At 43.2% G+C, this 125,744-nt stretch overlaps 1 protein-coding gene across 1 annotated transcript; it reads left to right on the top strand.

Moving 5' to 3' along the window:
• Window positions 1-46,966: 46,966 nt before the first annotated feature.
• JAG2 (jagged canonical Notch ligand 2) lies at window positions 46,967-119,546 on the top strand. The gene is given in 27 exon segments (XM_050898166.1): window positions 46,967-47,135; window positions 47,138-47,301; window positions 47,572-47,895; window positions 74,007-74,061; window positions 80,909-81,163; window positions 82,140-82,200; window positions 93,271-93,401; window positions 93,785-93,904; window positions 96,260-96,373; window positions 97,227-97,340; window positions 97,915-98,028; window positions 98,574-98,620; window positions 98,885-99,058; window positions 101,395-101,545; window positions 101,850-102,014; window positions 102,608-102,721; window positions 104,116-104,229; window positions 104,612-104,725; window positions 105,677-105,793; window positions 106,820-106,847; window positions 107,903-107,988; window positions 110,250-110,363; window positions 110,543-110,658; window positions 112,329-112,574; window positions 113,012-113,143; window positions 114,150-114,306; window positions 117,259-119,546. Coding segments are annotated over 27 exon segments (3,969 nt in total). The 3' UTR covers window positions 117,732-119,546.
• The last annotated feature ends 6,198 nt before the right edge of the window (window positions 119,547-125,744 follow it).

The raw sequence follows: 125,744 nt of genomic DNA, 5'->3' as shown, positions 1-125,744 counted from the left end.
TGCTGGTCAGCAGAAGGCTGTTCCCCGTCACTCAGCAGGATGGAGGGCTTGCGAGTTGTACGTGCCTGAGGCCTGGCTGCTTCACAGCCCAGCCCTGGGGCCATGCAGGGTGAGACAGAGGAGCTCCCACCACCAGAGCAGCAGCAGAGGTTTCCCAGGAATGGGGTGAGAGCAGGAAGTCACGGAATGGGAGGAAGGGAGACGCGGTGCAGCAGCATGGAGCGGTGCGCGGGGAGGGAAGCCGCAGCCCTCTCGAGGGCACAGGGACACCCGCGCTGCACCAGCCCTCCGCTCTGCTCCGAGGCGACCTCGCCAATGCAAGCTACAGGCTTCAGACTAACCATTTTTTATGCAATTGATATTTCTCATCCGGATAACCGTGACAGAGGGCAGTCATGTGAGCTGGGCAGTCCCTCAGCACTTCTCCGTGATCCAGAAGGCCAGGCAAGCAGCTGAGCAGCATTGCCCCCACCTCCCCATCCGTCCCTCCCCGGGGGTCTATGGGGCAGACACCTACAAAATCCCGGGCGACTGTGGTGGCTCTGAAGCCTTTACACCCCAAGGGATGCTGCACCCCGGCCCTGTGCTCTGCCCAGCCGTCCCTGCAATTTGTAATTCTCAAACAGAAACAAACTGGTCAAGGGATTACTGTGGTTTCCTTCCACAGTTTGGGAACTTTCCACAGAAACAGCAGTGATGCAATATAGTGAAAGCTGTACATAAAGCAATATGTTGTGTCTGGTGTTTGGCTTTGCAATATTAAATATAAATGTATCTTCATCCTTTTCCTTTTTCCCTGTTAATTTTGGTGGGGATTTTTATAAGGAATTAGGAAGGTTTGAAAATGCGGGAGAAAGGGCTTGAACTTTTTTCAAAACAGTAGATGATTCATATTTATAAAAATACAACCCGAGCAATTCAGATACCACTTCTCTCGTCAGGGCTCATTTCAAAGATCGTAATTAGAGCAAATCCGATATACATCGGCCAAGCCCAGGCAGGAAAAAAGTGCTTCTAATGGAAGCTTGAAATCACGTCTGTGTTTTAGATGCATCTTTTGGACGTGCCACCACATATACGTCCACAGAGAGCAGACAGTTTGGAATAAAATGGGGTCCCCGTTTGTTGGTAATGAATACTGACTCCAGCCTGCAAATCTCTTCTCTGATCTCATCCAACCATCCCCATGAGATCAGCGTCTTTCTTTTATCAAGTACAATTGAGTGGTCCGCATTTAAAAAACAAATCTTAGCACCTCTCTCATCTTTATGATGTGGCTTTGGGATATAGAGATAATCTAATGAAACTGAAATTATGACTCAGGATTCTAATGAAGCCTGAAATTATAAAATCTTGAATGTAACGTCGCTGTCAGGCTCGCTGTTGGGTGGCAGAAGAGATGTCACCAGCACCTTGTGAGTACACGGACCTTGCTTATTATTGTTGTTTATTACCCTATTTGTAAAGTATCTACAAGCCCTGAGGTACTCCCAGGTCTCATGGTATTAAGCACTGAACAGTGATATGATTAAAATGCCTTCTCTAAAAGGCTGACACTTTAAATAAATGAGCTGAATTGCACCGCGGGGTAGGTGGGGTCAGGTGCGGGGACGGGGTGCAGGGTGCCCCGGCCGCCCTTGCTCCCTGGGGCTGGCGGGGATGCTCCTTGCGCTGCTGGAAGCGTGCTCCCCTGGCAGGCGGCCGCTTGCCTTTTCGCCCGCTCCCTCATTACCATCCCTCCCCGCCAACGATAAAAGCGATGTTCCCCAGCTCCCCGCAGGGCTACGGCCGGGGCCAGGCCAAGGGCAACCGATACAATTGCTCCTGAAATACACGTGCCGACCGAGCAGGGCGACCCACTGGACAAATAGGATTTTTGCTAAATTAGGACAATTGCCGAGCACGCTTCATCCCCTCGCCGGGGCTCTATACATAGATGAAAGGCACACCCAGTTGTGAAATCTGTTGAAATGGCACACCTGGTGCTGTCTGCAAGTCTATTCACAACGGTTAGCAGGTGCGACTTGGCCTTTGTGGCCATAAAAGTCTGGCTGCGCAGCTCCTGCTGTGCTCCCTGTGCCTTTGCTGCCCTGCGTGCTTTGGCAGGGGAGGCTGTCACAGATTAATACGGTTGTTTGAAGCTGTTAGGAGCCACCGCCTGAAGCTTGTAGCAGCTTCAGAGGGATCAGAATAAGGCCTGTGCACACAGGATGGATTTGCAGCTTTGGTCTCGGTGGCTGCGCCGGGGTGGAGGTAACGGGCAGGGCAGGGCTGCTGCCTGAGCAGGGACACAGTACAGCATGGTCCCCGTTTCTGCAGTCCCAGGGATGCTGCCGAGTGGCCCTGCCAGCAGGTATCAGCGATTTGCAATCTAGCCCCTGTTTGGGCTCAGCCTCTCCAAAAAGGATTTTGCTTGCTCTGCTTTGGGATGCTACATCTCAAACAGTGCAGCAGTAAGGTGGAGCTCTGAAAAACCTAGCCCCAATCCAGACTTGAATTTAATTTAAGGAAGGATGCCGTGGACTTTGGAGCAGGTTTTCAGCAGGAGTTTTCATTCCCACGGGTTCACACAGGATTTTGCTTGATATGAACAAAAAAAGGGATGCTCATACAAATCCTGCACTACTGCAAAAGTTACTCCTCAATTTGTCTAATCCTTCAGAGCCAGTCTTGCTCTTTAATTGGGAACACATTTTTACAAGGGCTTTAATTGCTCTCCAGATGAATGATGAGGGAGGAGAAGTCATCATAATGTAGCTAAATGGCCCAGATTTGCGGCGCTCGGAGCTCTCTGGCCTGCCTCAGGACTGGCTTCAGTGCATTTCTCGTAATTGGAAATACAATCAGATACGTATTAAACCCTGCCAACCACGCACTGTATTGCTTTGCTGCTGAAGTACTCAATATCCTGTGCTGGCTTCAGTCTCTAATAAAACATTCAAAAGCAGTGGTGCTCTGAGAAACCCCTTTCAGACACTTGGTTACGATGAAAATGGGCTGGGAATGGGCAATGTGGGAATGGCTGTCAACCATCATCAATTAATGGCTACCCTCTTGCCCCAGCCTCATTAACAGAAAAATCCCTGGGCTCTTCTTGTGCCCACCTGTGGTTCAGTGCTCGGGGTATGGGTGCGATGGGTAGAGCGTTCAACAGTAAGATAAACATGATTTTATCGTTTTACAAGAGCAAAATGTTGCTGTGATTGCTACAAACATGCTCGTGACAGCCAGGAGCCGGCCCTGGCTCGGCCACATCCGACCAACCGGGGATGGACCAGGTGCTGCGTGAGCCCCGAGCGGCACGTGTGTCGGGGGGGACCTCCTGGGGTCAAGGCCACCCGTGCGAGAGCCTGACCCCTCCGAACGATGCCACCTGAGTGTGTGTCCATCACACTGTAAACACAGCCTGGTTTTAACCCTGTTCTCTTGGAGTTGTGGAGAGGGGCTTGGAAAAAAAGAGCAGCTAATTAATGCCCCTGAAAATAAGCCTAGGAGGACAACATCCCACCTGGCTCCAGGTGCAATGGAAACACTGGTGATGAGCCTTGCCCCAGTGCTGCGGGGTGTCTGGCACAGCGCCGGTCCCATCCCCAGCCCTTTCCAAAGTCCTCAACGGGTGCTGGTGGGCAGAGCCAGGCGCTCGCTGTGCCCCGTGGGCGGCACAGCCCAGCCGCCACCTCCGAAGCCTCCCCAGGAGCCGCAGGCAAGGGCCGGGGCCGTGGGAAACGGTGTGCTCCGGCCTGCTGGTCCCCTCCAGAGCTGCAGCTGCTTCAGCTGCTCCTGTGAGCCTGGGGATGGGGATGGGTTTCAGGACCAGAGTCACTAATCAGGTTTCCGATGAGCCCGGCCAGTGGAGGTGGTGGTGAATAAAACATGCCTCCAGCTCCTGCCTGCCATGCGGGTCCCTCTGGCAGCCCTGCCGTGTGTTTGTGGGGATGGGGTAATGCTTTTGCTCGTGTAGCAATCACTAAAATAACTGGACAAGGCACAATCACGCACTTGAGAGTGCTAGAAACAATTTAAGAAATGTTCTTGGGACAAACAGCGGGCGCTGTGCAAACAGCTCCCCGGGGTTTGTGAAAGGGGCCCCGGCTGCCCAGCCCTCCCGGCCCCACAGGAATGCACTCACACCGATAACCCACTCCACTCCTTTCGTAACCTCCTTCATTTCGTCCTTCAGGCTCCCCCCGCTCCCGCCCTGGGGTTTCGGGGTGCTCCTTTTGCAATAAAATCAGGAAAACAAAACCAGAGGTATTGCAAGCCCATGCCATGCTATCTTCAGCTCCTCTTTTCTATTCAATATGAAAGCGAGGGACTTTGTAAGGACTTCAACACTCCCCACGGGTCTCCCCAGAGATGTAACTTGGGTTTTCCCCCTCCACAGCTTCCCGACTTCAGCAGACTTTAAGTTGAAGCTCGCTGGCCTGGCCGGGTTCGTACCGCAGCCCAAGTGCTGCTGTCCCCGGAGCTGGCGGTGCAGCAGGGATGCGAGAGCTTGAGTTACAGCAATCCATCAGCTGCTAATCCACCCGGCCAGCCCCACCGCTCCGTGCTGCTGTCAATCATGTGCGGAGCCCTAGGGCGGGTTAGCAGCATGTTTGCTCCTGCTCCGGCGGGTTAGCAGGGTTATGGCAGCACAGGGGAGCCCCAAGCGTATGGGGGCTATACGCAGCCCCCGGAGCTGGGACTTTCCAGAGGCAACAGGAGAGGGAGGGGGACATCCACAATATGTCTCCCTGGTCTTTGGGACTAGTGTCAGGATCTGTCCCATCTCTTCCTATCATGGTCAGGGAAGTCGGGGGACCAGCATCAGTGCACCTCAGGAACAGGCAAAGCAGCCGAGGTCATATTCAAGATTCGTGCTCAGTCATGAAAATGCTTCACAAAACCTCATTTGCTGTGGTGAGCAACCTCTGCCTCTGATACTTTTGTCTGATATTTAAGAAATATCTTTAAAGAGCAGGGAGGGGGGCTTGCAACAGGCTCCCAGTGCAAAAAGGGAGCAGAGTTAGGCCGATGTCGGGTGTGTATGAAAATTGCACGGCCTCACATTGGCCCTCCAAAGCAGCCACAACCCTTTGCCTCCCTGGCCAGCTGATGTTGTAAGGGTGGAGGCTGTCCCACCTGCAGCAGCTCTGGTTTGCAGCGGCGGTGTCACGCTGAGCAGTTTCTGGGCTGCGCACAGCCAGAGCGATGCGCAGGAGATGGCCAAGCCGGGTACCAGCTTCGTACTCCATGGTCTCGTCTGCTGCAACTTCGCGGTCACGCTGCCAGCTTCATCTTTTCAAATGGCTTTCTTTTACCTCTAATAAATGGCTTTCTTTTACCTCTAATGCCTTTGTTCGTTTTTTTTTTCCTTCTATTTTTTTCTTTCTTCTATTGCTCTTCCACGCAATCTGATCCCAGTCTCTCAGATGAGCACAGTCAAAATAACACCAATACATCAAAATAATAAGATCTGATTCCTGGGGCTCTCACAGAGCCAAGGCACTGAGTGAAGGCCAGCGGGTTTATTGATCACAGCAGAGCCACAGCTCTCCCTAGCACAGGATTTAGCTCCTAGATGGACACTAATGTGTAGATTTGTTTTTTCTCACTGGCAAAAGCGACATGTAAATATTCTGCAGTTAATGCTACAGGTCTGTTCCTAGTTCGATTAGTGGGGAAGCAAAAAAATTGAAGTGAAGGTCTTGCCTTCTAAAGCCGCATGACTGATCCTAATGCCCTGTCCTTTTTCTATCAATCAAGGCTGATTGGCGAAGCTTTTTAATTCAAGTCACTAAGCAGGATGATCAGCGTTTACTTAGCTGGTTGATTTGCACTTGACCAGGCTGCTCTGGGGTAAGGTATCGTCTTATAGTGCAAACCCTCTTACAAAGGATAAAGAAACTGAGACCACCTCGATCCTCCTCGTTACCTCCTCAGACCTAACCATCGTCCCAAGCAGCTCTTGCTGTGGGTCGGGGGGATGGGGGTCCCCCAGAAGCCGGGCTGGCACCCAGCGAGGACCGCGGCTCGGAGGGAAGAGGTGCAGAGCGCAGGGCATCACATTTGGCCCCAGCCCAGCTGCGGTGGCTGGCTCGTGGCTGCCCGGCCCCGTGCCCCCCCGCCCCAGTCCCCAGCCCTCGCCCCCAGGCACCGCGCGTGGCCTGGGCCCGAGTCCCAGCGCTGCTGCAACATAAAACAAACCTGGCACCGGGAGCGCGCAGCCTGTGGCACATCTCCCCTGGCTATTTTTAGCTGCTTTTCCAGAGAAACAGGGCTTATGCAGCCTGCTGCCGAGTGCGGGGACTCCAGCTACTGCCCACCCCCCGGCACCTCCGCCTCTCGGCTGGGGTAGTTGCTCCAGAAAGGTGTAACGATGCTATTGGAGAGGGCAAGGCCACGGAGCCGAGACACGAGCATCCCACGGACCTGGCCCCCAAGCGCTGCCACTCGCAGGGCAACGCGTTTGTCCCAGTGTTTCTTCTGCCATCTGCACCCGGACACCCACCCAGGGCTGCCCAGCGGGGAGAGAGAGGAGATGGAAACATGCAATGCAACTACTTCAATATTAAACAAAAAGTGACTCATTTTTACATAGCAAAGTTGTTTCCTTGTAAAACATGTTGTTCTGTAAGGTCCGGTTTCTGGAAAAGATCAGAGAGGGTCTCATGGGTTGGAGCCGAGCGTGTCGGTTCGGCTTTGCAGGACTGGCACTTGCAGGGCTGGTTTTGCCTCACTGGCTTCGTAAAGCACACGCAAAATGTGCATAGAGCAGTGCAGAATTACCATACAGCATTTACTCTTGATACAAAAGTAAGGAACTTTTTTTTCCTCCGGTACTATATTTAGATCTTTTATGTGGAATAAGAATTTTGGGGTTTTTTTCAAGAAAAGTAGAGACCCTGTGCTGAGCTCCTAGAAGAAGGTAGGTCTGGGAGGGGAATCTGGAGCCTGGCAGGACCACTCTGCATGCTTCGGGGGGCTCAGGACCCACCTCCAGCTGAGACTGCCATGGCATGAGAAGCCTTCGGTGCTTGGGAAGGGCCCATGAGGCTGAAGGGGCAGTAGTCTGATGTCTCATGCAACAGACCCTACTGCTACAGACATCCTCCAGCTGCAAATATCCATCCTATACGTTATTCAAAACAAAAGTGAAGTGCTTGCCTGCAGGAAAGCAATCAAATGCAGCTTGGGTCGTTTCGCAGCTCCTCTCGTTTTGCCAGCAAAGCAGCACGTGTTCTGCCACGTAACACCAGGCTGAGCTATAGGGATGAGACAGGGGAGTCAACGGGAGCCATGTGTGCAGGTTAGGAACTATTTCCCTCTCTTTAAGCGGTTTTGGGCCAGCTGGGTCGTTCTGGGGCACAGGGGTGTGCCTACCCCTTTGTGCCACCTGGAGACATTAGATCCCATGCAGCAGCATCCAATACAAAGCAGATCAACGGTATTCCAGGTCATTAAACTGATGCAATGCTCAGCCCACCCGCCAGCCATTTGCATGCAGAGCACAGATGCTCTAGATCAAATCAATTATTTTAAAATTTCTGTAATTTTCAACATTTGTGTACATAAATCCAACAAGGAAAAAATGGTCAGCGAAGCACCAGGACTTCAGGAACTGTGTTGCAGCATGAAGGCCAGGATCCTGTTTTCCTCTCTACGCATTTCTTTGATCCATCCATTTATACTCTGCCGTGGGATCTGTGTTTGAGCACTGACTTTTTGAATGCGCTTACCTCCTCTTTACCAAATTAAAACATTTAGCTGTTGCTGTTTAGTGTACCAGTGTATTCACATATTCACAACAAAGATCATGCACCTCAGCTCATAATACTGTCTTAGCTTACAATAGTTTGGCGTTCACATTTAAAGAAATGTAAATGCCAAACAATAAAAATATTAGACAATTCTTCTAAGCCTGTGTGTACACTAATATTCCTGTTCGGCTACAAACCCCATTATTAAGCACGGAAAGACTATTGCACTAATGCCCCTTATAAAACCAGCCTGAGTTTGAGTACTCAGAAAGCTGCTTATCTGTTCCTTTGGACTAAGAAGACTCAAAAGCCTTTCAATTATTAAAAGGGCTGAATTATGTCTCAGTCTAAACTTGGAAGTCAGAGGAGCCACAGACCTCTCCGAGACCTCTAAAGTAAAGTCCTTTAAACCCAAGCTCAGCTTTTCAGAGAGAGCATGCAACTTCAGGAGGGATCCCCATTTATTTATTTGTTTGTTTGTTTTCAGCCAAACTTATTTCCAAGCGATTTGCATTAACACGCTTTACGGGCTTGGGCTTTCCAGTGCTTCAAGGAAAGTCCCAGCCTCAAGGACTGTGCCATCCCAGATGATAACAGATGGACGTGCAGGGAGGGACTCAGCGCCCAGCCCTGTGTGTTCAGGTCGGACCGACTCCCTCCCAACATCATGCCACCAAACAGCCTTTTATAAGGGACATTGTTTTCACCCGAAAATTTGGAGACCAGGAGGCTCAATCTGCTTATTTAGTACAACCTACCACAGCACTGTAATCCTGAGAGGTCTCTGCATCAAAGGCAATCATTTCACTTGCAAGCTGCTAAAGATTTGTAAATGGAGTATTTCTTTGTTGAACACCAGCCCTGGGTAAACCCCAGGTCCTGAGGGTTAAAGGACAATGGGGAAATACAGCAGACCTACAAGGATACTGGATATATTTTCTATTTGCAGATTTATGTGTCTGTCCTGGCATGTGTTTTTTGTCATGCATACAGCATGAGCACTGTATTTGACACTTTAAATCAAGGAACAAAGGACTAAAACAGTAGAGGGGACTAAACTGAATTGAATTAATTTGTTTATCCTGCAAATCAACATCTGCTCAGACCTGTTTCTTTCAACTCTGAAGTTGTCATAACGGAATATTTTGCCTTCTGCTCAGTCTAATTATAGACGCGCAAGCCAAAAGCTCTTAATTTTGCTCACAGCCATCAGCGGGAGCTTTGCTGCCGCACTGAGAGCGGGCAGAGTTCAACCAAGCTGTGTTTAAAAGGCTCTTTTTCAGGAAGGTGTTTTCCCCAGTAAGTTGCGTGTTGCTACCCATCTAAGGGGATGTTTTTACACTGAATTCATTGTATAGCTGTTTTTCAGCACTGATGAAAATCATCACAAAAGAAGACACAGGATCCCAAAGGATCGGGTCCACTCAAGCAGTAATGGGAGGAAAACGCTCGGTGGCACACAGCTCTCTGTCATCATCACTCTGCGGTGCCCAAGAGCAGATGGACTTGTGCCACAGCACAAATGAAACACCCACCACCACCACCACGGGCACCAGAAAGGATCATAACTCCATAAATATCCACCATGAAAGCCTCTCCTCCATCTTCACGTGGAAGTGTGGCTCCTGCAGGATGGAGGTGCCGAGGCTGGGGCACCCATGGGGCTGGTGGCTCCACCGAGCCCAGCACAGACATGCCTGCAGGTTCAGTGGCATCAGCCCAGGGAGCCTGAGCCCGGTGCAGGCTTGTCCACACACCTTCGACTGTGGCATGTATATGACCTTAGCAACCATCGTTGCATTTCTGATCATCTCAAATTATATCCTTTTCCTGCCACCCCCACGAGAAGTCCAGGTGTCCCACACTGTAATGATAAAGGAGTGTGGCTTAATCCTTTCAGGTTTCATCAATTTTCTCAGAAATATGAGGCATCCCCGCTTCAAGAGGTCTCTGAAAGCAGAGGGAAATTTTCAGCTGCTCGCTGTCCTGATGGAAATGACATGGCTTTATTTGCAACCTCAGGGCCAAACCAGGTTGGATGCAAATAAATACAGCTCCACTGTTGTCAGAGAAGAGTCTATGTTGACTTACACTACACAGGAAGACAGCATGACTTTTCTTTGCCTTGATTGTTTTGGCACAGCTCCTGGAGCGACATGTCCGGCTTACAAGGAACTGTCAACACTGAACTCCAGATCTGCTGTTGAGGAAAAGGAGCACCTGCAGGATTACCAGGACTTCTGACCACAGAGCCAACCAGAAAAAGAACATGGGATGAAAACATGCAGAGAAATTGCTCTTCCCTCCCTCCAGAGCCATACCTGTCTCTGAGCTCTCCCCAGGACCTTTTTCTGGTCAGGAAAGTGTCTCCAGCATCTGTCGGTGGCTGCCCCCAGCGAGGCCCTGCCCTGCGGCTCCTCGAGATGTTGTCTGCCTGCCTTACCACCCTACCGCTCCTGCTGCTTATCAGCAGCCCTGGCTTGAGGCTATGCCAGTAATTCTCGGTTTCAGTGCATGGCCATTATTTCCTCCGTAGAATTGTGGAGTTGGGTAAAACAAGAAGCTTTTCCCAACGTTTGATATTCACAGCTGTGGGTTGCAAACTAATTAACTCCCCTATCTAAAGTCATCTTCAGCACACCAACTGGGTCTTCTTTAAGTAAGGCTCATTTAAAAAAGAACATCTCGTTGGCAGTATTGGGCCTCATATATTTAGGGTTTTTTCAGAGAGGCTTGGGGAGATGAAGAGTTTTTGCCCTTAAGTGACAGTCTTCAGATTTGAGTGCTTTTCTCTGCATTAGAAATATGCCCTGGAAAATGCAGCTGCTGAAAGCAATCCCTGTGCATGGGTCTGTAATGGCGTACACACAGGAGGGGTTAGGATGGTTGTTTAACTTCTCTCCATGGACCTACAGCACCTTCCTTACCTGCTGTCTCTGCATTCTCTGTCAGAGCGGTTGCCTCAAACATCCCATGGATCTCACCCGTGGATATGACATATTGGACCAGAACTTACAGCAAAAGTTTAATATTGCCATTTAAATATAAAGACAACATTAAAAAAAAAGCTCCTCTGAAAATCAGCCCACCCATTCATACCAGGTAGCTCAGCTGCAGGTTCATCCTCCAGAATCCCTGGAGAGACAAAGGTCCCTCAGTGAGGGCAAACACAGGAGTGGTCCAGATGTTCCCTGTAAAATGTGGAATAAACAGCTGGATGGAAGTTAGTGCTGCAGTTAGCTATTGAGATGCTGCCTAGCAAATGGGCACAGGAGACGCAGGACAAAGGGACATGGTAACCATCCTTGTTCCTCCAAACACTGGAAAATGTCTGCATTTCTCTGAGTGATGCCTGGCTGTTCTGTGCAGTTGGATTTCAGGTTCTAACGAACAATGAAAAAGGGTGTGAAGTAGAGCAGGAACGTGCCTGGTGAAATCCTGGCCTGCGCAAGTCAGTCCACTAGTTTTGGTAGGGCCAGGATTTGGCTCTCTGCCAGCTGCCCTGTGTCTACAATCTTGTGTAAGGAGTGTGGCAGTGGCTGGATGTAACTGCTGTCTCCCATATATCTGCAGCACCTTCTCTGCAAGTGGCACAGGCTTTCACTGGAAAACAGAGGTAGCATTTAAGCAATATCCTCCCCCAGAGACCAAGCAGGAATTTGGAGCACTTGAATAGTCCATCCCCAAAGAATCTTTTCCAGGTCTGACCCTGATCCTGGTGCATGCTGAGACAGGACTATGCAAATTCGTAATCAGTCCTGTAGACATGATTTAAGACCCTATAATATGTATCTCACTATCACATCACAGTGCTTTGAACTGAGGAGCTCCAAGTATTGTATTTTCATGCATATAGCCTGCATCTCAGATAACTCACACCACTGTAAAAGAACTGTCTTTTGCAAACAAGTACTTAGCTAATCTGCATCCTCAGATAACCCAGGGGTCATCTCAGAGTATCAGTTATGTATGTGAAACCATGGGTATAGGGCGGCAAGCAGCCGTCCCCTCCTTCCTCTAAGCCTCCACCATCCATTCCTGCTCCCACCTCCTTCCCACAAGAAGACAAGTTTTCTGCAGTCCCCATCTCCCTTCCCATGTGCAGCAGATGTGAGATGGGACAACAGAGCCAACGGCATCTCATGCTGCTCAGACCTACCCCCTGGTTCAGTTTTGTTTCTACATGTAACTCCTGGTGCTGGCACTGAGCATGGACCACTCCATGGGCTCCAGGGGATGGTCAGCACGGTGGCAGCCTGCAGCTGCCAGGAGCTGACATGAGGAGAGTGGAAAAAGATGGGGGAAAGTCACAGGTTTGGCCCTAAAACTGTGCTGAAAAACAAAATAACTAATTCTGTCTCTATTGCATGTGTTGCCCTCTCAGAGGTGGCGCTATCCAGATGATCTTTCTGCATCTTGTTTTCTTATTCCCAACTCGGAGTGCAGACGGTAAAGCCTCCCTGATGCAAATTTCCACTCCAGCCTACAGAAGCTTGGCAGAGGAGCTGAGCATTTACAGGGATGCTTGCTGCAGCCAAGAGCCTAAAATTAGATTTTTAATGCCACAGCCAGCACCCAAGAAGTGACCTGATTTTCAGAAGTGGGGGGAAATTTCAAAGCCTAGCCCATGTATGGCTTGATACTCCATGGAAGCAGCTGAGTCTGCAGCAGCTCTGAATCAGCTGTTTAAACCCTGTTTTGCACCAGTCGGGCAGGTCTGCAACACAGAAGGACACCATGCATGTAAAACCCAACTGCCCTCTAATGAGAGGACTAATAAGGGGACTTACCTGCAGAGGTGTTTCATCTGTGGCAAACTTATTGGCCCACCTTGCCTCCTCCAAACTCTTCTGACTTGCAAAGATGTCTGATCATCCCTTTCAAGTTCTGCAGTTGAGTAACTTTGCACATGCATTTATTCAGCTGATGAGATAACGGCATAATGTATTTGCAAATATCAGCTCATGGGCACAGAAATTTGCCAGGCTATGGGGTTTATTTAAAAGCATAAATATATTTCATGGTTTCCAAATAAGCCAAAGAAATAGCTAGCTTCTCAGCCAGCAGCAGCAATGCTGCTGGGTGTACACAAGGCCAGCCAGCTTTGGCAAGACAGTGACATATAAAACCTTTTTTATAACAAAACCTGTGAGTGTAGCAACCCCTTTGCACATGCTGCACCTTGGGGCCTGTGTTTGTTTTTGACCAAGGTCATCAAATGAATTATATCCTCATTGCAGGGTTTGTTAGAAAGGTCTTTGAAAGCAGATGGGATTGTGAAACACTCTTTTACTACACCTAATGCATTGCAAATAACAGTGAAAAAATGACAGCAGGCTGGAATGCTGAGAAAATTGCTTTGATAAACTAAAATGTTCAAAATAAACTTTAATGTTATTGATTTTAACCCATGTCAGGAAGCTGAAGCAAGAAGCATTCTTTCTACAGCTTCAAGTCTCTGTAAAATTGAAAATACAACACAGGGAGCAAGAATTAATCTGTGAAAAATTAGAGATGTGTGAGCCATCTCAGAAGAAAATAAACACAGGCTGGGCATCCCTTAAAACTTGCTTTAGTTTTATTATTTTCTTTCACAGGGGAATATGAGCATCCTAGCTAGTGTTGTGTGCCCTGGCTTGAGAAGGTGTTGGATGGAGGATGCAGACAGTCGAACCACACCATCCCTGGCAGTGCTGTCCTTTGGGCAGGGGAGAGCTCATGTAACGCCTGTGCCAGGCAGTACCGAAGGGCCATCACCTGTGCTGGGGCTGAGCCGGGACCCTTCCAGACTATATGTTTTAGAAGACATCTCATTTGATTTCCATTACAAAGCCACCTCTATGTCTTTGGTAGCTCCTGTATGGCCAACACGGAGACGGCATCCCATGGTTCAGTCTCTGAAACTGAGCTGACACAAGCATGTTCACCACCAGGCAAAGGCAGTGGAGAAGACAGGGACCCTGTGATCACATCAAATTGTCTATTAAAGCTGTGAAACAAGAAATCAGTGCTCGCTGGAGCAATGCCCGCAGAGAGCTGCTAAGTCTCTGGCCCCCATCTCATCCCAAGCTTGGGAACATAGGGGTTGTCTTTGCACCACTACAGACTGGGAGGAACAACAGTGACAATCTCCTATGGGCAAATGTCCCCAGAGCCATCAAAATACATAGAATCATAGAATATCTCGAGTTGGAAGGGACCCATAAGGATCATCAAGTCCAACTCCCTGCTCCTCGCAGGACTACCTAACACCAAACCATATGACTAAGAGCGTCGTCCAGATGCTCCTTGAACTCTGACAGGCTTGGTGCCGTCACCACTTCCCTGGGGAGCCTGTTCCAGCGGCTGACCACTTTCTCAGTAAAGAATCTTTTCCTAATGTCCAATCCCAACTTCCCCTGATGCAGCTTCATTCCATTCCCTCGTGTCCTGTCGCTTGCGTTTCTCCTGTCCATAGAGACAGGGGAGTGTTTGCAGCCCAGGGGACCAGGCCCTGCCCTCCCATACCTCCTCCAGCAGAGATGTTTGCTCCAGGGAAGTGGCAGCACACAGGGCAGCTGCTCCATGGATAAGCAGCCGATGGATGTGCCACACTGGCATGAACCAGCATGCCTGGAGGGTCAGGCCCATCGCACACCAGTCCTGCCAAGCAGGCTGGAGGGGCAGCCAGCCCCATCCCTGGGCACTGGGATATCCCCTGTGCCAGCTGCCTGTGTCCTCTGTATCGTCCCTCCTGCCCCAGAGGTCGGTACTGATGGAAGCTGCCAGGGCTTCTCCGGCCATTGCTGTTTCTTCTTGAGGCGCCCAGTCATTTGCCTTCAGAGACGAGAGCAGAACATATTACTCTCTCCCAGGAGCTTTTCTGCCTCTCCCCCTTCCTCTGATCCCATCCTTCCTTTCTCGCTGTGCAAGTCCCATTTCTGCTCAGGGATTGTGTCGGGTCCACCCATCTCTGTTCGATGGTAGTCCAAGCAGAAGACACAACCTTTAAACAGCCAAAGAAACTCTATCGACAGCCCAGGAGAGCTGGGAAATGCTACCTCCTGCCCAGGCCATGTCACAGAGCTGGACTGGGACTGGGGTCTTTGAACTCACCCCGGATTTGAGGCTTTAATGCCCCATCCTGCCCCATGTCCATATCTCCTTGCACGGGCACTGAACTGAGCAGAGGGTCAGATTTGTAAAGGCTGCTTGCTTGCTTCTTTTTCCTGGAAATCTCCCAGCCAGCTGCTGCTGTGGCCTCATCTTGTTTGGCTCACGAGGTCTGATAGGATCACAGCCCGAGATAGTACAACCGCAGGCCAAAACGACTGGTGTCATCTGCTCCTCACTTGGAGGAATGAGCCCCTGAGGACCAGATAGTGACAGGTCTGTAGGGTCCCTCTTTGGGGTCCTCCTGTCCAGAGCACCATTCTCTGCAGAGAGGATGTTGCTGATACCTCTTCTAGATCCCTCCTTTCAAAAAAAGCACAAAATAACCCTGCGTTTGTCTCCAGGCTTTGATAGATAATTGTTATGAAAAGCAGCTGCTTAACCCCTGAGGGCTCTGTGCTCTCTTTTTGGCTCGGAGTCTCAGGATGTGGAAGCAAGATAAAAACAAAATCTCCTGATGAAACATCTCTGCTGGACTCAGGGACTGAGGACCCATGATGGGAGTGCAGGACCCCCAGCTCCAGCCCCATCTTGCCATGGGCAGCACAGTGGTGTCATCCCCTTTTGTGACTTGATCTGCCTCTGCCGTAACCCACTCCACTTTCCTACAGCAGCTGAGGCTTTGATGCTTTGCTTTTTGCACATACCAACACAACCCCTCTGGGTATTAAATCCTACCTCAGGTCCAAGTCCTTAAAAATATATATCAATATGCACCATTTCTGAAAGTCTATTGGAATTGGCAAAGCCCCTGGTGTTGGATTACAGAGATATTTGAGGGGCAAATAATAACAATAATAATAAATCTCAAATGAACCTGTTTAGGATAATGACTGTTCCTTGGGTGGTCACTGCAGGCAGGGCCCCACGTGACAACGTCCCCCCATCCTGCCCCATCCCAGCGTGTGCTGGTGGCCGCAGGACTACCTACATTTGGAACCAAGGAGCCAATTGTGGGCCAAAAATGGCAGAGCACAGCATAAAAACGAGGGTGTGATTTGGCCCTGCAGATGTATTTTTAGACTTTCTATTTCGGACTACTCATCTCTAGCATAACATCTGTTGGATCATTTTATAGCTGTGATTGTTTACTGGTGACCGGCTGACACTGACACTGCAGGGATTTGATAATAGTATTTTTTCTGTGTATCTGTAGATACATGTTACTGGAAGGCAGTGGGGACAGGTAAAAGAGCTGTATTTAAACACCACTGCAAAGGGAATACCTTTTAAAATCAATCATTTTCTTGCTACTTGTAGGATCATCTAGTCTGTAAAAGGCAAAAGAAGCAAGCTCTAGGCTAACGTTTGCTATTCAGAGATTACCTTGAATTTGACCCTTCTGCTCAATTTACTCTATAGAAGCTGCTGAAATGGTCATGTCCAAATGCCACAGAGTCAATTAGTCCAGGCTTTGCAGTTGCAACTCTGTCCAGGGATTCCATGGTTTCTGCACTGTCAGTTCCTGTGAGAGCCTTATCTGCAGGGCACATCAAACAAAGCAGAGTGAGGGGGTTTTAAATGATAAAATTGTGGTTTATTCCAACAAAAAAGGAGGGAGAGAGAGGGAGAGAGGCAGAGAGGACGGGCAGTTTCCATGAGAGGAGAATCAATCCGGGCAGAATTTCCAGCAAGACACATTTAGATGTGGTGTGTAATGGAGATTACATTGATTTTCCTCCGTTTACTGTAAGGTAACTGCGAGTGAAACTGTAACAGGAAACTTAGAAATGCTCTTCACAGAAGCTATATTTAGGCAGACACACTGACATGATACCACTGAATAAAATAAACATGCAGGAGACAACCAGTCCTGAGGGACTTTCGGCTCCATCCACATGACATGCGGCAAGGGGAGCGTGTTATTCCCAAGCCATCTATGCGACCTTTACTGTAGAAACCTATAGAAAGCCAGCAGGCTGCTGGGCAACAACCTGGGTAAACTGGGGGCATCTCACTTAAATGCAAGGGTTTTGCTAAAACAAAATGCCTGCTAGCTGGCCGGAGCACAGCTCCTCGGGCTGCTGTTCCCTTTTATGTAACAGGATAATTTATGGCTTGTCAACAGAAAGAGCAACAATTTGTTTGCTGTGCCGGCTGGAAGAGATGAGTTTTCTCAGAAGTCTGGGTGATTTCTGGAATTAGGGGGCAGCTGCTTCTTTAAAGCCTCTGGCATCGTCTCCCACATGAAATCAAGCCATGCACCAGGTCCAGCCGCCTGGTCTCGGTGATGCCATCGCAGTGTATGCAGGGGCCTGATTTTTCGTGGGGTACCCAAAGCTTTATCCAGTTGCCTGTGCTGAATTCCCTATTGGTCCTTTCCCACTGGCAAGAGACACCTTTCCCCAAAAGGATGCCTCCCAAATTCCCAGGGGAAGAGAGCAGCCCTGTGCCCCGGGGCTCTGCTGGATTTTAGGTCCTGCTAGGGTCTTTCCAGAGCAGCCATGGACAAGTCACTTAACTCCCCTGTAAGTGGGAGCGATGATGCTTTCCCTCCTCACCGTCTGCACGTGACACACACTATGTAAATATTTAGTATTTGAGCCAACTAATGCTTGCCGGAGCAGCACAAGTGAATATCAGATCTGCAAACATTACGTCCAGGAATGCAGCAGAGAACACTGTTTATTTTTATGAGCTAAGTGCACACCTTCTCCTCTTGGCTGCAAAGGCTGCTCTGTGATGGGAGGGGAAAGCAAAAAATCCGAACACTGTCCCAAATATCAGCTTATTCCTCCATGCACAGCATCCACGTTGAAGTTAGCCTTGCAGGCATTAAGGATGAGATGTGAAATGACCTTCCCGCTACGTGGGAAGACCTCAGGGTGCCACCACCCTTCCCTGATAGTGGGGGAAGACAGGCAGTATTGGCAGGTAGCAGTGAAACTCTCTGCCCAGGCCCTGAAGAAATGGGTGTCGAGGCCAAATACCCTCAGAGATGAGAAAGCAAAGTCAGAGGATTGTGTGGGGCTGGCAGGGTCTGCAAAGGAGAGGAGGCAAGGGGAGCTATGCCAGCTGGTCGTTGCCATGATCCATGCTTGAGGATCCCCCCTGAGCAGCTGGGAAATAAAGATAATCCACACAGGCAGGGCATATATTTCAGCCCAAGAAGGTGACCCATGTAATCTACTCTTCGTTATCAAGCAAGCCCATTGTTTCCCATCTTCTGGTTTATACCAAGTGCCAAAATGATTGATTCATTTGTGGGAATCAGCCACATGAAATCAAGCCTTTGTTTTTGCATACCTGGGGTTAAGTCACTTCTCTGTGCATTAAAGCAGGTTTTATCTATCTGCCCACCAGAAAATAAATTCACGACTCTTGACCCAGATTGATTGCCAGGTTGGGGGGGTTGCACGAGCAACACCTTGTTCCATTTCATGTACACACTTAACGTTTGGTTACATTAATCACACAAAACTGATCGCTAGGCCATTTCTTCTGCCAGGCAGAGGCAAAACCCCCTTGCTCTGTGGTTACAGATTGCAGAACACACTCAGTGCTGAAGCCACAAGCTAAGATAAATACGTTGCGTAGATATTTCAAACATTTGCAATGGCTCGAAATCCAACTGTTTCCAGGATGAGTTTTTGTACAAGTTTCACTTGTTACAGACAAGTGTCTGTAAGGCATCTCCAAGGCTTTTATCCTGTGCACGCTCCATCTTTCAGATGACTACTGCGGTAAATCAGCACGAGACATCTACTGTAAAAATCTGCCGCACGACAATTAGATGTGTTTGCTGGTGCCACTCATCCTCGTTATATTTAGCAACACGAGCACCAGGTGGGCCAGCGAGGGCTGACCCACTGCAAGTGAGAGCGTGGATGATCTCACCCCCTTGCAGCCCGATGGTATGGGAGGGGAGGAGGAGGCGTCAGCAGAGGCCAAGGCAAGCAAAGGATATATGTCATTTTTCAGTTATTCTGCTGTCTTTTTTATCATTTGGTACAGGTCACAGGGAGGCCACTGGCTAAGGCAAAGAGACATCTCTGCCACCTCTTTGGGGAATGTTTCTCCACAGCATCAGTAGCTTGATTCAAGTGGTACCCACTCATCAGGAGCCCACATCCACTGGTGGCAGCTGGATATCTTTAAACAGCAGAAAGAGCACGGTCCAGTGGTTGCACTCCCAAGAGATGTTGTGATGGGCCACAATGTTTGGGGAGGGAGTTGAAGCCCGGAGAAGGCTGAAACATGCGTGAGGAGTTGTGGACACAACACAAGCCGTCGAGTGCCATCTGCTGCTATCTGGAGATCATGTTAGCTCTGCGAAGGGCACGACACTTAGGGGTCTGCCTAATATGGAAGGAAAAGCAGGAATGAGCTCAGTGGTGCTGCATCTGCTCTCCCAGGCTAAGGACGAGCAAGGAAGGGGTCTGGAAATTGTATAGATCCACTGGCTGGCTCAGCACAGCCTCGATGCAGAGTGAAGCCGTGCCCCTGCGCTGGGGAGGAAAGTCTTTCTCGGTGATGTTTTTCTTGCCACCAGACGTTAATAACGTGGTGTGAGGTCCTTGCAGACAGGCAACTGCTGCCCTTTCTCCTCCCACTGCAGAGCTCTCTGAGGTGACGTTTTTTGCTGCTGCAGGGACGGCTGGTTTTCATGGCCCTCGCTGACACCGTGCAGGGCCTCCAGCAGCAGAGAGGGCACAGCAAGGCTGGCAAATGGCTTGCAGGAGCAAAGGAGTAGCTGTAGCTCCCGAAATAGTTGGGTTGTGCCGTTTCAGTCCCAGTGGGCCAAACCCAGCATCCATGCAGAGCAATCAGGAAGCTGTTTGGGCAGTGTTCGCTGCTTGCACAACCCTTCCTTGTCTTCTCCGGATGGATGGAGCTGCTGCACCAGGATGTGACCTATGGGCCACCAAGGGAACTTCACCGCAAAGACGGTGCGTGGCACACGGTTGCCTGCTCTCCTCTCCCATAGCCCACAGCACCCCGAATCATGCCTTAATCATGGCAGGGCTTTGCCAGCAGACAGAGGACACACCCTGCAGCAGCACCGCAGCCAAAATCCCCTTGCCCATGCCTGACTCAAGGAAATGCAAGCCTTTCCCTTGACTTCCTCCTTGACGTCTCTGTAAATGCAAAGCGAGGTCCAGCTCTGGTGTCCATGCCTTGTCTCAGTGCATGGTGAGCTGTACACACAGGGCTGAGGCTGCCGAATTACTTTACTCTCAGGCAATGCAAGATCTGCAATTTTCAAACAAGTGCTCCGGTGATTATTTCATTACAGCATCGTGTGATTTTGGCCCCTCCTGTCATTCCCTTAAGAAAGACTGACTCGGTTAGGAGGGCAGGTTCATTTGTCAGTGGTGTAACAGCTGCAGTTAAATCCAGTTCTCATCCCTGCCACGCAGCTGACCAACTTGTTCACAGGCCTACACTGATTGCCCGGATGCAATACCATAACCTGCTCCATGCAGTACTCAGCACTGAGAAGGGTGATTTCTTCAGAAATATGGATGTATCGCAGAAACGATGAGACAGTTTCTGGGCGGAAAATGCTTTGTTTTCTGATGCCAGACTCCCCTTGTGCACTGCAAAACCCTTTCTTCCTCATTGAGAGGTAAAGCAAACAGTAAAATTGCTTTTTTTTCACCTAGATGGGTCTTTGGGTGTTGTGAGCTACTTCACGGCGTCACTTCTCTGACCTCACCGGCAGCAGGACAGGTCTGGGCAGAATCTGTCCCCGACACTGGGGATGGGGGATGCCAGGGGAGCAGCGCTGGGGCTCGGTACGGAGGCAGGGGTGGAGAAACCGGCATGCGCCGTCTCTGCCAGCAGCACCTGCTTGCGTGTGAGTCAACTGCGGAGCGGGAGGCTCTTGAGAGAACATAAGAAGGAAAGCAGATATTTAAGAAATTAGTCACAAACATAATGGCTTAATCAAGAGCCTGTTGGAGGCAGTTGGGCTCCATTTCACCCGAGGCTGCTCCGGCCACCTGGACGCGGGGGTGAGGGGTCTCGTTCAAGAGCACGGCTGGCTCTCGGCTTCCCTGCACCTCTCCCCGCCTCGTCCCTCGCCAGCACCAGGGAAACCCTCCCGCCACATACCTGCCCATGTGGCATCTCCGTGAGCCAGTGCAGGAAACTGATCCAGCTGGAAAATAGCACAGGGAAGGAGAAAACACAAAGCACGTTTTCCCCATAGCCAAATCTGATCTCTGCCGCTGTCCTCACCAGACACGGCCAAGAGGATGGAGCAGGGCAGGAGCAAGTTGCTAGGAGGGAGGAGTGGGAAGGGTTGGTTTGGCTGAAACTCAGCATGGCTGGAGCTACTGAGCCCGGAGATGGGTCGCTGGTCTGGGCCAGTGCATCCAGGCAGGGTGTCACACCACCCCATACCATGCCGGTACCTGGGCCACCACGCTGAGCCATGCAGGCATCACCTTCAGGCCTTCAAAGTCTCCAAAAGAGACAACACGGTGGTGGCCTCCCCTCCCTCGCACTGCCTGGTGCTCCTTTAGCTGTTGCTGTTTATCATAACAGCAGGTGATACATGTATTTGTAATGGCAACCTGGGTATCACTACAGTACAAACCAAGGGAACAGAAGGATGAGATGCTGAAAAGTATTGGCATGTTTATGCTGTTCACATTTGGCAACTGATTAGGTCTTCAATGCAAAATGGACATTGAAGGTAAACCAAGTGCATCTCCCAAACAGGAAAATAAGGATTATTGCGTGAACAAAGAAAGTGCAGACTGAATCATCTGAACATAAGAATTCAGAGGCTGAAACTACTTTGTATTAATAGCTGTCTATTTAATTTCAAGTACTGACTGGAATATATCCTACTAATAGATAGGAACAGAGGGCACACTGCTATTCGTAAATTTAGTTGAAACATTTCTGCTGAGACATTTTTGCTAGCAGAAACAGTAATTTTTACATAAAAAAGCATTTCTCTATTCTGTAAAAGAAATCCAGGTTTTCCTGAGGAAAGCCAAAATGCTTCAATGCAGCTAAAACTTCATTTTGTCAAAAAATATCTCAGTTGGAAAAGGGGAGGAAGAGATAAGGAGAGGATTTTCCTAGTCCACTCTAGCCATTAGCCACTTTGTTGCTTGATATCTTGATTTCATGACCTCTAATAAAAAGTTAAGCTACAGGACATGGAAGAGTCCCTGCACAATGAAGTTATTTTTTTCTGTCTTTACAAAATGCCTCAATAAATGTTTGGCACAATGCAAGAAGTTCTGATAAGAGATATTGCCAATAAATTCCCAGCTGCATTAGGACGTAAACATAAAAGATAAACATTACCAAAAAAAAAAAACCCCAGTAACAATTTATGTTACGAGCATTCAGGATGGAAAAAGTAGTTGCTATAAACAAAGCTAGAGGTTTGAATTAGATCTTTAGTTTGGTTAGCCCACCTACTTCAAACTGGCTCAGGAACCGAAGGCAGAATCTGGCTTTTTCAGTGTGTATCTACCATTTGCATATCAGGTCTATGAAAATGTGCTATCAAACTTAAATTGTTATTTCTTATCTGTTGCCTGAACGCGAACCCTTTGCACAAAGTAAGACTATGTGGCCACATTTTCCTTACAGTAAAACAAATGAGAGCAAGGAGGGAATAAAAGCCACGAGCAAAACCCACTCCTTCTGTTTAAAATTATAGATGTAAGCAAAGAGCCCAGGGAGCAGCCCATATTAGGCAAAGTGCACTCTTTTCTTGTAAAAAGTTTGAAGAATTGAAGGTCTGCTGTCCCCACTTACAATCGTCAGCGTGCTTGTGTACTGCAAATGAAAACAAGAGAAGATGCGAGGATAACAGAGCAAAAGGAGGGGCTTTAAACTCCTCACTGTAGGGACTGAGGGGTGGAAGGGGTGATGAGACGTGCACAGAGGGAAATCACGGGGTCACCCCAGCTTCGGCTTGGTCCCCACAGCCGAGCCGGGGTTGGCATCACCGCTGCACCTGCTCTGCAACCAAGAGGGGACCTTTTGGCCGGGCTCCCCGGGAGAAGGGACAGCCCCAGGAAGAGCCACATCCCGGGGGCTTGTCCAGGTTGCCCACTTGCGTGCTGCAGGTAGCAGTGATGGGCCGTGCTCAGCCCCACGGCCGATAGCGCTTTGCTTGGCAGCCCAGCAAAGAGCACCCCGCGCTCCCGAAGCACCATCAGACAGACTGTGCGCACCCAAGACACAACACTCTGCCTGTGATGACAAAATCAAAGCTTGTTTTAGCTCTGAGAGCCTCACCATATGTGACAGTGCCGGGTAACCTAGCAAGGACATCGCAAGTAATCAAACCTGTTCAAAGCACAATGTAACGCTATACCTGGGTCAGGATCCCAGGTATGATTTCTGCCAGCTCTGCAGCTGAAAATGTGCTTTCTGGTATCTGGTCTCTCTCAAGCTTCAGGGATCAGATTGGTTTATGAACCTGCTTATATTAAGAGCAAACAATTTATCACTGCAGATTTTCCATGGAGTTGCCTTGCTGTTGTTCCTCTGGTTTCACAGCTACCTGCCCCCAAGAGCTTGAACCTCGACCCACGGCTTCTGGGAGCTGTGCAGCCTGCGGTGACTCTGTGGGTACCTCTCCCTCCTTCTGCCCCAAGGCACACCTCAAATCTGGCATTTTTAACCTTTCTTTTTACTTTTCTTGCAAGGTGTCTTCCTGCAAGGTGTCTTCGATCACAAACATTGCATAAAGGGTGCTGGTGCATACCATGAGCGAGAATGGTACACTCTCTATCCTTTACACACAGTTTTCTTCTTTATGTGCCATGGCTTTTGGGTTGGTTACACCACAATCAATAAGGTGTGTTTTCTTCCAGATAGACTCCACATACCATACAGTATGTTTAAAATTGCTGCATCAACAAATCAAAGTAAACAACCTTGTCTCCTCTGTGAGATGATGAAAAACATAAATTATGTAGTCTTTAAACAAATGGTAAAGAGTTTCCTTATTAGGCTTCAGGGTCCTGTGTGTATATATGCCCCTTGTAAAATCCTTGTCATTCCTGGGTCTGTAGGTCTGTATAATGTTCTTCACAGGTTCAATCGAGTGGTCAGCATACCATGCTTGGGCTGGGGAATTTGACATATAGACACACACACACATCCATGAATATATATATATATATATTTATAAACTAAAGTGAAAAAGTTAAAATCTCTGCTGATTCTTTTGCAGAAATTTTCTTGAGGGTGAAAGCTTGCCTCGCTTTTGGTAGGAGATTTCCTCTTCCATTTCCCTTCCATAGCATTTTCTCCATTCTTGGCTTGCATAGAAATGTCTCCTACGTTCAACCTCTTGCTTCACCAGATAAGAAAGATGCAGGCTGGGGACACAACCTTGTCCTTCCCAGCCATGTGAGCTCTAGTCCACTTCCATGTCCCCCAAATGATGGACCCAGTCACCTCCTCATCCACTGCCCTTCCCTGCCCACCACCTTCTCCTGGCCACAGCCTCCAAGGCACCTGAAAACCAGGGAAGACCTTGGTTGAAAACTGAAAAAAAAAGACACTGAAAACACTGAATAAAAATGTATCATCGGCAGCGTTGCTCAGTCTCTCCGTGGCAAGCTAGGCTGTAGCAGATATCTGGGTGAGCTTCCCAGGGACAGCGGGTGGGAAGAGCCACGAGGTGCTGTGCTCGCTGCCCCAGGCTGGCAGGGCTGCCCGTGGGCAGGGGACCGGGGCAGCTTGCCGCAGCCCTGTGGGAAATGGCTCCTTTGAAACAGGGCATCACTGTGACCATCGGCTGCCCGAGAGTGCCTGCGAGTATGAGAGTCACAGCGCCGGCCTTCCCTACATAAATAATTTTGCTTAAACAAATAGCATCTAGTTCATTGTACTTGTTATGGGAAATATCTTGAATAAGGCAAATACTGAGGTTATCAGAGAGATATGTCTTATCTAAGGCAAATGGCAATTTTTAGGGGGGTCATCACTGTTAACTGATTAAACACGATCCTGATGGGATGTCTGGCATGTACTTATCCATAGAAATGCCCCACTTTTTCTGGGTAGCCTTTGAGAGCAAAAGCCCATCCTGGTCTCTTGCCCAACTTCTATTTCCCATGCAATTACCTGTTATCTAAAAGCAAATGTACAACAAAGGAGGAGAACCAACAAGGACTTTGCAAAATGGCGTGCTGAACCACAGCTAGGCCTCCAAGGATTACAGCAACACAAATAAGAAGCGTGTGTAGCCAAATGTACTCGATATCTCACCACCCTGGCAATTCTCCATCTCCTTTCTACAGCAGCTTTTCACCCCACCATGTTGCTGTGTCTCATTTGAGATGTAACTCACATTAAAGGTAGAAAATCTTTCAAGTTAGTTACTTTAACTGAGTCAATGAACAACCATCCCAGGATCAAGCATGAAACTGCAGTCTCTGAGGATGATCTTTTTTTTCCCTCTTACTTCTCATGGACTGGTAAGGAACTGTTCATATCTTTGAAACTATAAATGGGACTGGAAAATCAAGTACTGCACAGGTAAGACAGCAGTTTTAGGGATGTCTTTAACTACATCATCACCTCAATTTTCTTTCCCCATTACTAACAATTGCTCTTTGCGGCAGCTGAGCAGTTTGCCAGCATTGAGGAGTCCACCAGCATGACTCCCTGAGAGACCTGGTGGTATTACCTCTTTTTGAAAGCTGGAAAAAGGAGAAACTAGGAGATTAAGGTTGAAATTGCCACCTTCCCAATTACTAGGTGTGCTCAGCTTGAGAATTTTCTGAATCCTCCATGTTTTATAGCATCAAGCAGACTTTGTGGTTTGAACAGAAAGACTTTTCACTGGCTGTGAGCACTCAGACATCTGGAAATCTGAAGTCAAGTATTAAACCAGTGCTTGTGCCCTCACAACCCTACTGAAGCACAGCCAAGTCAATGGATATCTCCCACCTCTCCCCTCTCTTCCCTCCCCCAGTGCACGCGTACATGCATGCTCAGCAGACCCACAAATGGACAGGAGAGACAAGAGAGCAAATAATGCAATGATTGTTGATGTCCAGGGACTTCACCTTGGCTCTCCACTTCACATGGAAGGCACTCAGGTGCTATAAAGCATGGTGATAATGTATCAAAAAAATAAATGAGTGTCTCATGCTGGGCACATAGAAAATGAGGAATACATGAAAAGATTGCAGGCGAGTAATTTGCCACATACTTTGTGCAACTTGCATGATGGGACGTGCAGGGGAAGAAATAATTTCTCCAGCCTGGTGTTCAAACACCCTCTTCAGACCATCTCTTCTCCCTCATCTAACTCACCACCTGCTTTCTTTGGCAGCCACTGAAAAAGCCCCCCAGAGCCCTATGAGCTCCCAGCGAGCCCCCAGACCCTCCTGGAGCGCCAAGACTGAGAGGCTGGAGGGAGGTGGCACACAGCACAGGAGGCAAGAGTCTCCTACTTTGTCTTATAATCAACCGAGCCTCTAGCTGGCTGGATTCACCTCGTGTCCAGGAGCAAAAGAGAAGGAAATCACCTCTGTTTCTGCCACTGGGCAGGGTTTGCTCTTTGCACCCCGCTTGGCTGCCTATCCCCGGGCTGTGGGAGAAACCAGGGAGCACAAGGGGTATGGACACCAGGTTCTTCACCATGCCATAGGAATACTGGCCACGTGGGAGACATCCCAGCTGCGTGCTGAATAAAGCCTCAGCCAGATGGCACAGGGTCTTGACTGAAACCAGTCTCTGAGTTTAGTTAAGGAGATTGTTTTCAATTAAATGGGCATTTTCTGAGGTGATGAGTAATTTGAAGGTGATTTTTGGCTTTCATGTCTTAGCACATACTGCAGTTGGCTTCTTTAAATCACTGCTTTTTAAAACCCCCGAGGTAAGACTACGCACAGTTTCTTCTCTGCTTTCAGCGCTATCAGTCTTTCATGGTGCCACATTATTTTTATCTGATTATTCCTGATTTTACTTGTCCCGCCTGGTGAGAATCCCCTGGAGTAACAGCCCTCGCATCCTCACCCTTGGCTTTGAAGCAGAAAGGTTCATGATCTGGAAAAGTGCATAAAGACTTACTTACTGGGAGAAGAAAAGCAGCTCATGCAAGGAAAGCTAGAGATAAGCATTTAAAAGTCTTAAATACCTGCCATTTTACCTGAGTTGAGATTTTCTGCCATGGGTAATTCAACGCAGTTTAACATAACATTAGGGACCTGACTCCCGTTTCATCTACCTCACTGAAAAACCAGAATAAATCCATTCTATTCAGAGGAACTAAACCATTTTAAAAGGGATTGGAGGTCACCAGTAGGCGTATGAAATCTAGGCAAATTTACATGATGTAGGAGTTCCCAGCTTTTCAGCCACAGTGTAGCTATTAAGTGAACGATCAGCGGTTCATTATATTAGTGTTGGCACGCAGTACAAGGTAGCAGATGACTGGGTAACACATTTCAAATGATCGCTGTGAATCAGATTTAGCTCACGCTTTCATTGAGGGCTGCTCACCATTATCTTCTGCGGAGATCTTTTCAGGCATCAGCTTTGCGGGAACATGCACTGAAATGCTGTCTCCCTATAGATTGATGGGTCTAGAGAGAGATGGAGCAGGAGGTCGATGATCTGCCCACCTATGCCCAGCAGGACCAGGCTGGGCACTGCAGAAAGCAGCCCCTACGTGGACCAGCAGAGCTTCAAAGCCCCATTGCAGCATCTCCTACCCAGGGTGGAAACCACTGCCCATCTCTGCAGTCCCAGGACAGTTCGTGCTGGGGCAGGACCAATAAATAGATGCTGTTTACATCTCCACTTCCTCACTCTAAATGTCAGGAGGGTTATGGAGTATATTTTGCTTTCGTGCACAGCGTTCGAGTGTTCGTGAGGTGCATCCCACGTTTCCTGCTCTTATTTTTGCCTGTGCATGCACTGATTATGTGGATACTGCCTTATCTTTATCCCAGCTAAGCTTTTTTATCTGGACTCTGCTGTTTATTGCTTAATACATCCCCACATAGTCATTTGGTGGCTGAATACATGCCTTGTGAAAGGAAGGAAAGAAGTGGAAGGGCACTTACAGTAGATTTAGAGACTGATTACAGTAACCAGCAGTTCATGCCAGACACTATACAGCCAAAGCATTGAACAGGATTTCAAAACCTATCAAAATCCAGAGATTTTAGGCTGATTTTTCTGTTATTTCTCTATCCCCCATTACCGGCTGAAAATAGTGCTTTTCAGTGTACAGACCCGTACCAGTACTACTTTTCCAAATGGGTAAAAGACAGACCCCGAGCACAAGCACACAGGTCTCCAGCAGAGAGCAACAATTTGCAGCTCTGTGCCTCCAAACAGTTCCCCGGCAGTGATGGTGGCTGGACGAAGCACTCTCCTGAACACTCAGGGAGGAGGAGCAGTGTCCATGACCCAGCAGTCTGCCACAGAGAAGAACCACTAATGGCATTTCTTATCTCTTGGCAAAAGCTACTGGTGATCGCAAATTCCATTTCCACCCATTCCCACCTCCCATTAGACCAATTTGCCTCCTGCAGCAAAGTAGAAGAGTAAAATATTTGCGGTGCTGGTACACGTGGTCACCTCAGTGGCCAGCAAAGCCAGCTGCGCAATGCAACTTATTTAGAAAGCCATTGCCATGATTTAGAGACATTCTGGTGTTTTCTTTGCTTTTTCCTCACTCCTTCTTCATCCCTCTGTTTTTTGCCACCAGGACTGCTATCTTCATTTCTGGCTTCCACCACAGGCAGAGACACCCACAGTGACCAGCTCTGCCTGGTGTGTCACTCAGCCTGAGCCGATAACTGCACAGCTCCTGCAGCAACAACGTCTGGGACTGGTGGTCAGGTCACAGTGCTCCCTCCACATCCATGGGAGGACTTGGAAATAGCGTAAATGTTGCTGCGTCCAGTGTCCAGGTCCAGGAACAGGGCTTACAATCCCAAAGCAGGCTCCTGGCCTCTCCAAACTGCTTTCTGACCCGTCCCAGTTTGCAGACCCTCCTTTCCCAGGAGGTGCCCTGGAAGGAAACCGAGGCCTGCTGGCAACAGGGTTGCATTGCTTACGCTGCAGGTCCACATCCATGTTGTTTGGTGGTGAAGTCACTTGTGTCAGCTCAACAGATGGATGGGATGGTGAGAGTGTGGGAGCATCAGGGAAGCCTTTGGGGTCATGAGGACTCTTCATGGTGACACTGTTGTCACTTCTACTGCACTGGATGAGCTCCAGCTGTGGCTCTGGCCATGTACCATGTTTTCTTTATCTCCCAAAAGCCGGGTGCAAAAGACGGCTCTCCTGATGCAGCAGCACTGCTCCTTGCTTTCTTTTCCCCGGAGGGAGGGCAGGCAGCTGGGGATCAAGCCTCCTGAGGTGAGCCACGCTGTAGAGCTGGGGCTTGGAGCCCCTCAAAGGGCAGTGGTGTTTGGATGTAGGAGCTTCATTCAGTCTGCAGTGAAGACAGAGCCTGTTTGCAAATCTGGATTTCAGCAGGGCTCAAAGATCCCAAAGTAAAGACATTCTGTGATTTAAATAGGGCATATCTTACTTAAACATTTACTCGGGAAAGAGTTTAGCTCTTAATCCTTCCTTCTTGAGCCAGAAGGGAAGGATCAGTCCCCTCCGTTTTCCTCCTATTGTATAGCACCCTCTGAAAGATCGTTAGACCTTTAGTGATGTTTAGATATAACAGTGACGGGCACATCACGAACTCCTTAGAAAAATAAATTTGCTTTGACTGTTGTAAGTTAATTGGGTATTTATTTTCTTTAAAGCCCGAAGCCCCACCTCTTTGGTGTCTGGGTTGGTTTGAATAGGACTCAGAGGCCCAACATTCAGCCTGGGCTTTGAATAGGATCCCACAAAGCATTTGCTTCGTTCAGACCCCGAATGCAATGGCGAGTGCCCAACAAGTGAGTCAGTGAGGTTCTGTGAATCTGTTTATCAGACAGCAACAATCATTTGTGGAAATGTCTTTTGTAGCAACAGAAGAGTCTATCTGATGGTAGCACTGACTAATGTAAATGAGGATTAATTAATGTTTTCCTGCAGTGATGTTGGCACTGATAGCGCCTTATTCATGTAATTTAATTTCTATTGACAGGCTGCTAATGGAAATGGATAGCAATGGGTGTCTCTTCCATCAGGCACGCTCTGCCACAAAAATAATTCTCCGAACTGGCAGTTGGACTCATTCATTGCTGGAAATGTGAGGCAGAAAAACAGGACGAGACAGAAATGCAAAACAAAGGGATTTATTGTCTGATTCATAGCAGTCATCTCCCGGGTATTTGAACCAGGATAAATTTGGGGGTTCAGGTCCAGTTTGGGATCAGCTGCCCCTGAAGCCCAGTTTCGATTCAGCCCCAAATCATGGATGTGCACCTTCACAGTGGGAAGGAGCATATTTAAAGTGGGCATGGGGATGTGCAGGCAGTCCCATAGCTCAGGACTTGGGAGGGGAGAGGCTCAGCTCGACCTGTGCCTCCCTCGCAGCCCAGCACCACGGCTGGGGGAGGAAGGGTACAGCAGGATTAATGTGCACTAAGTCGGGTCCTTCCCTCCCCGCAGGGAAATCCTGCACACACAGATGCAGGGCAGTCCCTACTTTGAACAGGTCCCCAGGAAAGCCACTGGTGTTATTCTCAAGCAGTAACCAGAAACAACTGCTGGTATTCAGGGATGGTATGAGTCCAGCAAAAGACTCAGGTCGGGACCCCCTTATGAACTGAGAAAAATGAGCCAGTTTTCTTCTGGTGTTCAACTCCACACTGTCCACAGCTGCTTTCCTTAATGTTTTGAAGCGCAGTTGGGGAACTGCAGTTCATCAGAAATCATGGAAGTAGGAAAGCAGAAAGAAATAATCTGGTGAAAAAGCCATATTCCCTCTGACCTAGCTAATCCATGTACAAAATCCACATACAAGTATTTTTTTTCTGTTTAATGTAATTAATTTTGCACATTGCTTACTTCTTGAGCAAAGATACACTTTCTAAGTATCCTTTTGTCCATGGGAACTCATGGTGAATTTCCAAGGGACCATGATTTTATCCTGTACTGAGGAAGCCCCACACAAAGCTGACTGAAAGGTCCTTTGGGTGAGTGGGGAATTACCACTCCATCAGAGCCTGACACATGCCTTCGCCCCTCTCCTTGCAGAACTGAATGGCAGGAAACCATCTTTCAACATGTCTGTATCTTCAAGCCCCACCAAATGTCTGACACTGAAGGAATTTTAGCTGTTGAAAGTCTTTCATATGATCACCCTGAAATACTCAAGGCCACGTTTTGGGTCATACTCCCACTCATATAACAGTCAGTAGAAAAATACTTTGAAATGTGAAATGTGCCTGGTCATAATAAGTGGTAAGGCTGGAACAAGAGCAACATACCAACCTGCCACGACCAACCTGGAAACAAAGCACAGCAGCTCCTCTCTGAGAGGCAGGAGCAGCCACAGCAAAAGCCCTGTGGCCGGTAGCTGCCCACAATTCTGCTTGTCCCCACATGTAAGGGCCTGCAACTCTCCCTCTAATCTGATCGCCCGTTTGCATGCTCACCATTAGCATTTGCTTAATCCTCATACCTTCACTGAACTCCATCCTTGTCCTTTCAAAGGGAGAGCAATAACCTCTCCCCTCCGGGTATGCTGCTGCTGCTATCCCCATTCTCTAACCATCTCTAATTTGATGCTTCTGCTGTGCTCTGCCCTGATCGCAGCAAGAGCAAGGAGAGTCTGGCACCTCAGAAAATGAAATCTTTGCCGTCTGAAGTCGAGCACCCAGAACCAGAGGATAGTGAAGTCATGAGGGGCTGTGATGTCCAAGTGAACCGCAATGCTACCCCATACATCACGGTGTGGGTCTGGGTGAGATCAGCTGTGCTCAGAGCTGCGCCCTGGGTGGTGGCAGCAAAGCTGTGGTGGCCCAGCCTGCACAAGCCCTCCCAAGATCCGGGTAGCTGAAACCATTGCTGCGGTAGCAATTTATTCCCCGCTGCCTTCTGGGGTATCTCCTTGCTGCTGTGAGCAGGGAGGAGCCCAGCTGTGGGGACCAGACCCCCTGGTTGCCACCATGGGCACATTCAGACGAGGAGCCAAACCCACTGGAAGTCCCTCAGGAGGGCACCCGTGCCTGGCTGTGGTACAGCAGCGTTCTCCATCCCTCCTCCTGCTGATGCTGAAACAAAAATAACTGAGGCTCTCGTTAGCCAGGAGATGAGGAGTGGAAACAGCTCCCCAGCCTCATGCTCAGAGCACCCCTAAGGAAAGCACACTGCATTTAAAATTAAACAGATGCTGAAAGAGTTGGGGGAACAGGGACAAGAGCACAGGGCTTTCCTCTCCCTGCCATTAGGCAAGGCCAGGGTTGTAGGGAGATATAATGACCCTCATCAGACAAGCTCACATGCTTAGAGAAAACAGGTAGGTTTCCAGGTCTAAAAGCCCTTCTTTGGGTTTGAAAGAGAAGCAGCAGTTCCAGTCTAGGGATATTCGAGCACAATTTCTTGAGTTTAATTTTGTTAATTACTTCAGGTAAGTGAAAAGAAGGGTTAGCACCTGCACAGAAGAGAGGGCTATTAGCAAAGTGATAAGGTTAGGGAAAAAAAGAGCAAGAGTTATGGCCTAAGGAAGGGAGAGAGGTTAGTTCAAGGTAAGACCTGAGGAAAAGTGTTAATAAAAGCCTGTGGAGTACTTGGTTTTTTGCAGTCAGCAGAGCTATGGAGGCTGGTTTCCAGGCTCCCCTTTGCCCTCCCTTCCTACAAGCACCTGCCTGCACGAAGTCCTAAGCATCCCATCTGTGACCGGACAGCTATTGTGCTCCCCTAAAAGGCAAAGGGGATGGGGCTTGGACCTGTCCCTCTTACAGAAATGCTCTAAGTAGGTGATGGTATGGAAAGTGACTCCAGCCCACCTCCCTTCCCCTCCCTGCCTAGCGTAGGGACCTGAGCAGCAGCCCTGATCCCTTTTAATGGGGATGCCAGATGGGGGTTATGCAGTATGGCTTCTCTTTCCTTTTTCAGCGTCTTACAGCCATGCGCTGTGGCTGCTGCCTGGATTGGGCCCCTCATTGCCGACAACATCCTAGGCCTCAGTGGGGCTCAGGCAGCAGGTAGGCAGGGGCAGGCAGGAATTCCCACCCAGATCACAGGCTTGTAGGGGATGTGTGGGAGAGTGGGCAACGCATTCGGGTGCTGGACAGAAACTGCAGCCACGTGCCACGGGATGCCTCATGCTCAATGCTCGATACTCCCAGTTTGTGCTCTGGCCATGCATGCACATGCCCCTTCTCCTGGGATTTGGCTGTGCTGGGAACTCATTAGCTGATTTTACAGGGCTGCCCTGAGGCTTTGCTGCCAGGGTGCATGCATGGGCCATTGGCACCCAGTGCGCAGCATCCATGGGACACCACAGCTCGGAGAGCTTGTGCCGAGGCTGAGCATCAACCTGCTCCCGCCCGAGCAGTGGTGGGTGCCCAGCAGCACCCCTGTGTAGGTCTTGAAAGCCGTTACCCTGACAAAGGCACTGCTAAGGAGGCTGGGCAGCTCTGGGGTAGGCAGAAGAGGTTCGACCTTGAGTGCTTCCTCCTATTTTTATCACCTATATCCTTTGCTGAACATAGCTTACAGCAGCCCCACACCAGGTTATGGCCCACTGGAAGCATAGGGTTGCACAGAGGCTGGCAGATGCTGCATTGCTGGAACTGAAACAGTTGCACAGATGACAGGAGGTGTTTTGTGAAAATCACTTTTGCACAGTTATGGAATTTTGCATTTTGGGCATTGACAACATCTTAAAAACCACTTCCATTGTTTGATCCCTGAGAGGCTGAGCGCTGAGCTCAAGCTTCTACCTGCAAGCTTGCTTATTTTCTGCTAGGGTACCAATAATTTCCTTTTTTTTTTTCCCCATGCATTTGCTCCTTGCTAAGCCCGTGAACTGATCTCCGTGAACAGTCACTTAGATCGTCTGTCGAGGAGATGTGACCGGCAGGACTCATTTTCTGCTGGATCCATCAAGACCGCCTAGCAGCGTCTGACGAGCATGCTTGCTGATCTTCCGATAATAATACCGTGTCACCCTACATCTTCAACACTCCTACCCAACGCAGGCTTTCCGTATCTGTTTCATTTACAGAACACAGTAATTATCTGTTTTACATGTGAAGATACTAGTGGCAGCCCAGCATTGTTCAGCTCGTGGTGTTTCACCGCAGGTTGTAGTCTACTCTCACAGCCTGAGAGGTAAACAAACAGCCTATTTAATAAGTACCAAGTTCTGTCAATGCCAGTAGTTGCTATGGTGAGAATTCCCGGCGCAGTGCTGCAGCCCTTGGTCACTCCAGGCAGACAAACGTGGGCGTTTCGGATCACAACACTCTGTTTACCGAGGTAGGTCTGAAACGCATCGGAGGGCAGGGGTGGAGGTTGTTGGAATGGGGAGCCTGCTAAGGAAACCGCCAGAAACAAACACTCACGGATGGGAAGATTTAGGAATAATCAGAAAACCAGCTCAGGTTAGCAGCGCCGGATTCAGCACTGGCTGAGAGCTGTTTGGTTTCTGTTGCTTTGGTATTTTTCAGGGCAACCCAGAGTGTGCAGGGATCCAGAGCACAAAATCCCTCGGCACAGCAGCCAGCAAAGGCACCAACGAGCAGCTGCAGATGGAGAAATATCTGCTCTTTCAGCCCTCGGGGAAGGCTGTGCAGAAGAGATGAGAAGGCTGATAGCACGTTGCTTGATCTGTCTGCTGCATCCTCGCTGCGTGAGGAAGATTGCAGGCTCCAGGGCTGTCAAACCGTCAACTTTCACTTGGTTTGACAACAAACTCACTTCACATATATGGTTACATTTAAAGAAAATAAGAGGAGGAAAAAAAGAAAGCTGTTGGAGCAAGTAATGTCCACAGATGCCTCCTAGAAGTAGAACGTTATTTTGCGATCTGGCATCAACATTTTAGCAGCCTATAAAAGGTAAAGTTGGTACTACAGCCAGCCATTTGTACTGTACAAATAAGAGCTGTGAATATATTCTGGAAGTAATGTCAAAGAGGACCAGATGGGAAATGAGCAGCATTCATTCTAATTTAACAAAGACAGCTAACCCAGAATATGCATTAACACGTAGCATTTTTCATCTGCCTCCATTCAGAACAGATTCTCGGTATGATTTCCAAGCAAAGGAAATTGAAGGAATACTTACTCCTTGGTGAATTACTGTTCTCTCATAATTGGAAAAGTTTGGCATCCAAAGCTAGGTGTAATATGTTTTGCCTGGAAATGTATGCAAGGACACAATACACCCACAAAACCCTGCGTTTGGGCATGCAGCCAACTCCGTGTGTTTTGGTCCATGCTGGATGGATCCAGGGTTTCGGAGGCCCCAGGCATGTTGCTGGCCTGCGGAGGGAGATTTCATACAGCATGGCAGCGAGGGGAGGCTGCGCCAGCCGTACGGTGGGTCTGACACAGGAGCTGGGGGGTCTCCCTCCAGACGGGGGTCAGTTTGCACTTTAAAGTAACAGCAGGTCTGATCCCCATTTCCTTGCATACATACATCACGGCTTGTGTGCGACGTATGCTTTGGACACGCACTTTGAGGGCTAAAACCAAATTCGGAGGCTACCAAATCCTAGATGTACATTTTTAAAATGCAAACTCATTTTTGGCTCTTCCAGGACTGCATCGAGTGGGGTGAGCCTGTTTGAGGGGAGGGATCCCAGGGTACAATAAACTGTGGGATTTCTTCATGTGTTTAGTAGAACCTCTGATCCTATTTTTAAACAAAGCACCATTTCCATTCCCTCTCTTTTTTCCTCTTAAATATTTAGAAGGGATTAACTACAGAAAACAAGCCACATCCTGAACATTTTTTTGCAGCATGAATTCAATCTTTTTATTCAAAATTGTTCATTGCTGGAACTCCTCTCTCAACTTCCAAGCTCCTTCGTGTAACATTTCTTTTTTTGAAGGCCAGAACTGCCACAGTTCCCCCAAACCCCCCATCCCACCACATTACAAAGCCAAAGTTTTGTAACATTCTGCTCAGTGGAGCTCCACATTTAAAACATACCATTAATTTACGATAGCAGTGCAACTTCAACACACAGTTAACGAACAGGTATCAGCTCCATTCCAGAGCACTCTTCCTTTGTCCAGGAGAAATGCAGAGACAACCTGTGCTGGGTCCCAGAGCTTTTTCTCTGCCGCTCAGCAGTGTTTTCTCAGTTTGTTAGGCAGCCCCTGGGCCAAATCCTGCCCAGTGAGTGGCCCTTCCTGAACTGAACGTGGGGAGCCCTGCTGCAGAGCCTCTCTTTTAATAACAGCAAACGGAGTGAAAGCCTGAAAACCAGTTGAGGTCAGACCGGATCACCATCAAGTTTCCATCTGACCTTGAAAATCTGATCAAAATGCACAGCTCTGACTGTAAGTTGACACTGTACACAAAATGCTTTTTGTACGACTGAAGCATCTGGCTTCATCGATCCCTTCGGTCCCTTAGCTTTTTCTATGCAGAATCACATTTGGAGCGGCTACATATAACTCCTGGCCAGTGATCTGGGTCTGCAGGGCACAAATCCTCTTTCTATCTCTCTCAATAATACCTACAATATATCTAGTTGGTATGTGATGAAGCCACTTTCAGAAGCAGAATGGGATCTCCAACTTTCCAGGCGAAGGCTCTGCCCTTGATCCCAGGGACAGCTGTGCTGGCCCAGCTCTGCGGGAGACCCGGCGCACCGGGGGCAGACCAAATCCGGCAGCAGTCCCCGGCTGAGGTCTGCAGCCAGTGCCAGATCTGTCCCAGCAGACTCATGCAAATCCCTGCTCCCTCCAGCTCCAGGATTCTGCCCTGTAGGTCCCTGCACCGCTTCCTACGGGGTCACTGCACTAACATGTATTTGCTGTGTAATTCTCCGTGAATAAGATACGGTGGAGCCTGCTGAAAGCGGTGGCAGCCTGTTTCACTACCTGCTTCATCGCTGCTTCGTGTGCTAAGCGGGTGCAAAATTGGCTATGGGTGAGTGAAGAGAAGCACATGCTTTGAGGCTTGCTCGTTCATGGCTTTGAGAGTTTATAAAGAAATACTGAAAAATGTGAGACTGCCGCTGTGTGAGTATGCTAGGGATCATCATGGCCAGGAACAAAAACGCAGGTTGGAAAAAATCTTAACCTGCAATTATGTGCAGTATAGTGCACCAAATCCTCTACGCCCCACAACCTTTTTTCTCCATGCTTTCAGCCTCTGCAAAGCGAAAGTGCAGGTTGTGTCCTATTCATTAGGCCTGGAGTAATGACTTACAATGGCTTCTGAAATCACTACCCTTGCTGGCTAGGGCAAAGCAAGCAGCATGAATCTTTATAGGCAAGAAAGACTAATAATCTCTCTCCCTTCTCCCTTCCTCTAAAATCCTTCCTCACCCCTCCTCTCCCAGAACAAACACAGTTTTTAAAAGGCTTTTAAATAATCTCATGTTCCTTAACAAAATTACAGCAGCAGTTTCCTCCTTTAATAGCACTCTTCTTCTTAGTAATCTTGTTTTAGCTGCAGTTTTTGATGGAGAGCGCTGGTAGATGAATCATCTGTCACCCCTCTTGGTTATTTTGCCTGGCTCCAGGAAGAAGGAATTCTGTTTTGGAGCAAGGTCTCTCGTTCAGAAGAGGAAGCTCTCATTTATGTCTGCTTTTAACTAGGAGTGATAAAAATTTTATTTGAATGGTTAATCAGGGCATAAACAGATGAATTGTGAATGTGACTCTGATCCAGCACAATGGATGGCATGGTCCTGGCTCTGAGTCACTTATCTCAAATGAATTGAGCTGTCTTCTGCAAGCTAGAGGTCTGCTCCTGCACATCGCCTTCTTGCAGAAAGCGCTGGAAGGCACTGGCTGAAAGAAAAGTCAAAGACTGACCGAGATCCAAGTGTTAATGGAGACAGGAGCACAAGTATTTTAGTTCAAGAGCTATGATGTGGACGATCACTTCTCTGACAACCTCAGCTATACAGAAGCGCAAAGAGAGAATTTTTTAGAAAGAGATCTGATTTTATTTATCAAAATATAAGGGGCTGGAGGTGCCAGTGAGGGAGAAGAAAGATTGCAGGAACATGCGCATCAGATCAAATTATGCATCAAGCAGCGATTCAAATAAATGCATTAGTAACTGGAAAAAATCTATAGGAATGTCATACTATTGGTCTTTTTTTTTTTTTAAATCGGTGTCACTGTGTAAGCGCACTACTGGACCTTTGCACTGGAAGAGCTTCTCTTGCGCATCTCCGCTCCTGAGGCTGGACTGGCATGATGCTCACACTGGTGAGACAACAGATGTACAAATCTGCATTTCCTTAGGTCTGACTGCTTTACTTCCAAGCACATTGTGTTACAGTGGTCCCTACGTGACAGAGGATCCTAATAAAAAGCAGTCCCTTCTCCTCCAGCATTGGGAAGGTTTTCCAGGTGACCAGAAGTAGTGGACAGCATCAGCTGAGGATGCTGCTGTGCGAGAGCCTAGTATCAGTGAGGAATGCATGAACCCTACTCCACTGACGGTAAGTAGGATGCTTTCAAACAAAGAAGATGGAATAATAGCTTTAAACACCTCATATTTTTTCTTCTGTCATCTACCATACTCTCCACCTTACTCACATTTAAGTTTAACAAGCCGTGAACTGGTGAAGGCCAATCACATGGCTAATGTGGTGAAAGGAATGTCTTTGTATGAAGAGAAATGTACCATTATATCTATGTACATACGTCTGATACCTCAATACATTGCACCTTAACAATTCATCGCATAGATAGATGTCTGCTTTCCTCCCTACTCATTGAATATGTCCTTTCCACAGATGTGGATATTTTATTGCATTTTCCTGAATTCTGCCACCTCCTCTTAGCAGGACAACAGTACCTCCTGGTCTACAACAGCTCCTGCCCTGCCTCCCTCCTCTGACAACAGATTATCCAAGATGTCAGTGGCTTAGTCTGAATCTAGATTGGGTTTCAATTAGATAGATAAACTTCTAACTGCATCTCGGATAATTTCCCTATGAATTTTCCATGGGAATTAGAGATCTGACGTGTTGGCAGTTGGCTAGAACCAACATATCCAGAGTGGGTTTTCTTAGCATTGGTCAGACCAGTTCATGTATGAAAGGAGGAAGTGAAAATTCCTTCCATGAATAAAGCACTACCTATTTTGGTCACGAGTGGCATCAGCTACTTGTAACTCTTTTCCTGGAAATTAATGCATGGCTGTGCAGGTGGTATCACCAGGAAGGTTTTGACTTGCTTGAACCTGGATGGATGTTCCAAGAAAAAGAACTGGTGATCAGAGCCAGCATTCAACTCACAAGGCAGGAAGAGCATCTCTGCGCCTTGACCTGCTGAATTAATGCAACTGGGATCCACAAGGACTGGTTTCAAAAGTGAACAGGTAAATACAAGCATCAAGTACTTGGGCAGAGGCATAATAAACTAGGGGAAATACCATTACTCATAAGAAAATCATTGGAGGGATGCTGAAGAGGATAATGGATCACCTGATGAAATAACGCAAACAGCATAAGGAATAAATAAGAAGAGATTAAAACCTTGATATATAATCCAAATGAGAACTAAATTTGACTCTTAACCAAAGAGAAGGAACCGCTTATAACATGTAAGAGGAATGCAGCTTGGGTGAGAATGACCATGAAACAACAGAGTTCACGAGTCATAGGAAAGGAAGGAAGGAGAACAGCAAAATAAATACAATGGACTTCCAGAAACCATATTTCAAAAACCTCATAGAACTGATAATCATGATAAACAAGTCTCAGAGAAAAGAGAATTCAGGAAAGTTTGCAGCACCTTAAAGAAACAATGGTAAGGACATCAATTCAAACAATCCCACCAGAGAAGGGAAAGCAACTGTCGTAAGAGACAGACGATTTGCTTAAATCATGACTACTTCGTTGACCTCTAACGCAAGGAAGAGTGCATTCAGAAAATGGAAAAGAGATTCACTTGCATGTCAATGTAAATGCATAAGCTGAAGATGTAGGGACCAAACAAGAAAAGTCAAGATGCAAAAAGAAATACAACCAACAGCATCAACAGTGCATCAAGAAAACATAAAATACATTAACAGTAACATGAAGGCCATGGAAGAACTACCCAACAGGGAAGGAAAGCTAGCAATGCATGATGTGAAGACAGTGGAAGTACTTGCCTTTTTCACTTCAGCTTTCAGTTAAAAGACCATTTGCACCCAAATGTTTAACACAATTAGTGCCACGGATGACAGAGAAAGATCTCAGTGTAGAAAGAAGAAAGAATAAGTGAAGAAAACTTACCTGGATTAAATATTATGTGCTTAGACTGCTTGTTGAAGCAATTCTCACGGCTGTTAGCAGCTCTCTGGGACCCCACAGAGAACCAGCAAAGTGTCAGAAGACTGGAGAAGGGAGACATAATGCCTTTTTGGAAAAGGGAGGAGCTGAAGAATAAAGCACAAGCCAACCTCATCTGAATTCCCAGAAAGAACTGGAATAAATAAAGAAATGTTCTATAAACATCTGGAAAATAGCAAGGAAGTGAGTAATGGCTAACGCAAATTTGTTAAATCACCCAGATATTTTTCCTGTCACTGGGGCAGCAAGGTATGCAAGAACTCGTAGATGCAATAAACCCTATCCTTTATTAGGGATTTTGACACTTGCACGTCATTCTCATAACTAGAAAACATGATCTAAAGCTCCAAGGCTAAAAATCTGCTCAGTGGATGGCAAACCAAACTGAAGTCAACAACATCATGCTGTTGCAAGAAAGTAAAGAGAAGGAAAAAAAAAAAAAAGAAAATCATGCTCACGCACATAGCCAGGAGTGACTTCTGCCTGCTCTGTGATGTGTTCCTCTCACCTCATCCAGTGCTGCTAAGATCTCAGTGGAACTCTGTGTCCATTTTGGGGCATTGGATTTTAAGAAAATTGAGGAACAGGGGCAGAGAGACTACAGTAGTCTCTCACAGGAATGATCAAGGGTCTAGAAAATATGGTCTACAATCATATAAGACCAGAAAAATACTTTTTTTTTTCTTCATTGTGAAGAGACATCAGAAGGGGGCACAACAGTCATCTTCAAATACATAAAGGGTAGCAGCAGAGAGAAAGGGAATGTGCTGTGCTCCACATCCATTGCAAACAGGTCAAGAAGCGGGATCAAAGCACAGCAATGCAGTAGCATACATTTTCTGATGGTTAACCACTAGAATAGGTTATCACAGCTAAGAAATTTCTATTTGGGGATGTTTTTAAGAAGAGGTTGGACACCCATCTGTTATGCAAGAAGCAGGCGCTGTTTGTCCTTCCTTGTGGAATGGGATAAACTAGATAATCTCTGGATATCCCTTCTGACCTTATTTTCTGTGATTCATGCACCAGGAAAGTCATAGGTAGAGGTTTCTTTGAGGATGACTGCAATGAACCTGAAGAGCAAAGGCCCATTGTGGATAGTGGATACAGCATGGTTCAGTCAGTTTTGAGAAGGCTTCTCAGATGGATTGTCTTCTGAAAATCCACAAAGAAGATAAGGCACTAGGAGAGCAAGAACTTCACTTTTAAGGGAGTGGATTGAGTCTCAGAAGTCAGATCAGCTGAGCTGGTTTTCTAATTTTTTTTCCCCCAAGTGACCAGTTAACACCTCGACCCTCAACCCAAGTGTTAACATTTTAGGCAGGCTTTGAAACATGGGAGGTGATCAGTTGGGAGGAACTCTTAGAGACTGTGTTCAGTAGCTCTCCTTCATTTTATTAGTATTGCTGGCCTTTAGTACCAAGCTGTACAAACTGAGACCAACTGACTTCTCAGGCCAGACTCAGCATATGCTTCTGCTGGCAGCAGACCAGGCCCCAAAAGCAGAAAGCATGCCAGGCAGCAAAGTTGAAACGATAGGAAACCACCTTCTTTCTGCTCTGGAGCCCACAGAGACCAGTGCCAGCTCAGAGCTGTGGTGCCAAGATCTCAGCTCCCTTCCTGGCACAACTTCCATCAAGCATCACTTTACTTTTCCAGTAGTAGTCAGGAAGGAAGACAAATATAAGCACTACCTTATGCCTTCTCCACTTGGTCTTCTCTTGGGCTGTACTAGTAAGAGAAACCGCTCCCAGGTCTTATACTGGAAGATATTTCAGAACAACACCTTTGCAGTTCAAGTCTGCTTTGCTTCCATGAAGAGCATGCACATGCATGTACACACTCATTAAAGACATTACATGACCCATACAAATCCAACAAGGACTCTTCAGTCAAAGAAGACATGTCTTTACCCTGCCAAGTCCACAGCAAAGCTCAAAATACCTTGCTCCAGCCAAGTTCCACAAAGAAGAGAGAAAGAAAAATCCTTCTCCTCTGGTTGCCCTCTAGCTCTCTTCCTGAGCAGTCTTCTCCATTCATATTCTTAGCCCCAGCCCACAAGGCTTCTCACGGAGGAGGAAGGAGAGAAACTAATTCTTCACAGCTGGTTCTGTCCTGCAATGCCTTGCTCTCAGGACAGGCAGCTGTAGCCTTTCTGGCCAGAAAGGGAGGGTTAACTCCTACCCTGCCAAGTTTCAGATGGATAATATCCAGAATGATCTTCTTGCCTTTAACTTTCCCAAGCGGACACATTCTGGCCTGGGTAAATGAGATATATGTCCATATCCATACACATACTGACAAATGACATCCCTATACCACTGCCGTCTCTAAGGCAAATGGATAAACCCTGCCCCTTCCTAGCTGCTATGATCCTCCAGGGATATTTTATGCAAATGATTTAATGAGCATACTTGCAAAGGATTTGCATACAGGCATAAACTTAGCACAAGCGCACAGCCAGAACACAAAAGCAAAAATCCTGGCCCAGAGGGCTGGGAATGAGGAGGTGCAGGATGCCGGCACTCCACCCTGCCTGAGACTGGCGGTGAGCACATCCCTCCCCTGCCAGAGGAACCGATGTTCTCCAGTCCTGTCCCTTGTGCAGGATGAGGAACTGCTGACTGGAAGCTCAAACCCCGGTTAAAGTCAAGCATGAGCTTCCTCAGCCCTATTTCCACCCCTCTTATGCACAGCCCCCAATTCCCACTTGCTGCCCTTAGCAGGGGTTGTCAGAAAAAGGAGAAGGAGCAGCAGCAGGACGAAGCAGCAATGGGAGGATATTTATGGGTTTTTTTACCTAGGTCTTGATAGCCCTTGTTTTGGTGGGGAGGGAGTGAAAGAAGGGCACCTCGAAGCTTGTGCTCGGCATGGGGAAATTCATATCGACTTCCCCTGAGCAGCAGGCAGGTGCCTGCCTGCACGGGACTGCACGGACGGCCCCGCAACTCAACGCAAAGGCACAGGGACCCTTCTCTGGGGAAGCTGAGGGGAGGATGACCCTGCAGCAGGGAAGGAAAGGTCCCGGCCTCACCCACTGGGAAAGGATGGCTGCCGGCACAGGGTGCAGCCAGATGCAGGACGGCCGGGAAAGGCAGCGGGTTGGGTGACAGCAGGCTGGGCTGCAGGTGTGGGTGTAAGAAGAGACATGTTACGCTTGGCAGCCGGGGCCTCGAGCAGGCCTTGGAGAGTGCAGCTGATTGATTGGGGATGAGTTTTGGAGCCAGCCACCTCCAGCGCGCTTGCTCAGAGCGGGGGAAGCCCGGTCCTGCAGGCTGTCCTGCAGCAGGGGTCCGGAGCCCAGGAAATGGTGGAGGAAGAGGAGGGCAAATCCTGCCACCATGCTCCTGGCAGAAGAGTTTGGTGGTCTGTTGGAAGTGACCAAGGCACCCCAAGGGCTGCACAGGACCTTTTGCTTTTCATCTCACCTAACTTCATCTCCCCCAAAATACTAGCAGGAGGCAGCCCTGGTGGGAAGGCAGGGACTGTGCCGGAGGCTGGACTGTCCCCCTTGAGGGCTGGTCCCACAGGGACGGTCTGATGCAGGTTGTCCAAGCTGCGATGGATGGCTCCTCTTAGCCTTGCTCAGCATTCACCTCCAGATCTGGCCACCGGGCTTTTTTAAAAGCTCGAAGTTTATGTGTTAAGAAATATTTTTGCTGCGTTTCCTGAAAACCATCACTATCTGTGCATAACTATAATGAAACAACTTTCCATACCTGAAGAATAGAGTGAAAGTCCATGGCACTTGAGAAATAATAACCACAGTGAGAGAACTAAGGAGTTCAGGCTGAAAATGGGGCTGCAGCACTAAGAAGAATAAAATGAAAATTTCCCTGAGCAGAGAGAATGCCTGGAAATAGCTGCACCTGCCCTCTCTGCTCCTGTGAAGTCAGGTTACAGCGAGAAAAGGCATTTTAAAATGGCACCAGAGTTTTTGAGTACTGCAGAATATTTACAAAGGCGAAACCAAAGCACAAAAAGAGCATGCAGTGTGCTCAAGGTAACAAAGAAATTCTGTGATACAGCAGGTAACCGAGCTTGGCTCTGTAGAGACTGAGCATATGCTGTAACTACTGGATCGTCTTTCTTCTGTATTACATTTGCTTAGCTTGGTGATAAAAATATATGTCTTCCTCCACAGGCATATTGACCGCATAATGCTGAACATAGATTATGAGGTTTTATGTTTGTTTATGATGATACATGCAAACAAAATACCTGTCTTGCAAAATATTTTGGCTGCCATCCACCACAAAATAATCATTAGGCAGAAAGCTTGTCTAAGAAAACTCCTTCCCTTCAGCCACCAGAAAAAGTAATTAAAAACTAAAGAGCATTTGCCTGTCCATTTGGAAGCCAGCAAGCAGCGCAGCTGGGCAAGGGTATGGGCACAGCAGAGTTTCTGATTAGCAAAACGTAGCAACTCTAAAATACCTCAAACCAACGTACTGGCCCTCCCTCAGCTCTCCCTGCTTTCCCTTTGCCGCCTTCTAAAGGTGGTTATACCAGAGGTGATCTTAACCAAAAAAATGCTTGAATGCAGTTACGTTGGGAGGCACCGTTTCAAAGAGAGGACACATGAAATAATTAAAGGCAATATTCACCGCTCCACTTCAGAGAGCTCCTGTTTGAGCTCAGGAGGGATGAGAGGGAAAGTAAGGGATGCTTCCTGGAGAGCAAGTAAGGTGAATCAGGACAGCAGAGGGGTAGGCTCAGGACAGTGGGGAGATAGGAAACTGGAGCAGATTGTGGCAAGTGGGAGACATGGGTGGGGAAGGAGAAGCAGGTCTGTAGGTGGGGAAGCAGGAAAGCAAGGGGAGTGGGGCGGACAAGAGGATTTTGGAGAGCGGCTAGCCAGCTGGCACACATACAGCAGCTGCTGCTGTGTCAGCCTAGGAGAGTAGCTGCAGCTGCACGCTGGCCATGAATAGCAGAGGAGCAGCGTGCCGGCTGGCTGCTGGAGGGACGGGAGGCAGCCGGGGCGCTGAAAAGGCAGGGGGAGGCTCTGTGAAAGGTTTTCCGCGCAGAGGAACACGACAGCCCTTTGATTTCTGAGCTGTTTGTTCTCCAATTGTCCACTCCGGTGGATGATCAGTACTAAGGAGTTAAATGGGGAGAGGGGGGAGGGAGAGAAACAGAAGGAAAACTTAGGTCCTAAATGCGGATCCGGGCTTTGATAGCGTATCCATAGCATGCAGTTGTCTGGATGTATAGCTTTCATAGTTGTCAGCAGGGATCAAAATCACAGGGTGCTTAAACTAAAGGAGAAATCTCTGCTCGGTTACTCTCATACTTGCTTGAGCCACCACTGGAGGAGGACATGATCCACCACTTGGCCATCTGCTCTGTGTTCCACACATGTCACTGAGAGCACTCTATAAGCGATCCTGTGTGAACTCCTACACGGCTGTGGGTGCACGCACCCTTTGTGCTTCTACATGACTGCGAGTGCACGCATCCCATGTGCTCCTCCACAGCTGTGGGTGCATGCACCATGTGTGCTCCTCCACAGCTGTGGGTGCTCCCACCCTCTGTGTTTCTCTACAGCCACGGGTGCACCCACCCCATACACTCCTCCACAGCTGTGGGTGCATGCACCATGCATGCTCTTCCACAGCTGTAGATGATCCTACCCTGTGTTCTCCTCCACAGCTACATTTGCATGCACCATGTGTGCTCCTACATGGCTGTGGGCACTTCCAACCAGTGCAATCCTCCATGATGGTGAGTGCATACATCATACATACTCCTCCACAGCTGTGGGTGATCCCACCCTATGCACTCCTCTACAGCTGTAGGTACACCCACCCTACGCACTCCTCCACAGCTGTGGGTGAACCCACCCTACGCACTCCTCCACAGCTGTGGGTGAACCCACCCTACGCACTCCTCCACAGCTGTGGGTGAACCCACCCTACGCACTCCTCCACAGCTGTGGGTGAACCCACCCTACGCACTCCTCCACAGCTGTGGGTGAACCCACCCTACGCACTCCTCCACAGCTGTGGGTGAACCCACCCTACGCACTCCTCCACAGCTGTGGGTGAACCCACCCTCACCCTACGCACTCCTCCACAGCTGTGGGTGAACCCACCCTACGCACTCCTCCACAGCTGTGGGTGCATGAACTATGCATGCTCCTACATTGCTAGGGTGCTCCCACCCAAGCACTTCTTGACTGTGTATGCTCGCACCACATGTGCTGTTCCGTGCCTGTATGTGCAGACACCCTGTGCAGTTCTACATGAGTGTGGATGCATGTACCCCATGTGCTCCTCCATGGCCAGGGGTGCACCCACCCTACACACGCCTCCGCAGCTGTGGATGCACATATCCCATGGTTGCTCCTCCAGCACTATGGATGCACGCACCCTGCGCGCTCCTCCGTAGCGGCGCGTGCACACCCCCCCCACCTACTTACACGCGGCTGCGGGCGCTCCCACCCCGCGTGGGTGCACGTACCCCACTCGTGCTCCTTCCCGCTCGCGGGCGCTTCCCCTCATCCCCCACCACCCGGGGCTGGCAGACCCCCCGCTGCCGGCGGGGCAGGGCAGGGCAAAGGCAGAGCAAGGCAAGGCAAGGCAAGGCAAGGCAGGGCAAAGCGAGGCAGGGCGGGGGCGCCGCCGCCGCCCGCCGCCCTTTAAGAGCCGCGGCGGGAGCGGCGCTGGCCCCACCCGCCGGCCGCGGGGCCGGGCCGTCCCCCTCATTAATATGAAGGCGGCGGCAGCGGCGGCGAATGGGTAATGAAGCTGTCACTCCGGCACCTACTTGTTGGGTGTCCGCGGAGCCGAGGCGCACAGAGGGCGAGCGGAGCCCGCGGGAGGGGAGCGGCGGCGGCGGAGCGCTCCGGGCGGCCCCGCCGGCAGCCCATGCCCTGCGCCCCCCGGCGCGCTGCGGGCGGCTCCCCGCCGCCCATGCGGCGAGCGGCCGCCGGTCCGTGGCCGGTGGGCTCGGCGGGCTCCTCTGAGGCGGCCGCGCGGAGCAGCAGGCATGCGGGGCGCCGGCCGGCGGAGCCGGGCCCCCCGCGCCGCCGCGCTCGGCCTGGCGCTGCTCCTCGCCTCCTGCGTGCAGGTAGGGGGGCGCGGGGGGCTCCGCTCCCGGCCGCGGGGCGCCGCGTCTCCCTCCTTCCCGCTCCGTTTCCACCTTGCGCGTATCCTATATATATATTTATAATATTTATATATATATGTATGCATATGCCGCCGCAGCGGGGTTAAACCCGCAGCCGGCGAAAGTTGTAGGGGGGGGACCGGGGAGCGCCTCGCCGCAGCCCCGCGCTCCCTGCGCTGCCCCCGGCCGCGGTAGTAACGAGGCTGTCTCCCCTTTGATTTTTATTTTTAGGTGTCCCGGTCCACGGGCTATTTCGAGCTGCAGCTTAACTCGGTGCGGAATGTAAACGGCGAGTTGTTCAATGGGGAATGCTGCGATGGCACGAAAAGCCCCCAGAACCTGGACTGTACCCGGGACGAGTGCGACACTTACGTGAAAGTCTGCCTCAAGGAATATCAGGCCAAGATCACTCCGGTCGGACCCTGCAACTACGGATTCGGATCTACCCCCGTTCTCGGTGGAAATATTTTCTATTTGAACACCAACAAATACTCCCATCAAGGCAGAACCCCCGAGACGGGCAGGATTGTTATTCCCTTTCAGTTTGCGTGGCCGGTAGGTTGATGATCGCGCTGTTGTTATCGCCCTTTTTTTTTTTTGTTTCCCTCCCCCCTCCTCCCGTCGGTTCTGCAGCGGCTGCCCGCTCCCCCGTTAGAAAGCCGGGCGAGCTGCCGGTGCGCTGCCCGGGCGGGGCCGGCCGCCTCCCGGGGCTGCGGGGCACGGCCGGCGGAGGGGAGTGCGGGGGCTGTGCGCAGCCCTCGCCCCGCGGAGGGGCGCGGGGCCGCGACAGCCTGGCAAGGGGCTGCCGGCGGCGGGGTGCTGGCGGGGACGGCCCGGGGTGCCGGCGCCGGGAGGCGGCTGCGGACGGACCGCGTGACGGGCTGGCGCACAGGCTGCCGGTGCGGCTCGCAGCGGCTTGTGCGCGAAAAAAACTAAAAAACTAAAAAAAAAAAAAAAAAAAAAAAAAAAAAGCAATAATGGAAAAACCCACCCGAAAACCGAAGCCCGACGGCAGCCGCGCACCCCGGGGCCGCGGAGCCCCGCGGCTCCGCGCAGCGCGGGGCTGCCCCCGGCAGAGGGCGCTGCCGGGCGGCGCGCGGCGCAGGTGGGGGCGCGGCGCGGGGCGCGTGCCGCGGCTCGCGAAGGGCGCGAGCTGCCGCCCCTCCTGGGGCGCGGGCGGGGCCGCGCGGCGGCGGCGCGCGCGGGGCGACCGTTGGCGCGGGGGTTGGAAGGGCGGGAGCCGTCGCCGCCGCCGGTGGGCGTGAGGGCTGGGGCGGGCGGCGCGGCGGGGGCCTCCCGCGTCCCAAGGGCAGCGAGCCCCCCACACCTGCGCAGGGGTCAGCGCGGCGCTCTCCGCTCCCGGGTGGCGAAGGGAGGCTGGAGCTGACACCCCCCCCCCCCACGAATCGGGAGGGGGCGTCCGAAGCGGAGCCCTGCTCTGATCCTGTCAGAAACCGGATCCGCGCCTCGGCTGTGTGGCGGCGGGAACTGTGGGCGTGCGAGACCCTGGCGCTGCCCCCGTCCCTCTCTGCCCTTCTCTCCCCTCGGGATCTCGGGGATTTTCTGTGACTCGCCCCCCAGTCCGTTACCGCAGGCCCCACCTCCCCATGCGCCGCCTGACCGAGGGGGCACATCCGCAGGGGCTGCAGGCCAACGCTCGTCCCCGTCCTTGGAGGAGGGGGTACTTTCTTGTGCTTTTCGGGGATGCTGGGTGCAGAGAGGGGCCCGGACTGGGGAGTGGCGGGCGGGAGGAAAGGCCGGGCTTCCTGCCCGGCTGCAGGCAGGTAGGATCCTGCAGGGAGTTTCACAGCTGTTGCTCTCGGCCTTTCCAAGTGGGCCACGGGGTGGAAGCTGGCAAGTTGCAAGGCGCTGAGGAATGGGGATGGTGCAGTGCCCTAGCTCCGGAGGGAGACGAGTATTGGAAGCCCCGGTACCTGCAGATCGTGTTTGGCACCCGGTGACTATCAGATGAAATAGCCCTCGCTGACCTCTCGAGATACGTAGCTCGCAGGATCTTTGTAACTTGTAAAACTGCTGCTAGGAATGGTCAGGGACAAAACTGCTTGCTTGTATTTCGTGCTAAAGGAAACCAGTCCACATAAATCTGTTAACTTTCTGTGCTGCCAGGGGCCTTCCAACCTGATGCTCATGTACCTCAAATTAAGAACTGACCACTATTTGAAGGTAGGGGTTTTACTGGAGTTAGATGGCTAAAAAAATGGTACAACCAATAAATTTCTCTGCACAGAGGCACTTACATTCTGGTTGCCCAGTTGAGGTGTTTTGCCTTTATTGGTACTGTAGCCTGTTGAACGTAGAAAGGTTCCTGTTAACAGGTATAGCTAATACCATAAAAACAGGGTATTTGGAACTCTGCTCTTAAGTTATAAGATCAAAAGGAAAATTAAGATTCTTTTTCCTCTTTATTGACCATTTAGTACAGGCTTGATGAAATCATAAACTCTTCAGTAGGAGATTTCGGTAACATTAGCGCCTCAAACTTTATATGTTATCTGCATGAGGAAGTAAAGGTAACTTAACTCACACTTTTATTTTGCCAGTTTCTAGTATTGCTACTTGAAACAAGAGGAGAGTTTGATAATCCTTACAATGCAGGTCCCTAAGCCCAGCCTTCTTCGGCTTTTCTCTGTTGGAATAAGCACATTCCTACCTTGCAGCTGCTGGATATTGTTGTTCTATGCTCATCAAGTCCTAAGAAAGGCCTGTTTGACCTACCTCTTGCAGGTAAATTACCACAGTGTCTGTAGTATACAATACCATGTCTGCTGCTGTTTGTTGTATCATTGCCTCCAGCATTTTAAAGGACTCGAAGTCTTTGGTCTGTCTTTCCACTGCTTTTTTGCAGCTGTTGCAAAGCAGCCTGTAATTTATTTAAACAGTGCCACTGCAGTTTAGTGGGTGGCTGGCTGATTTTTGGAAGGTTTACTGAATACTCGCCCTGCCCACCCTCGAGTCTAAAAATAAATTGTGGAGTAGTTGTACTTTTCAGAACAGTCCCTGTATTGCAGTCCGTGGATGCGCTTACGGAAAGAAGTCCCTCCTGTATGTTGTAGTTACATCTTGAACTCTGGACATTCAGTCTGTTGATGGGGAACACGGCATCTTTGTCACAACTGTACATAAGCCGTATAGACTCTGCAAGGAGAGGCTTAATTGTAATGCCAGTTTAACGCAAGGGTTTTCTGAAGTAGATTGAGTTCCTGGGTTAGGTTTCAAGTCCCTGGGGTAATTTCAAAATTATTCTCAAATAATATTCTCTTTCTACTCAAGTTTGCAAACAAGAAACAACAATGTGGACATAGTCTTTTCATATGACTTTTTTTTTTTTTTTTTGCTATGCAACAGTAATGAAATTAATGTTCCTTTATTGAATATGCCAGGAAGGGACAAGACTAAAGAGAATCAGAAATTGCGTCCTTCACTTATGAAACAAATTTGCTTTGGTGCTGGCAGTGAGTGAAGGACTTATTTCAGTAGTTCTAGATTGGATTTTTAAGACTGAGAAATCCAACCCTAATGAAAGCCAGCACTGGTATATGTGGACTTCTTACTGAACCTCATCTGAATGATAACTCCCTCACTTAAGGGGAGTTACATATTAATGTATAAATTGCTCGAGGGAGGTTTTCTTGATGTCTGTTTGATATTGCAGTGTCCTGAGCTAGCAGTAGCTGTAAGGCAAGTAGTATCTTGAAAGGTGGTTTTTTTGCCTTGGTTTTGTTATACTAATTTTTTTTTTTAATTTTACATGGTAAAATTTTACTTTAAAATTTGGACAAGTGTCTCTTCTGTAAAGCTGCAGTACCAGAGTTCAGTGACTTCCACTGTTTGATACAGTGTCAGTTATTCAGTTTATTCCTATTTCCTGCTTTTTTCAATATCATTAGTCTGATCTCTAATTTGCAAGAGGAGCTTGGGATATTGCCAAAAAGTTCTTAAAATTGCTACCTTGGGATACATCATCCACAGAAATCTGGCAGTGGGAGGGGCTGAGGAACAGCTAGAACAATACAGCTGTCTTCTTCACCCACCTACCTCACATTTTTTTTCTTTGCCTCCTGCTGTAAAACTTGAAGCTTAATGTGCATTTGAGATTGTTAACAAACAAATGATGCAATTAAAATTTATGTGACACTGTAAAACAAAAAAGACTGAAGAATTCAAGTAGCTTTGAAGAATCGATTCTGATCACTTACACAGTTTAGGTTCATTGGTCTTGAGCATTTTTTTTTCTAGCACAAAGGTGTTTGTTCAGGCACCGAAGCTTCAGAAATACCTTGCACAGCAATATTTATCAATAACAATTAGGTTATTGGCAGAATTTTATATTTGGATTTAATTGAAGGCTGCTTCTGAAGATGATGTTTTAAAGTTATAGACATTCTGCTGGATGGGTTATGTGGAACCCTTTTTCATACTCCTTTGCAAGATGGCATGAAATGGAGTTGTGTGTGTGTGGTTTTTCCCTCCACCCTGTTCCTTCCCTCAGGGAATTCACAGCTTTTCCTGCACAATAAATATTGGTATGGCAGCCATTACTTCAGTTAATTAGTCATATAGAGGAATTGTTCTGACTAGTTGTGGGTGTTGAAATCATGTCTTGCAGTATGCATCATTATCTCCCCTCAGCCCCTCTGGTTTTGAGATTCTAGTGTGACTGACTGACAGTGCAGTATATGTTAAGTACAGTACACTCTGAACTCCACAGGTGAACTCCAGAGTTCAAGGCCGTGGAGATAAGTGAAATTGCTTGTTTCTGCTACTTCTCTTTTCCTTGGTGCTTAGCTAGGACTGTGTGTACCTACCTGAAGAAGGAGTAGTAGAGGTTCAGGCAGGCCTCACAACTTGCTTGGGTAAAGGGTGCCTTCCTCACTAGAATGTGGGCGACTAATTTATTATTTTTGTAAGCACTGGTCTTAAGTTTTTCCTATTTAGAGTGTGATTGTAGCACCTCTCTCAACTTCTGAAGTACTGTTAACTTTCAAGTAGATAAAAATATGTGGAAGTATATAGATTTAATATCCAGGCTCTGTGTGAGTTTCATCCATGTGCAGTCCACATGTGAGTCTCATCCAAATGCCTGGAAGGGTTCAGTCTTGATCTAAAACATACACAGGAGCATGAACCATCAAATATGTAAAGCTGTTGAGAGGATAACTTGGCTACAGCAGTAAATGTTGAATTTCTTAGAAAGCAACCCCTCCCCTCCCCTGCCAAAACCCAAGCAGGAATACTTGACCTTATAGCTTTTATTACTTAATGGGTGCAGTGTTCTGTTTGGCACCTTCAGATGTTGTCTACTTCAGTATAGGATTCTGCATCAAGCTCTCTCAATCCTTCCAGTTTGAAAAATGAAGGTGGTTAGGCCCTGGAAGGCATCTAGCCTTGAAGCGTGTTATCTGGGATCCTTGGTGCCTGTAGGGAACTAGATGGCCTGACTGTAGGAAATGTTCTTGTCTATTTCTGTTTGACTGATAAATCTACAGTTGATCTACCTTCTGTCTTAACACAGCCATTGCTACTCTCTGATCAGGATCTTGAGGCTTTGTAATGAAAACATCCTGAATTAGATTACTCCATGCTCCCTGATAAAGTAAACATGCATCCTGTCAGCCTGAATGACAACCCATCGTGACAGATATGCTTAAATTAAGCAGGTTAAAGTTAGGCCATTTAGCACTGAAAAAGATGCTTGTACACAGCTGTACCTGAGGAACAGTATGTACACTTTTCTCATGAAAAAGATCAGAATTTCACAAATGAAGCATCCTTAAGTGATACACAGCAAGCTTTATCTCTAAATAGTTGTTCTTTGCTCCATTGAAACTCCCCTTAAAGAAAATAAGTGCATGCAAACACACAGTCGCAAGCAAGACCTGAGGGCAGGGAATAAGACGTGAGAGCAAGACCTTATGCCAAAATATAAAATTCACCTGGTATGGTGATGGGTTATAATGTATGTGCATCACACCTCGTTAGCAGAGGAAGTCAACATGGAAAAAATAATGTCGTTGATAGCCATATATTGATGAACGACATAAATGTTTAATGTCTTATTTGCCAGCAGCCTAACTTTTTTCCCCAGGTGGAAGGCTCTGCTGATAGCACAAAGCTTCCTTTTTAATATTTGACCACTTCCCCCCCCCTCCCCCCAAGCTTGCTGCTTGCTTACTGACTCTGCCTGCTTGGTTTGTCAGTAGACTCTAGGTATGCTGTGGTAACTGGCATGCCAACCTGTTTCTTATTTTGACAAAACACCTGCAGTCCTTGTGCTCATGAAGCCTTCCCCTGCCTGTTGCAATTCATGGACAGATGTATTGTGGATCAGAAAACATGGATCCATGTTTCCTCAGTCTTGGGGAAGTAGATCAGGGAATCGTATGCTTTCACCTGCTCAGTACTGTATTTGCCTTCAAACTTTTTTGATCAGAAATGAAAGGTTGAGGTTGGGGGAATAGTTTATTATACAAGTGACATCCCTTTAGTTTCAAGTTACACAAATGCAGAGTAGCTTGCAGGTTTTGTTATAGTCTTTCCTAAAAGAAGATAATCGGGTGATGTTTTAGAGACTGACTTTAGCAATGCTGGGTAGTGACAACTCCAGTTGATTTCAATAGCAGCTGCAGGTGTCACCTCTAAAAAAGAATCAAGGCCTTAATGGTGAGCACTTCAGAACCACTCTTTGAAAAAGGGATTTATTATTGGCATGCTGTGTGTGCCAGCAACTATTTGCAGCTTGCCCAGAATAGAAAGCCTAAAGACTTAAGTTTCATGTAACTATAGAAAATCTGTCTTCTAATTTTAAGCAGAAATGTTCTTTGCACTCTTAATCTTTCATACATTGATGTCACTAAATCTAGAATTTCTTATGTCTTTGAAATAAATATGCCTCGGAGGACAGTATTCTGCTAACTATTTAAGCTTTTATACCTTAAAGTTCTGGGGGGCTTTTGAATGTCACAGAGATGGTCAGATAGTACAGAACACTTCTATTTATACTTCTTGAAAGCTTCCTTAAATAAACACTTGCTTATTTATTAGAAACACTGAGGCTGAACTCAAAACTTGCAGACAAATAACCTTACCTCCCAGACACTGAGAGTGGTATGCTTAGACACCTCTAGTCAACTTTCTAATCTTTATTCCAGAAGGTGCTCCGGCCAGCCTATCAGTGAAATGCTACGCTCTTAGCCACACAGCTGGTGTGGGCATTAAATCTTTGACTGAAAATGGAATAGGTATTAAAGTAGACAGGATTACTCTTACACTAGAGGATGTGAGCTGGAGAAGAGGGTGAGGTAGAAACAGAGCATGTTCGATTGACCACAATGTGATGGAGGCTTCGTAGCACTGTCTTTAGGCTGTTTGAAGATGTTTCAAACACTGTTTTCTCAAAAAAAAAAAAAAAAAAAGTCTGCATACGAAAGGTCTGCTAAAGACATGCCTACTTGTAGCTTTAATCTTAAACAATCAGGTTTATCTTTAACATAGTTGGTTGGGGAAAAACCATAATTGGTTGTGTTTATATCAGGCTTGTGATGTTTGGCCTAATTGGGCCGTATTCCCACTGTACTGTAGACTTTCTGAGTGATCCTGTGAAGTTCAAGGAAATCTGTTGGTGTAGATGTTGAGAAGCTTTGTGTTGTAAAAGCTACCTTCTGTGTTTAACGCTACTGCTTGTATTCCTTGCACAAGTCCAGCTCGCTTTGAGTTACTGTTAGAGCTCACTGTTTGTCGGCACAAAAGCTGCAAAAAAATTAAGCTTCTGTCAAACAATAAATGATGTGAAACAACTATGTTTTGTGGATGTAAAAAATGCCAAAAATGGTTTAGTGCATTTTTATTCTGTTTGTCATTAATCAGTTGCCACAAAGTTTTTCTTTTATGAGAAGGATTGTATTTGAGACAGATGAGGTAAATGATGATGATTTTTTTAACTTTTTTAAAATGACTTTTGTGCTGTCCCTGTGGGCCAGTGGCTGTCTGACCCCTCTTTTGAGCAATGCCATTGAGTCACTATGTGTAGGTGAGATGAGTGGAATTCATCCTTTCTGTGTAGTCTGACTCCTTCACTTGTTTTTCCTGTAGGTGTTGCTTTGTGCGAGTGTTGGCTCTGAAATACATGCTATGAACATACTTTAGAAACTACTTTATTAAGTTCATAAAGCAGCTATGATGGCATCGTATACTTAGTCATCTGCAGAAGCTTTAAATTAGTGTGCCTGAAAGCTTCCCTCCCTCCTTTTCTGAAAACAAGGCCAATGTTTTGTCAACTCTGTGTGGGTCCTATTTGCATTGCTTGCTCTAGTTCAGAGGTTCTCAGCCTACTGAAGAGACTAAAAAGGGAGGGTCACTTTCCTGCTAGCACATCAATTTACTTTCCCTTGGTCCTCTCCAATTCTAGCTGCTAGTAATGCTCTGATCTGAAGAAGCCTGGGAGCAGCAATTTGGAAGGAGAGAGGCTACTTCAAGGAGTGAGGAGTAAGAGTATACTGGCATTGCTTCTGGCTGCTTAATGCTTAGCCAGATGCTTACCCAAAGGATAGTTGCTACTGTTGCTTGGCAGTAACTCCACCATTCTCTTCCTCTTCAGCATTCTGATATGCCTTTGGGCTTCTTGCTAGAAAGCTGCTCTGGCTTCTGATTAGTGGGTGTGTAAAATGGATGGGTCTTTGGCCAGAGATGACCACTGGCAGTACTGGCTGCCATATCCAGTTCGTGGCTTTTGAGCTGCATGTTCAGCTGTCACACGAGCAGGAGGTGGACGTGTAGCCTCACCACTTTCCCCTTCCCCTGCCACTGCCCTCAGCGTTGGGGAATGAACCAGTGTGGATGGCTAAGACCATCTGTGCTAGGTCGTGTTGGGTGCCTGCTGAACTTCTGCCTCCCATGGGATGGTGGGACCGTCTTAGAGCTGCTGCCTTCCCCTGCTGTACACCCAGGGAGACCTGTTGGGAGGGAGAGAGCTGAAGAGAGCTGTGTGATGGCTTGTGTAGATCATCTTGAGTCAGGGAGCTGTGGCCATCCCTGATTTAACCATAGACTTTTGGTGCCTTTGCTTACTGTATGCAGAAAAATACTCTATATAACACTTAAAGACTGCTGTCTTAAGTGGAGGCTATCATATGTCCGTTGATATTATAGACGAGCAATGGAGCTAGACTAGGACTGAACAGATGAGTTTATTTTTCAATTACTCAGATCCCTTTGGCTTTTTTTTTCTAGTCTGATGGCCAGAGTTTTGCTGAAAGATACTTGGTTTTAGCGAATCCATTGTTTGCAACATAGTAGGTACACGTCAGCATCACCAAAGATTTAAATACCATCCAGCTTTGTGAAATAAATGCTTGCTATTTCCCTGAAATGTCTATACTGCTGCTTTTGATATTAAGCATTTTTCTTGCAATTATATTTGGAGAATGTGTTACTGTTACAAAACGTCGTTTAAGAGTTGGACTATAGCTTATGCTCATTTATTAAACTTTATTCCCAAGGTGATTTTTTTTTAGAGGTGTAGTTAGCCTTTATGTTGTATAAAAAGGAGGAAATTTAAAGGTTTATTTTACTAATTGCTGTTTCGGATAATAAAGTGTAAAAAAGCATATTTGATGTGAAGATCTTCTGATAGCAAGTGCTAAGAGGAACTCTCAGCTGAAACACATAGTAAGCATGGATTTTTATCTGGTTGAAATGACTGACTGCTCCTCAATAGCAGTTAGAATGCTATATTAGATGGAAGGGGCAAGGCATTTCAAGGCTAAATGACAATCTTAGTCTTACTTGATTAGAGCTTGCAGAGGTTGCTAAGAAACAGCCTAATAGTCCTTGAGTAACCAATTATATGCCCCTTGGCCAGATGCACAGGTGCTCATTCTCTGAAGTTTTTTTTTCTAAATCTGAGATAAGACTGGAGTATTAGTACATAAACTGCAATCTGTTTACATCCTGCTTTGGGCTTGGAAGTCCTGATTATATATATCTTGTTCCCAGCAGGATGTGTTCTGGTGTTTTTTGTTCAGTACATCACTATTTGATTATTGTTACACTTGAATCGTTCTTGCAATGCCTCTTCTACTTCCAGATAGTCCACTAGGTCTTTAGTCCCTCCTATGAATTTTAGTACTCTGAACATACCAGTTTAAGTAACTTCAAGCATCTAACATTTGAATTGGATAAATTTTACATTTCTGGACTTTCAGTGAGTAGGCAATATTAATATTGATGCAGTATCCTACAATTGGTAGAAAATGCTAATTTCGGGTAGAGCTAGCTCTCCTTACTCCTTCCGAAGCAGTTCTGTATATGCAAATTGTAGTGAAATATCATATGCACTAGCAGTTAACCTAAAACATCATATAGGATTCTTTCAGTCTTGTTTTTCCCCTGAATATGTATAATTCTGTTTATAGCATTGTAAAGTTGAAATGTCTACCTTAAAACACAATCTACACTTTTAATGTTAAAGGTCCAGGATTCCAGCTGGAGAACTTAGGTTCTAATTAGGGAGCTTGTTCGTACTTGGAAAGTTTGACTGACATGTGCTTTAAGCAGTAACTTGAGAAAGATGTAAATAGCTTAATTATTGATCTACTCCAGTCAAGACTGAAGTAGAAGTTTTTTGGGGTATGCAATTTTTGGTACCATTTACTGTTCTTCCTATTGATTGAGGACAATTTTAATAGCACTGGTCTGGTAACCTGTGCTGCTGCTTAATAGATTTTAGTGGCAGTTTCTTTCTTTTACATCACGTACAAAAAAAATTTTTTTGGGGGTGCTTTTGATAGTTCTAATTTTCTTTTGTGTTACAATAACATGATTTTCTTTATTTTACAATATGGAGTTTTTACTGTAACTGCCTGCGTGCAATCAGCAAATTCTAGAAGTCAGACCATGTTTACTTGGACTATTAAGAGCAAGTATAACCATCTGCTGCCCCTCACTAATGACTGGGTTTTTGTACACAACGATGAGCTGATAGCACCTCCTGTGTTGGTTATAAACTGTTGTTTAAACCGTGTGTTTATATATAGGCCCAAAATGTTTTAGTGTTTTGTTTGGCTATTGGAGACCTTTCTAGAACAGAGTATTGTTTCCATGATTCGTCCACACAGACCGGTGCTTTCTTCTATCAGACAGTGAGGAAGGAAAGGAAGTAGAGAAACTGAAATGTTTAGACTTGCATACACACTTAAGATGTTGGTTGTCAAATATTTAGTGCTCCTGCAGTGCTTTCTGTTGTTTGCTGTTAAGCTGTGATAACTTCAGGGTTGTCTGGTTTATAGCTTGTAGTCACTTCACATCACCTCTTGCTCTGCAAGAGGTGAAGGGTAAAGTGGTTGCTCAAACCTAGCTGGTGACAATTCTTTAGAGGTTAATTTCCAGAATTCAAATCCCTTTTTTCTAACACTGCATGTCCTGGACTTAAACTGTGGACTGGCAGAATGTAATTGTCACAGGGCTTAGGCAGAAGAACAAACTGTTGCATATCAACAGATCTTCTCAAGCTGTTCATGTCTACTCCCAGATCACCACAAATGTAAGGTAAATAAAATAAGCTTTAGCTGACAGGAAAAGATAGTCTTGACTTGTGGCAGCTTGCTATTGGTGATAATTTGTTTGTCCCTAAGCCCTTAGGATGGATTTTCAAGACATGGTAGTCTGTGAAACTTCAGCTTGCCAAGGAATCTGGAGAAGACAGGACAGCAGAAGAGTCAGTGGCAAATGAAGTACTAAAACTGAAAAGTATTCACTAGTACACATTCTTGAGTCCAACTTTTGACTAGCAAAATTAGTCTTCAGGTTTTTTTAATGTTAGCTTACTTTATGTGGCTGCATTCGGTTCTCCGTTGATACTCATGAGGAAAGCTGTAACATTGGTACCCGCCAGAGAAATAACCGGGGGTCAACAATGAAATGAAATTGAAGACTTGCAGAGATAATCTCCCTTTCATAGCTTCCAGATCCATGTCAGTGGGAGAAGGGAAAAAATAGAGAAGCACTCTTAATTCACTTGCTTAGAGTAAATTTACAGGTGAAGTACCTGCTTTCAAAGGTTGTTCCATGTACTTTGCTACACTTGTTACAAAGCTTTCCTTTCAAAGGCGTGCCAGTTTGTGAGTTTTGTCTGATTTGTAATAATATAAAGCTATATCAGATCACCTCCAGTTTACATTAATCTGAAAGATATTATTTCATATTAAGGTTCTGATGCTGCTTTGTTACGGTGGGATTGATCAAGTCTTGGTTGTCACATATTCAAATAGGTACCTTGGAATTGTAGGCTACATATACTGTTGTATGCTGTGGTTTTTTGCTGCTGTAAGCAGTTCATTTTTAATAGTAATATAATACAGCAGAATGGTTGGTGCTGCAAATATATGATACTGTAGCCACATAGTACTGTTCGGAAGATTCAGTCCTGCTGCTGGAATATGATAGAAGCATTTGTTTCAGGAACATGTTTATAAACTTAGATTTTTCATAACTAAACTCTGGTGCTCCCACGTATATTTAACTAAGTGTGCATGTCTGTGTGCAAAATCCCTGTTTAATCCTTTATTCGAGTTCTTTGTGTGTGTTGATCTACGTGAAAGAACTTGCACCCTCTCTTACAGTGGTGACTTATTTTTCTGCTCAACTTATTCCTGTAAATTTATGGAGAACAGCAAGATATGGATATAGCTTTGGTTGTGTCTGCAGTGTCCTGGTTCAGAGAGCTGAGGAGGATGTCAGGGAAGGTGAGCAGCTATCTATGAAGTTGAAATAAGGTGTTTTCTTTCTGTTTCTCTGCCAGCCTCTTCAGCACGTGCAGTAATTCAAAACTGAGCTGGTGTTCAGTTTGGGGCTGAAATGAAGGACAGCTTAAGTGCATTATCCCCTTTTTCTGGGTTAATGACACTTCTGTTACTAGCCGTGAGGAAATCTATGATCTATTTAAGTCTCTTGTGTAAATGTGAAGTTTAAATTGACTGAAACTGTTGTGCAACTCATGTAGCAATGAAACCTAGACATTTGTGTTCCTTATGGTGAAAAGGCCTATGACGATACCTATGCTCATTGGAGAAAAATGATGCATCTTGTTTGGAGCTATACGAATGTTTGATCACTCAGCTGTTGCCATCACTGTGGGCCAGCGAAGCCTTTGCCTCGTGTCGTCTTTCAGATGTGACTGATGCTGCCCAACTAGCCTACAGTTGACTCAGTTGGGTAGGAATGATGAGAGAGTTGAAGAGGACTAAGAAAAACAGTGCCCTAATCTCTGTGCTCCCTTAGGAACAGAAGTTGAGTATGGGCCTCTCTTCTTCCTAGGGCAAGACATCTAGGCTCATGAGTTTGAATTGGTTTTGTGGGCATTTGCTTTTTCAAAAACAAAGGGAAAGACTGCAGTGCTATCAACAGCTAACATTATTTAAAAGGGTTAAGATTAAAACACTACTCTCTCTTCCTGGGAAATTTGCATACATAGAACTTGGGGGCATATCTATTTTTTTTTTTTCCCCTGTATTTGCCTACCACCTTAGTATGCATATTTCCAATACAAAAGAGAGTGCATGCAGGTGTTCTCTGTTTAGAACAATAATTAAAGTATGTTATTGCATAGTTAATTCCCTCTTGACTTCAAGTTGAAATTATAATGATGCATGTCTTGAAGTGCCCAGAGGACACTAATATCCATGCCACATGGAGTGCGGAGAGGAGGGGAAGAGCAGTATTAATTACTAGTTCATCTTTGAATTCTAAATATTAGCATAAAACAAGTCTTGCACTAACCATTAATGGGTCTTCATGGTTGTTACATACACTTCAAAAGAGACAATCTAGTTACACTTCCATTAATGCAACAAGAAAGTGTACATATAATGGGCTTAATTTATCTTGGACTTCTTCCAAAACTTTCGGAAAGGAGTAGGACATGGATACTTGGGTAATATCAAGTTTGTCTGAAACAGTTCAAAGGTGGTAGAAAGGCTGAAAGCTTTGGCTTAAATCTAATAAAATGATGTTAAGATGGTACCCAACTGTCTGCATGGTATTGTACTTGTACACGTCTCTTTCTAAAAGGCTTTTTTCTGTTCTCTAATTTCATCAATGCTTTCTTCTGTTCTTTGCTATTGGATTAACTCAGTGGATTTCTGCAAACTGCTAGTGCTAGCTCCAGCTGTGGTGGAGAGGACTGTATCTTAATAGCTGTGAAGTCATGAAAATATCTAAGATGTAAATAGTTTATTTCCTTTTATATAATGATTAGGCAGAATGTCTATTGAAACTTAATCCTGTGACCCTCTGTCTAAAACAGTGTTTTCTGGTAGGTTTCTGACTTTTCTTTGTTCACTAAAATCGGATGCTAGCAGAGAAACGTTTGCTGGAATTGGTACTTTTCTCTTGTATATAACTTCTGACATAATCTCAATTTCTAATCTCAATTAAAAATCAACACCCTATGTTCTCCCTAAATAGGATGGAAGGGAAGGCTATTACTTGAGGTTCTAGCAGGTTTGCAGGGTTGATGCACATGGGGTTAATTTCATTTTCCTTCCTGCTGCTTCTGCTCTAGAACTGTCAAAAAGAGAAACAAAATCTGGGGAGGTTACACTAGGTTCTCCCATCTGAGAGACGGGTACAATACAAACTGAGGCACTTGTTTGACTACCCTCAGGTAAATTAGTAGGATGTTGTCTCTTCTTTTTGTATGGTTGTAGTATAGCATACCAAATTCTATTGTTTTGGTAGCTGTTATATTTAAAGTAGTTTTGTTTTGGTAATTGGCTGGTTTTTCTACTATCTGATTTCTTCTAAGGTATAGAAGGAAAGTTTGCTGATGCTACTTTATATCTCAGTTTGCTTTCCAGAAAACCTCATCGGAACAGGCATATTGACACCTATATCAAAGGATATTTAAAGATCAGTTAACTTTTAATCAGATTGCGTAAAGGTTTAGGGTATATAGATGTGTTTAGGTAAACTAACTAGCAGAGGGGAGCTGTGGCAGTAGGAAGGATGACTAATGCTGCTTCTGAGCACTGGTATTGGCTGGTTGCATTAGCTCTTTCATGTTCTGCGCTCTTCACTAGCTCTGATCGGCTATTGACACAAAGCTAAGTGACGAGCAGGACAGTTTCTTAAGACTGCGTTTTCAGGTGGATTTTACTTAGTGTACATATCATCCTTCTTTATAGTGTCAGTTGTTCTTCCACAGTGGTCACGTATGAACAGAGCATTGCAGTGCTCAGGCAACTGTGGAAGAGCTGGCAGTTGGGAGAAGCTGTCCTTTTTAAGGCCTGTTTTCCATGTGCCTAAAACTTTGTGGGACGCTAGGCCTCTGTCCAGCAGATCTAAGGATCACCTCCAAGATGCAGGCAAAATCTGCCATGCTTTTTGTTGTAGATTGGAATGTGTGTGGTGTGGTGGGCTTCCTTTACGTAGAAGAAAAGCAGTTTTATTGGGTTGTTGAATGGTATTAAGTTTCTGGAAGTCTTTTCCCATGACTTGTTAGAGACCTGAAGGAGAAGGTCTTCTGTGGGTACTGACCAAAATGTTTAAGGCATTTTTTCCCTACTGGACAATGTGCAAAAGTTCAAATCAAAAAGTTTACCTGAAATAGGTTTACCTCAATAGGTATGGCTCCAAAAGGCTTGTGATGTCTTAATTCCTGCTTTCCCACCCCTGTTCCTTTTGGTCTAAGATGTATTTCCTGAGGTCACTAAGGATTCTGATCTCGGCTCAAATTCTGAATCTGTGTTGTCTGAGCCCTGGACTGAGCCTATAGTGACTGTCAGGTGCATAGCTACTGAGGCAGATCCAAAGGGCTAAGCGGATATATCTACTGTTTGCCTTTATCAGGAGTACTCCAGGTATCCATGCAGAATATCTAGGAGCATCTGTTAGAAATCTAGGCAATCAGTCTGGCTTGCTCTGAAGAGACTAGATCTTCCTGTAGCTTGTGTCTGGGATCTTGAGTAATGACAAGGATTCCTTACCATATTTGAAGATAGGTTTTACAGATAGCAGTGTTACATTTGAGGTGGTTCAGTCAAGTTAGGGAAACTTCTGCAGTAAATCTGACTTTTTTTATTTTTTCCTTTCCAGCTTTAAAGTTCTAACACTTCTTCTTGTTAGCTGGTATTTCCAGACTGTCACAGATGCTCTTGCCTTCACAGCTTTTGTGCCAGTCATGCTAACCTAATTTTCACCCTTCCTATTCTATTCTTCTCCTCATTCCCCCTGGAGAACGTAGGTGATGTTTTGAAAGCTGTTTTGTTCCTTCTTGGAGAGACAGCTTCCTGAGTGACTGAGAGATCCAGCTTTTAATGGGGGAGGCGTTTCTTGCTTGCACTTCAGCTAGTGTGGAAGAACATGTCTGTCTGGAACTGTGATACTTGGCTCAGCAACATATATAGACAGTGCAGAATCACTTTCTTCATCGAGTAAGAGTAACTAGGAATAGCACCAGCCTTCATCTATGTCACATAGATGCCAGTAGGGATTGCTGTAAATAGAATAACTGAAGTTTGGAGATAAATTGCCTAATTATTTCAGTTACTTTTCTGTGTAAACCTTAGTTTAGTCTTCCCCAAGACAAATACTGGTTTTCATACAGTTAAACCAGGATTTTTATCACAAATGTGGTGACAAACTCTTGTGCAAAAAATCGCTATAAAATCAATAAGCTTAGTATTTCACTTGACAGTTGTCAATCTTCAGTAAGCTAATAAATGATAAATGCTTGCTGTATTTGTGCATTTCTCTTATCTTGCCTTGAACGACAGTATGTTCTGCTTTGTGTCACCTGACTTAATCACTCTTAAAAGACTGTCTGGATTACATTTTCTTCAGAGAAGTTTCAGAAGCCTATAGTCCTCTAAACTTTTATTCCAAATAGTAAGATCTCCCAGTTAATAGCTATAGCTCAGCTTGTCTTTTTTCTGAATAGCATTTGTTGCATCTACTGCAATGGGTACGTGGCTTGCCATGCATGTGTTGCATTACATGGTTTGGTGATTTTGCAATTACTTTATTTCATGTGACGTCAGAATTGCAGAAATGAGAATCTTGATTAGATTTCAATTATGACTTCTTCTGTCACGGCTCTCAAAGAGGAGTTCTGAGGTATAATTATAAATCTAATTCAGAACCTTTTTTTTTTTTTCCTTTCCCTCCTGGCTTCCCTTTTTTTCCTTTAACATTCCTTGGTCATGATTTTGATTACCCTGGGGTAGATACTAATGGCTCAGGCATGCAAGATTCTACAGAGTAAATTTTTTTTGGTAGTCTCTTCTTTTAATATCAACCATCAGAAAAAGTGGAATACTTGCTTCAGAACAGCACCCATACTGAAACCAGAGTTCAGGGAACATAAGCAAATGTTCATGGAAGTCTAAGCGCAAGGATATGGAAAATTTCTTTTCATTCTCCCAAGCTTCCTGAGAGTTCAGGAACTTTCTTTACTAGTTGTCATTGATCTCTCCTAAGCATTTGTGCCAGTCTGCCCTTGAACCCGTAAAGCTCTTAAAACCGCTTTGCCCTTAGGCAACCTGTGTAACATTTTGCCAAGCTTTGCATGAAGTGCCATGTTATCTTACTTCTTTTCTTCTGACCATGGCTCCTGTTAGCTTAATTTGATACCCTCCAATTCTTGTCAAGAACAAGAAAATGAATGACCTATCCCTAACCATCTCCAGGGCCTTTTGTAGCTTTGTAGACTTCTGTCACGTACTCCAGTTGTCTCTCTTCCAGGCTGAGGAGTTTTGACCAGCTCTTTCATTCTTCTCAAGGAAATTGTTTGGTTCTTTGTTCCTTCTTGTTGCTTTTCTCTGGACCTTTGATTTCTAACATCCCCCTCTCGGGGGATGCTATTCATCCCATCTCTTGGGAGGGGGAGAACAGGAGAACCACACTGCTCCCCTCCATCTTCAGTTACAGAATCACACAGTGGCATAACACTGAATGTCTTTTTCCTTGTTTTCCCCCGTGTTTTCTGGCCTCCCCTTCTAGCCAAGGTGCACTTTCCAATGGACTTCTGAATATTAAGTAGCCAAGACATGGATGAGAGTGGGAAGCAGATCTATTGATCAAAGAACTTGTGTTGAGCCTTTGAAGGGAATTCACTTAGCTAGAAACAGGCTGGCTTTCGTGGATTGAAGGAGTGGCTGTTCATGGAATTGGCAAGTCACAAGACTTATTTTGTGAAACTTTGCTTATCAATACAAATTTGCACAGAAGAACAAAGTCGCAAGTGTCAACTCAGGATTATATGAGGCTCTCTGAAAATGTGTTTACATTCAGCAAGGTTGGAAGTTTAAATGACAAAACTTGAAATACTGTGCTCCCATTATGACAGTTGGTACAAAGAATTCTTAAAGTGGAAAGAGAAAGAAATCGTTGGTAAAATTAAACTGTGTATATGTTAGTCTAAGAACTGGTTTCAAGACCTCCTAGAATGCCACTATTCTAGTCACTAGAATAAAATTGTAGTTACTGATCATTCACCTAAGATTAAATTGATTATTTTTTTCATGAGCATTATGCTTGCTCAGCCAGTTGGCAGGAAAAAAAAAAATCTGTCACCCTTGATGTATTGATTAGTTCTATAAACCAGTACTTTTGTTGACACTTGTACACAGGAGGTGCCTAGAGATGGCATAGGCAGAAGGCATTTGCAGTAAAATAGAAGTGTTTCAACAAAACTGGTAAATGTGGTAGCCGGTAGCTTGGATTGGTATTAAATGTCGATATTCTTATTTCTTGCTGGAAAATCTCAGCAAAGGCAAGTTCTCACAGGAGCCTTTGTACCTGAGTACTTAAGTTTTCACTGATGCTTTTTTGTTTGTTTGTTTAGTTCTGGAAGTATAAGGAAAATAAATGATTTAGAAGCCAATCCTATGGTGTTTGTTCAAATTTAAGTGACCACAGTTGACAGCTTGGACTTCAGAGTTGGAACTTAATCTCCCTGAGTACAGCAGAGATGCGTATATGCTGGAATCAGGGGAGGGGGGATGGAGTAGGGTGGGGATGAATAGCAGATAGCTATAAAAAGCAGAGGCAGGAATTACTTCTATTCCGCAGGACTAGCATTGCGGCTATGTGTGTAAGGGTGAAAGGCACTGCTTTAAAATAGAGACAGGCTCTTCTAGAACCTTTAGTGTCCTGTGAGCTGAGAGCAGCTAGCAGATCTGCTTTTCTTCAGATAAGTCCTGATATGACTACTGCTGGGTCAGATCTGCTGCAGTTTTTCTAAATAAGAAGCTAATGACTTGCTTCTGGCACTGTGAAAACTGTTAGTGAGGTGCATGCTTCCTATTTACTCAAGGATGCTGCTGCTCTGTCTGCAGCAGCTGTGTGACAGAGGGTGCTATCAAAGGTCAAGGCCAGTACTAAGGTATTGGGAACAAATACTCTGTCTCTAAAACGTCATTTGTCACAAGGTTGAATTGGCTGAGATTTGCTTTGAGTTTCTGTCTAGGATGCTAAGTTACGAGAAGCTTGTGGAGTTTTTCTTCCGATGGTTTAGCTTCTCATATGTAGGTGGATCTCCAGAGAGCTTTCTCTTTGCTCTGTATGTGGTCTGAGGTGACTGCATTAATGTTCTCCCTTGGGGAGCTCTAGTCGGAGACATGGCATTTTGGCCTCTTGTGAGCTACCTGAAAACGGGTCATTGTTTCTACAGGCATTAGCTAAAGTTAATATGTGACTTCAGGTGATCTTTAGAACTCCAGAGCTACAATGTTTGCTGTCCCATAATATATCAAGACCCCCTCATATCGAGAAACTCCTGTTGCATTCTGCCATTGCAGCAGGATCAGAGTATCTTCAAACCTTCACTTGAAGATTTTCTTACAGATACATCATCTGGTAAGGTATGTAATGATCTAGTAGTTTGATCACCTTGGCGAGAAGCACAATACACTCCTGTTTCACAAAGCGCTGGGCACTGCCAAATAGGTGTTGTAATACCCCTTTGAGTTCCTCCTTGAAGTTGTTTTATCTTTTAGATGCATGCAGCTGGTTGTTGGTAGGATTCTTCCACCTAGTTGCTGGGTAATTTTCTTTAACTGGAGGTGAGTCTTTACCTGGGTTTTAAATTTGATGTATTAACTCCAAGACTGACTCTGACTTATTCACTTGTTGTTTTTATTTGTGCTCCTTTTGCAATGAAATGAGTCTTAATAGTCTAGACATCTAGATTTCCCCCTGCCACCCCCATATGCGTACACACATACACACCCCTTCAGTTTTGACTTTGCTTAGTTTGGGGGAGGAGTGGAATGAAGTGTTCAAACTCATGTAGGTGGAGATATCAGCCTGTTGGCTGTTAACCATGGCAAAAAATACCCCCCTCTCCCTGCAGTTTTGTAGACTTCCTAAAGATTGTCAGGTGGGGCTAATTCACAAAGAGTTCCCCTCACACAACAGTAGGGCTCCAAAGTTTGTAAACATCATCCTGCTTTTGTGACTGGGCCAAGGGGAGTCTAACTGCAGTAATTGCTCTCAAATAGAAGGCTTCAACTTGCTCAACTGCTTTCTGCTATCTGCTGCTGATGTTTGCAGTAGTCTAACCCAGCCTTCCACAGCACTCCTAACAAAATGGGATTGTTTGGCCCTGGTTTCCAAAGGGAAGGCTTTTGTTTAGGACTTGCTATGCCAGTGGTGCTTGCTTCTCGGATGAAAAATGATGGTTTAGAGGATGGGCATCTTTATGATTTTGTGTGGTGGAATGGCCTCTGCATTCAGCACACAAGTTCTTGCATGCAAGTGTGGCTGAAATATCCTTCAATTTTCAAAAAACAGCACACACACACCCCCCGAAATGGGGAACATTTATTCCTTCAGTAAAGGTCTCCTTTATGGCTTTATAATGTCTGCTTCTAGAAGATCAACCTGCAGGCTTGTTCCATCTGTATGCCCTTAAACCTGTGTTGAAGATGAGTCCTGGACCTCCTCAGAATCTTTCTTCATTTCTTCCTTACTCCCTTTGCACTTTTGGGTTATTCATGAGGAAGTTGTAAGAACTTGCTGCAGAGCTCCTGGGGAAGGAAATGGAATATGCTTGCCTTGAAGTCAGCTTTTTCCATGGCAAGCAGGCTCCTTGGGGGAGGGGGAGAGGTGCTGAGGAAAAAAAAGGGGGGGGAAAACCCACAGACCTGTACTTGCCTCACTTGTCTAGAAGTTTCTTAGGAAAGCAAGTATGAGAGTTGGCTGTGCTGAGCAAGATGTAATGGACTTGGTTGCAAGAAATATTGGTGATGATTTATTCCAAAATTTACAAAAATTAGACCAGTAATAAGAATAGTGATATGCCGCTGTTGTTTGACCTGTTTTTACAGTTGAAATCTTCGAATACAAATGTTGCCTATCCTTGATTGAGGTTTGAAAGGAAACAGTATTGACTGGTGATGAGACCCTGCGTTTACTATGTGACTCTGGAACAGGAAGATAAGGTGGGCTCTGGGTTTGTTTAGGAGCCACACTTTTTTTTTTTTCTACTTCATAGCCGATTCCTGATTTCTTCTGAGGTTTTTTCCTGTAGAAACTCCAGTCAGTCCTTTTATTCACATGAAATTGATAATTCTTTGTCGGTTAGAATGAAAGTATCTTAATAGACAATAGCATGTTACTGATGCAGAAAACATCAAGTATTGATTTCAGCTCAACCTTCACTTTTTGGGTTTTTCAGACTTCGAGTTGGAGAATATAAGTTCTATACCTGACTGAAAGTGCTGTCAGCAGATTGATCATCTTTCTTGGGATGAAAAGTCTGACATGTCTGGTTTGCCAAAAAAACCTCACCTTTTGAATGTTGATTTGCAAATATCAAGGTAATAGTAATAGTTCATGAAAGACAATGCCAAACCAATATTACAGGTCTTGTTTCCCCCTCCCCAGAAAGGAGGTTGCTGGGGTAGTATGGGGAGTGTTTTGTTTAGCGTAAACAGTGGAATAATGCTTTGAAGTTGCTTTTGTCAACACCAATCCTGAGAAAAAACACAACTGAAGCAGCATCACCAGGATGAACAGGCTTAATTTGTATCTTTTCCAAATGACTTGGTATATCTATTTAGTTAACTCCTACAAATGGTTCTTTCATAAAGCCGTACTCTTCTGCAGAAGTGTGCTGGTGCTCCTCTGACTTGTAGCCTTTAACGTCTTGTGGTTTTTGATGAGCACAAATGCTGTCTTGTGTTTAATCCTTTCCAGAAGATAAACCTAGACACCAAAGTCAGTAGAATCAAGCGTATTTGCAGTGCTGTATGTTCACCCCCATCCCCTCCCACTCCAATCTGTGTCATGGTCACTTTTAAAATATTTTTGAAATATTTTGCTAGTACTAGTTGAAATGAACAACAGATACTACTTCACAAAGCTTTTCTTATATATAAGAACAGACTGGAATGTGCATGTCCTCCTGTTGTGAGGTGCTAGTCATCAGCCTACAGCTAAGAGCTCTGTGCAAGTTAGAAAAGAAGCGGGTGTGGTGGTGTGTGTGTATTATGCGTAAAAGACTCGTGAATTTGGGGCATTCTTAGGATACTTGTTAGAAAACTATGGAGTTTTCTGTTAGATTTATGCAGGAACTTGAACACACATATCAATAGCCTCTGTGGAGAACTTCTTACTTTAAATAGCTTTTAAGCTAGCCTGTTCTTATTAAAGATACATCAAAGAGCCAGTACACCGCTGGATGATGTGAGAGGTTTAAAGATTTGCAGTATGGGTAGACCTTAGATTCTGGACAAGAGCTAAATTAATGCAAGTTCTGTAATTGTTTTCACTAAGCGCAATTTAAGAAAGACATTGTCTGGTGTAGGTATCTGTGCTACAGAAGTTACTTGCAGCTGGTGCTAGCAGATGATGTGATGGGTAGTCTGTGTTAGACTTTCTGTCGAAGAGTACGGACATGACTAATGCAAGCTAATGGTAGAGCTTTTATAAAATGAGTATGTCTACTATGTAAGCTAAAAATATTCTTCAGAATTTATATCCATTAGTGTTATTCAGCCTGTAGCTCTTACTCTGGTTATTGGGCAGGGTTACAGTATGGGTGAGTGTATGGATATTAAAATTTCCACTAATAAATGTTTTTGATAGTCAGATGTTTCTGATAGTTGAGCAATAACTGGGAAGCTCTCAGTGCAGCGTACCATGAACATATTCAGTAACACAGATGCTTCTTTGTAAGTTTTCAGCTGTTGTTTTAAAGTGAAGTGCAAAATTCAAAAGAATTTAAGCAGATCTAGTGCAAGACTTGATACTTGTGGTGGAGGAGAGGGGTTTTGTGAACCAGTAGATTAAGGATCCATTTCCTGTTTTGAGGTGTAGTAATTGTAACATGACGATCCATCATGCTACCACGGAGAGGAATTTCTCTTTAAAGTTATTGACTAGCTGGAGGTGAGGAAGAGATGACAAGTTGGGTTGGTAACCTTAACTGTCTTCTCTAGAGGTAGAATAGCCACAAAAATCAGTTTCTCTTCTGGTTACATTCTTACTGTGTCTGTTAGGGGTTTTTGAAGGGTGACTGTGTAACTGTCAGTAGAAAGCAGGAAGTTGCACAACTGAGAACTGTCCCAGCTGAAACTGATCTTCCAGTAAATAAGTATTTGTCTGTCAATACTGTTTACTGCCATTTGAATAACATCTCTAATCTCCTGCAAGTGTGACTACAAGCCTTCCTAAAATGTTACACTCCATATGCTTGCTCATGTGTAAATGGCCAAGTTGCTAGCCTGTTAGCCCATAAGTAGACATGGGGAAACTGAGGCTATGGGATGCCAGTAGGCAAAAGGATTTAATAGTCTGTGTCTTGTCTTTGTTGTGTATGTTCTTTAAGCTTTTTATAGATAGGCTTATAGTTCTTGATGGTCACCAGTCGGAGGACGGTGCAAGCAAATGCCTGAGACCAGGCCTGTGCAACCTGGGGCTTGCAGAGCCACATCCTTGCCCGGCCTGCCACCAGGAGGCAGCACGAGCTGCGCAGGCTGCAGAGGTCAGTTACTTGGCCAGAAATTCAGTTGTTCCACATCTTGGAAGAAGAGCTGTGCACCAGTCATAGTTGCTTGTAATCTACTATTAAGTTTCTATAAGGTAGTAGACAAATATTTTCAACTCCAGAGTCTATGCCAGCTTAGATGGTCAGATTTGCCACCAGAGCTATGGGACTCCTTATTTTAAGCATCTTAAAATTGGTAGAATGCCTCTTTATCCCCGTTCACAACTTCCAGCATAAGCATGCTGGAACAGTGCATTGTGTGGAACTCTACCCACAAAAATTCCCTAGCATCCTAGGCAAAGATACAAATCTGCTTTCAAGTGGAATGACGGGAAGGCATAGTTGACCAATCTGTTTCCTAAGACAGCAAGTCCAGCTTAATTTTTTTTTTTCTACCTTAGCCTGTGTGGGCAGTCAGATGTAACAGCCAATTTGCAGTAGGGAAGACTAGCACTTACATAAGATGAGTAAGTGGACATCTGCAAGCAGTTGAGCACTATTTTGTACTTCTAATACAAATCAATGGAACACAGGAAAACTGAGGGAAATGTTAGAAGATCAGTTGTTAAAAGCGGGAGAGGTGGATAACAGAGTTTTGGGTCATGCACTGGTTTGCAGAATTCTGCCTAGGCTAACACTTAATTTTGATGCAAAATAAGGAGACTTGCAATTGCCAGAAGATAACATTAGGACAATACTATATAGTACTTATTTTCTGATACTATTCACTCTACATTTATTTTTCAGATAGCTGTTTAGGAGAGGGGTGGCAGGTAGTGTTTTCAGAATACAGTAGGATCCTATCCTGCTTCCCTAAATGCAGAGATTGAGGGGGTAGGGGAGAGCAGGGAGTTGGAGGGTGAAGCTAGTGAAATGCTCCACTAACATTTGTTTTAAAAAAAAATTTGTGGAGTTGAGTTGTGCTGTGTTGTCATACCTCAGAAGTAGAGGCCTTTACTTTCTCAGCTGATATCCAAAGGCAGTTCAAGCTCAAGTATGCCTCTGTCCAATGTAGTCACTGCTGAGCTTCCTTTTTCCCTCCTTCCTTGAGTGTAATCTAACTATTTACCACTAAACCTTTATCTGTTTCAATAATGGAAAATCATCTTCTGTACTTTCAGCTTCAGACATATGCTAGAGAAGAAAGATGTTTTTCAAAGACATAGTTTGTGCTTTATATGTTAATGTAACTAAGCAATAGAAAAATACGCACTCAGTTAAGTGCATATCTGAATAGACTGATCCCTTGCTGTAGTCATGAAGGACCTCAGGCAAAGAGCCCTTCTGCTTATGGTGCTGCACTGATCTTTCTTCTTGCTGCTGCTGTTCTAAAATTGAGAGATTTCAGTGTTATGATCAACCCTCCTTGGTGGGGAGGCAAGGGGCATACAAAGAACGAGCTATCTCAAAGTAAAAATGTACATCTCTTGATGTAACAGTAAAATGGTCCTCAGCACCCTACGAAAGATAGCTGAATTCTTACATAATCCTCTCCCTAAGATGGTGCTCTTAATTTCTTGGCTGAACATCCCCAGGTCCATGTAAATTCATAGATCATTAGCCTGTGAATTCTGTGCACATTAAGGCTTGGCTCTGCTGTATTTAACGAGTTTCAGTTTTTGGTGTGGCTTACCTCTAAGCACAAAGATGTATACATGAGGGTTTTAGGGTAGTGGTGCAATAACTCTTTCTGTTCTTGGAGGTTTTTTCTTTGGTTTTAAATGTATGTGAGAATCTGAGTGTTAACTTGGACAAGTTGAAAACTATCAAAGCTGAAGGGTTTGACAGCTACTCTTGTTAAACTCAAAACAGGTAAACATTACATGTATGCAAAAGGTAACTTTTTCCTAAATAAGTTTAGTATTTGAATATCAACATCTATCCTACGTATTTGGTCATAAAACCAAGAAAAATGCCTGAAGCCTTGTTTTAGTAAAGTAAAGCCGTCATGTTTTTTACAAATCATTTTAAAACTGTCCGAAATCATGCTTTTCCTCTTTCCTCAGGGGAAAGTATACTACCAAGTATGCTTCCTTTAACACTTATGTTTCTGCCATGTCTCTTGCAGGTCCATTTTTTACACTACATCTTTTATGAGAAAGAAGTCTTAAGTTCTTGATAGATGCAGGGTGGATCTTGTGTGTTTCTTCTTTAAAGATGTTTTTCTAGAAAACAGCAAACAGATCTGTTATATAGACTGCTCTTTAGTGCACTTCCTAAAGGATGGCTCTGATTTTATTCATTTTTTTTTGGTCTTCAGTTGCTTAGGTTTTAAATATCCTAGCTGTTTCCCAATGTTCAGAACCCCTCACTTTATTCGAACATTTTAGGGCTGCTTCTGAAAAGGATTTCTGTGGCTAAGCAAAGCTGAGAATTAGATGCAGTGGGAAGAGAAGAATAATAATAATTCAGTCCTTGGTGTGTGTGTGTGGATGTTTTTGTTTTGTTGTTAGCGTGCTTTGCCCCACAATTTTTAATGTTGTTATATTTCATGCTTTTGAGAAGATGCCTTCGAGGGCTTTCACATGACAGCAGAGAAGTGAAATTTTTAACTGCTTTCAGTTGGCTTTCTTGTAGCAGCAATATCTGCTTATTCCAAATCACTATGTCTGATGTGTAACACTAGTTTTTTATTACTAACTGATGTCTTGTTTCTTTTCAGAGATCGTTCACATTAATAATAGAAGCATGGGATTGGGATAACGATACAAAAGCTGGTGAGTACTTATGTGAAACTTGCAGTTTTCACTTACTCTGTGCAGTATGTACACAGATTGGAGAGGGCGGGAAATGGTATGCAGCTGCAATTAGCTATCCCTCCAAATCAATCTGAACGCAAGCCTGCTATGTGAGTAAATGGCATGTACAAATCCAAGCACTGGATATTGGGTTAGGAACTGTGAAAAATTGTTAGTGATAGGAAAAAGAATGAACAGTAGTAAGTGAAGGTTGTAATACATGACTCTTAATAATTAGCTTTAAATAATGTTTAAAAATCGTGGTAGGCCCATTTTTTTAAAAGGAAAATTGTCTGTGCTGTAGAGTTGCACTTTAAATTCTCCTCAGTTTACCCATAACCATGTTGTGCAATACTTCTCATGATCAGGTAAACAAATAAGCATTCTTGCTCCCCAGAAAGAAACCATGCTTGATGTTTTTGATGAAAGCGTTCTAAATCATGGTATGATTCCTTCTCCGGTTGCTTCTCCTTAAGTACTGAAAGTTACCTTGCATTTCTGGTCTGTAAATGCTAATACTCAGTATCAGAGCAGGACTATTGATCTGAAGGAAAACCAAGATTATTGTATAAATATTTCAAAATCATACGAAGGTGCTGGTTGCCGTATTGTTGCTAAAGTAGGACTCCAGCTTGAACCTACTCTTTGGTAATGGTTTAGAAACCTGTCTTAATGCTTTTGGCTACAAGTGTTAAGTGAACTTCATTGTGGTTAATGATGGACTATTTAATCTTGGCTGGGATCAATATAGAGGAAGATAAGTGTTTAGACATTAAGATGGCAAAGGTTTATGTCCCAAATCATCATCAGTTTCTAATTATAGGTTCCATTCTCTGCTGCTTCACTGACAGTCCTTATCAAGATGCATCAAGCATAAAAAATTGGCAAAGCTCAATTGATATTAAGGCTATGTTAGAGTTTCAAGGTCCTTTTCCTTGAAGATTGGGATCAGTCCCACTTCCATTTTCCTGACAGACTTTTCTAACTTACAGATTTTTCCTAACATACTCTGTCTCTAATGACAGACAAAGTAATGATGAGTTTGTAGTTTGTTCCTGAGCCCTCCCTCTGTTAGAATTAAGCTTCTTTTGTCTTGTTGTTTAACAGCTCCTTCAACCTTTTCTAATAGGTATGTTTTCTTTAGATCTCTGGTAATTCATGTTGCTGCAACCCTTCAGTTGGTCCACAGCCTTTTGAATGGCACTTCCCAAAGCTGGACATGGTATTCAAAATGAGATCTTGTGTGCTGAGCAGAGTAAGCCTGAATCTTGAATAAGTTTAGATATCCTACATAGCAACAGATTGGAAACGTCCTCTTGAATGCTTTGTTGAAAAAGTACTACATGAAGTTAATTCCTTTAAATAGTTTCCAGCTTGGGAATAATTTACCTAGGTGCAGCTAGTACAGTGACTATTGGAATATTCATGCCCTAGTTCTAGTTGGCAGATCAACTCATGAGATGGTGTAGAAGGGGGTGAACATGAAAAGCCTATCCTGCAAAACAGATCTGTATGCATTTAAGTGCTGAATTTTGGTTTTTAATAAGCTACTTAATAAATAATGGTCTTATAACTTGTTCTGTTTGTCTTAGAATCTGTAGAATCCTCTTGCAAACCTGTAGCTTTAAAACCCAGGTTTCTTTTTAAATACGCTTGATAAGGGGACAGTCAATTTAGGCATGTGTTAAGTCTTTCTTTTTAACATGCTGTAACAAATCTGTTTACTTGCATTGATGTCACTTTTTTTTTCCTGAACTTCAGGCCAACAGGATATATAGTGTCTTCTGGAGGCCCAATGGGCCATCTCCTTAATTTAACAGTTTCCATAAACTACAGGAGTGTAAGTGTCAGATTACATTAGCGCTCATGAAAAACTGCTAATGGAAGGTGAACTTCCCTTTAATACAGGCTGCCAGAGAGGTGCTGTTAAGTTGTATTGCGTCTGAAACCTAGAAGGCTTGTCATGTGAATTTAGGGAGGCTTTCTTGGCCTATAATTTGGCAGAAGACTAGCTAAACTCTTGTCTTTGTTAAATGTTTCTGTAGTCTGTTTACTGATTCCATGATAGAGACCTGTTGCTTTGCCATGCTGCAATTTAGACTTGCATATTAGATTCCTAAGAATTCCTTAATGCTGAAGGTTTTGGGGGGTTTTTTGTTTTTGTTTGGGTTTTGTTTTTTTTTTTTTGAGTGGTCTTGGCAGGGAGTCCTCCAGTAGATTTTGCCTTGTGAATCTGTCAAGATGCAAAGACACTTCCCTTGTATTTCTGCAAGGACTACTGAACTGCCAAACAGGGACAGATCAGTAAAAATTCATATGTAAGAGAATAGGAAAGGGAATATGGCAACTCCTCCAGAGAAAAGACTATATCTGCATCCTGGAGGGGTGAAGAGAGTAAGAGAGTATCTATGGAAAGCTGAACTTCCTATCATACCCTGAACACTGAGCTGATATCTTGATCAGGTTACATGTGTCTTCTGTTGCTACTGTAAGAAAGATTAATCAAAGTAATTGCCAGAGTCTGTTTATAAGCTGATTAATTAGTTCCAAAGTCAGGTTTTGCTTTTCTTTAATGGGGATGAGTAAGGCTGAAAGTTAAATGCAGGTTCTGTGTTCCAGCTTGGACTTTCAAGTGGGTATTTAAAAAAAAAAAACCAACACAACAGCAAAAAACCAACCACCACCCCCCAAAAAAACCCAAACAAAACAACAAACAAGCAAACAAACCCAAAACCTGGAAAGAGGGGTTTCCAGTGAACAACTTGAAGGTTTTAGAACAGTTGTCATTCTTCCCTCCGTGTCCTAGGATCCTGTATTCTTCCTTGAACTCATTGAAAACAAGGCAGGGGTGCTCAGAGCAGATCTCTGAAGTACCATCTCAAGAACAAGTCTGCCAGGGCAAATGTTTCCCCAGTACTTACCTCAAACTACAAACTCTGAGGGGCTTTCAGACCCTGATTCCTGAACTACTCTTGTGCTTTTTTCCTCCTCTGTGCAGCGAGGTTGGCTCAGGGGGAAGCTTGTGGCAGGATAGTGTTACCACTTGTTTGCTTTGGGAGGGTGGAGGAGGGGGAGAGGAAACTGCCTTAGATACAAAGTCACTGTAAAGGGCCTGTTCTCTGTCATGTGTCACAGCAGTTCATGCTGCTTTCCAGGTAAATCATTTGACTTGGCAAACTTCTGGTTGTATAGCAGAGGTCTTGGCAATGCCTAACCCAGCTCTGTCATCTTACGAAGCAAGCTGGCATCTTCACATGTAAAGTAACTTTCCATTTGGCTACATGTCTATTGTGGGGATGCAGTGGTTGCCTTCCTCTTTCGTGTTAGTCTGCAGGAGATAATCTGTCCTTATGGCTTTTTGAAGTGGTTGCTTGAAAAAGGCTGAAGAGAATGTACTTCCTGAGATGGGCACCTCCTGTTCCTTTGGGCATGAAGTTCATATGCTACCATGTGTTTCCTTGCAAACACCTACCAGCATGATCTTTTGTATTGCCCTGTGAGTGGTTTGTTGGGAATGTCTGACCTCTGCTAAAAGTTAGGGTGTTGATGAGCAGTGTTCTTATTTAAGTGTAGTCATGGCTCCTGATTGCACAGTTACAGTTAAATACTCTTCAGATAAGGCTTCCTCTTCCAAAAATCAGATGCTGTGGGAACATTAATTAAAGAACCACATTTAGCCATTGTCTCCTTTTATGCAAACGTCTGTGCCACTGTCTCCTTTTCTAGAGAGGCTTGTAGAAAATGTCTTGTTAATCAAGGAAAAGAAGCCCTATTGCTTCTGAGATTGGGGGGGAGGTTCAAGTAGTGTATGCTGCTTTTTTGACCAACAACCAAACAAATTCAGTTATGCAGCTCGTTGCCTTTACTGAGGGCTAAAAGTAATGTGTGAGTTCCTAAGGTGAATTTTAATGGTAAACCAGATGCAGGGAGCAAACTTGTCTCATCAAAACAGTTAAATGTGAGAGACTGAATATCTTCAGAAACACTTTGGCATTGTGGGGGAGGAAGGAGGAACCTTGACAAATACATTCCTCCTTGCAATTACAGATCTCTTTGGAAGATGCACCTTCTGTTTGGGATCAGTTTTAAATTTGAGGTAAAGCAGAATTCTTATATTTACTCTGGTACTTAAGAATTTAGTATTAGAAACTAAATGGCTTGGAGCTGATTTCCTGGTGCCTCTTGTGGTTCAGGGTAAATTATTTGGCTTGCTTATTTAGGCTGTTAAGCCCTACTTTTACTGATATAAGCTAGAGAAAAAGCTCTTAAGACTCAGAATACATTCTTTTTCAGAGGAGTTTGAAGATAAAGTTTGAGTGTTCAAAAAAAAGAAAAAAGCACTATGGGGTTATTTCCCCTGTTCTCGACCCCAGGTATCAAGAGGTCTGTTCTGAATAGGTATATTTGCAATAGCTGTAATGCTTGTTCCAGTTGTTTAACTGGATCTGATGAATCTGCATTAGCCTGAAGATGCTTGGTAAGATTTTTATTATAGAAGCCACTCCTTTAATCTCAGGACCTGTTCTTCAGTCCATCTGATGCACTTTGAGGAAACACTTTTATAGCAGTGGCTGTTGCAGCCATTTTTAATGAGCCTGTGTTGCTTATAGCTGGAAAATAGCTCTGTAATACATATTTCCTATTTGTTCAAATTCCTTGACCATCCAATGATTCAGCACTCTTCCTTTATAGTTTTTCACATCAATAGTCATTGGACAAGAATAAGATTATAAAAGGATGTTGAATCTAATCATGAAGCTTTTAATGGTGACTGGTGGTATGATAGATATCCTGTTCAGTCAAAAATAAAACGTAGGCAGCCTTTTCTAGCTTGCAGGTTTCTTGTCCGCTCTGCTACTGACCACGTGCTGCTGGATGACAGAGGAGTTCATGTACAGGAATTAGAGAGTTAAAGAATAGGGATAGACTTCAGTGTGTCTTGTCTAGCCATAAAATGTTTATGCAGACTAGTCCAGGCAAGCATGAATTGTAGCCTATACATGGCAATACCACTTTTAATATTAAAGCAGAGATACTTTGATTTCTTAATAATTGGAGAACCTTTCAATGCTTAATTAAACCAGCTGGGTTTTTTTAATCTCAATATTCTTTAATTTTAAGAGGAAAGATTTTTATGGTAGAAGCAGGCTTGAAAAAAGATGTTAAGATAGCAATACATTGCAGAGCCTACTACTTCTGTAGCTTTCATTTTCCTTTAATGTTGGAGTGACTGAAAACTTGCTTGAGTCCTTTTACATGCTGAGGGGGAAGCGCAGCTTTGGTAACAGATGCACAGGGTACCTCTATGCTGTCAATAACTTCCTAGGTGAGAAACAGTCACTCCTTTGGTTTTATTTTCTAAACAGATTAGATTAATGAGTTCTAGAAAGTAAGTAGGTGAAATGCATTTGCTGAAAATGATAGTTTAGTATTACTTGCTACCAGCTTGGCATGTTTTATATTATTAATAATCTGAAGTTTAGACTTTATATCACTACTATTACAGCCTCTTGCTGTATGCAAGTTTTTGGTGGTGGTTTTTTTTTAACGTGCATTTTAAGGAATCTTTATTATTTAAAGAAAATGGATGCTGAAGCTCTGAGCTGGCAATATTATAGCTATTTTATAAATGGGTATGAAATTCATGTATACAAGTGGAGCTTCTGTACCTTTTTCTTGTCCTTAAAATAGTGCTTGGAGTTCCAGCTGCAGCTTGCAGTCACCTAGAAAAACTCTTGCAGTAGGATGTTACCAGATTTGAATAGTGAAAACATTTGAAACTCCTGTCACGCGGGTTACTCACTGTCTACCCTTACCATGTTTTGCTTATTCTTAACATTTACTGAAGCAATTGTATAACTTCATTGTACTGACTGTAATTGCATCTCATCTCCTAATACTGAAGGTTCTATAGCAAGAATAAAATGCATAAAAATACAAAATGGATATTCATAAAAATGAAAATACTTTGTGTTGGCAGTTCCATAATCGTATATCTTAGAATCCTCTTGTCCCATGTGATAGATAATACTTTGTGCACATTTAGTCTCAGTTAATGGAACTTGGCAGTAGCAGTGCTGCTGCTTTCTGTGAGGGCAAGGCAGGATGCTTATAGAGAGTATTGCAACAGTGATCACAATTATTAGTAGTTCCACTGGGGATAAGGATAAGCAGGATACAGAGTTGAGAATGGCCCCTTGACAATCCTGGGTTCACTTGCATATTTCTTCTCAATGTCAAATACTAGCTACACAAAGTGTTCTATGAAATGCTTGTTCAAGATGTTTTGCCTTTACTGTAGAGAGAATGATAAAATGGAAACAAGCTAGTTTATGTACATAATGCAAGCCTACCAGAGCATTTACTATCACTTAGTAATTTTGCAGCAAATTGAGTATACTATGTGTTTTGCTTTAGTTTTAAAATTAAACTTGCACCAGAGAACTTTATCTCAGCTACTAGGTTATGCAGATTTTGCAATTTTAGAAGAACAAAAAGGAGGCAAAAAGAGCCTCAGATCAAGATAAAGCTGCTAGTTGTCAGCATGTGGGTGTGGTATGTTTGGCTGCCTTGAAAAATAAGCTATTTCCTATGGATTATGTTCCAGGGTTTTTTAATATTTCCTTTGGGACACTTTTTTAAATTGGCCTTCCTGTAATGAACTTTGCAAGGCAAAGGAAAATTCAGTTATACAGTAGATCTTTATATTCTTAACATTTTCTTTACTAGACTTTCTCTTAACCAGTTGAATACTTTTGATTTGAATTTATATGCTCTTGTGCATTATCAAACTTATTACCTCTTGAATTTACCTTTTTTTAAAAAGGTGAAGACTTGTTAATAGAACGAGTGGCACATGCTGGCATGATCAACCCAGAAGATCGATGGAAGACACTACAATTTAATGGTCCTGTTGCCCATTTTGAAGTACAAATAAGAGTGAAGTGTGATGAAAATTACTACAGTGCTCTGTGCAATAAATTTTGTGGCCCTCGAGATGACTTTGTTGGTCACTACACGTGTGATCAAAATGGAAACAAAGCCTGCATGGAAGGTTGGATGGGAGAAGAATGTAAACAAGGTAGTATTGTTTGCTTCATTTTACATTAGCTCTAGTGTATTTATAATAGGTATAAACTGCAGTAGGTATTTCTATAGTGTTGGTGCTGTAGCATATTAATTTTAACACATGCAGACTTTGTCCTTTGAATACAAATCTTTGGGGGGGGAAAAAAAACCATCCTCTGTGAAGAGTGGAGCCCAGTGGAGCACCATTGACTTTATTCAGTGGTGATCTTACCTCAAAGCAAAACGAGGTATTACATCTGTTAATGTAAGATTTTATTGAACAATGATGATATCAGTAATACTGTAGACTTTAATCCTGTAAAAATGCCCTCATAACACTATTTTTGCAGATGAAGAAGTTTTGAGTGTAATGTATGCAAAGCTGAAAGCTTTTTGATAGCTCTTAATGTGAACAGAAATTCAAGTGTAGTCATCCTTTTTAATGTACCACTCAATCAAATCTCTTTGCGTTTTGCCTTCAGTCTCAGTGAGTAATTAGTGCTAAAATTACTTGACATACTCTTCTTTCCGTTGAGGGCTTCTTGGTTTTGTTTTCTGTTCTGTTTCAGCGAAAAGCCTGTTAATGACAGGGAAGACCATTTTTAGGGCTTACTCAGGGTCATGGGTATCTTTTGAAGCTTGGGATTTCCAGCATAATACCAGTCTAATACCAGGTTTAAAAAAAACAACTGTATTTGATAAATGTTTCAGTGCTGACAATCTTGCTGCAAACCTGTTTGGTATCACCTTTTTCAAGGGGTTAACTTAAGTTATTTTTTTTTTTTTCATAAACAGTTGTAATGGAGTTGTGTTTTGTGAAATAGCTAGCTGGAAGCAACAACTGTTGGAACATGGCAAAAGACCGTCTGCTTTGCACAAATAACAATAGGCTAAATGACAGAAACCCTAGCTGAACAGTCCCAGTTTGCTGCTGTACTAATGGGTACCTAGCTGCCCAGACTGATACATAAATCTTTTTCTATTTACAGCTGTATGTAAACAAGGATGTAATTTGCTCCATGGGGGTTGCAGTACACCTGGGGAATGCAAGTAAGTCTGCATGCTTGAGTATCTATCTTTGAGTACTGATTTTTCTAGCATTTTCTGTGTATGTTGCTACTTTTAAAAAGTCTACTTCAAAGTGAAAAAAATTGTATACAAGAACATGGATGGAAATAGATCTGAAGTAGATTTCACATGTGTAAGAACTGCATATACTTCATACTGTTTTGCAATCCTATTCTATTTTTTGCGCATATAGGACTGAACAGATTTGCTTCATGTAATCCCAAACTATGCCTTTATCAAATGAGAATAATCTTTTTTATTTTTTTTTTTCTTTTCAAAATCCGTAGGCGCTTTGGTCTCTGTGTACTGTTTGTTCCCCTCAAATAAAAAGGGGAACTTGCTCTTTGGACTGTTACGACTAGGAAATGCTCACAGTCCTAGAACACTCAATATACTATATTTGATCACCAAAATACAGTAAACTTAGCTTTTCCAAGAAAAAGGGGGTTTTTTGGTAGTAATGGAGATACAGTAGCAACCCCAGTCTAAACTTTCTACCCAAGGTGAATGTTTTTCGGCCCCTAAATATGAGAGAACAGACTGTGAAATGTTCCCTTAACTTTGTGATGAAGCCTAAGTAAACTCTGTGATAGCAAGAGGAGTTGATTGTTTCCTTGTAAAAGTTCAGGTGTCCAACGTAGTAGGTCAAGGGGAAATGGGTGTTATTTTTACACTGGCTGTTGAAGAAATGGGACAGGTCTACTTGCAAGTTTGAGATCCTCTCTAAGTTCTTGAGTTTATTTGTGGTCGGAGTTGTATGCATCATTGTAAGAGCAGATTTGTGCAGTGGTTCCTCAAGCTGTATTGAATTTGCTTGCTTGGAATGATATGAAACTGAACTGGCTGCCAGAACCCCTGAGAGCTGAGAAGTACCATTTGTGGCAAGCTGTGATAGTTTAAGGCAATTCTGCTTCATCCTCCTACTAGTAACTACTACAACCATCACAGAAGTGGCAGAAATAGGATGCAGGTTGCTTAGCTTTGCTGGGCTTAGAGCTAAGCTGGGGTTGAAGTGCCAGTTTGAGCTGGGCAGCTGACATGCAAACAAGTCCCATCCTGCTGGAGAGCCTGAAGTTTGACAGTGAGGTATGGCAGATAACAAAGTAAGTCTTAAATCATTGCACCACGGAAGTTTCAGGGCAGTAAGAAACCACTCTATCAGATGCTGCTGACTTGTAGAAGATTTGGTGTGTCGTAGCTCTCAAATCTGCCTGAAAACTGTAAATTCCAGGATATGACGTGGAGTGCTTCAGCGCATGTGTAGTTTCACTTCTGAAGAGCTATAAGGCTCCCTTAAAAGATTTTTTCACAGCAGATGTTTAAACCATGGCTTCCTTTTTGTAAGAAAGAATATTTCTATTTAATGTTATTTGTGATCTTTTCATATCATTATTTTGCTTGTGATTTCAAGTATTGTGTGCCCCTACTGCTGTTGCTGATTTTTCTTTTTGGTTACAAGTAGAGATTGTGGTTGAGAGCTGGGCCAGTATCACTTTTGCCTGAGTAAGAAGTACCCCTTCCCTTGAGCCTTCCAAGAACACGTTTTTCCCCTTGAGAACCTACTCTAATGAATTTTGATTCATGTAAGGGTCTCTGGAGTCCTGTAGGTATCAAAGGGAGTGTTCTAGGAGCCTGTGAATGTTTGCTTTTCGAGGGCAAGGAGCCTTTGAATAAAGGTGAAAAAGCTACAGGTTTAAGCAAATGCAAAACAGTACCCTTTTTTGGGGAGGCGAGAGAGGGTGGTGCAGTTTCCTTCTTAGCTTTCATTTCTCTGTGATGCCAGCTGTATCTGGGAAAGACAGAAGTTGGAGAGGAGGAGGAAGGTTTAAAGAGAATACAAAACCTTTGAAGATGAGGGGGCTGGGTGGCTATGGTACCTTTTTTAAGGTGTCTGTCAATAGGTAGTCTCATATGAGCAAAGCCTTTCCTTACAGCATGTCAGTGACGTGAAGAAGCATCTAGTGTTGTAAGTCTAGGTGCCCCTCTTTAACCTGCCCAGCTAAACAAAGCTCACAAAAATAACACTGAGTCTATTGAAGGACTCTGACCAGAAATCTCACTATTTTATTGGATGGATTCTCTCCCTGAAAGAAAGTACTGGGGAAAGGAATAAGGGACTTAATGTTTCAGATGGATTGTATGCCATCTGCCTTGTTTCCTAATGCCTACCTGCTGAAGTGATAGATCTGTGATCAGCAGGTTGAAGGAAAACAATGGCCTTTCCATGTGTGGCCATTCTGTTTGCATTATTGCAGAAGGTTCTCGGCTGCCTCTTTAAATGTGATTTGGTAGCTTGAGCTTGTTCACACAGATATCTTTAGCTTGTATTCTGTAATAGCTATTAGGATATATTAGAAATGTTGCTTTTAACCCAAATGGATAATACTTTCTGTAGAAAAATGATGCTGACCTAAAAATAAGCAAGGCTCACAGACATGACCTTTATCTTCAGCAGTACAAAGGAAGCTGTTATTTAAAAGAAACTGCTATGTTTGGTGCTATTGAATTATAATCTAGATTCCTTCATCCTGGTTTTTGGACAGTTGCCACTGTCATTTAACAGGTGAAAACAATGTCCTTTTTTTAATTCAGAAAGAAAATGAAAATGTGAGAAAAACATGGGTGTGAGATGTATGGAAATCTACTGGTGCCAATAGCTACTTGGTTGCCAAAATCTGTAGTGGCATTTATAAATAGAGAAGTTGGAAAATGGTTTCCATCTTCAACTTGCATGAACATGCAGGTAACTTAAGCAATGGCTCTGAGGCTTCAGCTGAACTCTCACAGAAAGGATCTACCCTCCATGCTTTGATGTTCCAATGTAATTTAGAGCTGTTCTTGGATTAAATGCTATACCAAAACCAGATCTTAAAAGTAGCTAAATGACTGCAGACTGTTAATAAAGGACATGCCATTAGCTGTAACTGTACATCATCTGTTGGGCAAGTTCATGTACCTGTTGTTTTAAGGAAGTTACGGTGTTGTGAGGTTTGCCATTTCTTTTGTTGAACTTTCATCAAAGAAATGGAAAATGAATAGGGGATGACCTGATGTCTTAAAATGACCTGATGTAGGAAACAATTTTGTGGTATGGCTGGGTCTAGGAGATAGGTTTTTGTCGTTGTGGAGGCAGTTCAGCAACAATAAAAAATTACTGAATAATGAGCAAAATTACATCCTTGAGGAAAGCAAAAGCAACTTAGCTGAATCTTGCAAAGATGGGAAATTGCAATCTTAAAAAACAAACAAACAAAAAACCCCAAAAAAGCCCACAACCTTTATCTATATCTAGGCTCAAAGTGTTTGGCCACTGTAATCTTTTCTTTTTTTAGCCTGCAGTGGCAGACCAAATGGTCTTGTTGATTGACTTCACCAGCCCAAAGTAGTAGGAAGGATTGTGAAAGAAGCAACACTGCCAAGCCATGATGATTGGTGCTTTTTGTATGGTTTTGCATCATTTGAAGTACTTTAAGTTCCATTAAACTGTCTAGAGAAGAATGACGTTTGATCTAATGGCTTATAACTGGCTTAGGCTCAATCACCTTATGAAATTATCAAAGTTGAATATAGAGAAACCACAAGTGACAATCCCCTTCCTTGATTAAAACTTCTGACTTCAGTATGTTTGGTACCACTCATAAACTGTCAGTAGGCTTAACGGCTTAATCTTTCACTTCCTTGTGATCCAGAGTGGTATGGGTTTGGCAGAAGTCCAGATATGCCTTGTATCTGGCCTACATTGTCATATTCCTGCCAGGATGATGGTATTTTCAGAAGTCTTTCTACTTTTTCTGTTGCCTTTGAATGTTTAAATTTCTCTTTCAAAGCAAAACAAAAGGAGTCAAATCCCTAACACTGCACAGCTTGTGTTCAGCTTCTGGAGCTATGGTAGGACCTAGGTTATGTCCTGGGAAATGCAGATCTTACTTCACACAACTGTGATACAAAAATTTCTTTAGAATGTGTAGAATAACTGAAATGAATTAGAAATGAGATTGTTAATACTACTCTGATGTGAATTTGTGCAAGGTGGATAAAGCAAGCATACAGTTTAAAAGTTTTAAAAAAGTAAATTAACTGTTTAATCTGTGTGTTTTGAACTGTCTTACTCTAGAATTACTTTTGAACTATATGTGACAATTTTGGTTTTACAGTGTTGGTGATTTTTTTTGTTTTGTTTTTATTTAATCACATATCTTATGTTTGTCCTGTTGAAACAGATTTCTCAAACTTCCTGTCCAGTGCCATATCTTTTGTAGTCCTTGTATTCCACTTCAGTCCTGCTTGCGAGGCTGCTTTCTTGTGTCCAGCAGTGCCTGCGTATGCTGTAGGCCTCTCCCAAGTGGTTTTGCTCCCTTAATCTGTCACTATAAGGGCCAGAACCTGCTCAACTATTATTCAATACTTTCTTTACAGAGATGCAGGAACAAAAGCTTGAGTTGCAAAATGAGTTACAACTACCTGGAGTGTTGGGGGTGTAATAGTGTTCTAGAGATCCCTTGTTGAATGTTCAAGGCTTGCATAGTCTTCCTATCCTTTTCAGTAGGAGGCCTACCAATATCACTACTGTCTCGCTTGTGTTTTCATGACAATTGGGTGGATAACATGGTTAACATCAGCATTGGGGAACGCTGCCTAAACTTAAAAGAAAAAAAAGAAAAAAAAAGCAACGCGATTCTTGTAAACTCATTCTTGGGTACAAGGAGGTGTGGTGAGTTATCTCAAAACAGGTTGTTATTGAAAGACTGTAGAGGACTAACAAAAGATCACAGAGGACTGAAAAAAGGAAATACAATGCCTGCTTCTAAAGCATGGAGAAAGTAAGAGATGGGGAACTTCCATACTAGCTAGATTAGATAGATGTCCTGGTTTTGGCTGGGACAGAGTTAACTCTCTTCTGGGGTTAAACCACGACAATAGATCAGCCAGATCTAAACGATATGGCTTCCTTCCAGAATGGAATTATGAGAAATCTCTTAAGCTGCTCTGAACAGTAAACTAGAAAGTCTTGTTTGAGCAGTGTGCTAGCTGCTGTGGCATCTGACCATTTCAATTCCTGCAGTCTTGGACTAGCTATGGTCCCTAAAGAGCATAGGACTATTTTGGCCCTGCAGGAATGTACCAGTACCTGGACGTCTTCTCCTGTCTCCTCTTTGGCACAAGATACCGTATCACAGCTTCAAGTTTGAAAGAAATTGTAAAATTATTACAATTGCTGTGTGTCTCATTCATATAAGTTCTCTTGCCTGTTACCATAACCAGTATGCTTTTATTATTGTTTTTATGTCCTAGTGGTAAGCCTTCTGGGATTGTTGGCAAGTGTTTCACAAGTAGACGTATTAAGTTAGACAAAAAAGAATCCCATGTTTTGTTTCTTTATTGGTCAAGGAACTGTGGCACACTATGCACTCACTGCCTTGGATGGTTAATGGGTAGGAAAGCACAGAATATATCCTAAAGGTGGATGCTGCTTCCAGGAGGATGTGAGCAGGTGTACAGGAAGTAAAAACATGTAGGGCTTTAACTTGTGTCTACAATAGTAGGTAGTGCAGACAAATTAGAACAGTAGATCAAAGCAGTGTTGAAAACCCAATATCCATATTAAAAACACTTCAGTTTTTTTAATTTTAGGCTAGCTCTAGTCTTTTCTTGTGGACTGAATGCCTGTTTGCAGCTGGAACACATTAGGTGTGCTCCTAGCATACATTGTCTTATGTTACCTTAGTTTAACCTAAAAGGAGTCCAATTCCTTTGTTCGAAAACAGCTTTGATGTGAACCAACACACCATCAACAAGAATGATCAGGCAGTTCAATTAAAAAGCGTGCTCCTGCTGTGAACTAATGCAAATATAGACACACCCTTAAAGCCACTTAACTGCAAGTTAACTGAGGGACATTTCCTCATGTTCTGGCTAAACAATTTTGAACCATCCTCTCTATCAGCTCCTTCACAAAACTCTAAATAAAGTATTGGAGTGAGAATGTTAGCTTTCAATAACTTCCTTTATTAGAGAAGAAAAAAGTTTGTAAGGAAAAATTTGTATCTTTTGGTCTAATAAGAATGCTGGGACTGAGAGGAAAAGATGACAAGTTTTCAGGTAATTAAATTATTTGAGTTCATTAACGAGTATCCTTCCCTAGTCACAAAACTATAATGCCTATTTCAAAGGTAGGAAAGTGGAGAAAGCGTTTCTGTGACAAATCTGAGTGAGTACCGTACCGTACTAGCTATAACATTGAATCCGGATGCTCAGAATTGTAGGATCTAACAGCTAGACAATATTGCTGCCTGCTATGCAACAATTAATCTCTTAAAAGATTAAACAGACTTTCTTATAGTTATTTTAAGTAAATAACTAATATAAAGCTATTGTTCTGGCCTATGCAACACCATCCTGTTCACGTCATTAGAAAATTTAGTGGTTTTCCATTTAAGAGGGTTATTTCTCCCCCACCCCTGAATGATGCGTTTTGCTTCTGCTCTTAATGTCACTGTTTTGCTTCGTTTTCCTGTGTTGAGTGTTTTGGCCACAGCTTCCACTTGAAATATGAGTGGGAGAAGCTCCCTCCAAAAAGTCTGCTTAAGAAATGATGTGTAAATATGTCACGATGATCTTCACTTCGGCCATTGTAGGATGTGCAATATACCAGTAAGGTGTAACCTGTGGTAATTAAAGGCTTATACCACATTGCCTACATCTTCCCTAGGATTTTTTAAATTTATTTTTAGACCCCATATTCTGACATAGACTTCAGAAGTAGTTTAGTTTTGATTTCCTTCACATTGGTGATTTAGGTGTATTGATGCATTAAGTGCTGATGAAGCTCTGTAGCTAGGTGTAGAACAGAATTTGGTTACCCTCTCATTCTCATGTATTGCGAGCCTTTTCATAAGGTTGACCAGAGTAGATTAGTGATTGGATGAGACCTGCAATATGAAGTTTCTCAGGTGAACTTTCTGCACAGAAAGTTCAGGACTCTCAAATAACCAGAAGTGATTGAACCAGGAGAATACACCATGTGTGAAGATAGTATGAAACAGCTGAGTTAGTAAAGTTGACTGTTGAGAGCACCCTAACTTTTTGCTATGTAACAGGTGTCTTCCTTTTGGATAAGGAGGAGTTAATCGTGCAAGGTGCTGAGGGACCATGGTTTGCAGACCATCAGGATCTGGGTACATCTCTTTGCCTTTCCACATCACTTCCATAACTAGGATTTATCATAAAATCAAGGAGTTTGGAAAGAACCTCCAGGGTCATCTAGTCCTACCTCCTGCCCAAAGGAGGTCTGGTTAGACCAGATTGCTCAGGGCCTTATCCTCACAAATATTGTATCTGTTTACATACAGCAACATGGGATGTTTTGAACACCTTGTGCCACCTGATTTGGAAATGCTCAATTTCAGCCTAGCTTTTACTAAATAACTATAACACAAACATCCTCAGAGGAAAGCAAAGACAAGTATCAGCTTTTTCCTTAATTACAGCTGTTTCAGAAGAACATAGGGAAAGCATAGTTCTGTAGAAAAATCTCTATTTTATTGAACTTGAGCAGTTTAACTTTTTTAATAGCCCCAGGAAAAGCAAAAAACCCCAAATCTTCTATTTATTTCTCCTTTCCCCACTTCACCCTACTCCTACCTCTGAGTACGTATGTATCTTTGAACTTTGCATAGTGACAGGTGCTTCTGTAGGATTCCTTGATACTAAATTTACGACTTTAAACACATTGAGATTTACTGTAGAAGGTCTTTCTTCCTTATCCTGGAATTTAGCTGCTTGAAGCCCCACTGTCTTATTGTAACCAAGTATACACTATGAGTTGAATTATTGTGGCTTTATCTACTTGTCAATGACAACAGTATTTTTCCTGCACAGTTGCAGTTTCTCTAATCTCAAGACTGAAATGTTATCTGGAAGCTTTGCTAATGTTAACTCCTGCCACCTCCCCTTCCTCCAGCCCTGTATTTAAATTTTAATTTTCTATTGCCACCAGATTCTCATCTAAGGAAAATGGAAGCTGTGAAGCATGTCTGTAGAATTATCAGGATCTTTTCTGCAAGTTCTTAGTTTCAAGATAACTAGCAATTGTTCTTCTATTCCTATGGCACCCTCTCTGTATTAATCCTGACCTGAAGGGACGCTTTGGTCTGGGAGCAGATGCCTGTACTTCAGCCTTCCATCAGGAAGTTACTAAACTGTAACAGTCTATTTATGGTAGCTTCTTTTGTACTGCTAATAACCCAGCAAGGGCTAAGATTAAGCCATCTCTGATTTTGTTTTGCGTGTGTTTGGTTGTAAAGACAAGTTAGAGCCGATGAAGTCAGCAGAGGGGAAGGACAAAGGAAGTAGAATCTTGATTCCAATAAGAATTTTCTTTGTCCGTTGAACAATGGGAATCCTTATGAATTCTCTAAATTTGGCTTTCTTATTTAGTCAGATGTGAAAAATTTAGGATTGCAGAAACTTCCAACAAATTATCCTCAACTGGAGGGGGCAGGGAAGAAGTAACTTAAGCCCACCATTAACTGCACTAGCAGTTTCCTTTTGGCTTTTACACAAGTGGTTGTTACTTGAAAAGGAATTCTGGTTTGTGGTTTTTTGTTTTGGGTTTTTTTTTTTTTATAGAAGATGTTGCTTTTGTATATGTACCTTCTGGGCTTCTCATAGTGGATCATTAACCTTTTTTTCATCCTTGTGTTTTGGCTTGATATTTTTCTCACAAATGACAACATGCCCATTTCTGAATTGGTTTCACTTTATTGATCACATCTTGCTCTAGGGGTGAGCTGAGATCCCTGTAAACGTTATCTTTTTAGAAGGAAGTGGAATTAAAGCTGCTCTAGCACCTGCTAATGTAGGATGCGACCAGACTTCCTGTTCAAAAGGAAATCCTAATTTACTCTTCCTTGTAAACTGAAGGCTGATCAGCTTACCACATAGTAACCTTTTGACTTGTAAACACTCTGTTCCTTTGGACTGCTTTTAGCCTCTAGAAATTATTTCCCTCGGGCTTGGTGGTAACTTTAACAGTAAACTTTGACTGTGTTGAGTATCATGAAAAAGCAGCAACTCTTTTCTGCTGAACTAATTTTAATGCAGTCAAGAATACCTACAAACTCAAGTAGGTGCTTAAGATGCCTTCAAGTTCTAAGAAGGTGGCTGTATTTTTCTTTGCACTCTTAATCACCAGTGCAGTGTTAAATAAAGAAACTTGTTATCCATTGGGTATGGAAAACAAATTGAGTTATTGTGATTATTTGCTTTGTGATGCAGACTTTCAGCCCTTGAAAATGCTTATTATATGTGGGTGGGGAGTTGGCTCTGGCTAGGATAGTCATGGTGAATCACTGGCAGTAGTGCCAGGTTTGGCATGGATGGCGATTTGGGTTGCGGCCAGTAAAGTGAGTTACAGTGCTTTTTTATTGTTTATTACCAGCCCCTGAAAAGATTTTTTTTTTTCTGTCCTTGAGGAGGAAGGAAGAGATCAAATTTAGCAGGAGCAGTATTTGTTTCCTCTTACTGCTAATACAGCAGAAGAAAGCTGCTTCTGAAATATGTATGTTCTCCAGGCTTCTGACAGCCGTGCTTAGATGAGTGATTGGAGGCCTCTGAACTAGGTACATGGCTGAGGCTCTCCTTAGGGATCCTTCAACTGTGAGGTTTTGAATGAGGAGCAGGTACTGGGACTAAGAACTCAGAGTAGTTCTAAACTTCATATAAAAAAAAATTGTCTTGTGAAGATCTGCATCTAGATTCCTTCTGCCTATGTAAATAGTAGAAATATAAATAACATGCTGCCAGCGTAACCTGTTCTATCCCTCTGGGGACTGATACAGCTTACTGAAATGGTGGAAGTGGATTGATTCACAAGGAACCAAGATTCCTCATTTATATTTCTTTTCCTTGTCTTTTCTCATCACACCCCAAAGACTTAAGAATTTATTTTCTGTTCTTTTATGGTATTCAAAGCATCTTGATAATAGAATGGTGGTGTTAAATCTAAAAAAGTACAGTTTCCTTTCTAATGCTTTTTTCCCCTAGGCATTAGGGCTCCACTGGCATGCATTCAGCGTGTCTTTATGCATCTCTTTGCTAGTATGGCTCTTAAGTTGTTTGTAAGAAATACTCTTAAAATAACAGGCAGAACATTTTTTTTGTTGGCCCAAAAGAGCAAGCTTACTATTTCTTTTTGATTAAAATGTGTGTGAAATATAGGTTAAAAAAAAAAAAGCATTAGCCTGTGTCCTTTTTCTTTTTCCTTTTTTTTTTTTTTAAACTTCAGAATTTTTAACACTTCCTGTAGCATGAACAGTTGCTTTTGTTAGCAGAATTCTGTTACAGATAACATAAAGATACTGGTCTCTGAAGAAATCTTGGGACAGAATCTCAACTGTTTAAAACAAATGAATTATTAATGGCTTTTGTTTCTGTTCTCTCTCCTCCTTTCTCCAAAGAGCACTTTTTTCATAATGTCACTAGAGAACACTGAGGATATAACAGAATAAATCTGTAAAAAGTATTCTCTTGAGAAACTGAGTCCTGAGAAAATTGACAAGACAGTGGCCTCTCTGGCTGCCCTGTTCTTTGAAGACTGTAGCACTCTAGAGCAAACTAGCTAATATCTTGAAATCTGTCTTCATAGAGAGAGAAAAGCTATGGTGCTTGATGCAGTAAGCCAGCAGTCTCCTTTTGAAAAGTCATTTAAACTTTTTTATACCAATCACGATTTTTATCCTAGTGTGAGGTGATTATGTGAAGATGGGACTTCTTGTGAAAGAACAACTAATTTATGTACAGTTCTTATAATGCATAGCGCTTGGTGTTTGTTGCCATGGTATATAATACAATTGAGCAAGATGAGTTCCAGTAAGGATGTTCAACAGGATTAGTATGTCCCTTCTAAACAGGAGAAATAAAGTTTTGTTATCTGTTGCACATTGAACAGTTGACCTTGTTCTTGAGAATGGTAAGTGTAGTGTTCTAAATACCTGTAATGCTGATAATTAAGCATCATGTTGCTAACTTTTAACATGTGAACTTACATCTTAGGTGTCATTATGGTTGGCAAGGACAGTTCTGTGATGAGTGTGTCCGCTACCCAGGCTGTGCTCATGGGAGCTGTAATGAACCATGGCAGTGTAATTGTGAAACCAACTGGGGTGGCCTGCTCTGTAACAAAGGTACTTAACATTAATGTACAGGAAAAATAAGTAAAGTTGCATGATTAACTGATAACTCGTTAACCATTTTTTTTCTGCTAGTGTGCAACTACCTGAGTATTTCTGTGCCTAATTCTTTTATGGCAGATGGTGCCTAAACATCATAAGTATAGGAAGTTTAAGACAAAAGGCTTGGAATGGTCCTGACTCTTCTAACTCATGTAGTTGTCTCTTGCTCATCCCTCCCTGTTCTGTGGATAGTTATCAGATGACAGGCTACCTAATGGAATATGGGGATGATGTGGGTGAATGATGTTCAAGCCAGAAAGGTATCTGTATGTCTGACTAGGGATTAAAAAGGTGAGATTTGTGTTCCCTGTTGATTGACGCTTTTCTCTGTCCAGATCTCAATTATTGTGGAAATCACCATCCCTGCCTGAACGGTGGAACCTGTATGAATACTGAACCAGATGAATATCGCTGTGCTTGCCCAGATGGCTACTCTGGAAAGAACTGCGAAATTGGTACTTCTTGGATATTGCATGTATCTTCGGAAATCTGAAACTGTTTTAGGCATGGCTACGTTCTAGTTAGCCAGGTGGCATTTTTATATGCTCATTGTTGCATTTTTTTTTTTTTGTAGAGTAGAGGAGCTGTTTTCTCCTTTCCAAAAGCTAGCTTGGTTTCTGAGAGGGGAAGTGTGAAAAGTGATGGCGTGCAACTTGTCCTTTCAACTTGATTTACTTTGACAGTGGGGATATGCCAGCTCCGTCTCTCCTGTCTAGTGCCTTAGGCTGGCTATTCAAAAAACCCTGGAAGACAACAGAAATGCTGCAACAGTTTCCCTTGGATTTAGATAAGACTGAGAATATTTCTTCCCTTTGATTTCTTCACTTCCTTAATCCAAACATACAATTGGGCTATAGTCTCACGGAAATGGGTTACAGGTGCGCCTTTCCCTGTTACCTTTCTCCCTGCTACCCATTTTCTTGTCTTCTGGCTTGCTTGCAAACACGCATCCTATACAAGCTGGGGACTAAGGAAGGTAGTAGTGATGGACACTTCAGTTTTAACTGTAGTGTGGGGTTTTGGCCCGATTTTTAGCTGCCTGAATGTGTTGAATATCCTTTTTGATCAACTGAAACTTGATTTTTTTAAAATAATCTTTTAATATGGGACCTTTAATACATTTGGATTAGTAATGCAAATGTTAACTATGGAAATATGCTCAAGCCCTCTTACAGAGTCACCTTGGGCAGATTAAAGAAAAAGTTAAGTGTCTTCCCTGTTGCCATCAGCAAAATGGAGGAAAGCATTTAAGCCACATTTCTGATGAAGTATGCCTTCTTGACTATAGAGTCTAACAGATCTGCCGCTATCCAACATGAAAAACTGCTTCTTATCTCAACCACAGTACAAAGACAGCGTATCACTTTTTTCATTTATATCTGTGTATGTGTTACACAAAGACCAAAATTTTCATGTACTGGAGACTATTTTGGTATTTGGAGACTTTTCCTGATTATTCTGTCTCTGGAGATAAAGCAGCCAGTGCGCAACTTCTATTTCTGTCCTATTTTGCTTTACAGATTTGATGTTTGGAGAAAAATGAAAGCTTTTGGTTCAACTTTTTCACATGTATTATTTGGGTGTTCTGCAGTGACTTTCTTTGCCATGATGGATTGTTAAATCCTTTTTTTAAAATGTGATATTTCCAATTTTCTCACTTGGAATTTTGCTATTCCTTGATAGTTATAAGTGTAGATGGAAAGAACCCATTTTTTTTTCTTTCACTTAACTATTTGGCCTTAAGTTCACTAAACTGTTATCAGCAGAAGGTTTTCACATTTATCAGGATGTAGATCTTCTTTGAACTTCTATAAAGTGCTATGTGGTATTAATAATACTATTAAAACTTGAATTTTGCTTCAGCTGGTAGAATGTGATGCAAAGTTTTGGCTAAAATGGTTGAAATCTTGTCTTAGCTTGCCCCGAAAGTTGTGGGGAAGCACCTTGGCTCTTCAAATGAGGAGGCAGGGATAAAGGGAGCCATACATTTGATGAGTTCTATACTGATTATTAGCAGTAGCTTGGTATATGAGCTGCTTTAGGTACTAGTACCTAACATCATAGACAATGTAAATTCAGTTTGCAACATCCCTGAAAGAAAGAAAAATTACGAAATATAAATACTAGCAACGATTAGAAAGTCTTACCTAGTTAAGGGGATTGTTTTCTTCTTTCCAAAAGCTTCCTTGGCTTCTGAGAGGGAAAATACAGAAGTGATGGCATACTTGTCCCTCCTCAACTTGATTGTTGCTTAGTGCAGTTTTACAGTGCTTTAGTGCAGTGTTACAGCCCTACATGGAGTGACAACAAGCAGTACTGCCTGTAATTGCAAGTAGCTCTATTCTTTGCTGTTTCCAAGGAACAGTATTTAGAATGAAGCTTAACAGACCTTTGATACTTAAACTACTACTACTGTTCAGATCTCTGCATACAGCATGTCTGTTTTGTCTCACTGAAGGGAAAAAAAAAAAGTGCTGGAGCACTCTGGAGGTGGAAGTGCGTGGCTGGAAGCAGTAGGTCAATGAGGAACTTCTCAGTACCCCAGGAGCTAGAGTGACCTGTCTACCTTTAGACTAGTCAGTAGATATGAAGGATGATGCACCTTCAGTAAAATCCAGCTTCAGTCTCCTGCTGGGAATCTTACTCTCTGCAGCTGAGAGGGGGAGACTCCAAACTTCCATACAGGCACCTCTCCACTGCTCCTGCTCTTGGTCACTTTTAATCAGAACGCAATTTCTAGCCGTGTAAGTTCTCCTTAACTGATACTGGAAGAGTATTTAGCAAGAATTTCTTTCCCTCTTTCTTCCCAGCGGAGCATGCTTGCGTATCTAATCCCTGTGCTAATGGTGGAATTTGTCATGAAATTTCATCAGGCTTCAAGTGTCACTGCCCATCGGGGTGGAGTGGACCAACATGTGCTATTGGTGGGTATTTGTTTACTGACGACTGACCCATTAGGCTGGAAGGGTTGGTACAGCTTACTTGATAATATCATGCTCTGAGAGTATGGAATTTGGTGGTAGTCTTTTACCTTACCTGTCTTAACAGCTATGTGTTGGGAGACTCTGAAAAGATTAATGTTACTGTGCAGCCACCAGTATCTATTTGATGCAGTTGAGATCTACAGGTTATCAAAAGCATAGCTGGACCGTATCCAAAGAAATGCCCTGTTGCCAAAGCTTGTAGGACAATTTCTGACTCTTTAGCTGGTCTAAAGCAAAATACAGAATGGATTCATTTTAAGAAATATAAATGTGAACATGAAAGGCTCTCCCCTTCTTAAAGTAGTAGAAGAGTAGATTACTCAAATGCTTAAGTGTCTGGTTTGGAAGACAGGGAAGTAGTTGAAATGTATTGTGGACCTATGTAATTGGTTTGCATGTTGCATGTGATTTGGAACACAGGTTTTTTTTATCCATTTTTCAACAGCAGCTATCCTCAAAAAAAAAAAACAACCAAACAACTGGCTAAACTTGTGTCATGATCTAGGAACATGACTTTGAATGTGTTCATCATTGGCAGATTAACTGAACTTTCTTGCATTTTGCAGATAGGGGAGAGAGGAACTCTGAAATTTTCTATCTCAAAGATGTGAGAAAAGCCTAAGTAAAAATTAGGTTAGAAATGTTAGTCTGTTCCTAAGCTTATTTGTTTGTACATTCTCCCCCTTCATCTCAAAATAACTTAAAAAAAAAACCAAACAAACCAAAAAACCCCCAAAAACAGGTTAAGCCAACTTATAAACCATGTAATGGAAGGCACACTTTGCCCTTCCAGATATTGACGAATGCGCATCTAACCCTTGTGCTCAAGGAGGGACCTGTATTGATGGTGTTAATGCGTTTGAGTGTATATGTCCACAACAGTGGATTGGAGCAACATGTCAGCTTGGTAAGTAATTACCTTCTAAAGTTTTGAAGACCACTGGAGGTTATTCCTAAATAATTAATAACTCTGTGTAAGTGTGTTTCTGACATGATTTTTATTGAAGAAAACATTTAATATGTGCGTTGCTATTGGTATCTTAGCTCTTCTTTAGTAGATCTTAAAGCCAGAAGTTTCAAGTGAACCTGTAACTATTTAAACCCCAACTTAAGCTTCCTTATAATAGTTCTTCTAGAACGCCCAATAACTTTTCTGTTTCAAAATACAGCATTGGTGATGGTAGCTCCTTCTTCATGGTGGCAGAACAGTGACTATAAGCTTACGGAGGCAAGGAAGGGATTTGCCCTGACTAACATATTACCTTTTTGAGTTTTGGCAGACAAGAAGTAAGATAATACGCATGTGCTACTATAGACAAGTGTGCATTAAAAACCTGTGGTATGTAAATGATTTTAGTGCCCTCCCAAGGTATAATAGGAGCTTTTGATGCTTGGATTGCATGGAAACTTTGCTTGGTGCTGTGGTAATCTGTTTCTGGGTTTGTTCTTTATTCTCTTCTTTCTTTTATCTTCTTTCACAGATGCTAATGAGTGTGAGGGGAAACCCTGTGTTAATGCTTACTCTTGCAAAAATCTCATTGGTGGATATTACTGTGACTGCATTCCAGGATGGACAGGAGTAAATTGTCATATCAGTTAGTATTTCTTTAGTTTGTATGTTGACCGTAGGATGCTTTATCCTTTAAGAAAGATTTTATGATGAATGATAGTACACATACTTGTACAAGAAAAAATACCTGTTGTCAGGATTTTTCTAACTTCCAGCAATGTAAATTGAAAATACTGTTTGAAAATTTATTTAGAGATGTAATTGGTATTAAAATGAGCTTAGATATACATTTACATAACTAATAAATCTCTCCCTACTCACTCATCCTTGATTCTGAATGATATCATGTACTGATTCAATTTAAAATACTTTTTAGCTAAAATGTTAGATATAAAATTATCTGATAGCATATTACACTGTAATAGAAATATGTAATATGGAATATGTAATTTTCTATTACATATCTTTTAAAATAAGAATCTCTTAAGACATCAAGTGTCCTTGCTTTCCATTGAAACATCTAGAAAAATCCTTTCTGAAAATCGTTTGTTCTCCATTTTTATGCTAGACTTGTACTTACAGCTTAGTCTTCCAGTATAAATTCTAATGTCTTACATATTTTATCCATAGATATAAATGACTGTCATGGACAATGTCAACATGGAGGGACTTGTAAGGTAACTGTTGTTTATTACATGCCATGTTGAAAATTAATCTTGTTCTGGCTAGTTATGAATTCTATAGTTTGGAATTACAGGTGGGTTAAATGTTAAAAGTGTAGTGTTGCACTTGCAGACTCTTGCACCATTTCACAAAATAATTTTATGTGGTGCTACTGCTGTTCACAAATCCAGAATATAGAAATAACGTGAATTCTTGTGTGCAAGTTTTATCAATAAACAAATCTTTCTACTTTTGCTTTTTTCCCCCCCTCTGTGAAGGATGAAGTGAATGGTTACCATTGCTTATGCCCTCGTGGTTTCACAGGAAAAAACTGTGAGACAGAAACAAATGAGTGTGAAAGCAATCCATGTCAAAACGGAGGCCGTTGCAAAGACCTGGTGAATGGATTCAGTTGCCTGTGTTCACAGGGCTTCTCAGGAGTCTTCTGTGAGGTGAGGGCAGTGGTGACATTACTGCAATACTTTTCATGGATTGAATTCTTGAAAGAAACATATCTCCCAGTTTAAATGGGAGTAACCCAAGGCTAAAGCATTACTAATGTAGCTGTTACTTGATACACTGAATAAGCAAATTTGTTGTGCAGTGCTGTCATAGTAGCTGTAACACTTGAATTTGCAGCCCAATAAACTGCAAGTTGTTGCACATAGGTGTTGGCTCTCCTAAATGTTTTAAGGCTGCAACTATTCCTTAGGCTTGAAACATTTTCCTTTACAATGTTCAGGACCTGTGTCCTTTTATTACACTAGAATGTTTTAGGTCTTCATCCTAATAACTCTGAAGTACATAATTGAATTAACTTTCAAGTAATCCTACTGCTGTTGGTGGGAGAATCCACATAATTAAAGGCAGGCAGATACGCAAGTGTTGGCTCTCAGAACTTTCTGTTTGAGATCATTTTAGGAACACATAGTTCCAGTGCTTAAATAAGGATTCAGATCTGAAATACTGAAGTGCTAGTGATAATTCATAAAGTACTTCGTGATAATGAAGATCTTCCTCTTTCTAGGGAGGACATTAGACTTTTCAATGTAAAATTATATTGCCCTAAGTATGTACTTTCTGGCTTTTGCTGATAGCCAAATTCATGTAAGTGTTATGGTTAGCAAGACAGCATCAACTGGAGGCATTGGGTTAGAATATTGTTTGATGTGCTCCAGAATTTTTCGTGGAGGACATCGGAGTGATCTCTCTTAAATGCTGAAGTAATTTTATTCTATATTATTTGCATTGTTAAAGAAACAATGCCCTCCTTTTACTCAAAATTAAAAAGGGTTGCAGATACTGACCAGTTTAATAAAACTGGTGCAGTACCTAATAGCTTATGTGCCATTTCTACATAAGGATCATAGCTTGAGTGCTCTACTCTTGGCTGATTCATACCATACTGTGTAATTAAAGTTTTAGCAAATCTGTTTGAATAATAGGGGGGAATTGGCTGCTTGCCTTGTGTGTTGCAGGAAGTATTTACCATTGATTCCAGATGCTAAAGTACCAGGTACTGAACTTGCATTGGGAAGGGGAAATTTACACTAATGGAAGGAAACAAATGGAGACATCTGATAGAGGAGATCTGAGAATCTTTCTCAGACCTTAGCTATTTATTGTAGTTTGCTTTGAATGTTCCACATGACAGCACGAAATAGCTTGCTGAAAATCTCTCTATTGCATCTGGAACTGTACGTGCTCCTCTGAATTAAATACTTAACACCATTTGTGTTCCTTCTGTTTTGGTTAGCTTTTGAATTTTGCTCCTCCAGCTACAGAACTGCTAAAAACAGTGACCAAATCCACTATCTGACTTAATTTTGTCTGTAAAGTTGAGAGAGCTATCTTTCTCACAAGAGACATGTGAAGAGGGAAAAATGCACTTGAGGGAAGGAAAGCAATCCTTAAGAATAACAATTTGGAGGAAAGATACTGTGATGTAATGATATCCCTTTTGAGGCCGCTTTGTGGATTTTGAGGCCAGTTTAGGGCATCACCAATCAGTGATCTTGTGTGTCAGTCGAAGATGTAGAAGAAGCAGAATTGCTTTGCTACAGCAATTTGTCTGTGTAAAGGGTTATATTATGAAAGCTAGGTTGAAATTTTGCTTTTTGAATCAGATGGTGAGAAGTGTTCAAAATGTACCTAGTATTTCTGTGTGTAAATTGGCATGGTGATAGTATTTGTAAGAATAAGGTCCTGAGCAGCTCAGTCTAAAGAGACCTACTTTGAGCAGGAGGTGGGGAGTAGCTGACCTCTAGAGGTCCCTTCCAAGCTATGTGGTTCTATCATAAACTCTATGTGTTAATTGCGATGGGAAGAGAAGTTGCTCTAGAGAATAGGATGTTTTTTTAAGGTTCTGTGTATTTTAAGTGTCTTGCAGACACAAAATTGACAAGTGCACTGGTATTTAACTTGCATCATAGCACTTAGTATGTGGGTGTGAAGGACAGAGAAGTGACTTATAATGATCCAGAATAGTCACATAAGATGTCTCTTAATGGTTTGTTCTTTGCTAAGTTTTTGCAAATGTGCTTATTCAGCCTCCTGCAAAGGAATATCTTTTTAGCAGTATCAGAAATGCTTTGTATTAGGGTTGACTAAAGTAACCTGAAGCTTCTCTCTGTGTTGTAGGATGGAATGCAATATATATGATTCACAAACCTTCTTAAAACTTGAGGTTCCTTGCACATTAGCTTCATCTGTGTCTTTGGCAACACAGATAATGCTGCTTACTCCTGGGCAATGAAGCAGCTGCTGCTAACTATGGTCTCTCTTACAGATGGATATTGATTTCTGTGAACCTAACCCTTGCCAGAATGGGGCTAAATGCTATGATCTGGGAGGAGATTATTACTGTGCCTGCCCTGATGACTATGATGGAAAGAATTGTTCTCATCTCAAGGACCACTGCAAGAACAATTCCTGTAAAGGTACCTGCTGTTGTCCAGAAACTTGTCGTAATGTATTGGTGGTACATTAAAAAAGAAAAATAGTATTGCTGGGAATAGCATAATGCAGAAACATTTTTATTGTACTCACTTGGACTTTGTGAAATAGTGAGGTAGTGAAAAGAAATGCTTGTAACAGTTCTTATTTATAAAGAGGTAGAGGATAACTTATAGTTAACATAACTTTTAAATTGTGATTAGTCTTAATTTTTTGATAACTTTTTTAAAACTAAAAACTGATTGGTGATGCAGATTATTAGTCTGATGATATACTTCTTGTTCTTAGTAATAGACAGCTGTACAATAGAAGTCTTCACTAATGCTACCCAAGAAGGAATCCGTTTCATTTCGTCTAATGTTTGTGGGCCTCATGGACGGTGTATTAGTCAGCCAGGAGGGAATTTTACTTGTGCCTGTGAAAGAGGTTTTACTGGAATATACTGTCATGAAAGTAAGTAGGAGTTTCTTCTAAATGATTTTGTTGCTCTAAAACTTTCTTAAAGTTTTTGTTACGAAGCTTTACAACATAAAACATTAAGATTTTAATAAAGTTACATAGAGAATTGTTTCAGGTGTACTGCTTGAAATCCAGCCTTTTCAGGTAACAGTTGTGTTTGTAGTGGTTCACACTTCCTCTGTGAAAGAAAACTGGTTTTAGTCCAACTTCAGTGTGAATGTGTCTGTACCCACTACCTTTATGTACAGTCTTACAAGAAGCCATGGATTTCTCCAATGTGGGAATGATAAAGAAGGGACAGACACATTGACAGCACAGCTTAGGAGCATGTGTATTGCTGTTCCAGGTATTTTTTGAACACCTGGATATTTTTGCCAGATAAACTTAGTGCTCTGGTTCAACTTGCTACATGAGAGAGAATACATCTAGAAACCTTACTAGGCTTGAAAACAGATGTTTGAGCTGTTCTTATGTATGTATAAATGGAGTATAACTTTGTGCTGCTTTTCCTAGACACACAAGTGTAGATCACTCCTCTAAGTAGGTGAAGACAGCCTTGAGCAATAATTGTTGACTTTTTGTCATAGATATCAATGATTGTCTTGGGAAACCTTGCAAGAATGGTGGGACATGCATCGATGAAGTCGATTCATTTAGATGTTTCTGCTCAAGTGGCTGGGAAGGAGAATTGTGTGACACAAGTGAGTACTGCTAAGCGTTGCAGGGTCAAATATTACAGCTTTGCTCTAACAGTTAGTGATGGTTGGTACGTGGTTAATAATAATAGGGTAGTTTCTCTGTTCTATAATTATAGTCTACCCAGTGTTGTTTGCAAAAGTATTTTCAAGAAGACTTTTGGGTAGCAGCTCTAAAAGGCTCAGTTCCTTTAATAGGACCATAATCTGATTCTTTGGTACAGTACAGGATATATCTCAGGAGGAGAGAACTTCTTTTTCTCCTGAGGAGAGGCAAAAGGAATATACCCTGTTAGGAGGTCTACTCATTATATTGCTTTTATTGCTATAAGTATATATACTTCTTAGTACTTACTGTACGTAAAAGTTTATCCCTTACGCAATCTACTCGTACACAGTAGTTTCCAAACTTGAAAAGCTTTTTAGCTTTAAGCCAGTGCAAGCTGTGATGTGCTTCCACCTTACTGAAGGAATTTATAAATTTAGTATTTATTCCTTTAATAAGAAAAGAACTGCTGAATTCTGAATTTTTACTCAATGAATATCATGAGTCAGTGTTTTGTATTCTGGGTTCAGTGGGAGCAGGCCTTTACTCTTGCTGCCCTGGCTTGAGACATATTGGGCCTTAGTTGACAGAGAAGTGTACTAGGCCAGTTCATGGTTAAGTTACCTCAGAGGAAATTGCAGTTGGTTCTTTTTCTGCTCTGAATGAAGCTCCTTCTGAAACATGACGGCAAGACTGAGACTTATTGCAGAACACGCCCCAATTGAGATGTGAAATAAAGACTGAGAAGCTTTTGGCAGCTATCACTGTCAAAAGAGCTTTTTGTGTGGTCTAGATGAAGTTCGGTCTGGAATAATTGTGTTCTACCTATTAAAACACTTGTCTAAAGTGAAAAGAACTTTCTCTAAAATTCATGTATGTGTATGTATATGTTTAATGTGTATATACACACACATATATATGTATGTATATATATGGTTAAGCCACCTAAGCCAAACTCTCTGTATTTTGAGGCATAAAGCAGGAGAGGGAGCCTTAACTGTCTCACGTGGATGTCCTGGGTTGGGGCTCCTTTTCAGGACGTTGTGGTCCCTACTAGAAAGTTTTCTGTGAAGTTCAGAATACAGCTGTTTGCTGGAAAAATGAAACTACTTTGGTGCTCTACTTAGAAGCTATGCTGAATGATACTTTTAAGCTGTCAGAAAATCTTTTATAATTCATGTTCTGTATTGAATCAGAGGCTTTTTTCTTGCTTATATAAAGATAACCCCATAACAATTAGGAATGCTGTCTTTCTAAATAGTACACAATTTATTTCCTTTGTAAAGAAGTATTTTATACTTTCTTATGGCCTTGGCTAGACTAGATCATCTAATTAGAATAACTTTTTTTCTAGATTTCAATGACTGTTCTCCTAACCCATGTCACAATGGTGGCCGATGCATTGATTTGGTAAATGACTTCTATTGTGAGTGTAAGAATGACTGGAAAGGCAAAACTTGCCATTCACGTAAGTGATCTTTACTTTGATCTTTAGTTTACCCAAAGATTTGTTTTCTTTCTTCTCATGAGACTAGAGTTCCTGAAATTTAAAATAAAACAATTGCAGTGAAATAATAGGCATATTTTCATTACCTCTTCCAGTTTCCCAGCAACAAAGTGGAACGCTTTTTAAATGTATTCCTTCATGTAGTGAAATAGTGTTGTAAGAGATGCCCTTAGATTCCACTCTTTTGGTTGTTTACTGTAATACAGCAAGTGGAACTATGCGTTTCTAGTACTGTTGCATTTAAATATGAAGTCTCTTTAAAAGTAATTTTGATTAAAAAGTACCTGGTCTTAAAATTCAGCAAGACCAGTGGAAATTAAAACTGTTTTATTGTGATGTATAGGTGAATACCAATGTGATGCAAATACCTGTAGCAATGGTGGAACATGCTATGATGATGGAGATACATTCCGCTGTTCATGTCCTCCAGAATGGATAGGAAGTACTTGCAACACTGGTAAGCTTTTAAAATTGTCTACAGATAAAGCCAGAAGAAGTGGAGAAATGTTTAAATAATACTTAACTGTTTAGTAAATAGGCACACTGTTCTTCTAGCTGGCTAGTTCAAAGCTGTTCCAGTTGGCTGGTGACTAAAGTTTAGAGTAATTTCTTCCACTCACCTGACATGATACTGATTTTTAGGAAGCTGTTCTCTGCAGGCTGCTTACATGGTCTTTTACATAGCTTCTCCTAAGCAGATTTGGAACACTTGGATTTATGTCTTGACTTCTCTATATTAGTCTTTAGAGACCCTGTGTAAAGGTTTTCTTGGGAACTTAGTGCACCACTTTGCTTGAAGGTTCATAATGTGAGTAAATTTGTGATGGAGATGTGTATGAGCAGACATACTCAGGAAAAACGAAATGAAGTGGTTCTTCCTAGGCGATTTGCAGGGTTACTGCCTGCTGTAGGGAACCACTCTTGATCTTTTGGGGGATTGAATGTAGTCTCCATGGTACATTTTTCTGAATATGAATCTTCCATTAGGACCAAGAAGTTGGATGAAGGTAATTTAGTATAGCTTTTCTAATTTTTAGGTACAATTGCAGCATTTAATCAAAATCTGAACTTTAAATACTAGTATTTTATTATGAAGTACACCTCACGAGCTGAGTAACTCACTGCCAGAGTAGAAATTTAGCAGTATTTGAAGGATGCTTACACAGATGGGGAAAAAACAGATAATCTTTTTTATAAAACTTCATGGTTCAATCAAACAATTGAATTGGGATGATGGTGAAGGCAGGTGAGATTATCATGTGATGTGACTATTTTTGGAGTCTTTTGACCTTCTTGTAAGTCTTGCACTGTTGACTTAAATGCTATTCAGGACTGTGATATTGACATATCCAGATGATAGATACTTCTTGTTTTCTGTGCTAAATAGAGACCTTTTCTGTTTTCAAAGCTAAAAACAGCAGCTGTATTCCAAACCCTTGCATGAATGGTGGAACATGCGTTGGCAGTGGAGATTCCTTTTCTTGCATCTGCAAAGAAGGATGGGAAGGACGTACATGCACACAGAGTAAGGCTTTTCTCCTTTCTTCCCCTGCATTCCCCTGGGATATTAAGGAGTGTCTGGCACAGAGCTGTTAACTGAAACAAAGCAAGTTTATAGAGTTCATGTGCCAAAATATCTGAATCATTCAGGGTGGGAGGTAGGTAAAGATGATGATGCTCGAGTAATGAATGAAGAACTTGTCATGCTTCTTTTTGCACCTAGTCTCTGCCAAAATAAGACTTTCAGCCTTCTATAGAAATATAATTTTTGGGAACACGTGCAGAGCAAAAAAAATCCTTGCAGAAATACTAATTTTAATAATGAAAAGTATGTGGAAAGGCAGGCAGCAGTGTATATTCCATCACTTTCTCTGAGGATAGCAGTTAACTACTCTGGCATACCAGTACAATGAATTGGTTAGGTGGAGTAAAGCCTGCAACTTTGATTCCACCCCCTGCGCCCTCCCCCGCAACTTAACATAGAGGAAAAAAAAAAAATCTAAATTTGAGCTCTATTTCTACTCTAAATCTACTGTGAAATTAGTGTTTTATTGATATATGCCCTAATTAGCTGCTTTAAAGCTGAAAGTACTAGTATAAATGCTAACAAATAATTCAGAGCTGTTTATAATGGGAGAGATTTGTTTCAGAAATCTCGCTAGTTGCACGTATACATATGAAGTGCCAAAGTAGTAGTAATCCTTTAGAAAGCTTTTAGAGCCTGGTTGAATTATCCACTACCAATGCAACTGATTACCCTGTTTTATTTCTGTTATGTTGCCATCCTGCTGTGTATCAGTCTGTGCTGTTGATATATCAAAATACACTGAAGTTGTAAAATTTTGCATTTGTCAGTCTAGTCATAAAATTTAAGGTATTTCATTGGTCTGTTAGGTCTAATTGAACTTTCTTTGCAAGTGTGGAAGAAAATGTTCAGTTCTGTATTATTTTTCTTTGCTTTCCTTATCAAATATAGTGTCTCGAACTATAGTATTATACATTAGAAAAATATGCCACTAGTTATGCTAGTCTGTATTCTTCTTTTTTATAGATACCAATGACTGCAACCCTCATCCATGGTAAGTATGCAAACTCCAGTTCTGTACCTATTGTGAAAATAAAAGTGAGTACAGTAATATGGATTTCCATTCCAGATTAGAACTAATTCTACCTTGAAATAATTGAAGCCAGCCTCTGTAAAAAATCTTAAAACAATTTTTTGCCATGCCTTTTCTATTCCTTGACAGCAACAAAGACCACAAAACAATCCAGAGTTGATTCATATGTGAACAGATAAAAGTATTTTAGTGTAGTCTTCATGCCAGAACTGACTATTAAATTACTCTGATATGAAATGAATCAGACTTGATAACATTTCAAGCATCTACAATTGAGTTTTAGAATAAAAACTGAGAAATCAAAACCCATTAGTTTACAATAAATAATTTTAGATAATATAAAAATGTCTTGTTATATCAAATACTATGTATAAATGTGTTTTAAAAACAAAATTAATTTTTTGGAAGATATAGTGGGAGTGTTTTAAATATAGAGGTTGATATTTATGGGTGAAGGGGAAAAATACTGATATGTGGATGAAGCAAACCATCTGCCTTATCTTTCTATCCTGTCCATTCTGATGCAATAACCTGTACTTCATGTATTAAAAAAAACCCAAAACCCTGTGGAAGCTTGGGCTTTCTCCGTATTCACTTCACAGTGCTGTTTTATCTCCTTGAGTTCTGTTGAAATACTTCCCCACACGTGTACATGCTTTTGTAGGATGTTGCTGTTTTAACAGGTGACTTACTAAGCATATCGTTTATCTAACATTATGCTTCCTCTGTTGATGGGAAGAGATTGTCCCCCTAAACTGCAGCAGAAGGTTTGATTAAGAAAACTTTAATTAGAGACCAATGAAACAACGTAGATGGCTTATTAAGTAGACTCGTATTATGAATTAACAGGGACTTTTAAATTCTGCATTGTTGAATAGAGAGAAAGTATTATGAATGGGGCAACAGAAGTATGCATTTGAACACGCCGCGTGAGACTTATGGGTTTTGCTCATCTTTAGACTAGTGAATCTACCCTGAGAACACTTGGTGTAATGATAGGCTTATTATTTTTACAGTTACAATGGAGGCATCTGTGTTGATGGTGTGAATTGGTTTCGATGTGAATGTGCACCTGGGTTTGCTGGTCCCGACTGCAGAATTAGTAAGTACCTGTACGGGTAAAGACCTGAAAGGTTGTACCATTCCGACGCACAAATCAGAAAGAACACCCTGTGACCCTTTTTGCATTAGGTTAGCTGAATTCCAAATAATAAAGCAGAAGCCACCTGTCAGTCAGCCAGGTATTGATACCTTGTAAATAATGGCAACTTATGTTCCTTTCTTTGTTTCATTAAATGGAACTGAAATGGGTTGGCTTAAATTATACTTAAAGACTTGGTTGCTGGATTTCGTCAGACATTTCTGAAGGTTCTGGAGTGCTGGCTTCATAGAAGCTTGTTAAGTTTTAAGTATTTTTCTTGATAAGCAGCTTGTCATTAAAGATGACATATATCACTAGGTGTTCCATTTAACATTAGAAACTGAAATCCACTGAGACATCGCAAATGAAAACAAAAACCTCAGGAGTGTAGTCCTGGCACATGAATAACATAGAGAAGTATGATAAAGGTCTTTCAAAGCTATAAAACAAACCTGTTGCACTGCAATTATCCTGAAGGATAGAAACTGAAAAGCAGGGGGAACAAAAGACCCTAAAACTACATTGAAGTGTTGTGGAAGTCCTTTTTTTTTTTTTTTTTAATGGAATATTACCATTTTGACTTGCATGTGATAGGTACCTTATTTTTACTTTATTTTATTTCTGCCTCTTCAGAAGATCAGACTTTGAGTCTTCTGTAGCCTCAAGGCTGTTGGGCTTGGTCTTTCCACTCCATCAGTATGGTGGTGTGCTTTCAAGTTGAGATTTCATGCTCGTTCTGGCAGATAGTAAATGAGCCAACACCTCTAGTCAGAGGGTGACTGTAGCACTTGTGGTAGCATCAGCTCAGTGATCTCTGGATATAGAACCAGGGATGGCAGATAATCATGTATCTAGATCTAGACATGCAGTGAAGGATATTGAATTCTCCTTTTCCGGACAAGAAACGCAGAGAGGACTGTTTGTAGTCAAAGACAAATACTGTGCATTTGTAATGGGACTTGCAGACTTTTTTTCTTGTTTAGACTGGTATAGACAAAAGGAGTAGCTCTGACAAAAATGCCTTTTATGGCTGATAACAGAAACAGAGTTAACAATCACTTTTTTTCAGCATCAGAGGCTGGAGAATCTTAAACCAACATAGCTTGAAGAGAGGAGGAAGGAGTAGTTAAACCTTGTAGTAGTTAAGATACTTCTGTATTTGCATAAAACTTCATCTGAGAGCACTTATGAAGGAAGCTAGAATAGAACCAAAAGCCCTTCCACATCCATTTGGTATTTTCCATTGCCTACATGGGTAACAGTCTCACTACTACCATTTATCACGTTCACTTTCTAAGTCCAGTCCTTTAAACACAGAAGATGAGCTGATACTGTGCATCAGTCAAGAATTGGTGTTTAAACAGTTTTTCTGAGGTGTTGGAGTTGGGCATTCATCTTCAATGGAAGGAAACCTTTTGAAAGATGCTTTGGAAGAGAATGGTTATGGTTGAAAATGAAGCAGTTGGTGCCTGTGGCTCACAACGCGACAGGTTGGTTTCTGTTGTCTTTTATGCAACAGTCTACCAACAATTAGTATTGGTCACTTCCCCAGGATAACAAATAACACATTGCTGTGCATCTGAATGGACTATGCTTCCCTGCCTTTTTCAATAGATTGCTATGGCTAAGCCTCTGAATCTTTGAAGGTTGTTTTTTTAAGCGGCTTTTGTGCTAAGTGTGTATGTACTAAATTAAGCTACTCACTATTTCAAGGTTATTAAGAAAAGTAACATCAAATGTCTGTTACAAATTAAACTATTACTCTTCTTCCTTATGGTGAACTGTATTGCAGTAAGTCACTTTTTTCGAGCACTGTTGAGCCGATTCATTGTTCAGCTCTTGCACTGTGATAACTTCCTGAAAGCATCTGCTTTTCTAGGAAGCCTAAATGCCTGCGATTAGTGCCAGAACAGGATGTAGGGCTTCAGTTCTATAGCTGAATGTGGAGAAGACGTTAGCACCTTCAGCTGTCCAACACCTCTGCTTTGTGAGATGAGTCAGCATGTGACTGCTTCTTTGATTACCAGAACTTCAATTAGGGTGCAATTTATGAGAAATCTGTTAGAGCTTACTGCTGAAACAGTAGAACTATCCAATTAATTCTGAAGCCAAACTGTCCTTTGCTTGTTAAGAAAGCAGGTATTGTCAGATTACATCTCAGTAAATGTTTAATTACAATGTTTTATGTCCTTGCCATTGAGTCTTACCTATTTTCTATCTAGATATTGATGAATGCCAGTCTTCCCCTTGTGGATATGGTGCCACTTGTATAGATGAAATAAACGGATACCGATGCACTTGTCCACCTGGAAGAATTGGTCCTAGGTGCCAAGAAGGTATTCCTATATCTGCTATCAACCTTTATCCAAAAAACAGTAGGGTACAATGTAGCCAGTATAGAGTTTATATACAGTAGTCTGATGTGTAGGGAATAGTAGCTAGTATTTTTTGATTCAAATTTGCATAACTTCACTAACTCAGAGGTGAAGTGTCTGAGTGTGCTTTTTCTTCTTAGTGATTGGAATTGGAAAGCCTTGCTGGCTTAAAGGAATGACCTTTCCCCATGGCAGCAGGTGGGATCAAGAATGCAACAACTGCCACTGTTTGGATGGCCGTATTGACTGCACGAAGGTAGGCATTTTGACCTATTTTCTTAAATCCTTCTGGCTGAAACAAACTCGTGCATGAAGAAGATTAAGTTAATCTTTGGTTTTTTCCCTCTAGACTCTTGCATAGGTCTCCCCCAAACTGCGTTTATTTAAAAAAAAAAAAAAGTGTCTAATGACTTCCTGTAAAAATACTTATGGGATTGTCTTTATAATCATAAGCTACTGTCCTGCTCTCTACCTGCTAGAACAAGCTCTCTAGAAGCAGACAGGCACTTTTTGCAGAAAAGAAAATATGAACTGGAATGGAATAAAGATCCTTGAAAGAATAAATAAATTGCACTGCCAAAGCTCTGCAAAAACAGAGTTTTAGAGCTCCTAATTTTGTGAAACATTAGTTCCAAGGTAAAGGACATGTAGGAAGAAAAGTTTCTTCAGTGGGTAATAATCGCCTTTTTGTATTGTCCTTCAGTAGGTTTATGAATTGACAAATTGCAACCTTTGTATATTTATTATGGACTGCATCCTGGTGGCTGTGACTTCTTAAAAATAAGATGAGCCTACACGCAGATTGAACATGTTAGTATATGTGCTCCACGCCTTTTAGGCCTCCTGAGATAGCATTTCTCAATGGATTTCCTTGCGGTACCTGTGCAGCTTTACATCACAGCTGGGGAGAGACAAGATCAGTGCTGCTTACAAGTTGTAGGGTGAGGTGGGTGGCTCCAGATGAGCACTAACAGTACTTACAACGTTGCCTCACACGGCAGTCTCCCACGTTTCACTGGAAGCACCAGTTTAAAAACCTCTGGGTCTTATTAATCTATCCAGTCTTAATCTTACTTTGTTTAGCTAGGTGTGCACTGTAGGCAAAGAAATAACTAAATCTTGCACTTAGTCATTTAGAAATGCTATTTTAGACCTTTTATGGTGGTGTGATTTCAAGTTTGAGATGTCTTCAGAAGATAACAGTACGTGAAAGTAACTAGAATCTCAGAAATGGTGGTGCGGTAAATGCAACTTACCCATATATGGTGCTTGGTTCTTTCATGTGTAATGGAACAAATATGCTTTCTTGCTGACAATTGTGCTTTAAGAAATGCCCAAGTTCCTAAACTAATAGCTATATAGTATTATATAGAATCTTAAAGGTTACATTATGAAATGGAACTGTGTTTGGAAGCTTGCTGCACCTCAGTAACTTGGGGGTACTAGCATACTGTTTTCTTTTGAGAGAGTGGTTGAAGTGACAGTGCTTATCACCAATGTGCATCAGCTGTTAACATCTTCAGCATTCTGTGGCAAGGATCTCAGTATAAATATTGAAGAGAAATTAATCCTTGTGGAGATGTTTCTCTTTCTAGATTATAGAAGCCTAGATGACTAGTTTAAAATAAATGCTTGAACTTCTGTATAACTCAGTTATGTGGGACAAATCTGTAAGCCTCTAAGGATATATGCCCAGTCAGTGGTGTCTTGGGTAATCTTTACACAGTTTTTACTCTTTTGTCCTTAAAAAATGTCCTCATTTTGTGGAAGAGCAACTCCATCTGCTACTAGGACTACAGCAGTATCGAAATACGGATTTTTTTGCAGTCAGTAGTAGATCGTGACCATCGTACGTGAATTGCTTATTTTGATTTGATGCATAAGAGCAATTAACTGTAACAGTACTTTGTTCTTTTTAATTTCTAGGTGTGGTGTGGGAAAAAACCTTGTCTGTTACACAAACACTGGGATAATTCGAATAACCAGTGTCCCATGGGTCAAGAATGCCAGGAGAAGTATATGAAATGTTTTCAGCCACCATGCACGGACTGGGGAGAATGCAGTGCCTCTGAACCTCTGCCTGCCAATATCAAGTGTCTGCCTAATTCTGGATACTTGGACAATGACTGTGCTAGAATTACTTTAATTTTTAACGGAGACAAAGTCCCCCAGGTGAGAACAGAATTATTAATGAATTACGGCAATATATGTAGGGATGTATTCCATGTCAAAGCATGGAAGATTAATGTTTCTAATATGAATCCTTGCTTGCAAAATTTATTATTAGACTTCTCTGTTGCTACTAATTGTGCTTTGTCTAAAGGGTGAGGCAAAGCTAGGGTTTGTACTGACTATTTTATTTTCTTTTTTAAAATCTCAAAGAAGTACTTTCTTACATTTCAAGATGGGCTCAGACTGTACTAGAATAGTCATGCAAGCTCAGTTTCTCACCCTTCATTCCAAAACCCTATTCTTTGTTTTTCTGCCCTTTCTTGCTGCCCTCTTTGCTGCCTTCATCAGGTCTCAGTAACTGCAAAAACTCTGAAGATGTTTATTTTTATGTACTATTTTTTACTTTAAAGTCATATAATCTCCCTTGTTTCTAACAGGGCACTACAACTGAGAATATCTGTTCTGAAATACGGTATTTACCAGCTACTAGGACTGTTTCTAGGGACAGAACTCTGATAATATTATGTGATCTGTCTTACTCCACAGAGAATGCAGTGGAAGTTGCTATTGTAAGTATGACACTTGCATTAATATATATAGGAAAATGTTTTCTTATTAGTTTGAGCTGGGGAAGAGGTTGTTTAAGCTTGTTTCACTTCAATGCAGGTACTGCAATCTGTGGCTTAGTCTGACTGCAAAGCAATTTTGTGATCTTGCAATTTCCTATAATGCTAGATAGCTGAAACTGCAGGTTTCATTAATGACAGAAGGCTACCACAACCTCCTGATAAATTACTCTAAAGACTAATTCAGCCCAAATTAGCGAACAGGTGCCTACCTGTTCTGTCAGAAATCTTGGGCTATTGACCTTCTCAGTAAGGAGATACAGTTGCAGGTGGCTGGATTGGAAGTGAAGAAGTCTCTGCTGTGCATTTAGAGTATGGCTGCTTCAGGATGTTCGTTAAATACATAAGTGGGAAGTGGAAGAAGGCGCAAGTTGAGTAGATGAAAGTAACTGTTGCCCTACTGAGCTAAAGACTTGCCTTAGAGGCACTTACAGCCCAATCACTCAATGCTTGTGTATTGCTTAGGTTCCAAGAAAGAGTTCATTTTCATAGTAAAGTGTTTATCCAGGCAGAAGCTGGACTGTCTGTCTCTACCAGTACTGTAAAGAACATGCTGAGCCATGATGCAGGAAGCAAAGTGTATGGTATAAATAGAGCAGACTGTTATTAGTCCAAGCTTCTATCTAGATAATCCATATGTCTTGAAGTGCTCCAAACTCTGACTAAGTTTAGCTCAGCAGTGTAAGTAACATGGAAGTCAGCTGGCTTTTATTTGAGGTATGCTAGATAAGCAAGTAGGTGTGTTACCCACCAAGTCTGACATTGCATCTGCAGTTTGGATAGAGCCAGCCATGCTATCGCTGCAGTAAACTTTAGGATACTGTTTGTAACTACTGTCAGGTAAATTCTACCTACAGAACTCAATTAAGATGTAGCTGGATTTAAAAAGTAGATTTCCACAGTTAGGTGATTGCAATAACTTTTGGTTTTTCCCCTTCACTCCCTTTAGTCTTTCGTCCCGCATCGAGATGAACAAGATAATAGTCTCATACAGACTGCTGCTAATACAATAGTAAACGCAATCACTAAGCGGCAAAACAGCACTGTTATGTTGGCAGTAACTGAAGTCAAAGTAGAGACCATTGTTGTTGGGAATTCATCATCAGGTAAGGTTCCCAATGCATACATCCTGTGTATGTATAAGCATTTTCTGTTCCCCTACTGTCAGTCTTTGCTTATCTTTCTTGTTGGGGAAAACGATAGATCGGATTGTTTCTTTAATTGCTATTACTAACTGAAGAGGAAGTGGCTTTAAAAATCAAGATTCTGTGCTTGTGTGCTAGTTTCAACTTAACCTCATCCCTAGCGTAATATCCCCACCTATCTTTGCCACTACTTTGGCTCTGACTTTGGACCCCGTTCTCCAGTCTAAGCCTACCTTTCACAAGATCAGTTCTTCTTCTCATGTGCTGTTCAAATCCTTTCCAATTCTCCTACGTTAACCTTAACCCAGCCTCAGCCCTTGATGCTGCTGCACTATAGAAACTGAGGCTGTGAGGTAATGAAAATATGGGGGGGGGGGAAGACAGTGTGATACCAAGTCTCTTCTGAAGTGCTTGTGTATTATTTACCTTAACAAGAGTTAAAGATGTCTAGTATCTTCCAATACTTGGCCACGATATGTAAAACTTTGCTCTTTCTTTCAACATGTGTTTCTCACTAGTGCACAGCTGGCTTAAAATGTAATGCTCATTCCTCTTAATGAGGATATGGTGTGATTGGAGAGACATTTATCTCTGAATATTGGCTTTCCAAGAGCTATGCCAAAATAAGCAGTTGAAGATTTTGCATGCCTGTGGTCCTGCCTGGGGGAGGCCGGAGACGGTCTTGTGGAAGACCCCTGGTAGGTTCCAGTTCAGCTAAGCCCCAGAGTGGCAATCTTACAATGGTAGGAGACGCTCCCAACTTTTTCCTAGATCTCCCCAACGTAATCTTCTGAAAGATCTTCCACCCATAGTCCAAACAATTAGTAAATTGCCTGGTTCCACTTCCCTTGCATTTCCCTTCTAGGGAATGCCTTTCATCTGTTAAAGCCTTGGCAAATGTACTATTTCCTAAGCTCCCCTGAAGGAGTGTACCAGCTTTTGTTCTTGCCTTGAGCAGAAATTGTGTAGATGATAAAGAATCAAGCTGAGATTGACATACCTCGGCCTCTCTTTCTTCTGATTGCGTTAAATAGTAGGGCAAAAGGGATGGGGATTACTTTGCCTCCCACCTCAACAAGATTCAAAGATTCTCCTAAGAAAGTGGATAGACTTTGACTTCTCTTGCAGCTAGTGCTAGAGAATGGTTTCCAGACTCCTCATTTTAATAAGGATGCTCAGTATTGACCACTGGCCCCTAGTTCTTCAAGTGGGGTTGTTATGAAGTAAACTGTAACCTGGGCTCTCATGTTCTTTGATTTGGTTTGTTTTATTGTTAGCCCTTAGTTGGGTGAGGTAGGTGGAAATCTATCACAAAATGTGGTGTAAAGCCCTATGTCTGAGAATCTCATTTCTGTGGGATGTTCAAGTGTCTAGATGGAGATCATTTAGACACTTCATTAATTTTCTCTAGCTTTAAGAAAAAATATTCTGAATTGGGAATCTGTATACAGACAGTTCTCTGTATAAGGACCTTATATTAGTAAACTTGGATCCACAGTCATATGGTGAAATAATAGATGTGATAGCAGTGAGAATGCAAGCTTTGTATTCTAGTCTTAGAGCAGCTGGTATGAAGAGCTCCTTTTTCCTTGAAGTATTCCCCCCCATTTATGGTTTAGTATTAGATTGCTTATGAAAACTGAGGAGAGAATAGCATTTACTCCTAAAAGCACAATTCTTCCCCAAACTGCTAAAATACAGTTTTTTAGATCCCTTGAGGCCAACCATGTTTGCAGTTTATTCATCCCCCTTTGCCAGAAGGAGATGTTTGAGAATGTGTCATATTCCGTATAAGAATATGTTCAGAAGACACTGTAATGTTAGAATGAATGACCATGGTGTTGAAGCAGTCAGTGGTTTTCGTACAGCCATTTGCAGGTTATTCTGTAAGCAGTTGTCTTAAAACCGCAGAGGGAATTTACATTTGGATCAGAGGTTAGAGTGGTAGGTTGACAGCATTTGTCTGCAGAGCCTTTGAGCAATCCTGCTGTCTACAAAAAGCAAAGCACTTCATGTCTTATTGCCTCTTACCATGTGTGAATTCTTGCTTATAAAGAAGAGTAGAAAAATGTTGTTCTATCCTAGCAGTAAAGCCCTTGAGGAGGGGAAAAAGTAAGTCCAAACATACATAAATTTTCAGGAATAGTTTTCTAGAGAAATAATCTGGGTCTGTGTGGCTGGGAGAGCACTAGTGCGGTTTGTGATTGGGAATGTGGAGAAAAGCAATTGCCTCAACTCCTTTTGTTTTTTCATTGAGCAGTGAAGACTCTTACCTCTAGTGACAATATTCTGGTGTTTTACTCTGAAGTGAAACTGGAACATCCTAAACGTCCTAAAGAGTGCACGATTGATTTGGTTACATAGCTCTAACCTGAATGTTTTTTGAGGTAGTTGATACGTAAATGTCTGGTGGTAAAGGACTTGATGGTAAAGGACTCTTGTTTCTGACAGTAAATGCAGGACGTATTTCTGATGCAAGTGCCAGTACTTCTACAGCAACTTAGAGGCATAGTACTCTTTATAGCCTGCCTCCTACAAGGATAGACTTTTCTTAAGAGCTGCTACTTAGGTTTTCTGGGCCAACTTAGCTTAAGTGCTTGAGAGAGAGATGCTGCTTATATAACCAGTTTGTCTGTTGGAGGTGAAAAAACATCTCAAATGTAGCATTTCCCCCCTCATCATTAAGCAGGGAAAACTCTATCTTAGTTTAAACTAACAAAGAGCATTTCTAGATGGACTAGTGCATTCAGACAGTTATCATTGTGCTGTAAGGACATCTTATTTCCTTTCTCCTAAAAACTCTTTCTAGGGCTAACCTGTAGTTATGTATGGATACTTCTCTTGCAAATGTCCGGTGCTATATATCTAGTTCTGTTAACTCAAGACTTTTTTTTTTTTTAATTTGCCCTCTAGATTATTTGGTTCCAATTCTTTGTGCGGTATTTAGCGTTGTATGGCTGACTTGTATAATCATCTGTGTGTGGTGGACTCGGAAGAGAAGAAAAGAGAGAGAGAGAAGTCGTCCTCCCAGAGAAGAGGGTGCCAATAACCAGTGGGCACCCTTAAATCCCATAAGAAATCCTATAGACAGATCTTACAGTAACAAAGACATTCGTTATGAATGCAAAAACTTCATATCTCCTCAAAAAAGAACTTGTGATGCAGTAGAGGAGTATGTAGAGTATGAGGAAGAGGAGGATGAAGAGGAGGAAAGAGATGAGGAAATGGACAAATTCCTCTCTCACAAACTCGCAAAGCCTTTGCCGACAAAGGCATCTGACACATCAGAGAGCAGTCCAGTAAAGAAATCCCATCAAATAGGCAAAATGGACAACAGATCTGTAAAAAATGTGAATGCATCAAACTTTGAAGGCAGTAGAGACTAACCTGTATTTGGAATGTAGGCAGACTGCGCCTACGCGTACTGGGGAGGAGAAAAATTGACGTCTCCACTTTGCATCAAGGACTAAAAATATCTGGAGTCAAATGTTCATAGTTTCTTTATTTTGCGTAAAAAAAAATAAATAAAAATAATAAATAAAATTTATTTTGTTTCTTTAGCCTTGTATAAATTATTCAATGACTGTCAGATGAAAAAAATGAGTAATCTTTGATAGTTGCTATTTTTGTAAAGTTTACTTATAATACACTCGCTGTGTGGCAGAGGAGAGGTTGTATTTTCAATATGTGTAAAGTTTATTACAAAAGACTGTACACTGTTTACAGAATGTATTTCTTTTTATTACTTGCTCTAATTTAATGGTGGCTTTAAAACCTCCTGGTTGAGGAAATTGTGTGAACTTTAAACTGCTTTCTTGACTTTAAATCTCTATTAATGGCAGCTCACTGCACTTGTTACGTTAGTAGCTTCTGTAAAGATTTTTTTCCAAATTTGCCTTACACACTTTGTAATAGGAACAAAAAAATTATAGAGATCTTTCAACTGTGGTTTAAAAGTGGCCTTTTTATTTCTGTTTAATTACTTTAGAATTGCAGTATTGAAGCATGTGACAAGTGCCTTGAGATTAAACTTTTTCTATAGCAACTGTCAAAGACTGCCATATCAATATAGTAAAATTGTGAGAACTCTAGGTTCCCCAACTGACACAGTTTATTTTCTAATAGTGAAAGTGCTTTTTTGTAAATATGTACATATTAAATGAATCATTCTGTATATTTGATTTAATAACTTAAATATTTTGGTCTTTTTTTTACATGTCATTCCTTTTAATTTATGTTGCAGAAAAGGAGGTTTTATGGCAGTTTATAAGACTTTTTTTTGGTATTATGTCCAGATTAGAAAATGATGTTAATACAATCAATGTTAGGAATCTGTTGGTCATTTGTATTTACATAGGAACATAACCACTTATGTGTAAATAGATCCAGAAATGTTTGTTTATCCCCATGTTCAGCCCATCTCAAGAACACTAACGGGTGCATCTACTGTACAGTACCAACCTAGCGAGGCATTGTTTTTTTTCTTTTGTGAATATGTTAATTACATGTGGTATTACTTTTTTGCGTTTAAATACAGGCCTAATGAAGGGAACAATATTTTCCTCAGTCTTGTTTCTGTTGTGCTTTATTCATCTTTCGCTCTAAAGAAAAAAGGCTGGCAAGCTCAGATGATGGGAGTACCTCATTAGAAATGGTTATTTGTAATGGAAGGCTTATGCGTTGTTTTTTTTAAAGGCTTTATTATTGCTATTAACTGGGCAAACTATAAGTTTATTTTAATTACTGAAGAAGCATAACACTACATACACCTAGTTACCCAACCAGTGAGAGGAGCGGATGTTTGAGAGTATAAACTCTGGCCCACGAACAATGCAAACATGAATGTTTTGAAACCAGTTATTTTATACAGGAACGCAGGATTTGCTTTGCAGGATCTTCTGTTTTAATACATTTTTGTTTGACATGTTCTTAAAAAAACTTTCAGAAAAGAAACTATTTATTAAAGCATTTTATAATGATGTTTGTTGTAACTTTTTTACTTGTGCTGAATATTCAAAACTTATTTTGATAACCTGGTTAGGAGTTAGTTTAGAAAAGGGTACTATCCTTCTCATGTTCCCCAGTATAATCCTGAGTATTTAAACCAAAACCACTTTTTTTTCTGCTACTCTTGTAACTTTTTGTACTGTAATGCTGCTGTCTTCCATAATCTAATAAAATGATTCCCTCATTGTGTGTAAGATACCTCAGATTGTGTTTTGCTTTTTAAGTGCTTGGAGTTCTGATGTGATGAGGCTAAATGAAGGAGGAGTGAAAGCCCTGGTTTAATACACGGTGCTTCCTGTAACCTGAGCTTACAGCCTCCATCCAAGTGCCGATACTTCCTGAGCCAACTTGGCAGCATTGTCCTCTGCCCACTACTGCACCACTAACAGTTTGCGTAGGAGGTGGTGTCCCACGTGTGGTCTAGAGGCATAGACACCTTCAGTACCTAAACCGGACTCCCTGCGCTGCCTCTTTGCAAAGTACAAAGGCTGGTTGTAGCTGACAGTTACTGACCGTGTGTACGATGCGCCTTTTTTGAACGGGCTCTCCTCCCAGCCTGCTGAGCAGAGGCTTGTCTTAGCAGTATCGTTTTGCTTCCTTGGGTGATAAGAGGGCTGTTTGAGCATGCAGGGGCTTGAGGTATTCTTGCCAAATTGAGTTGGATTTTTAAGTAATGCCTTTCTCCTCCATTCTGCAGCCATTCAGACCTTTTACTTGTTGTGCTCCAATTTCAGTTGAGTAGGTCTGTGCCTGTTTCTTATGGTGACTTGAATGGCTTTTGTATAGAATATTTTCTGTAGTAAAGGTGAACTCTTATGTAAGATAATATGGAATATAGAAGTTGAATTTTTCCTGTTAGCTATCAACCTCAAAAGCAGAATTCTAGATCCTAGCAGAGTTTTTATTCCAGTCATCATGCGGTTACTTTGTTCTAATTTTCCTTGGAGTATTGGCTTGTCTTTATCTTGATAAGTGAGCTGTTTCTAAGTCAGTTCTCAAAATCAAATTCTATTGTTATCTTTGATTTCCACTTTTCAGATATCTGTCTCCTGCCCTTGAAGAAAGGCTGATGGGGGAGGGGAAATCCAAAGCTGAGATAAAGAAGCAATACTTTTTCAATGATGACTTTCTAAAATCAGCTCCATGGTGCCTTGGGAAAACTTAGTGGCTGCCATTAGCTCCTCAGAAATAGCGGGAGCAATGCTATAACCGTTCAGGACAGTGCCAGGTTAGAAAAATGTCTTTTTGCAAGATGCGCTATTCACGGAGACTGCAGTATTTGTGAGTACCTGCTGCAGAGAGCCATTTCTGATACTCACAATGTACTTAAAATAGCTGAGAGCATGCGCCTTGCTGGAGGTTTTACATGAATACAAATAAATGTAGTGGGTGTTGCTGCTGTAGGCAAAAGGAGAAATAATAGATTTTTATATACATACAGAATAAGGCTGTTGCTGTTCTGTTGTGCAAGTGAGCTGGCTCACTGCTCCTGAAGGTGCTAGTTCTGCTGCTTCATGTTACTGAAATAGTATATAAAGTCACGGGGTCACAGCAGTGGTCATCACCCACTGTTCTAAACAAAGGGTCAGAGCATTCCCCGATGGCTGATAGCGTGTCCAGGTGCTTGGTCCCCTGTGGATTCACGAAACCAGCATGGACAAGTGTTCAACTTGGTAGTGCTGCTTGCCTGCCAAAAACAAGAATTATTTTATGCCAACTTCATGTGATGACCACGGGTGAGTTAGGTAGACCAGGATATGCAAAACAAGATGAATAAAAGAGGAGAATGGTCAAAAAGTAAACTTTTTGACTTGTGTGGTTTAATCTTGATCTGTTTTGTGCAGATTTTATTTCTATGCTGCTCTTAAATTAATTGCATGTCTTCTCCACTTGCTCCACATCATCTTATTCAGTAGTTTTGTTTCCTTTTGACTTACTTTTACATGAAATGTTGAACTTGTACATCTCAACTTCTTGCTGGTGTACATGTGCTAAGCATTATGTTACTTCCAGAATCATATCTGTTACAAGAACAACATAATGAGGAAAACTAGTAAATGGGCTCTTCCTTGAGATTTTTCTAAGCAATAAGTAGTTCCAGGTTAATTTTTCTTCTCTGATGCTCTTTTCAATGCTAACCTGAAACACTTGGTGAGCTCGATTCTTCTGGCCCTTTGCTGTTGTCTGGTTTGTTCTCCAGCAGACCATGTTAATTAGTCCTCTTGAGGCCAAACTGTGCTTGGATGGAGAGTTAGTTCGTATAGCAAAATAACTCACAGCTGCCCCATACTACTTCAAGAACAACCTAAAAGTTGAAAGGCATTTTAGTCACTGCCTTGAAAGCTGCAGAGGACACTAGTTGCAATGCTAGTTGTGAGGTAGCTTGGACAATAGCGCTGTCGTGGTTTAACCCAAGCACCACGCAGCTGCTCGCTCACTCCCCCCCACCCCTGGGATGGGGGAGAGAATCAGGAAAAAAGCCTTGTGAGTTGAGATAAAGACAGTTTAATAGGACAGAAAGGAATGAAAAACAATGATAATGACAATAATAATATGACAATAGTAATACTAAAAGAATTAAACTATACAAAGCAAGTGGTGCACAATGCAATTGCTCACCACTCGTTGACCGATGCCCAGTTAGTTTCTGAGCCACGATCCCCCCTCCCAGCCAGCTCCCCCAGTTTATATACTGGGCATGATGTCATATGGTATGGAATATTCCTTTGGCCAGTTTGGGTCAGCTGTCCTGGCTGTGTCCCCTCCCAGCTTCTTGTGCCCCTCCAGCCTTCTTGCTGGCTGGGCACGAGAAGCTGAAAAATCCTTGACTTAGTATAAACACTACTTAGCAACAACTAAAAACATCAGTGTGTTATCAACATTCTTTTCCTACTAAATCCAAAACACAGCACTATACCAGCTACTAGGAAGATTAACTCTGTCCTAGCTGAAACCAGGACAAGGGCATTGGGGTAGCACGGAATTAACTTGCACAGGAATTTGGGTTGGTTCAATTCAGTCACGTGTGGTATCTCTGTCTCATTGTTCTGGAGTGCTGATGGGCTATCATAGTCCTCTGGATGCAACAGAGAAAGGATGAGCCTGAAGAAGAGTTCAAGTAGCTTGTGAACCTTCCTAGGCAGTTAGCATCCCTTCTGTTAGGCAGTCTAGCTGTGACCTTTGGGGGGCTTATTGTGAGCAAGGGGGGTAGAGGTCGGCTTTGCTTTTTCTCCTTTCTCAATGGTAAAGTAGGTGTTTGAGTCACTTTTAGTAGGAATCTTGCTCTTGCTTTGGAAAAATTACGTGGATCTCAGACTTGCTCTCTTCAGTGCTGGAAAGCAGTCCCTAACTAGCCTCTTGTCCTAGTTTCATTACAGATGGTGGAATAAAGAATGGGCTTATAAACCAGTAAAGGAACAAAAGGTCCCCTTGGGAATGAGAGATGACTAAATCCTTCCCATGTTCATCCCTTTTACAGCACCCATTCTCATGCACACATTGTTTCTGTATAGATATGTGGAACTTCGTGCTTTTGCTCTGTATACAAGTGATTTCTTTCAGTATGACAGGGACTTAAACTAAGTGCAAAAATCTCTCTTCAAACACTTGATTGTAAACATCTGCTTGCAATCAAATGTTTATAAATGAGTGTCATAGGTAATATTCTTAAATAGGATGTTCTTTTTTTTTTTGGTGTGAAAGCATCACTAAGTTCCATGGTTCATTGGGTCACCTTTCCGCTTGTAAAAGCCAGTAAAAGCTGGGTGGCTTATATGAATCTCCTTTTTATACGGTATATACTACTTCTGGAGCACGAAGAAACAGACATTGTACAGGGCAGTGTCTGTATTCATAGCACTAAGTCAGTCTTACAAATGAGCTGGACAGGGACCGAACTCTCCTGCCTCAAAGTTAACAATCCAGGTTATTTGCAGAGAATCAGCATGATTTGCACAATTTCCCAAAGACTGAACAATGCTATCTTGATGATTCTTGCAGCCAGTAATAAGTCCCATAGTTCATACCTATAAGCTGTTCCTACAGCTATGCAGATGGAGCACATCCTTCTCAAAGGGTACTTTGCAATACCTTTATGAAAAGAGTGTGTAAATCAACTAGCTTGAGTGAAAAATGACCAGGTCTTTAGAAACTCAGAGGAGGAACTTCAGTTAATTTCTTTCCCTGGCAACAAAGCTGTTTCAGATTTTTGTAGATGGGCAAGAAAAATGGAAGCCTTAAACAGGCAGTGTTTAGGAGGCGTTATGCTTTTGGTCGTGTTAATGATATTCCATCCATATTACTCCTTATAACCAGAGAAACACAAAAGATATGTGCTTTTCTGAAAACCAAACTGAGATTTCTTGTTTTTCAGTGGTGGATAAGGCAGAAGGATCACTTTGCAGGTGTAAATGTGGCAGTCCTGTAAGGATGCAAGACCGTGACTAGGGAGTCACGCTGTTTTCTGGCCTATGGGTTCCCAAGAGAGACTATTGCTTTCAAATGTTCTGTCAAAAAAACCCACAAACCCAACCAAATGCAAATCCTTCAGCCTTGTTTGGTAGGGAAAGACTTGTTAACTTGTAGATCTTTCTCAGTTGCTATCCTATCTTTTCTCCCACCCATCTGAAGGAGGCTTGGGTTGGAGGGGACTTCTCCCTGCGGCAGATTCGCCGTGCCGATAGGCTACATATGAAAGAAGGTTGAGCAGGGAGCTGTGGAGCAGGTTTGGAAACTGCTGTGGCAGCGGCATACATAAGGCCCTTTGAAGGCTTGGCCATCTGCCTGGAGGCATAACTCTGGGCATAACCCCACCTATTAATTAACAAAGCCCTGCCTGTGGGTGGAAGTTGATTCAGCCAACAGCTGTACTGGTGCAGATCAAAGGTCCAGCTAGTCTAGTATCCTGTGTCTTGCACTGGCCAGTAGAAGATGCTTAGAGAAAGCGTGAGAAAGCAGCAAATTGCAGCGTAAGCCCTTCTCATACCCATCCAGCTTCTATTGATCAGTGGTTTAGGGGCTTCCTGAGCCAGACATGTTTGATAGGCACCTGTTCTCCATGGCATCATATCATCCCTTGTATCCTTTAGGCCTCCACAACATCCTGTGGCAATGAGTTCCACAACTGCACCATGAATTGGGTGGAAAAGTGCTTCCTTCTGTTTGTTGTGAACCCGTTCCTTCATAAGATGACATGAATACAGCAAGCAGTTGTTCACTCTCCACCATCTCCACAACATTTGGGATTTACAGTGCAGACACCCCTCTCTCCCTAAGTCTCGGGGTTCAGAGTCCCAGTCTCTTCCATCTCCACTTGCAGAGATGCTGTTCCATGTCTCCAGCTGGTTTTCCTGTATGAGCTCTGTGCCCTTCCAAATTATTCTCTGCCACTTTTGAGTCAGGATGACCAAACTAAACAGCATCTGACGCGTGGGCACCCCACACAGACCGGCACTGTTCTCCACTTCGTTCAAATCCTTTCTTGACAGTGCCTGGTGGGCTGGTTACTCTTTGGCCCCTGCTGGCTTCAAGACTGATGAGGAAATGGAGATGGTTGTTTCATGCCTTGGCTCTGCATGCGCCTGGTTCTTGTTAGAGCAAGGGTGCAAAGCTGTCTGAATCCCGCTGCTCAGAGCACCGGGGTCGCTGGAGAAGCTCACTCTACCCATGACTGTCTGCAAGGAACAGCACTGGGAAGTGGGGTGAGGGGGCCCACGCTAGGCCTGAGTGTTGTGATCTCATTTGAGGGGGGAATATGCCAATGTCCAGGACTCACGCGCACAAGGCTAGTAGAAGAACTAACCCTGCAGTGTCCCCAGCGGGGAGGAGGCTGAAAGGGATGTGGCCATCAGTGAGTGTGGAAGAGGACTGTGTTTTGGGGAATGCTACATCAGCAAGATCCAGAGATGAGTGTTAGGTAGGTACCACATCACTTTGGTTCATTCCTCTTCGATTTCTCTGCTGCTGAAGAGCTGTGCAACAAGTCACAGCCAACAGAGTCTATCTCAAAAGCGGAGTGTCCACAGCCCCATGCTCTCCAAGGTGAGGCTACAATCACCATATTCATGCTGCACCAACAGCACTCGTGGTTTTCTGTTGGAGGAGAGGCAAAAGGGAGAAGGGAGAGGAGAAGGAAGAAGGATTGTGTGCCTGGTGGCCATTGTCCTGTGCCCAGCCCTGGGCAGGCACGCAGCTGCTCAAGGCAGGAGAAGAGCAGCCTGGGCGGCTTCTCCACACCGTTATCCAGCACAGAGCAGCAGCTCCTCTTCATCACTGGGCTGCCCCTTATTAAAAGCTTGCCCACGTCTAAGAACTGCTGCAGACAGCTCATTGTTTTAGGTGCAGAGGAAATACCCTCGCAGGGCTTTTCTAGGTCCTGTTACCTGCCAGTGCTG

Source organism: Gymnogyps californianus, chromosome 5 (assembly GCF_018139145.2).
Source record: "Gymnogyps californianus isolate 813 chromosome 5, ASM1813914v2, whole genome shotgun sequence".
NCBI classification, from domain to species: Eukaryota; Metazoa; Chordata; class Aves; order Accipitriformes; family Cathartidae; genus Gymnogyps; species Gymnogyps californianus.
Note: the sequence above shows the minus strand (reverse complement) of the source record. Positions and strands in the feature narration are given on the sequence as shown.